Here is a 121,896-nt window from a genome sequence, read left to right on the forward strand (position 1 = left end):
TGCTGGTTAAGTGTGCTTCGAATTCTAAATAAATCCCTGACAGTGTCACCAGCAAAGCACCCCCACACCATCACACCTCCTCCTCCATGCTTCACGGTGGGAACCACACATGCGAAGATCATCCGTTCACCTACTCTGCATCTCACAAAGACACGGCAGTTGGAACCGAAAATCTCAAATTTGGACTCATCAGACCAAAGGACAGATTTCCACCGGTCTAATGTCCATTGCTTGTGTTTCTTGGCCCAAGCAAGTCTCTTCTTATTATTGTTGTCCTTTAGTAGTGGTTTCTTTGAAGCAATTTCACCATGAAGGCCTGATTCACGCAGTCTCCTCTAAACAGTTGATGTTGAGATGTGTCTGTTGCTTGAACTCTGTAAAGCATTTATTTGGGCTGCAAATGTATTCATACATTTTTTGTTTATTCAAAATCAAAAACAGAAATAACTTATTTACATAAGTATTCAGACACTTTGCTATGAGACTCGAAATTTTGCTCAGGTGCATCTAGTTTCTTTTGATCATCCTTGAGATGTTTCTACAACTTGATTAGAGTCTGTGGTAAATTAAATTGATTGGACATGATTTGGAAAGGTCTACATAAGGTCCCACAGTTGACAGTGCATGTCAGAGAAAAAACCAGGCCATGAGGTCGAAGGAATTGTCTGTAGAGCCCCAAGACAGGAATGTCTGCAGCATTGAAGGTCTCCAAGAACACAATGGCCTCCATCATTCATAAATGGAAAACGTTTGCAACCACCAAGACTCTTCTTAGAGCTGGCCACCCGGCCAAACTGATGAAACCACTATTGTCAGAGGCGACCTGGAACATTTCACAGTCAGCATAATCAAAACAATCTTGAAGCATAAATTTAGATTGGTCAGACGAACGTTGAAAAGAAGGGCCTTGGTCAGGGACGTGACCAAGAACCCAATGGTCACTCTGACAGAGCTCCAGACTTCCTCTGTGGAAATGGGAGAACCTTCCAGAAGAACAACCATCTCTGCAGCACTCCACCAATCAGGCCTTTATGGTAGAGTGGCCAGACAGAAGCCATTCCTCAGTAAAAGGCATATGACAGCCCGCTTGAAGTTTGCCAAAAGGCACCTAAAGGACTCTGACTATGAGAAACAAGATTCTCTGGTCTGATGAAACCAAGATTGAACTCTTTGGCCTGAATGCCAAGCGTCATGTCTGGATGAGACCTGGCACCATCCCTACGGTGAAGCATGGTGGTGGCAGCATCAGGCTGTGGGGATGTTTTTCAGCGGCTGGGAGACTTAGTCAGGATCGAGGAAAAGATGAACGGAGCAAAGTACAGAGAGATCCTTGATGAAAACCTGCTCAATGGAGCTCAGGACCTCAGACTGGGTTGAAGGTTCACCTACCAACAGGACAACAACCCTAAGCACACAGCCAAGACAACGCAGGAGTGTCTTAGGGACAAGTCTCTGAATGTCCTTGAGTGGCCCAGCCAGAGTCCGGACTTGAACCCGATCAAACATCTCTGGAGAGACCTGAAAAAGCTGTGTAGTGATGCTCCCCATCCAACCTGACAGAGTTTGAGAGGATCTGCAGAGAAGAATGGGAGAAACTCCCCAAATACACGTATGCCAAGCTTGTAGTGTCATACCCAAGAAGGCTTGAGGCTGTAATCACTGCCAAAGGTGCTTCAACAAAGTTCTGAGTAAAGAGTCTGAATACTTACGTTAATGCAATATTTCAGTTTTATAATGTTAATAAATTAGCAAAAATTTCTAAAATACTGTTTTTGCTTTGTCATTATGGGGTATTGTGTGTATATTGGTAAGGGGGGGGGACGATTTAATCCATTTTAGAATAAGGTTGTAACGTAACAAAATGTGGAAAAAGTCAAGGGGTCTGAATACTTTCCGAATGCACTGTATACACACAAAAATATAAACGCAACATATAAAAATGTAAAGAATGTATTGATCCTTGAGCGCAGCAGAGTCCCATGTTGGCGGTTTGGTGTTGTTTTCCTCGAAGCGGGTGATGAAGGTGTTTAGCTTGTCCCGGAGCGAGGCATTGGTGTCCAGACAATCCGTGGTTGTCTGGAATCCCTGCCACATATATCTTATGTCTGACTTGTTGAATTGCTACTCCACTTCGTCCCTGTACTTTCGTTTTGCCACTTTGATTGCCTTTTGGAGGTCATAGCTGGTCTGTTTGTATACGTCCATGTTCCCAGTCACCTTGTCGAGGTTCAATTAGGTGGTTCAGTTTTCGCGAATTCTGCCATCTATCCACGGTTTTTGGTTTGGATAAGTTCTAATCATCACAGCAGGAACAACATCCTCTATGCACTTCCTGATGAACCCAGTCACCAAGTCAGTGTATATGTCGATACTATTCTCAGAGGCGACCTGGAACATTTCACAGTCCGCATGATCAAAACAATTTTGAAGCATAGATTTCGATTGGTCAGACGAACGTTGAACAGTCCTTAACATGGGTACTTCCTGCTTAAGTTTCTGCCTGTAGGTGGGGAAGAGCGGAATGGAGGCATGATTTAATTTACCGAAAGAAGGGCGTGGGAGGGCTTTGTAGCCGTCCCAGAAGGGAGAGTAGCAATGATCCAGAGTGTTCGTTGCGTGTGTAGCACTGGAGTGTAGCACAGGAGATTATATCATTTCGGTAGTGATTTCCTCACATTTCTTTTCCTTTATTAATATCCTCATCGACTTGATTGGTCGGAAAACATTTAATTCACATAATCTTCTCTCAGATCAACTCTTTAGTGATTTGGATGGGAGGCCCCCAAACAATAAACTCTCCTTCCAGACTCACATTAAGCATCTCCAATCCAAAATTAAATCTAGAATCGGCTTCCTATTTCGCAACAAAGCATCCTTCACTCATGCTGCCAAACATACCCTCGTAAAACAGACTATCCTATCGATCCTTGAAATCGGCGACGTCATTTACAAAATAGCCTCCAACACTCTACTCAGAAAATTGGATGCAGTCTATCACAGTGCCATCCGTTTTGTATATACTAACCACCACAGACCTGTATGCTCTCGTTGGCTGGCCCTCGCTTCATATTCGTTGCCAAACCCACTGGCTCCAGGTCATCTATAAGTCTTTACTAGTTAAAGCCCGGCCTTATCTCAGCTCACTGGTCACCATAGCAGCACCCACCCGTAGCATCCCCTTTGGCCGCCTCTCCTTCCAGTTCTCTGCTGCCAATGACTGGAACGAATTACAAAAATCACTGAAGCTGGAGGCTCATATCTCTCTCACTAACTTTAAGCATCAGCTGTCAGAGCAGCTTACCGATCATTGCACCTGTACATAGCCCATCTGTAAATAGCCCATCCAACTACCCCATCCCCATATTGTTTTTTTGCTCCTTTGCACCCCAGTATCTCTACTTGCACATTCCTCTTCTGCACATCTATCACTCCAGTGTTAATTGCTAAACGGTCATTATTTCGCCGCTACGGCCTATTTATTGCCTTACCTCCCTAATCTTACCTCATTTGCACACACTGTATATAGATTTTTTCAATTGTGTTATTGACTGTACATTTGTTTATTCCATGTGTAACTCTGTGTTGTTGTTTGTGTCGCACTGCTTTGCTTTATCTTGGCCAGGTCGCAGTTGTAAATGAGAACTTGTTCTCAACTGGCCTACCTGGTGAAATAAAAAAAGTAAAACTAATAAAATGTCAATAATATACATTCATTTGAACTCTGAGGTACGAGTTTCCGACATGATGTAAACGCGGCAAATTTACAACATGGTATGAACACAGCATAATATCTGACTGTCAACTGTCTCTTGGAGACAGTAACCACAGATTATCCATTGTATTGACCAGCTACTCCACACAATTAAAATAAATGTCTTCAAAAATGGAAGGCAGTCGGGAGGAGGCAAGATGAGGTGGGACCATCATAACCAATATTCTGTGTGGACAACAGGCACAACGGTTTCCTAGTTACCACAGCCACAAAGTCAAAATTGGCTATCGAAAAATGAATGACAACAATGTGCTTTTGGGTTTTTAATTTAAAAGTTGGGCATAAGGTTAGCAGTGTAGGTTAAGGTTAAGGTTCGTGTTAGGTTTAAAATCATATTTTAGAAGGGAGATTGTAGAAATAGGCGGGGTTTATGACTTTATGTTCGTGGTAGTGACGATCAGGCAAAAGTCTGATACAAAGTGTTTTTTTCTCAGTTGCCAGGATGTCACGTGTCCTACTTATAGCGATACACTCGTAGCTACCTTAATCATTACGAAACTTATATTACATCAAGTAAGCCACACGTAGCAAATAAGACATACATTTTTTTATTACAAAATTTGACACTCCCATTGACCTCCATACAAAAACTCCTCGCTTGGTGAGCCAAAAAAAACACGATTTTGGGCCCAGTTATCCCTCTTGTGTAGGCCGTCATTGTAAATAAGAATTTGTTCTTAACTGACTTGCCTAGTTAAACAAAGGTTAATTGTAAAAACATGTTTTTACAATGTTTTTACAACTCCAACACCCTCTCCCTGGATCTCACTGGCTTCACCCCCTGCCCTTCCTCCTTCAGCGGCTTAGCCCCCACCTCTTACTCCTCAGAGTCCCCCAGGCCCTTCCTCTACCTCTCTCATGAACAGATCTGCCTCCCAGAGATCCAGGGAGGCCCGGCGTCGCCCCTGAGCTCCCCAGACTCCACCCCAGAGATGAAGCATCGTGCTGGGCAGGGGGGGCTGGCCCGGAGTCGCTCTCAGCCCTGCGTCCTCAGCGATAAGAAGATGGGTATGAAGCGGAGGAGACCAGCCGACTCACACAAACAGAGGCCTTCTTTGGATCTGACCAAGATGACACAGAAACTTCGGAATTTCCAAAGCCTCAGCTGCCCTGGGATCACTGGGGACGCCGGCTATCAATCAACCCAGGGCCCGCCCCCTCTGAGCACCACTGACCAATGTGAGACTGACTTCGCCTCTGCAGGCGATCAGAGATTGGACGAGCCAACCGCCAGCTCCAATGAGTGCGGAGTCGTCACCAGTGTCTCTGGGGAGGAGGATCTAGCCATCTCCATTGAGGCGCTGGATTGGCTGAGCTCCCCGGTCTGCGATGACGTGACAGACTGGGCAGCCACTGGCACCAGGAAGGATGTGTATCAGCTGGGAGGAGATCTGGACATTGATCAGATCGAGAGGAACTGAACCGGGTCGTGTTCATTAGGCCCCAAACGGAACAAAACAGACTGAAACGAGGAGGGTGTACCTGGATATATCCAAGGAGAAATGCTGCAAAATGTTAATGCTTTTTTTCTCATGTTCCCGAATGAACATGACCCTGAACTATTCTTACCACCCTCAGGGGAATGGGACTGAATGACCCTGAACTATTCTTACCACCCTCAGGGGAAAGGGACTAAATGACCCTGAACTATTCTTACCACCCTCAGGGGAAAGGGACTGAATGACCCTGAACTATTCTTACCACCCTCAGGGGAAAGGGACTGAATGACCCTGAACTATTCTTACCACCCTCAGGGGAATGGGACTGAATGAACACGACCCTGAACTATTCTTACCACCCTCAGGGGAAAGGGACTGAATGAACACGACCCTGAACTGTTCTTACCACTCTCAGGGGAAAGGGACTGAATGACCCTGAACTATTCTTACCACCCTCAGGGGAAAGGGACTAAATGACCCTGAACTATTCTTACCACCCTCAGGGGAATGGGACTGAATGACCCTGAACTATTCCTACCACCCTCAGGGGAAAGGGACTGAATGACCCTGAACTATTCTTACCACCCTCAGGGAAAGGGACTGAATGACCCTGAACTATTCTTACCACCCTCAGGGGAAAGGGACTGTGAAAGGAAAGAGGAGTTGGGTGGTACAGTAGGTAAACCCTGCTGACAGTCTTAAAGGACAAAGACAAGTAGAGTACAGTAGTCCATGTGAAGGGACCGGGTCATGTCTCTGTCTAACCCCTGTAGAGTACAGTAGTCCATGTAAGTCGCCAACTTGTAAGTCGCTCTGGATAAGAGCGTCTGCTAAATGACTTAAATGTAAAATGTAATGTTTTGCTTCGCCCTCTTCTCTGCAGTAACTATGGTGACCACATACGTCATTCTATAGTGGTTCCCGTAGTCTTTATGACGTCAACGACCCTGTACAACTCTCTGAAAACCCCGGAGTGCTGTTACCATAGATACTGGCGGGGGAGGGTGGGGTTTAGAGGAAGCGGAAGTGGAAGTGTCAGCGCAGGCGGAAGTGGTACTGCCCTGAATATCCCGAGCAGCGAACCGAGGACAGCTTGATACTCCCATCGTTCAGAGAAAAAAAAAGCAAGATTCAAAATACATTCTAAATGTGAGTTTACTTGCATAAAGTCGATTCTAGTATTATTTCATGGGTAAGGTAAAGCATTTTGGGCCCATAACCCAACAATGGCTCAAATCGCTATCTATGGCGGAAGGTGCCTATTGTGGTTTGGGGCTGGGTACAATGACTTAGGCCGAGACGTGTGATTGAATGGCGAACTAGAGCTCACAAACTAGCTAGGATTTAGATTATTGTAAGCCAATAGGGGAGATCTGCCATGCAATATATGAATCAAAAAGTGTTCCATAATGAAATGTGTATAGAGACTGAAAAACACATTTTGCCAGGCTAACGTTCCCATCCTGGTCGTCGTGAAATCAAGATATCTTACCAGCGCTAGCAAGCTAATGCTAACTTGACGCTATCTCCAGCGAATTTTACTAGTGACTGGACTGCAATACACAGGCCTTTGCGAATCGTGAACAATAAAATAAAACTGGTGCTTATAACGAATTAAAAGGACATTTTAGTAAATCCAACTGATTGGTTGCATTCAATTACGCTAGCTAACGTTAGTTGGTTTGCTAACGGTATCGCTCCATCTTAAAATTCCGCAAGGGAATGCGACAGAGGGCGTAGCTAGCCAACGACCAACATCTTCAATGGACTGGAATATAGCACGCTAGCTAGCGCCTTAGCAATGAGGTTGCCTACGGATCTTATAGGGCAATGCTGCAGTATTTCCGCCATGGACGTTCCATTGCTAAATCCGTGATTAAAGAATAGCAGGTTGTCATGTTATCGGTTTTATATCGATAATAACTAATACAGTGGCAATTAAGACGTTTGGCCTTGGTATTTTAGGATACCATACTGTCATATTATTCCAGGCATTGTAAATAAACTAACGCAAGTGACAAATCAGAGTCAAAATTGACTTAGCGGCCATAATAAGCTTGTAGTTAACATGGCCATAATAATACATTGGTTAAACAATAGATCCTATTAATTATATGGGTAAAACAATATAGCTAACATCCCCTGCGGCGTTGTCACTGAGTACTGTGACCATTTCATGTTATTTTCTATTGGTGTCTAGTGCATTAGAAACATTCCTTGCTCTAGGTGTAAGTCTAGAGCTGTATTTCACCTCAAATTTAAACAAAGTGATAAGGTTAATTTCCTATAATGGTTATTTGTTACAGTGTTTCCCAAATTCGGTCCTGGTGTTCTCCTTGGGGACACATTTAGGTTTTTGTTCTAGCAGTACACAGCTGATTCAAATAATCAAAGCTTGATGATGAGTTGGTTATTTTAATCAGTTGTGTAGTGCTAGGGCAAAAACCAAAATGTGCACACAGGGACTGAGTTTGGGAAACCCTTGTTTAAAGATGGTCTTCTGATTATGGCCTAAAACTTCCTAGAGCCCCAATGGGACTTGATCGACAGTTGAAAGCGTTTAGCATCTGCAAGATGAATTTACGATTTCGTCAGCCTTTTTCACAAACACACTGCTAGGGCCTAATAATGTCTTAGCATATGAGGCTGCATGGATGTGTATACTTGCCTACGAGTGGGTTATGCCTACAACGTTTTTATAATAATAATCTAGCCTTCCTTGTCACGTGTAAATGGCAGGGCATAACATTTACTTTTTGGTACACCAGCCACTGGGACAGGTAGATTTAAAAAAAATCTACCAGCCTCTCAGATTTGTTTTTACCAGCCAACATATTTTTCACACAAATTTCACCAAGAAAACACAAACGAACGGATGAGCATGCTTTGTAATGTTTCTAAAACAAATGTATTTTTAATAAGTAATGTGGGTTATTGTTTTTCTTTTTTTGTGATGTGTTCTTTATCCAAAATATCACAGATTAGACAAATGCCCCTTTAAGGGCGTAAGGTTACCGTTGTAGTGCGACTCAAGTCATGTTTGTGCCTGTGAGATTGTCTGACTAGTAGAATAAGCGTTGTCTTCTCTTCCCTAGCAGTTAAAGCTCAAACATAGAAAAACAACCTAGCATGTGAACAAAACAATGTAAATAGCAAAGAAACACAAGGACAAAGTCTCACTTCAGTAGATGTTTGTTTTAGACCAATTTTTATGCCTGTGTGCAGCACTTCTAAAAAATAAAATAAAAATTAATCTTTCAATCTGCTCTTCACGTGCGCACAGCCCCCAGCCTGGCAGTGTTGCAGAGCGAGGTGGAATAGGCTATATAGGATTCGTAGTTTTTATACTTTGTGCAATTAATTTACCAGCTATGAAACAAAACGGCAGAAATACTTTGTAAACAGCTACTGCATAATTTATTTGACTATAAATGTGATCATACTTGACTATTTCTATTCACAAATGCGAGTGAAATACTCGCACGGTGGAGCCCTGACCACCCGCCAACGTGGCTGGTGAAATAGACATTTAACCCGCCAACGCCAAAATCTACACGCATTTGGCAGGTAGTGGATGTTTATTTTAGGCCCTGGTAAATTGGCTGGTCAGGCTAGGTTCACCAAGTGTCCAGTAGAGGGCGCAGCTACTCCAAGAATTCACTGAGGTGAAACCTGGCTTAAAAACGAATGAAGCCGATGCAGTAAAAGACACAAAATCTGATCATGCTTTCCTGCAACACAAAGCTGTTGACTGACTGGCCTAGCCTATATAGACATTCAGATCAACAATAGAGCTATCTTCATTGTCATGGATGTGTTTTTAGCTTGGCTAGCGTATCATGTCCAAAAATGGTGTTGATATAGGCTAGCCTACTATAGGTTGAACATTGCACGCATTCACACCATATGGTGTCCTCCTTGCTATAACCTATTGCATATGGAACTTTAGTGTAGCCTACACTGCTATTATTTATTAGGCCTACACTAATTGTGGTTGTATTGTGAATCGAAGAACAGGCAACACTTAGTAAATTAATAATATGAAAGGAGCATCTTGGAGTCACTCAGACCAAAACACAGGCTATATGATAGGCGTAATACAGAAATGTTCATCACTACAATGAATATACCGGAAATTACGTAGATGTGTACACTTAATTATACAAGGTTTTATATGCATCTCGATTCTCTACTTTGTCACATTTTCACTATTTCACTCGAGGACCAGCAGTGGAGGCTTTCCTCCTTAAAATAAACTTATATTTGACAACACATGATGTCTCAATACAAAGTTATATGTGCCTATTTTTTTTGTAAAAGTACATGGATGTGTGTTAAATGGATGATCAAAAACATGTAATTTGGTCATGTATACTACCGGTCAAAAGTTTTAGAACACCTACTCATTCAAGGGTTTTTCCTTATTTTTACTATTTTCTACATTGCAGAATACTAGTGAGACATCAAAACTATGAAATAACACATATGGAATCATGTAGTAACCAAAAAAAGTTTTAAACAAATCGAAATATATTTTATATTTGAGATTCTTCAATTAACCACCCTTTGCCTTGACAGCTTTGCACACTTGGCATTCTCTCAACCAGCTTCACCTGGAATACTTTTCCAACAGTATTGAAGGAGTATACATATGCTGAGAACTTGTTGGCTGCTTTTCCTTCAGTCTGCGGTCATGCTCATCCCAAACAATGGTTTGTTTATTGTTTTGCAATCCTCCAGTGTAAAGTACTAAATGATGGTCTGTTTTGTTCCCCATTTCTCGAGGTGAGCATCTCTCACCCTGATCACGCTCCTCAGTCTGGCTGGGAAGCTCACAGGCATACTTCTGGAGTTAGACAACTACGAGCTGCTCCACCTAAGTCCCCAGAGATCTGCAAGGTGGATGAGGCGGTGGCTGTGTACCAAGCTCGCTAAAGAGGCCATTCAGATAGCTGTCCCATCTCAACTTGAAACTTCCTTTACTGAAGAAAAAAGTAGAAGATAATTTAATTGAATAAACCACAAACTCAATATAGATGTCCAAAGAGACAGTTTTTTGTTCAATGAATGTCCTGTCTTGATGGGCATTAATTGGGGCTGACCCCGCTCGAATTTATGTCTGTCAATTCGCTCTGCAAAATTACAATATTGTGAAGGACACTAAATTGTTTGCCAATAGTACATTTTTTAGGCCACTGTAAAGTTATTTCATTATGTATTGGTTACCTATTGAAATAATGGTAAATCATTTTAAGCAAGGTCATAGAGAAATGTGTTACTTGTTTAATATATTTACTGTTGCAAGAAAAAGGCTTTTATATCAACAAACAGTTCAGTGGAAATGTGAATATGTAGACTAATCACTCTTTCAACTGATTATTGAAGACGTTGATTAATTCTGCAGTTGATTCAAACCATACAACAGATCAATGTAAATAAACTGTTCTAACATTTTTGGTATTAGATTTATAACCCTTCATTTTGCCTATCTTAACACTTGACATTGTGCTCATAATGCCCCCAATTCTATATCAGTGATACTTGTGCTATTTTTTTTAACAATATCAAAATGTGAAAGTTATCATGTTGAAGATGATCTTATTAGCAGAATTTGGCAAGGCAGGCTAAGTTTAATCGTGAAAGAAATAAAATACCATAGCCTCTAGTACACCCTGCTGGCTTTTTCATAGCATCACAGCACCACAGTCAAGAGCACCATTATAGGGGTTGTCTTAACGTTAAAAGGGATAATTCGCGATTTTGGCTATGAGGCCATTTATCTACTTCCCCTAAGTCACATGAACTTGTGAATAAAAACTGCATGTCTCTGTGCCCAGTATGAAGGAAGTTAGAGGTAGTTTTGCGAGCCAATGCTAAGTAGTGTTGCAACCCTGAAGTATCCCTTTAACCAGACTGCTAACCTTATGCCTAACCCTAACCTTAAATTAAGACCAAAAAGCTCCTTTTTGTTTTCATACATTTTTACAGTATAGCCAATTTTGACTTTGAAGCTTGGCCATCTAGTGGGATCCACTCGTAGGTCATTGATACGAGTCCATTGCAAACACTGGTATAAAACATTTGTACCCAAGACTTGAGGCTTATCATCTGCCCGGTACAGTGAAGAGCACACTTCTCCAGCGTGCCAGCGGCCATTGAAGGTGAGCATTTGACCACTGAAGTCAGTTACATCGCCGAACTACAGTCAGGTCAAGACTGACAGCAGTCGAGCACGCAGATAAGCTTCCCTGAGATGGTTTCTGACAGTTTGTGCAGAAATGATTAGGTTGTGCAAACCCACAGTTTCATCAGCTGTCCGAGTGGCTGGTCTCAGATGATCCCGCAGGTGAACAAGCCGGATGTGGAGGTCCTGGGCTGGCGTGGTTACACGTGGTCTGTGGTTGTGAGGCCGGTTTTTTCGAAAATGACTTTGGTTGCTGCTTATGGTAGAGAAATTAACATTAAATTCTCTAGCAACACCTCTGGTGGACATTCCTGCAGTCAGCATGCCAATTGCAGGCCCCCTCAAAACTTGAGACATCTGTGGCATTGTGCATTTTAGAGTGCCTTTTATTGTCTCCAGCAGAAGGTGTGCTGTGTAATCAGCTTCTTGATATGACACACCTGTCATGTGAATGGATTCTCTTGGCAAATCCGTGATTGACTGTAGACCCTGCCACATATGTCTCGTGTTTGAGCCGTTAAATTGCGACTCTACTTTGTCTCTACATTGACACTTTGCTTGTTTGATTGCCTTGCGGAGGGAATAGCTACACTGTTTGTATTCGGTCGTGTTTCCGGTCACCTTGCCATGATTAAAAGCGGTGGTTCGCGCTTTCCGTTTCATGCGAATGCTGCCATCAATTCACGGTTTCTGGTTAGGGAAGGTTTTAATAGTCACAGAAGGTACGACATTTCCGATGCACTTGCTAATTAACTCGCTCACCGAGACAGCGTATACATCAATGTTATTGTCTGAGGCTATCCGGAACATATCCCAGTCCACGTGATCGAAGCAATCTTGAAGCGTGGAATCCGATTGGTCAGACCAGCGTTGTATTGACCTGAGCACGGGCGTTGTGGACCTATTGGGGCGGTATGCAAATTGAAGTGAGTCTATGGTGAAAGGTAAGGTGGAGGTGCTATGATCCTTGACTAGTCTCTCAAGGCAATTCATGATGACAGAAGTGAGTGCTACGGGGCAATAGTAGCCAGCCAGCTAACGTCTCCCTGTCAGGAATGTCATACCACGGTGGGTTGCCCTTAGTTTGAAGATGTAATGATGTTGTTCTGATTTAAAGAAGCAAAAAAACTGGCCTTCTTTAGACTAGCTGAGTATCTGGAGCATTAGCATTTGTGGGTTCGATTACAGGCTCAAAATGGCCAGAAACAAAGAACTTTCTTCTGAAACTCGTCAGTCTATTCTTGTTCTGAGAAATGAAGGCTATACCATGCGAGAAATCGCCAAGAAACTGAAGATCTCGTACAACGCTGTGTACTACTGCCTTCACAGAACAGCGCAAATTGGCTCTAACCAGAATAGAAACAGGAGTGGGAGGCACCGGTGCACAACTGAGCAAGAGGACAAATACATTAGTGTCTAGTTTGAGAAACAGACGCCTCACAAGTCCTCAACTGGCAGCTTCATCAAATAGTACCCGCAAAACATCAGTCTCAACATTAACAGTGAAAAGGTGGCTCCGGGATGCTAGCCTTCTAGGCAGAGTTGCAAAGAAAAAGTCATATCTCAGACTGGCCAATAAATATAAAAGATTAAGATGCGCAAAAGAACACAGACACTGGACAGAGGAACTCTGCCTAGAAGGCCAGCATCCCACCATTATTCTACATTGTAGAATAATAGTGAAAACATCAAAACGATTAAATAACACATATAGAATCTTGTAGTAACCAAAAAGGTGTTAAAAAAATCGAAATATATTTTAGATTTTAGATTCTTCAAAGTAGCCACCCTTTGCCTTGATGACAGCTTTGCACACTCTTGGCATTCTCTCAACCAGCTTCACCTGGAATGCTTTTCCAACAGTCTTGAAGGAGTTCCCACATATGCTGGGCACTTGTTGCCTGCTTTTCCTTCACTCTTTTTTTTATTTCTTTATTTTTATTTCACCTTTATTTAACCAGGTAGGCAAGTTGAGAACAAGTTCTCATTTACAATTGCGACCTGGCCAAGATAAAGCAAAGCAGTTCGACACATACAACAACACAGAGTTACACATGGAGTAAAACAAACATATAGTGATTTAACTTTGGATTGTAGATGTTTGATGTGAGTCTGGAAGGAGAGTTTACAGTCTAACCAGACACCTAGGTATTTGCAGTTGTCCACATATTCTAAGTCAGAGCCGTCCAGAGTAGTGATGTTGGACAGGCGGGCAGGTGCAGACAGCAATCGGTTGAAGAGCATGCATTTAGTTTTACTTGTATTTAAGAGCAATTGGAGGCCACGGAAGGAGAATTGTATGGCATTGAAGCTCGCCTGGAGGGTTGTTAACACAGTGTCCAAAGAAGGGCCAGAAGTATACAGAATGGTGTCGTCTGCGTAGAGGTGGTTCAGACTCACCAGCAGCAAGAACGACATCATTGATGTATACAGAGAAGAGAGTCGGTCCAAGAATTGAACCCTGTGGCACCCCCATAGAGACTGCCAGAGGCCCGGACAACAGACCCTCCGATTTGACACACTGAACTCTATCAGAGAAGTAGTTGGTGAACCAGGCAAGGCAATCATTTGAGAAACCAAGGCTGTCGAGTCTGCCGATGAGGATGTGGTGATTGACAGAGTCGAAAGCCTTGGCCAGGTCAATGAATACGGCTGCACAGTATTGTTTCTTATCGATGGCGGTTAAGATATCGTTTAGGACCTTGAGCGTGGCTGAGTTTACGGTCCAACTCATCCCAAACATCTCAATTGGGTTGAGGTCGGGTGATTGTGTAGGCCAGGTCATCTGATGCAGCACTCCATCACTCTCCTTCTGTCATGGTTCCTTCTGTCACCAGAGGGTGGCAGAGACAGTCCTAGAGACATTGACGATTTACTCATTATGATTTCCCTGTTAAAAGAGGTGTGTTTTCTGTTGTCCTTTGCTGAATCTTGAATTGTGTGCCGTGTGCGTTTGTCTCCTGAGTGAGTTTTCGAGACTTGGTGTTTGTGGTTTTCCCAGTGTTACTGTGATCCTTCCGTTACCGTTTCTCAGTAAAGTATTATGTTTATCCTTAACCGCTGATTCCTTGTCTGGTCTCTTCTCTGCACCTGGGTCCAACCTCACCATGTCACACATTATTGGTCAAATAGCCCTTACACAGTCTGGAGGTATGTTGGGTCATTGTCCTGTTGAAAAACAAAGGATAGTCCCACTAAGCGCAAACCAGATGGGATGGCGTATCGCTGCGTAATGCTGTGGTAGCCATGCTGGTTAAGTGTGCTTCGAATTCTAAATAAATCCCTGACAGTGTCACCAGCAAAGCACCCCCACACCATCACACCTCCTCCTCCATGCTTCACGGTGGGAACCACACATGCGAAGATCATCCGTTCACCTACTCTGCATCTCACAAAGACACGGCAGTTGGAACCGAAAATCTCAAATTTGGACTCATCAGACCAAAGGACAGATTTCCACCGGTCTAATGTCCATTGCTTGTGTTTCTTGGCCCAAGCAAGTCTCTTCTCTTTATTGTTGTCCTTTAGTAGTGGTTTCTTTGAAGCAATTTCACCATGAAGGCCTGATTCACGCAGTCTCCTCTAAACAGTTGATGTTGAGATGTGTCTGTTGCTTGAACTCTGTAAAGCATTTATTTGGGCTGCAAATGTATTCATACATTTTTTGTTTATTCAAAATCAAAAACAGAAATAACTTATTTACATAAGTATTCAGACACTTTGCTATGAGACTCGAAATTTTGCTCAGGTGCATCTAGTTTCTTTTGATCATCCTTGAGATGTTTCTACAACTTGATTAGAGTCTGTGGTAAATTAAATTGATTGGACATGATTTGGAAAGGTCTACATAAGGTCCCACAGTTGACAGTGCATGTCAGAGAAAAAACCAGGCCATGAGGTCGAAGGAATTGTCTGTAGAGCCCCAAGACAGGAATGTCTGCAGCATTGAAGGTCTCCAAGAACACAATGGCCTCCATCATTCATAAATGGAAAACGTTTGCAACCACCAAGACTCTTCTTAGAGCTGGCCACCCGGCCAAACTGATGAAACCACTATTGTCAGAGGCGACCTGGAACATTTCACAGTCAGCATAATCAAAACAATCTTGAAGCATAAATTTAGATTGGTCAGACGAACGTTGAAAAGAAGGGCCTTGGTCAGGGACGTGACCAAGAACCCAATGGTCACTCTGACAGAGCTCCAGACTTCCTCTGTGGAAATGGGAGAACCTTCCAGAAGAACAACCATCTCTGCAGCACTCCACCAATCAGGCCTTTATGGTAGAGTGGCCAGACAGAAGCCATTCCTCAGTAAAAGGCATATGACAGCCCGCTTGAAGTTTGCCAAAAGGCACCTAAAGGACTCTGACTATGAGAAACAAGATTCTCTGGTCTGATGAAACCAAGATTGAACTCTTTGGCCTGAATGCCAAGCGTCATGTCTGGATGAGACCTGGCACCATCCCTACGGTGAAGCATGGTGGTGGCAGCATCAGGCTGTGGGGATGTTTTTCAGCGGCTGGGAGACTTAGTCAGGATCGAGGAAAAGATGAACGGAGCAAAGTACAGAGAGATCCTTGATGAAAACCTGCTCAATGGAGCTCAGGACCTCAGACTGGGTTGAAGGTTCACCTACCAACAGGACAACAACCCTAAGCACACAGCCAAGACAACGCAGGAGTGTCTTAGGGACAAGTCTCTGAATGTCCTTGAGTGGCCCAGCCAGAGTCCGGACTTGAACCCGATCAAACATCTCTGGAGAGACCTGAAAAAGCTGTGTAGTGATGCTCCCCATCCAACCTGACAGAGTTTGAGAGGATCTGCAGAGAAGAATGGGAGAAACTCCCCAAATACACGTATGCCAAGCTTGTAGTGTCATACCCAAGAAGGCTTGAGGCTGTAATCACTGCCAAAGGTGCTTCAACAAAGTTCTGAGTAAAGAGTCTGAATACTTACGTTAATGCAATATTTCAGTTTTATAATGTTAATAAATTAGCAAAAATTTCTAAAATACTGTTTTTGCTTTGTCATTATGGGGTATTGTGTGTATATTGGTAAGGGGGGGGTACGATTTAATCCATTTTAGAATAAGGTTGTAACGTAACAAAATGTGGAAAAAGTCAAGGGGTCTGAATACTTTCCGAATGCACTGTATACACACAAAAATATAAACGCAACATATAAAAATGTAAAGAATGTATTGATCCTTGAGCGCAGCAGAGTCCCATGTTGGCGGTTTGGTGTTGTTTTCCTCGAAGCGGGTGATGAAGGTGTTTAGCTTGTCCCGGAGCGAGGCATTGGTGTCCAGACAATCCGTGGTTGTCTGGAATCCCTGCCACATATATCTTATGTCTGACTTGTTGAATTGCTACTCCACTTCGTCCCTGTACTTTCGTTTTGCCACTTTGATTGCCTTTTGGAGGTCATAGCTGGTCTGTTTGTATACGTCCATGTTCCCAGTCACCTTGTCGAGGTTCAATTAGGTGGTTCAGTTTTCGCGAATTCTGCCATCTATCCACGGTTTTTGGTTTGGATAAGTTCTAATCATCACAGCAGGAACAACATCCTCTATGCACTTCCTGATGAACCCAGTCACCAAGTCAGTGTATATGTCGATACTATTCTCAGAGGCGACCTGGAACATTTCACAGTCCGCATGATCAAAACAATTTTGAAGCATAGATTTCGATTGGTCAGACGAACGTTGAACAGTCCTTAACATGGGTACTTCCTGCTTAAGTTTCTGCCTGTAGGTGGGGAAGAGCGGAATGGAGGCATGATTTAATTTACCGAAAGAAGGGCGTGGGAGGGCTTTGTAGCCGTCCCAGAAGGGAGAGTAGCAATGATCCAGAGTGTTCGTTGCGTGTGTAGCACTGGAGTGTAGCACAGGAGATTATATCATTTCGGTAGTGATTTCCTCACATTTTTTTTCCTTTATTAATATCCTCATCGACTTGATTGGTCGGAAAACATTTAATTCACATAATCTTCTCTCAGATCAACTCTTTAGTGATTTGGATGGGAGGCCCCCAAACAATAAACTCTCCTTCCAGACTCACATTAAGCATCTCCAATCCAAAATTAAATCTAGAATCGGCTTCCTATTTCGCAACAAAGCATCCTTCACTCATGCTGCCAAACATACCCTCGTAAAACAGACTATCCTATCGATCCTTGAAATCGGCGACGTCATTTACAAAATAGCCTCCAACACTCTACTCAGAAAATTGGATGCAGTCTATCACAGTGCCATCCGTTTTGTATATACTAACCACCACAGACCTGTATGCTCTCGTTGGCTGGCCCTCGCTTCATATTCGTTGCCAAACCCACTGGCTCCAGGTCATCTATAAGTCTTTACTAGTTAAAGCCCGGCCTTATCTCAGCTCACTGGTCACCATAGCAGCACCCACCCGTAGCATCCCCTTTGGCCGCCTCTCCTTCCAGTTCTCTGCTGCCAATGACTGGAACGAATTACAAAAATCACTGAAGCTGGAGGCTCATATCTCTCTCACTAACTTTAAGCATCAGCTGTCAGAGCAGCTTACCGATCATTGCACCTGTACATAGCCCATCTGTAAATAGCCCATCCAACTACCCCATCCCCATATTGTTTTTTTGCTCCTTTGCACCCCAGTATCTCTACTTGCACATTCCTCTTCTGCACATCTATCACTCCAGTGTTAATTGCTAAACGGTCATTATTTCGCCGCTACGGCCTATTTATTGCCTTACCTCCCTAATCTTACCTCATTTGCACACACTGTATATAGATTTTTTCAATTGTGTTATTGACTGTACATTTGTTTATTCCATGTGTAACTCTGTGTTGTTGTTTGTGTCGCACTGCTTTGCTTTATCTTGGCCAGGTCGCAGTTGTAAATGAGAACTTGTTCTCAACTGGCCTACCTGGTGAAATAAAAAAAGTAAAACTAATAAAATGTCAATAATATACATTCATTTGAACTCTGAGGTACGAGTTTCCGACATGATGTAAACGCGGCAAATTTACAACATGGTATGAACACAGCATAATATCTGACTGTCAACTGTCTCTTGGAGACAGTAACCACAGATTATCCATTGTATTGACCAGCTACTCCACACAATGAAAATAAATGTCTTCAAAAATGGAAGGCAGTCGGGAGGAGGCAAGATGAGGTGGGACCATCATAACCAATATTCTGTGTGGACAACAGGCACAACGGTTTCCTAGTTACCACAGCCACAAAGTCAAAATTGGCTATCGAAAAATGAATGACAACAATGTGCTTTTGGGTTTTTAATTTAAAAGTTGGGCATAAGGTTAGCAGTGTAGGTTAAGGTTAAGGTTCGTGTTAGGTTTAAAATCATATTTTAGAAGGGAGATTGTAGAAATAGGCGGGGTTTATGACTTTATGTTCGTGGTAGTGACGATCAGGCACAAGTCTGATACAAAGTGTTTTTTTCTCAGTTGCCAGGATGTCACGTGTCCTACTTATAGCGATACACTCGTAGCTACCTTAATCATTACGAAACTTATATTACATCAAGTAAGCCACACGTAGCAAATAAGACATACATTTTTTTATTACAAAATTTGACACTCCCATTGACCTCCATACAAAAACTCCTCGCTTGGTGAGCCAAAAAAAACACGATTTTGGGCCCAGTTATCCCTCTTGTGTAGGCCGTCATTGTAAATAAGAATTTGTTCTTAACTGACTTGCCTAGTTAAACAAAGGTTAATTGTAAAAACATGTTTTGTTTCGCCCTCTTCTCTGCAGTAACTATGGTGACCACATACGTCATTCTATAGTGGTTCCCGTAGTCTTTATGACGTCAACGACCCTGTACAACTCTCTGAAAACCGGAGTGCTGTTACCATAGATACTGGCGGGGGAGGGTGGGGTTTAGAGGAAGCGGAAGTGGAAGTGTCAGCGCAGGCGGAAGTGGTACTGCCCTGAATATCCCGAGCAGCGAACCGAGGACAGCTTGATACTCCCATCGTTCAGAGAAAAAAAAAGCAAGATTCAAAATACATTCTAAATGTGAGTTTACTTGCATAAAGTCGATTCTAGTATTATTTCATGGGTAAGGTAAAGCATTTTGGGCCCATAACCCAACAATGGCTCAAATCGCTATCTATGGCGGAAGGTGCCTATTGTGGTTTGGGGCTGGGTACAATGACTTAGGCCGAGACGTGTGATTGAATGGCGAACTAGAGCTCACAAACTAGCTAGGATTTAGATTATTGTAAGCCAATAGGGGAGATCTGCCATGCAATATATGAATCAAAAAGTGTTCCATAATGAAATGTGTATAGAGACTGAAAAACACATTTTGCCAGGCTAACGTTCCCATCCTGGTCGTCGTGAAATCAAGATATCTTACCAGCGCTAGCAAGCTAATGCTAACTTGACGCTATCTCCAGCGAATTTTACTAGTGACTGGACTGCAATACACAGGCCTTTGCGAATCGTGAACAATAAAATAAAACTGGTGCTTATAACGAATTAAAAGGACATTTTAGTAAATCCAACTGATTGGTTGCATTCAATTACGCTAGCTAACGTTAGTTGGTTTGCTAACGGTATCGCTCCATCTTAAAATTCCGCAAGGGAATGCGACAGAGGGCGTAGCTAGCCAACGACCAACATCTTCAATGGACTGGAATATAGCACGCTAGCTAGCGCCTTAGCAATGAGGTTGCCTACGGATCTTATAGGGCAATGCTGCAGTATTTCCGCCATGGACGTTCCATTGCTAAATCCGTGATTAAAGAATAGCAGGTTGTCATGTTATCGGTTTTATATCGATAATAACTAATACAGTGGCAATTAAGACGTTTGGCCTTGGTATTTTAGGATACCATACTGTCATATTATTCCAGGCATTGTAAATAAACTAACGCAAGTGACAAATCAGAGTCAAAATTGACTTAGCGGCCATAATAAGCTTGTAGTTAACATGGCCATAATAATACATTGGTTAAACAATAGATCCTATTAATTATATGGGTAAAACAATATAGCTAACATCCCCTGCGGCGTTGTCACTGAGTACTGTGACCATTTCATGTTATTTTCTATTGGTGTCTAGTGCATTAGAAACATTCCTTGCTCTAGGTGTAAGTCTAGAGCTGTATTTCACCTCAAATTTAAACAAAGTGATAAGGTTAATTTCCTATAATGGTTATTTGTTACAGTGTTTCCCAAATTCGGTCCTGGTGTTCTCCTTGGGGACACATTTAGGTTTTTGTTCTAGCAGTACACAGCTGATTCAAATAATCAAAGCTTGATGATGAGTTGGTTATTTTAATCAGTTGTGTAGTGCTAGGGCAAAAACCAAAATGTGCACACAGGGACTGAGTTTGGGAAACCCTTGTTTAAAGATGGTCTTCTGATTATGGCCTAAAACTTCCTAGAGCCCCAATGGGACTTGATCGACAGTTGAAAGCGTTTAGCATCTGCAAGATGAATTTACGATTTCGTCAGCCTTTTTCACAAACACACTGCTAGGGCCTAATAATGTCTTAGCATATGAGGCTGCATGGATGTGTATACTTGCCTACGAGTGGGTTATGCCTACAACGTTTTTATAATAATAATCTAGCCTTCCTTGTCACGTGTAAATGGCAGGGCATAACATTTACTTTTTGGTACACCAGCCACTGGGACAGGTAGATTTAAAAAAAAATCTACCAGCCTCTCAGATTTGTTTTTACCAGCCAACATATTTTTCACACAAATTTCACCAAGAAAACACAAACGAATGGATGAGCATGCTTTGTAATGTTTCTAAAACAAATGTATTTTTAATAAGTAATGTGGGTTATTGTTTTTCTTTTTTTGTGATGTGTTCTTTATCCAAAATATCACAGATTAGACAAATGCCCCTTTAAGGGCGTAAGGTTACCGTTGTAGTGCGACTCAAGTCATGTTTGTGCCTGTGAGATTGTCTGACTAGTAGAATAAGCGTTGTCTTCTCTTCCCTAGCAGTTAAAGCTCAAACATAGAAAAACAACCTAGCATGTGAACAAAACAATGTAAATAGCAAAGAAACACAAGGACAAAGTCTCACTTCAGTAGATGTTTGTTTTAGACCAATTTTTATGCCTGTGTGCAGCACTTCTAAAAAATAAAATAAAAATTAATCTTTCAATCTGCTCTTCACGTGCGCACAGCCCCCAGCCTGGCAGTGTTGCAGAGCGAGGTGGAATAGGCTATATAGGATTCGTAGTTTTTATACTTTGTGCAATTAATTTACCAGCTATGAAACAAAACGGCAGAAATACTTTGTAAACAGCTACTGCATAATTTATTTGACTATAAATGTGATCATACTTGACTATTTCTATTCACAAATGCGAGTGAAATACTCGCACGGTGGAGCCCTGACCACCCGCCAACGTGGCTGGTGAAATAGACATTTAACCCGCCAACGCCAAAATCTACACGCATTTGGCAGGTAGTGGATGTTTATTTTAGGCCCTGGTAAATTGGCTGGTCAGGCTAGGTTCACCAAGTGTCCAGTAGAGGGCGCAGCTACTCCAAGAATTCACTGAGGTGAAACCTGGCTTAAAAACGAATGAAGCCGATGCAGTAAAAGACACAAAATCTGATCATGCTTTCCTGCAACACAAAGCTGTTGACTGACTGGCCTAGCCTATATAGACATTCAGATCAACAATAGAGCTATCTTCATTGTCATGGATGTGTTTTTAGCTTGGCTAGCGTATCATGTCCAAAAATGGTGTTGATATAGGCTAGCCTACTATAGGTTGAACATTGCACGCATTCACACCATATGGTGTCCTCCTTGCTATAACCTATTGCATATGGAACTTTAGTGTAGCCTACACTGCTATTATTTATTAGGCCTACACTAATTGTGGTTGTATTGTGAATCGAAGAACAGGCAACACTTAGTAAATTAATAATATGAAAGGAGCATCTTGGAGTCACTCAGACCAAAACACAGGCTATATGATAGGCGTAATACAGAAATGTTCATCACTACAATGAATATACCGGAAATTACGTAGATGTGTACACTTAATTATACAAGGTTTTATATGCATCTCGATTCTCTACTTTGTCACATTTTCACTATTTCACTCGAGGACCAGCAGTGGAGGCTTTCCTCCTTAAAATAAACTTATATTTGACAACACATGATGTCTCAATACAAAGTTATATGTGCCTATTTTTTTTGTAAAAGTACATGGATGTGTGTTAAATGGATGATCAAAAACATGTAATTTGGTCATGTATACTACCGGTCAAAAGTTTTAGAACACCTACTCATTCAAGGGTTTTTCCTTATTTTTACTATTTTCTACATTGCAGAATACTAGTGAGACATCAAAACTATGAAATAACACATATGGAATCATGTAGTAACCAAAAAAAGTTTTAAACAAATCGAAATATATTTTATATTTGAGATTCTTCAATTAACCACCCTTTGCCTTGACAGCTTTGCACACTTGGCATTCTCTCAACCAGCTTCACCTGGAATACTTTTCCAACAGTATTGAAGGAGTATACATATGCTGAGAACTTGTTGGCTGCTTTTCCTTCAGTCTGCGGTCATGCTCATCCCAAACAATGGTTTGAGAGAATGCCAAGTGTGCAAAGCTGTCAAGGCAAAGGGTGGCTACTTTGAAGAATCTCATATAAAATATATTTTGATTTGTTTAACACTTTTTTTTGGTTACTACATGATTCCATATGTTATTTAATTGTTTTGATGTCTTCACTATTATTCTACAGTGTAGAATAGTAAAAAATTAAGAAAAACCCCTGAATGAGTAAGTGTTCTAAAACTTTTGACCAGTAGTGTATGAGAGAACCCTTTAGAATTTTGTATGATGTCAGTAGCCTAGTCAAAGGCAGCATTATGCTAAAATATATCGACACTCTCCATTTTAGACCATAGGTAACAAATTAAACCAAGAATTTGAATTGTTTAACAATCTGCCTCTGGTGGCCTAATGGAACGAATGCAATTGGATGGTGGCTCTACTGTTTAAGGTCTCTGATAGGTTGTTATTTTGTTACCGGATATAATTATCTGCTCAGCTGGTTAATTTGGCCAGGTTCGCCTATGAGAAAAGCTAGCAGCTAGCCATTTTAGACCAATGGTTTAAACCATGGTCTAAGCAAGGTTCACAAGTATGGCCCCTAAGGAAATAACTTTGGAGTAACTCCTGAGTGGTATCTGAAAGGTTTTTCATGTTGACATATAATGTTCTGATTTTATTAATCAGTTTTAATACATAGCCTATTGAATAATCAGTAATTGGGCCAAATATTAGTACATACTTCTCTCTCAGTTAAGGGAGGGCCTCATTTCTGATATATAGACAACCCGATAGCATGTCCGAAGATGTCCGGGGTTGATGTCAATTCCATTTCAATTAAATCGGGAAGTAAACTGAAATTAAAAAGCATTGAAAGGCAAGTTTACTCAAGTTTATTTAATTTCAGTCATTGTCAATTGACTGAATTGACAATGACCCCAGTGTTTCTCAATTTTATGATGGCTATGTTGCTTGCTGTGACTATGACCACAACTCTGTGCCTTTTCACAGCCTCGACATGGACAAGAACGACCTGGTACAGAAGGCTAAGCTGGCCGAGCAGGCCGAGCGCTATGACGACATGGCGGCGGCTATGAAGGCGGTGACGGAGCAGGGCGGCGAGCTCTCCAACGAGGAGCGCAACCTGCTGTCGGTGGCCTACAAGAACGTGGTGGGTGCGCGTCGCTCCTCCTGGCGTGTCATCTCCAGCATCGAGCAGAAGACCGAGGGCAACGAGAAGAAGCAGCAGATGGCACGCGAGTACCGTGAGAAGATTGAGGCCGAGCTGCAGGACATCTGCAAGGACGTGCTGGTGAGAGAGCGCAGCCGCTTGCTACTCCCTATGGGCCCCCCTCGCTCTTAAATGAAGGGTCCCGTGATGTTATGGGGATGAGTGTAACACTGGGGCTTTATTTCAATTCATTAATAGTCCTGTTCATTTAGAGTCCAGGCAATTTGGGAATGCCCTACAGGAATTTTTCATTAGGCATTCTGATTGTGAGCTGGAATGAATTTGACCCCAAAGCCAGGTTACAAAGCATAATCTATTTTGGGTTCATCTTTTGTTTGGTCCTGTGTGTTGAAAGGGCGGACTTGAGTTGACTGACACCCAACCAACCTCTCTTTTTTTCTGTTTTAGGCACTCCTCGACAATTACCTCATTGCCAATGCGACTCAGGCAGAAAGCAAGGTGTTCTACCTTAAAATGAAAGGTGACTACTACAGATATCTGTCTGAGGTGGCATCTGGAGAATCAAAGAAGAGTAAGTTGATCATCTCTGTTCAATGGGGAAGCTTCTGAGTCACCCATATTCGTTAATCAGCCACTTTTTTCAACCTCTGATTTTCATGGAAATAAGCAAAACCTCCAATTTGATGTCCTCATAGTACTTTTATTTAACCTTTATTCAACTAGGCAAGTCAGTTGAGAACAAATTCTTATTTACAATTACGGCCTAGGAACAGTGGGTGTCCCTTGTTCAGGGACAGAACGACAGATTTTTACCTTGTCAGCTTGGGGATTCGATCTATCAACCTTTCGGTTACTGGCTCAACGCTCTAACCACTAGGCTATGTGCCGCCCCGTAAGATCTAGACAATGTTTAATCAGTATCCATTATACAGGAGATGGGCTGTGAAATTAAACATGGATTCACTTCAACAAAAGCATGATGCCGTTAATTAATTGGACCTCTTCTCCCTCTCTGTCACAGCCACAGTGGAGAACTCCCAGCAGGCCTACCAGGAGGCCTTTGACATCAGCAAGAAGGACATGCAGCCGACACACCCCATCAGGCTGGGGCTCGCTCTCAACTTTTCTGTCTTCTACTATGAGATCCTCAACTCCCCCGAGCAGGCCTGCAGTTTGGCGAAGGCGGTGGGGCACCGTTATACACTCTCTCTCGCAAAAACACACACACGTTCCTCCATCACACAGCAGCGCCTGTGTGATCAGCATGAGTCTGGCCTAACCGAATGAATACAGAGCACAAACACGCTCCTCCTGCTCAGCTACACTATAGATACAAAAGTATATGGACACCCCTTCAAATTAGTGGATTCTGCTATTTCAGCCACACCAGTTGCTGACAGATGTATAAAATTGAGCATACAGCCATGCAATCCCCATAGACAAACATTGGCAGTAGAATGACCTTACTGAAGCACTTAGTATCTTTCAACGTGGCACCGTCATAGGATGCAACCTTTCTAACTAGTCAGTTGGTCAAATTTCTGCCCTTCTAGAGCTGCCCCGGTCAACTGCAAGTGCTGTTGTTGTGAAGTGGAAACTTATAGGAGCAACAATGGCTCAGCCGCGAAGTGTTAGGACAAAGAAGCACACAGAACGGGACCGCTGAAGCGCATAGAGGGTAAAAAATTTGTCTGTCCTCGGTTGCAACACTCACTACTGAGTTCCAAACTGCCTCTGGAAGCAACATCAGCAAAATAACTGTTCGCCAGGAGCTTCATGAAATGGGTTTCCATGGCTGAGCAGCCACACACAAGCCTAAGATCACCATGCCCAATGCCAAGTGTCGGCTGGAGTGGTGTAAAGCTCGCCGCCATTGGACTGTGGAGCAGTGGAAACGCGTTCTCTGCAGTGAGGAATCACGCTTCACCATCTGGCAGTCTGACGGACGAACCTGGGTTTGGCGGATGCCAGGAAAACGCTACCTGCCCAAATGAATAGTGCCCACTAAAGTTTGGTGGAGGCGGAATAATGGTCTGGGGTCTGTTTTTCATGGTTCGGGCTAGGCCCCTTAGTTCCAGTGAAGGAAAATCTTAATGCTACAGCATACACTGACATTCTAGACGATTCTGTGCTTCCAATGTTGTGGCAACAGTTTGGGGAAGGCCCTTTCCTGTTTCAGCATGACAATGCCCCCGTGCACAAAGCGAGGTCCATACAGAAATGGTTTGTCGAGATCGGTGTTGAAGAACTTGACTGGCCTGCACAGAGCCCTGACCTCAACCTCACCAAACACCTTAGGCCTGCAAGCCAGGCCTAATTGCCCAACATCAGTGCTCGACCCCACTAATGCTCAGCGATGTTCCAACATCTAGTGGAAAGCCTTCCTAGAAGAGTGGAGGCTGTTTTAGCAGCAAAGACGGGGGACCAACTCAATATTAATGCCAATGATTTTGAAATGAGATGTTCGATGACCAGGTGTCCACATACTTTTGGTCATGTAGTGTACGTGACACAAACCTGATCTTCAACAACGGTGCTCGTGCTGTTGGCATTTGCCAGATATTGAATCAAAAATAGACTTTAATGGATGGTGCTTTGTCATCTGGTATGCCACGATTTGTTAGTTGGTAAGCCCTTTTTAGGGGTAATACATTTAAAACCTGTTTGAGGCATTGTAGGTTTTCGTATTCTGGGTCTTTTAGAACATATTTTTTACCCCCTTCCATATGTCTGTTTTCCCTCTAGGCTTTCGACGAAGCGATCGCCGAGCTTGACACCTTGAACGAGGACTCTTACAAAGACAGCACCCTGATCATGCAGCTACTAAGGGACAACCTCACTGTAAGTGCTTACTGCCAATATACGCCTTGTCGATGTAATGCCATTCAAATGCATAATAGTTTGATACTCTTGGAACTGAATACCTCGAGTGTATGAATCCAATGAACTCAATGGTTGGATTTGTTTTTCTCCCCCTCTGCAGCTGTGGACATCAGAAAACCAGGGTGATGAGGGGGATGCCGGCGAAGGGGAGAACTAAAGGCGTTGCACTTCACTGTTATTCCACCCACACCCATCTCTCTCTTCTCTTACACATATACAGCCCGTACATTCCCGCTCCATCCAGCCTCTTCCTTTCTGTATGACAAGCAGCATGAATTGTACCTGACCTACCAGTTGTGCCCTTTCTCCGATATGCTCCAAGGCAACAGGGTAACACTCAGTTGTTAACAAGCCGAGTCTTGTTTTGTGAGGAGAAAACAATTATAAAATTGCCCAGTTGAGTGGCATGGCCATTCCCTCCTCCACCTCCCTTCCTTTTGATTCCCTCCAAACATAAAAAAAATATATGTTCTTTCACCTAGCAAGTTATGCATTTATAGTATCCATTTTTTGCTTTCCTAGTGTACTAGCGATTGCTGGTTTGACTCAGAAAATGTATTAAACTGTCTGTTTATTTTCAACAAACACTGTGATGCTTAGTTATTCTCCACATAATCACATTCTGGACGATAAAATTCAGGACTGTATGGTTTGAGTAGCAGTGCAATTTTGCTGTGGCCTCATACAGAATGGTATAACGGGCTGTATTGTGACACTGACTAACATGCGTATTGCTGTGTATTGTTTGTTTATTTTGCATATGGAATTAAAATGAATAAAAGGGACCCTACTGTAGGTTTTGCCATTCCACATCTGTCCAGTTAAAAATAAGAAAAATTTAACATTCCATCAGAAACTAACATTAAGACAATATACCTTTTTTGAACAAACCTGGAACATTCTCCTGAACAGCTGTCATAAAGGTGCTGTTTGAAATCAGTACAATGATCCTTGTTTGTTCTTAAATGTTACTTTTTGCTTTGTGTATTAATGACTCACACTTTGGCTCAACTGTAAATTGTAAACATTTGCGGTAAATATAAATCTGTCTTAAATGTAATGTTAACCTGCTTGCAAAGAAACACCTTAAAGCCGTTGCGTTGAACTTTGACGTCTTGGTTATTCAAGCCTATCTTGATAGCCTTATGCTGACAGTACAAACTGACCAGTTTCCTTCATGAAATGATATCTAAGCGAATGTATGCTTTTGCCCACGACGAGTGTGTAAGCAAGTCCCCTAATGTAAGTTGTGTAAGGAGGTTGTCTATCATAGTCAGAGATGGCATTGATGCTTTTGTTTTGTGTATCTCCAGAGGAGACCATATTATAGTGGAATGCGATCAGTGGATGGGTTAGATTCTGGAGTAGTGCACGGACCCTTAAGAGGTAGCTGAATTCACTCAGTGTCACAATACCTTGTCATCACCATAACATTCCACTTAGGTGTAGAATTGATCTGTCTCAGTCGGTCTTGCTGAAGACAATGTTTCATGCACTGAAGAAAAATCTCCCCTTTTAGCTGAACAAATGGCAGTTATTCTACGCTTGATTAAAAAAAAAAAAAATGCAGTAGTGAATGTGGAACCGAGCCTGTCTGTATATCTGGTATCTCCAATTGCTTTATTTTTACTGACCGGTATTCTGCCTAAAGTTTGCTTCTGTGACGGTTTTATTGCTTAGTGCGCACGTGGTTGTGACATTTTAGACTAGCATAAAAAAAATACAAACAAACAAAAAAACTGGTTATTGACGTAAAACAAAATTTGTGTATGTCTTTTAAAACAGTTCTAGTTTCACCTTACATGTTATCAGGAAATGTAAAAGACAATTTAAAGTGAAATAAAAGTTTTATCAGTTCCAAATGTTCCTGTTTTGTTTTTATAACCACTGGTTTGTGTCTCTGATGGAGTTGCTACCTAAAACACCAGTTGAAAACCATCAAATTGTTCCTTGAAAAAGTCTTAAGCGTTATTTAATGTCCAATTAAAACATTGGCTACTTATTTGACAGAAAAATTGCATTCCACCTCAGAAAGAAGGCTTAATCTTTTCCTCAGGCGTCCTATTTTTATTTGTTCCTGTCTAAGGGCTCTTGAATATTTTAAACCGGGTAGTTGATTGGGTGAAAGCTGTGGTATATCAGACCGTATACCACTGGTATGACAAAACATTTTTACTTCTCTAAATAGGTTGGTAACCAGTTTATAATAGCAATAAGGCACCTCAGGGGTTTGTGGTATATGGGCGAAATACCACAGTCACACCTCCTCGGGCATTATTGCTTAAATATACTATTACACACAACCTAAAAATTGAAATGAAGCATCAGAGCATTACACTATATATACAAAAGTATGTGAACACCCCTTGAAATGAGTGGATTCGGCTATCTCAACCACACCCTTTGGTGACAGGTGTATAAAATCGATCACAGTCATGCAATTTCCGTAGACAAACATTGGCAGTAGAATGGCCTTACTGAAGAGCTCAGTGACTTTCAACGTAGCACCGTCATAGAATGCCACCTTTCCAACAAGTCAGTTCGTCAAATTTCTGCCCTGCTAGAGCTGCCCTGGTCAACTGTAAGTGCTGTTATTGTGAAGTGGAAACGTCTAGGAGCAACAATGGCTCAGCCGCAAAGTGGTAGGCCAAGTGCTGAAGCGCGTAGTGCGTACAAATCATCTGTACTCTGTTGCAACACACAACCGAGTTTCAAACTGCCTCTGGAAGCAACGTCAGCTCAAGAACTGTTCGTCAGGAGCTTCATGGTCGAGCAGCCGCTCACAAGCCTAAGATCACCATGCCAAGTGCCGACTGGAGTGGTGTAAAGCTCGTCGCCATTGGACTCTAGAGCAGTGGAAACGCGTTCTCTAGGGTGATGAATCACACTTCTCCATCTGGGTTTGGCAAATGCCAGGAGAACACTACCTGCCCCAATGCATCTTAACACTACAGCATGCAATGACATTCTAGACGATTCTGTGCTTCCAACTTTGTGGCAAGTTTGGGGAAGGCCATTTCCTGTTTCAGCATGACAATGCCCCCTTGCACAAAGCGAGGTCCATACAGAAATGGTTTGTCGAGATCGGTGTGGAAGAACTTGACTGGCCTGCACAGAGCCCTGACCTCAACCGCATCGAACAACTTTGGGATGAATTAGAGCGCTGACTTCGAGCCAGGCCTAATTGGCCAACATCAGTGCTCGACCTCACTAATGCTCGTGGCTGAATGGAAGCAAGTCCCTGCAGCAATGTTCCAACATCTAGTGGAAATCCGTCCCAGAAGAGTGGAGGCTGTTATAGCAGCAAATGGGGGACCAACTCCATATTAATGCCCATGATTTTGGAATGAGATGTTCGACGAGCAGGAGTCCACATACTTTTGGTCATATAGTGTTTATCCTCAAGTGCACCCATTGGCCACAATGAAGATACATGGTGCAACAAAATAACGATTTCCCTTAACAAAATGTTTGCCAAATATCCAAGTTTGAAATGCCTCAGGAAATGCCTCCCAGTTACGAAAATAGGAGGATGTGCTTCACATTGAGATATTGACCACGCTTAAATGCACACCAATATCCCGTTATTATTTGGGATACTCAAGTATTCTCTTTTTGAGTTGATATAAACATCTTATCCGTTTACAATAACCCAGATAAGATGCCTGGAATATGCTGGTTTTAGACTGGATACTGTGGCATGTCTTATACTGTTTACTGTTGTTTTTCGCTGTCTGCGCAGGCTCAGCTTTGCATATTATAGGTGCATATTATAGGTGTTGTGTGATGATGTTTTCATCTGATTGTCAAACATATCACTTCAAAAAGTAGGTTACCTGCACCATAAAAATTTGTTTTGCAAATACTCCGTACTGGACCATATTGCCTACTGGCTTAGGCTACTTTCACCCCTAATTTAGCAATACATTCCTGTTTATAATTTCCAACATTTGGTAGGCCATATTATAATTTCCCATTTCTGCTTATGGGGAACACTATGGCTCCTAATTCCTATATCTAGGAAGGTTTGAAAAACAGGTAGTGCTGAATTCAGACCTTAACGATTTCCCCTCCAATATTCTCTTAATTCTGAGATATTTGGATGACATTTTCGTGATCTATACAGTGACCCAGGAAGAACTTTTGGAATTCCATGCTTATCTAAAGTCTATGAATGAACACCTCAATTTCACCATTAACTATGACCTATCACAAATCCGTTTTCTCTCTACAGATCTCTATAGGGAACCTACAGACAGGAAATAACCTCCTTAGAGGTGACAGCTTTCATCCATGTCCACTTATTAAAAGTCTCCCTATAAGTCAATTCAGTCACATCAGAAGAATATGCAGCTCTGATGCTTTTTATCAGAAACAGACCACGGACCTCACACAACGGTTTAAGGAAAGGGGGTACAAAGACAATTGGGTAAAACATGCAAATGGTCATTTTGAAGGACTAACAGTTGGAAAGCCTTCAACCAAAAGTTAAAGAAAAAGCAGAACATGTCCCCACATGCTTCACCCAATGCTCACCATTGGGGAAGGCATTTGAGGACATTATCAGGAAGCACTGGTACATTATTGATACTGACCCACAATTGAAACCCATTTTTAAATATCACCCATGTATGGTCTTTAAAAGACCCCCAAATGTGAGAGGCATTGTGGTTAAATGTGATTAGCCACCAGAGAAAAGGGAAACTTTCTTGGACAAGGTTCCGGAGGGTAATTACAAATGTGGCCAATGTGCTCAATGCAGCTTCACGTACAAATGCAACTAATTTACCCAGCCCTCACAGAAAAAAGATTTAAGATCAAAGGCTTGATTACCTGCACGTCCACCAATGCTATTTACATGTTGAAATGTCCTTATGGTCTGTCTTACATAGGGAAAACCCATAGAAGCCTTAAGACACGGATCAGTGAGCACTGCAGCAATATACGGACAGGTGAGACAAAAAATCTGGTTGCTGTTCATTTTGTACAAGATAAACATCCTATTAGTTCTCTGAGATACATTGGAATAGAAATGGTCAAGATGTCACACAGGGGAGGGGACATTGAGAGGAAACTTCTTCAAAGGGAATCTGAAGAAGTTTGACATAAAACCGTTTTTATAAAATGTCCAAATTCTGTTTGTTTTTTATCCAAATGCTTGCTCATTTGGATGCCTGGGTTACTGTTGAGCACTTTCTGGGAGTGGGAATGCCATTTCCACTTCTACCAGCTCACGTTTATTGCCTATGGTGATGTTCCTCTTCCCAGACATTGCTGAACTTACAATGCCTGGATAGGTATTTTACGCTTTGCATCGTGTGTAAGAACAGCCCTTAGCCGTGGTATAATGGCCATATACCACACACCCTCGTGCCTTATTGCTTAAATATACTGAGATGACATTGCTGAAACGTAAAATATTGATAATCCGAAAATATATTTACCAATTTTTTTTTTCAAACATCCTGTAATTGAAGCAATAACTGGACAATGGAAGACAACTGGTTTCAAAACTGGTATCATCTAATTCAGCCCCCATCATGGAGGATGAGTGACTCTGATTTGTCCCCCATTTGTTTCCCAAATCGAAATCTGCCATAAAACTACATCTAAAGATTATGCATTACTGATAGAATTGTCAACATTTACATTTACATTACATTTACATTTAAGTCATTTAGCAGACGCTCTTATCCAGAGCGACTTACAAATTGGTGCATTCACCTTATGATATCCAGTGGAACAACCACTTTACAATAGTGCATCTAACTCTTTTAAGGGGGGGGGGGGGTTAGAAGGATTACTTTATCCTATCCTAGGTATTCCTTAAAGAGGTGGGGTTTCAGGTGTCTCCGGAAGGTGGTGATTGACTCCGCTGACCTGGCGTCGTGAGGGAGTTTGTTCCACCATTGGGGTGCCAGAGCAGCGAACAGTTTTGACTGGGCTGAGCGGGAACTGTACTTCCTCAGAGGTAGGGAGGCGAGCAGGCCAGAGGTGGATGAACGCAGTGCCCTTGTTTGGGTGTAGGGCCTGATCAGAGCCTGAAGGTACGGAGGTGCCGTTTCCCTCACAGCTCCGTAGGCAAGCACCATGGTCTTGTAGCGGATGCGAGCTTCAACTGGAAGCCAGTGGAGAGAGCGGAGGAGCGGGGTGACGTGAGAGAACTTGGGAAAGTTGAACACCAGACGGGCTGCGGCGTTCTGGATGAGTTGTAGGGGTTTAATGGCACAGGCAGGGAGCCCAGCCAACAGCGAGTTGCAGTAATCCAGACGGGAGATGACAAGTGCCTGGATTAGGACCTGCGCCGCTTCCTGCGTGAGGCAGGGTCGTACTCTGCGAATGTTGTAGAGCATGAACCTACAGGAACGGGTCACCGCCTTGATGTTAGTTGAGAACGACAGGGTGTTGTCCAGGATCACGCCAAGGTTCTTAGCACTCTGGGAGGAGGACACAATGGAGTTGTCAACCGTGATGGCGAGATCATGGAACGGGCAGTCCTTCCCCGGGAGGAAGAGCAGCTCCGTCTTGCCGAGGTTCAGCTTGAGGTGGTGATCCGTCATCCACACTGATATGTCTGCCAGACATGCAGAGATGCGATTCACCACCTGGTTATCAGAGGGGGGAAAGGAGAAGATTAATTGTGTGTCGTCTGCATAGCAATGATAGGAGAGACCATGTGAGGATATGACAGAGCCAAGTGACTTGGTGTATAGCGAGAATAGGAGAGGGCCTAGAACAGAGCCCTGGGGGACACCAGTGGTGAGAGCACGTGGTGCGGAGACAGATTCTCGCCACGCCACCTGGTAGGAGCGACCTGTCAGGTAGGACGCAATCCAAGCGTGGGCCGCGCCGGAGATGCCCAGCTCGGAGAGGGTGGAGAGGAGGATCTGATGGTTCACAGTATCAAAGGCAGCCGATAGGTCTAGAAGGATGAGAGCAGAGGAGAGAGAGTTAGCTTTAGCAGTGCGGAGCGCCTCCGTGACACAGAGAAGAGCAGTCTCAGTTGAATGACTAGTCTTGAAACCTGACTGATTTGGATCAAGAAGGTCATTCTGAGAGAGATAGCAGGAGAGCTGGCCAAGGACGGCACGTTCAAGAGTTTTGGAGAGAAAAGAAAGAAGGGATACTGGTCTGTAGTTGTTGACATCGGAGGGATCGAGTGTAGGTTTTTTCAGAAGGGGTGCAACTCTCGCTCTCTTGAAGACGGAAGGGACGTAGCCAGCGGTCAAGGATGAGTTGATGAGCGAGGTGAGGTAAGGGAGAAGGTCTCCGGAAATGGTCTGGAGAAGAGAGGAGGGGATAGGGTCAAGCGGGCAGGTTGTTGCGAGATTTCATCTGGAGAGAGAGGGGAGAAAGAGGTCAAAGCACAGGGTAGGGCAGTGTGAGCAGAACCAGCGGTGTCGTTTGACTTAGCAAACGAGGATCGGATGTCGTCGACCTTCTTTTCAAAATGGTTGACGAAGTCATCAGCAGAGAGGGAGGAGGGGGGAGGAGGGGGAGGAGGATTCAGGAGGGAGGAGAAGGTGGCAAAGAGCTTCCTAGGGTTAGAGGCAGATGCTTGGAATTTAGAGTGGTAGAAATTGGCTTTAGCAGCAGAGACAGAAGAGGAGAATGTAGAGAGGAGGGAGTGAAAGGATGCCAGGTCCGCAGGGAGGCGAGTTTTCCTCCATTTCCGCTCGGCTGCCCGGAGCCCTGTTCTGTGAGCTCGCAATGAGTCGTCGAGCCACGGAGCAGGAGGGGAGGACCGAGCCGGCCTGGAGGATAGGGGACATAGAGAGTCAAAGGATGCAGAAAGGGAGGAGAGGAGGGTTGAGGAGGCAGAATCAGGAGATAGGTTGGAGAAGGTTTGAGCAGAGGGAAGAGATGATAGGATGGAAGAGGAGAGAGTAGCGGGGGAGAGAGAGCGAAGGTTGGGACGGCGCGATACCATCCGAGTAGGGGCAGTGTGGGAAGTGTTGGATGAGAGCGAGAGGGAAAAGGATACAAGGTAGTGGTCGGAGACTTGGAGGGGAGTTGCAATGAGATTAGTGGAAGAACAGCATCTAGTAAAGATGAGGTCAAGCGTATTGCCTGCCTTGTGAGTAGGGGATGATAGAACATGTCAGGTGATATAGATGGTAATATGTTTCAATATGCTCGTAAATGCAACTATACTGAAATAAAATATCCCAGAAATGTTCCATATGTACGAAAAGCAAATTTCTCTCAAATTTTGTGCACAATTTTTTTTACATCCCTGTTAGTGAGCATTTATCCTTTGTCAAGATAATCCATCCACCTGACAGGTGTGGCATATTAAGAAGCTGATTAAACAGTATCATTACACAGGTGCACGTTCTGCTGGGAACAATAAAAGCCACTCAAATGTGCAGTTTTGTCAAACAACACAATACCACAGATGTTTCAAGTTTTGAGGCAGTGTGCAATTGGCATGCTGACTGCAAGAATGTCCACTACAGCTGTTGCAAGATCACTTAATCTCTCTACCATAAGCCGCCTCCAACTTCAATTTTGAGAATTTGGCAGTATCTCCAACCGGCCTCACAACTCAAATCAAATGTATTTATAAAGCCCTTCTTACATCAGCTGATATCTCAAAGTGCTGTACAGAAACCCAGCCTAAAACCCCAAAAAGCAAGCAATGCAGGTGTAGAAGCACGGTGGCTAGGAAAAACTCCCTAGAAAGGCCAGAACCTAGGAAGAAACCTAGAGAGGAACCAGGCTATGAGCGGTGGCCAGTCCTCTTCTGGCTGCGCCGGGTGGAGATTATAACAGAACATGGCCAAGATGTTCAAATGTTCATAGATGACCAGCAGGGTCAAATAATAATAATCACAGTGGTTCTCGAGGGTGCAACAGGTCAGCACATCAGGAGTAAATATCAGTTGGCTTTTCATAGCCAATCATTCAGAGTATCTCTACCACTCCTGCTGTCTCTAGAGAGTTGAAAACAACAGGTCTGGGACAAGTAGCACGTCCGGTGAACAAGTCAGGGTTCCATAGCCGCAGGCAGAACAGTTGAAACTAGAGCAGCAGCACGGCCAGGTGGACTGGGGACAGCAAGGAGTCATCAGGCCAGGTAGTCCTGAGGCATGGTCCTAGGGCTCAGGTCCTCCGAAAGAGAGAAAGAAAGAAAGAATTAGAGAGAGCAAACTTAAATTCACACAGGACACCAGATAAGACAGGAGAAATACTCCAGATATAACAGACTGACCCTAGCCCCCCGACACATAAACTACTGCAGCATAAATACTGGAGGCTGAGACAGGAGGGGTCGGGAGACACTGTGGCCTCGTCCGACGATACCCCCGGACAGGGCCAAACAGGCAGGATATAACCTCACCCACTTTGCCAAAGCACAGCCTCCACACCACTAGAGGGATATCTTCAACCACCAACTTACCTTCCTGAGACAAGGCCGAGTATAGCCCGCAAAGATCTCCGCCACGGCACAACTCAAGGGGGGGGCGCCAACCCAGACAGGAAGATCACGTCAGTGACTCAACCCACTCAAGTGACGCACCCCTCCTAGGGACAGCATGGAAGAGCACCAGTAAGCCAGTGACTCAGCCCCTGTAATAGGGTTAGAGGCAGAGAGGGGAACCGGCCAGGCAGAGACAGCAAGGGTGGTTTGTTGCTCCAGTGCCTTTCCGTTCACCTTCACACTCCTGGGCCAGACTACACTCAATCATAGGACCTACTGAAGAGATGAGTCTTCAATAAAGACTTAAAAGTTGAGACCGAGTCTGCGTCTCTGACATGGGTAGGCAGACCATTCCATAAAAATGGAGCTCTATAGGAGAAAGCCCTGCCTCCAGCTGTTTGCTTAGAAATTCTAGGGACAGTTAGAAGGCCTGCGTCTTGTGACCGTAGCGTATGTGTAGGTTTGTACGGCAGGACCAAATCGGAAAGATAGGTAGGAGCAAGCCCATGTAATGCTTTGTAGGTTAGCAGTAAAACCTTGAAATCAGCCCTTGCCTTAACAAGAAGCCAGTGTAGAGAGGCTAGCACTGGAGTAATATGATATATTTTTGGACAGAAAGTTTCTGATTTTTGCAATGTTACGTAGATGGAAAAAATCTGTCCTTGAAACAGTTTTGATATGTTCGTCAAAAGAGAGATCAGGGTCCAGAGTAATGCCGAGGTCCTTCACAGTTTTATTTGAGACGACTGTACAACCATCAAGATTAATTGTCAGATTCAACAGAAGATCTTTTTGTTTCTTGGGACCTAGAACAAGCATCTCTGTTTTGTCCGAGTTTAAAAGTAGAAACTTTGCAGCCATCCACTTCCTTATGTCTGAAACACAAGCTTCCAGCGAGGGCAATTTTGGGGCTTCACCATGTTTCATCGAAGTGTACAGCTGTGTGTCATCTGCATAGCAGTGAAAGTTAACATTATGTTTCCGAATGACATCCCCAAGAGGTAAAATATATAGTGAAAACAATAGTGGTCCTAAAACGGAACCTTGAGGAACACCAAAATGTACAGTTGATTTGTCAGAGGACAAACCATCCACAGACACAAACTGATTTCTTTCCGACAGAGAAGATCTAAACCAGGCCAGAATTTGTCCGTGTAGACCAATTTGGGTTTCCAATCTCTCCAAAAGAATGTGGTGATCAATGGTATCATAAGCAGCACTAAGGTCTAGGAGCACGAGGACAGATGCAGAGCCTCGGTCTGATGCCATTAAAATGTAATTTACCACCTTCACAAGTGCAGTCTCAGTGCTATGATGGGTCTAAAACCAGACTGAAGCGTTTTGTATACATTGTTTGTCTTCAGGAAGGCAGTGAGCTGCTGCGCAACAGCCTTTTCAAAAAATTTTGAGAATGGGAATGGGAGATTCGATATAGGCCGATAGTTTTTTATATTTTCTGAGTCAAGGTTTGGCTTTTTCAAGAGAGGCTTTATTACTGCCACTTTTAGTGAGTTTGGTACACATCCGGTGGATAGAGAGACGTTTATTATGTGCAACATAGGAGGGCCAAGCACAGGAAGCAGCTCTTTCAGTAGTTTAGTTGGAATAGGGTCCAGTATGCAGCTTGAAGGTTAAGAGGCCATGATTATTTTCATCATTGTGTCAAGAGATATAGTACTAAAACACTTGAGTATCTCCCTTGATCCTAGGTCCTGGCAGAGTTGTGCAGACTCAGGACAACTGAGCTTTGGAGGAATACGCAGATTTAAAGAGGAGTCTGTAATTTGCTTTCTAATAATCATGATCTTTTCCTCAAAGATGTACATGAATTTATCACTGCTGAAGTGAAAGCCTTCCTCTCTTGGGGAATGCTGCTTTTTAGTTAGCTTTGCGACAGTATCAAAAATAAATGTTGGATTGTTCTTATTTTCCTCAATTAAGTTGGAAAAATAGGATGATCGAGCAGCAGTGAGGGCTCTTCGATACTGCACGGTACTGTCTTTCCAAGCTAGTCGGAAGACCTCCAGTTTGGTGTGGCGCCATTTCCGTTCTAATTTTCTGGAAGCTTGCTTCAGAGCTCTGTATACCAGGGAGCTAGTTTCTTATGACAAATATTTTTGTTTTTTAGGGGTGCGACTGCATCTAGGGTATTGCGCAAGGTTAAATTGAGTTCCCCAGTTAGGTGGTTAACTGATTTTTGTACTCTGACGTCCTTGGGTAGGTGGAGAGAGTCTGGAAGGGCATCTAGGAATCTTTGGGTTGTCCGAGAATTTATAGCACGACTTTTGATGATCCTTGGTTGGGGTCTGAGCAGATTATTTGTTGCGATTGCAAACGTAATAAAATGGTGGTCCGATAGTCCAGGATTAGGAGGAAAAACATTAAGATCCACAACATTTATTCCATGGGACAAAACTAGGTCCAGAGTATGACTGTGGCAGTGAGTAGGTCCGGAGACATGTTGGACAAAACCCACTGAGTCGATGATGGCTCCGAAAGCCTTTTGGAGTGGGTCTGTGGACTTTTCCATGTGAATATTAAAGTCACCAAAATGTTTTATATTATCTGCCATGACTACAAGGTCCGATAGGAATTCAGGGAACTCAGTGAGGAACGCTGTATATGGCCCAGGAGGCCTGTAAACAGTAGCTATAAAAAGTGATTGAGTAGGCTGCATAGATTTCACGACTAGCAGCTCAAAAGACGAAAACGTCGGTTTTTTTTGGTAAATTGAAATTTGCTATCATAAATGTTATCAACACCTCTGCCTTTGCAGGATGCGCAGGGGATATGGTCACTAGTGTAACCAGGAGGTGAGGCCTCATTTAACACAGTAAATTCATCAGGCTTAAGCCATGTTTCAGTCAGGCCAATCACATCAAGATTATGATCAGTGATTAGTTAATTGACTATAACTGCCTTGGAAGTGAGGGATCTAACATTAAGTTTCCCTATTTTGAGATGTGAGGTATCACAATCTCTTTCAATAATGGCAGGAATGGAGGAGGTCTTTATTCCAGTGAGATTGCTAAGGCGAACACCGCCATGTTTAGTTTTGTCCAACCTAGGTCGAGGCACAGACACTGTCTTAATGGGGATAGCTGAGCTGACTACACTGACTGTGCTAGTGGCAGACTCCACTAAGCTGGCAGGCTGGCTAACAGCCTGCTGCCTGGCCTGCACCCTATCTCATTGTGGAGCTAGGGGAGTTAGAGCCCTGTCTATGTTCGTAGATAAGATGAGAGCACCCCTCCAGCTAGGATGGAGTCCGTCACTCCTCAACAGGCCAGGCTTGGTCCTGTTTGTGGGTGAGTCCCAGAAAGAGGGCCACTTATCTACAAATTCTATCTTTTGGGAGGGGCAGAAAACAGTTTTCAACCAGCGATTGTGTTGTGAGACTCTGCTGTAGAGCTCATCACTCCCCCTAACTGGGAGGGGGCCAGAGACAATTACTCGATGCCGACACATCTTTCTAGCTAATTCTAGCAGACCACATGTAACAACGCCAACCCAGGATATCCATATCCGGCTTCTTCACCTGCGGGATCGTCTGAGACCAGCCACCCAGACAGCTGATGAAACTGAGGAGTATTTCTGTCTGTAATAAAGCCCCCTTGTGGGGAAACATTTATTTTGATTTGGCTGGGCCTAGCTCCCCAGTGGGTGGCCCTATGCCTTCCCAGGCCCACCCATGGCTGCGCCCTTGCCCAGTCATGTGAAATCCATAGATTAGGGCTTAATTTATTTATTTCAATTGACTGATTTCGTTATATGAACTTTAACTCAGTAAAATCTTTCAAATTGTCACATGTTCCGTTTATATTTTTGTTCAGTATAATTCGGTAACCATCTGCCTCTGGTCTAGGCTTCCTTTCCTAGACTCAATGAAAAGGACATAGTCTGTTGTAGATATCCATACAATTTTAAGATAACTATGACATTAAAGGGATAGTTTACTTATATAGATACTATAGATAACATAATACGCTCCACGTACTAATCATCCCAAAATATCAAAACATTTATTGTGTAACTCAATTAACATACTTAAAGATGATTTGGACATGAAGTGCAAAAATGCTAATTTACAGTGCAATCAGAAAGTATTTAGACCCCTTGACTTTATCCACATTTTCTTACGTTACAGCCTTATTCTAAAATTGATTAAATAACTCACAATTCACAATCTACGAACAATAGCCCATAAAGACAAAGCAAAAACAGGTTTTTAGAATTTTTTGCAAATAAAAAACATACCTTATTTACATAAGTATTCAGATCCTTTGAATATCCTTGACATGTTTCTACAACTGGATTGGAGTCCACCTGTGGTATATTCAATTGATTGGACATGATTTGGAAAGGCACACACCTGTCTATATAAGGTCCCACAGTTGGCAGTGCATGTCAGAGCAAAAACCAAGCAATGAGGTCAAAGGAATTGTCCACCAAGACTCTTCCTAGAGCTGGCCGCCCGGCCAAACTGAGCAATCGGGGGAGAAGGGCCTTGGTCAGAGAGGTGACCAAGAACCCGATGGTCACTCTGACAGAGCTCCAGAGTTCCTCTGTGGAAATGGGAGAACCTTTCAGAAGGACAACGATCTATGCTGTACTACACCAATCAGACGGAAGCAATCCAGTAAAAGGCACATGACAGCCCACTTGGAGTTTGCCAAAAGGCAACTAATTAAAGACTTTCAGACCATGAGAAACACGATTCTCTGGTCCGATGAAACCAAGATTGAACTCTTTGGCCTCAATGCCAAGCATAACGTCTGGAGGAAACCTGGCACCACCCCTATGGTGAAGCATGGTAGTGGCATCATCGTGCTATGGGGATGTTTTTCAGCGGCAGGGACTGGGAGACTAGTCAGAATCAAGGGAAAGATGAACAGAGCTAAGCACAGAGAGATCCTTGATGAAAACCTGCTCCAGAGCTCTCAGGATCTCAGGCTGGGGAAAAGGTTCACCTTCCAACAGGACAACGACCCTAAGCACACAGCCAAGACAACGCAGGAATGGCTTCGGGACAATTCTCTGAATGTCCTTGAGTGGCCTAGCCAGAGCCCGGACATGAACCCGATCAAACATCTCTGGAGAGACCTGAAAATAGCTGTGCAGTGATGCTCCCCCATTCAACCTGACAATAGTTTGAGAGGATCTGCAGAGAAGAATGGAAGAAACTCCCCAAATACAGGTGTGCCAAGCTTGTACTGTTATACCCAAGAAGACTCTAGGCTGTAATTGCTGCCAAAGGTGCTTCAACTAAGTACTAAGGGTCTGAATACTTATGTAAATGTGATCATTTTGTAAATGTTTTATTGTGGGGTATTGTGTGTAGATTGAGGGAAAGAAACAATAGGCTGTAATGTAACAAAATGTGGAAAAAGTAAAAGTGTCTGAATACTTTCCGAATGCACAGTAGGTACCATTGACTTGCATTGGATTTGTGCCACAAATGCTAAAAAGTTAGCATTCGAAACAGTGGCCAGGTAAACAAAAGCAACGCATGGATTGTTATCATACCTTGTCTATAGACTGGTATGATAAGTACTGTAGAACTTGGTTCTAAAGCTGTATCTGTACCCATTGGATGCAGTGATCCACAATATAGTGGATATATCCAGGAAAGCCAAAGTTCCAACAGCTGGGCCTAAAATAGTGTATAAAGATCATACAAAAGATTTTGCTGTGACTCTTATGTGTATGATTATAAAAATTATTTGTTGGTCTGATTGAGCATCCAGATGCCGCACTTGATGAATTTATGAAATTGCTTCTTCGAGTTATTTATTAACATGCACCTGTTAAGAAACTGACTATTAGAACTGTTAATTAAGGCTCCATGGATTGATAAGGAATTGAAAAACTGTATGGTTGAAAGAGATGGGGCAAAAGGAGTGGCTGTACATCTGACTGGCTGACTTACTGCAAATTGAGAAATTATGTGACTAAACTCAACAAATAGAAGAAGAAACTGTATTATGAAGCCAAGATCAATGATTTAAAGAATGATGGAAAAAAAACTTTGGAGTACTTTAAATGAAATTATGGGCAGAAAGACTGAGGATATTTTTAATCTGAGCCTAGAGGAAAGTGTCTGTCCTCAGGCCTGGAGGGAAGCTAAAGTAATGCCGCTACCCAGGAGTGGTAAAGTGGCCTTTACTGGCTCTAACAGCAGACCTATAAGCTTGCTGCCAGCTCTTAGCAAACTGTTGGGGATTTATTTTTGGACCAAATACAAGGATATTTCTCTGTAAACAAATTAACAACAGACTTTCAGTATGCTTATAGAGAAGGGCACTCAACATGTACTGCACTGACACAAATGACTGATGATTGGTTGAAAGAAATTGATAATAATTAGATTGTTGGAGCTCTACTGTTAGATTTCAGTGCATCCTTTGATATTATTGACCATAACCTGTTGTTGAAAAAACTTGTGTTATGGCTTTTCAACCTCTGCCATATCGTGGACTCAGAGCTATCTATCTAATAGAACTCAAAGGATTTTCTTTAATGGAAGCTTCTCTAATGTCAAGCTAGAGACATTCTCCCGGGTGGCGCAGTGGTCTAGGGCACTGCATCGCAGTGCTAGCTGCGCCACCAGAGTCTCTGGGTTCGCGCCCAGGCTGGGTTTGCGCCCAGGCTCTGTCGCAGCCGGCCGCAACCGGGAGATCCGTGGGGCGACGCACAATTGGCATAGCGTCGTCCGGGTTAGGGAGGGTTTGGCCGGTAGGGAGGGTTTGGCCGGTAGGGATATCCTTGTCTCAGTAAGTAAAAATGTAATAAAATGTATGCACTCTACTGTAAGTCGCTCTGGATAAGAGCGTCTGCTCTTGGCCGGTAGGGATATCCTTGTCTCAGTATGTAAAAATGTATGCACTCTACTGTAAGTCGCTCTGGATAAGAGCGTCTGCTAAATGACTAAAATGTAAAATGTAAAATGTAAGCTCTCTAGGCCGTCTACTCTTTTCTATTTTTACCAATGGCCTGCCACGGGCATTAAACAAAGCATGTGTCTCCATGTATGCTGATGATTCAACCATATACACATCAGCAACCACAGCTAATGAAGTCACTGAAACCCTTAACAAAGAGTTACAGTCTGTTTTGGAACGAGTAGCCAGTAATAAACTGGTCCTGGACATCTCTAAAACTAAGATCATTGTATTCGGTACAAATCATTCAAGTTCTAGACCTCAGGTGAATCTGGTAATGAATGGTGTGGCTGTTGAACAAGTTGAGGAGACTAAATTACTTGGCGTTACTTTAGATTGTAAACTGTCATGATCAAAAGATATAGATTCAATGGTTGTAAAGATGGGGAGAGGTCTGTCCGTAATAAAGAGATGCTCTGCTTTTTTGACACCACACTTTAAAAACCAAGTTCTGCAGGCTCTAATCTTGATTATTGTCCAGTGTGATCCAGTGCTGCAAGACCTAGTTAAGCTGCAGCTGGCCCAGAACAGAGCGGCACGTTTTGCTCTTCATTGTAAATCAGAGGGCTGATATAAATACTATGCATGCCAGTCTCTCTTGTATTTATATCAGCCCTCTGATTTACAATGAAGAGCAACATGTGCAGTTTGAGGAGAGTTTATGAGAGACTGACTGCATCATCGCTATACTCGGCCTTGTGGTGGAGATCTTTGTGGGCTATACTCGGCCTTGTCTCAGGATTGTAAGTTGGTGGTTGAAGATATCCCTCTAGTGGTGTGGGGGCTGTGCTTTGGCAGAGTGGGTGGGGTTATATCCTTCCTGTTTGGCCCTGTCCGGGGGTATCATCGGATGGGGCCACAGTGTCTCCTGACCCCTCCTGTCTCAGCCTCCAGTATTTATGCTGCAGTAGTTTATGTGTCGGGGGGCTAGGGTCAGTTGGTTATACCTGGAGTACTTCTCCTATCTTCTCCAGTGTCCTGTGTGAATTTAAGTATGCTCTCTCTAATTCTCTCGTTCTCTCTTTCCTTCTCTCTCTCGGAGAACCTGAGCCCTAGGACCATACGTCACGGCAAACCGGGCATGATGACTCCTTGCTGTCCCCAGTCCACCTGGCCTTGCTGCTGTTCCAGTTTCAACTGTTCTGCCTGCTGTTATGGAACCCCTACCTGTCCCAGACCTGCTGTTTTCAATTCTTAATGATCGGCTATGAAAAGCCAACTGACTTTTATTCCTGATTATTATTTGACCATGCTTGTCGTTTATGAACATTTTGAAAATCTTGGCTCTCTCTAATTCTCTCCTCTCTTTCTTTCTCTCTCTCGGAGGACCGGAGCCCTAGGACCATACGTCAGGACTACTGGGCATGATGACTCCTTGCTGTCCCCAGTCCGCCTGGCCCTGCTGCTATTCCAGTTTCAACTGTTCTGCCTGCGGTTATGGAACCCCTACCTGTCCCAGACCTGCTGTTTTCAATTCTTAATGATCGGCTATGAAAAGCCAACTGACATTTATTCCTGATTATTATTTGACCATGCTTGTCATTTATGAACATTTTGAAAATCTTGGCTCTCTCTAATTCTCTCTTTCTCGGAGGACCTGAGCCCTGGGACCGTGCGTCGGGGCTGCCGGGCGTGATGGCTCCTTGCTGTCCCCAGTCCACCTGGCCTTGCTGCTATTCCAGTTTCAGCTGTTCTGCCTGCGGTTATGGAACCGCCACCTGTCCCGGACCTGCTATTTTCAACTCTTGATGATCGGCTATGAAAAGCCAACTGAAAATTATTCATGATTATTATTTGACCATGCTTGTCACTTATGAACATTTTGGCATAGTTCTGTTATAATCTCCACCCAGCACAGCCAGAAGAGGACTGGCCACCCCTCATAGCCTGGTTCCTCTCTAGGTTTCTTCCTAGGTTTTGGCCTTTCTAGGGAGTTTTTCCTAACCACCGTGCTTCTACACCTGCATTGCTTGCTGTTTGGGGTTTTAGGCTGGGTGTCTGTACAGCACTTCGAGATATTAGCTGATGTACGAAGGGCTATATAAAATAAACTTGATTTGATCACTTATTTTTTATAAGAAACATGTTTGTGTTGGAAATCCCAAATTCTCAATTTACACACAGCTCTGACACACTTACCCCACCACATGCCACCAGGGGCCTTTTCACAGTCCCCAAATCCAGAACAAATTCAAGAAAGCATACAGTATTATATAGAGCCCTTATTGCTTGAACTTCCATCTCATATTGCACAAATAAACAGCAAACCATATATTTTTAAAAAACAGATAAAGCAACACCACACAACACCTCTCCCCTATTTGACCTAGATAGTTTGTGTGTATGCATTGACATGTAGGCTACATGTGTCCTTGTCTATTGATGTTCTGTATTATGTCATGTTTCATGTGGACCCCAAGAAGAGTAGATGGGGATCCTAATAAAATACCAAACCAATATGTAATTTTGTTATTTGGGTGAATTATCCCTTTAATTACAACAGTCATTTTATTGATCACGACATGACTAACATAAATGAAACATGTTTATCGAACAATCTCTTATTATACTAGTGGAAATACAGTACAGATGCATAGTCCTTGTTATTAAACAATTGTTGAATGCTATATTTCCAGTTTCATGCAGTGATTGCATGATGTACATGAAAGCTAAATATGCAATGCATTAACTGTGCTTCCTCTTTAGTAGTCACAGCAATACTCCAACTTGAGTGGGTTTAACAGATACTTATTTATTTTTTTACAACCAAATCTAAAAAAATTGTAATGTAAATTTCATGTTACAGAAGGGTCCAGACACCTTTTTTTCTGATTTCACTTGTTTTAGAGAAACACTTACCCCAAAGAGAAAATCACTTCCACATCAAAATTAGAGATTTGGTTGTAAAAAAAAAATCACTTCTACTTTAAGTTAGAGGCCAGGAAATAGATAGGAAAAACTGCTCCTGTGAGTGAATACAGGCACTTCAGGCATGTACACCAGGTCAGCATAGGGTCCTTCACATCCACAGGCATCTGAATCACAAGCTCACTTCTTATTTTGCACTTTCAGCAGTAAATTCTGTGCAGCTGTGTTCTGTGGCTCAACCTTTAGCAAGCTGTTGAGATCTTCAACGCAAGCTTTGTAGTCCTGAAGGGCAAAATTAACACAAATCAAACAAAATGCTAAAACAGGTACATACAATGTATACAATGCATTTCTTGATCATCGCAAAGTCTCTCACTTTCAGCTCCTTGTGTGCTTGAGCTTGTCTGTACAGTGCCTTGATATTAGCGGAGTCGAGCTGCAGGGCCTCTTCACAATCTCGCACTGCCTCCTTGTACATCTTTACAGAGAGGTAGCAGAGTGCCCTATTCAGTACAAAGGTACAAATTAGTCCCCATATAGGAATTATGCACATCCCAAGTCTGACAGGAGCTGGGCAATTTTACAGAATTATATGACAATGCAGAGATGGGAATACAACTCCCATACAAGGTTTCTTTGGTATTTGTCTACATACCAGACAGACATAAGCCTCACCTATTTGTGTACGTTGTGATTTCTGAGGGATTGTGTTTGAGGCTCTGAGTGTATTTCTCTATGGCTTTCTTGTACTCTGCTTTTTTCACCAGTGCATTGCCTTCCTCCTTCAGGCATAGGGCTTTTTTAATGACATCCTCTCCTGGGACTGAAAAAAATGGACATCTTATTTCTGGGACTACTATTTCTGTACACTTGTGTATATATCTGTTACAGGTTGTGCAAAGAAGATTAACAGTTTTCTGCTTCTATTCATATTTGGACAGCAAAACCAGACAATCATATGAAAGACAAACCAGATTTATATTTTTCTCTGGTGCCATTGTGTTGTGTCGTTTGGCATGTTGCCTGAGAAAAGTTTTCTTTGACAGCCATTGGAACAATGGGAATGGGTGGGAGCTTCTCTCGCCATGAGTGTCCATCCACCTCTGTCAGACACTTTGTCATTCTGGAAGGAAAAGGGGTTATCCAGTTGTACACAATTCCACCATCTTGATTATGTCCCCTATGCATGACATAGAGAAGTTTTCAGAAGTTAAAGGAACAAAAATAAGTTCAAATGGATATGTGCAACATGTTATACCTGTTGGTACCATCTTGGGCTGCAGGTATGTGACAGTCTATCTGTAAGGCCGTCTTGTAGTCCACGTAGGCTAATCTGTATCTCTCAAGGGCTTCATACGCTGCACCCCGGCGAAGGAGAGGCTTGAGGCCAAACGGAACCAAGTCAAGAGAGCTAGAATATAAAAAATGTTTTAGGTGTTGCTGCAGTAGTAAGTACAAAAAATACAGAACCTATTCAACAGCACACAAAGTAATGAGCTACTAAAGTATTGGGAAAAGATGCTGTTGATATGTTTTAGTTAAGAGTGTTACTTCAGCAGTATGAACCACTTGTAGCCCTTGATCATGACTCTCAGTTCCATTACATTACACATAAAAATCATTGGACGAAGGTGTTTTCTGTAGGGGGAGTTTTGTTAAGAGCCACGACGCATTGCTTGCAGTACGGTTTTGGAAGAATAAGGACCTTATCTTTCATATCAGCGAGAAATAATTTTCAAAAAACAAAAAGGTTAAATTGATACACACCTTTATAGGGTTAGGCTTCCCACAGCCATATTCCCAAGTCACAGCTCTTGTTTAAAGAAAACAGATGGAAAACAGAGTGGACTACCTGTGATAATTAGCTATCTGCGTCTCTGAACACCAGTGTGTAAACGGAAGATAGACACCACAAACGTGTTGTCACTGAAAAATACTGTCAGCTGCAACTGTTAAAACCGGTTGAAAGTGTACTGTATTTTGCATTTGTGAAATTATTTTGATTTGAGGGATTTACGTTTCTAGAACCGTACCGCAGTAGAGAATCGATTCACGTTTTGATGTATTAGGCTGTTTTGGCTCCCAGAGCCAATTCACCCTTTAAACAAAACATGTAAGATCCTTGGACTAAGGAGTAACATTGTGCACCTTTAGTCCAATATTGGGTTAGAACTACCCGTAGAGCAGAAGATCTAGGTCTGCGTGGCCTACCACAAAACATGTCTACAATGTAGGCTACTTACACTGTGCAGTCCTTCACACACTCCCCACAATTTCCATCCTTCAGATAACTGGCTGCACGGTTAGAATACAGGATACTAAGATCCTCTGAATTCTTTCCTGTAAATTAATTTACAGTGGTAACAATCTATCAGAACATGGAAAGCTTGTGCTGGTTTCAGAAAACTTGTCTTAATTTATGCACAATATAAAAACACACGTAGCTAGATCGGAGAAAACACTAGATTATAATCTAGAACATTGAGCCGATTATTCTGACTGGTTAGCTGCCTACCTGACTTCTCCACTTCTTTGATCGCCTGGCTATAAAGACAGGCAGCCTCCCCATACTGTCCAGTTTTAAAGCATTCGTTGCCTGCTTTTTTCAACTCTGTCCAAGACTGGGAACGACGCTTATGTGGCATATTTGATTTGCTGTAACAAGACAGACACAAGAAAGGTTAGCTAGCTAACGTTAGCTTGCTAGCTAGCCAACTTTTACAAACCAAAACAACTTATTATCCATTCTAAACTGAGCCAGCCGGCTAGTTGGCTACATACTTACCTTGAATAATGAATATAATTGTATAAATATATGTCTGGCTAGCTAGTTAATTCCTTAGAAGTGGTTAGCCAGCAGCTAGCCTATGTGTCGACTTACCAATTAGTGAATGTAATGTTGATAGCAGGGCAAACTGTTGGTTGTGTAGCTATCTATACTCTTCTGTACTGTACTCGTCCGCAAATCGTCTAACTAACGAATAACGTAGGACGTAAAACCAAGATCTTAAACAATCTAGCTAGATGCGTAAAATGTGTCTTTCTTGCACGCTAACCAACATCGTGTCGTCAGCAACAATAAAGTACTTCCGGGTCACATCATTTTGAAACATTTCTAAATAAAAGCCCTCCACTTCATAGTAGAAACTTGTCAATGACCTGTATTATTCATGATCTATGAAAAATAATTGTCTAAATGTAACGGATGTGAACTAACAGTATAACTTTAGACCGAAGCATCGTTACCCATCGCTCCACAAAGGAGCAAGGGGAAACCCTACTTCAAGGTCTCAGAGCAAGTGACGTAATCGATTGAAAGGCTATTAGCGCGCACCACGGCTAACTAGCTAGCCATTTCACATCCGTTACATAAACATTAACAATGATTCATATTTGTTCCTATTTAAGTGACATTTGCATAAAATGTGGGTTTTAATACATGTTCCAAGGTCAAATAAATGGCCACAATGTGAATAACTGTATATGGAATACATATTGGCTTATAGAGCAAAAACTATTATGGGTGCCACGATAAAAGTACTGTAGGGAATACTCAGTAGGGTCTGTAGAATGTATATATGGTGTCTCTTCATGGCGCTTTGATTAATACAGAGTGTTTCTGGCCTTTTACTGCACCCATAATGGAATGGCGCTGGAGGTGCTGGCTGCCGTTTTACATGCTCCTAACCAACTGTTATTTTGTTAATTTTTTCTCACTTATTTTTTCTCACTTATTTTGTAAATAATGTTGCTGCTACCGTCTCTTATGACCGAAAATAAATTCTGGACATCAGAACTGCGATTACTCACCTCGAACTAGACAAAGATTTTTCTTTAATGAATCCAACACGAAGGATATACTGCTTTCTCGGGAATGGGACCAAATCCCCATCATTTGCGTGAAGAAAAGATGGAGAAAAAGGTAGGTCGGGCTGCCTTCTGAGAATTCGTAGACGAGTAAACGAGTAAAACCCCTCTACCATCAGTCCTATTAGCCAACGTGCAACGATGACATGGATAACATACAGCTGGCGGGGTTTTAGGTCCATCGGCAAGATAGAACAGCTGCCTCAGGTAAGACAAGGGGTGGCGATCTGTGTCTATTTGTAAAAAAGAATCTCTAGATTTTGCTCGCTTGAGGTTGAACAGTGACCACACTATTTACCAAGAGAGTTTTCATCTATATTTTTCGTGGCTGTCTATTTCCCACCACAACCCGATACTGGCACTAAGACTAGCTGTATACCGCCATAAGCAAACAGGAAAATGCTCATCCAGAGGCAGCGCTCCTAGTGGCTGGGGACTTTAATGCAGGGAAACTTAAATCCGTTTTACCTCATTTCTACCAGCATGTTACATTTTTAACTGTTAACAATACTCTTTCTAGCAATCAATCTGGCTTCAGACCTAAACACAGTACCATTACGTCCACTGTACGTGTTGTAAATTATATCACTAATGCCCTAGATAATAGAAAGTACTGTGCCGCCTTGTAGATTTGTCTAAAGCTTTTGACACTGTAGACCATGCGATACTTTTGGGTAAGCTGTCGTTAATAGGACTGGGATCGGATACCTGTCGTTGGTTTCATGACTATCTAAAGGGTAGAAGTCAGGCTGTAAGAGTCGACGGCATCCAGTCAGAGCCATTGGAGTTGGTTAAAAGGGTCCCACAAGGTTCTATACTTGGTCCATTACTGTTCACTCTCTACATAAACAATATCGGTGATGAGATAAGAAAGTGTAACATTTATTTATATGCTGATAACACTATCATGTACACTATCGCTTCAACGGCTGACCAAGCATTATCACAATTGGAGACAGATTTTAAGATATTACAAGGGTCTTTTATACAGCTGAAAATTGTTTTAAATGCAAAAGAAAACACATTTTATGATTTTTAATATATTCAAAAAGTTGTTCGAAAATACACTTGCCCTTACGAGCTTAGATGGCTCTCGAATTAATCAGGTCCCTGCATATAAATACTTAGGGATATAGTTGGATGATAAACTGTCTTTTAAAATGCATGTTGACGAACTTTGTAAACAGCTAAAAATCAAGCTAGGCTTCCTCTATAGAAACAGGAAATGTTTGTTCTCTACAAATAGAAGACAAATTGTGCAAGCTACTTTTATGTCTGTTATAGATTATCGGGATATTATCTACATGCATGCTACGGCATCCACACTTAAATCGCTGGATGCTACTTATCATTGCGCATTTAGGTTTATTACGGGTGCTAGCTACAGAACTCACCACTGTGTTGTATATCAAAATGTGGGTTGGACTTCGCTGTCCATGAGACGAGAACAACATGCTCTCGTGTTTGTCTATAAAGCACTTCTGAATAAACTACCTTCTTATTTATCATCACTCATCAACATTAGAATTATAATTCCTAAAACTAGGTCTGAAGCATGGATTACACTTGAGGCCCATGCGATTTCCACAGAGTTGGGTATGGCTGCCTTTTCCTGTTACACTCCTTGCCTATGGAATAGCCTTCAGACTAAACTTAAACGTGAGACTCTTGTCCCCCTTGCCCATTTTAAACATTTATTGCAGGATTTGTATTTTTGTATTGCTTGTAACTGCTTCAGGTAATGCAAGTTCTTTTGCTGTTAGCAGGATAACCTGTGGGTAAATGTAACAATCTGCTGCTGTATTTTGTTGTGTTATCTGTGATCTTTTTGTTTGTCTTGTGTAGTTTCTTAATCATTGTACCTAGACTGTATGTGTAAACATGTATACGCAGGGCCCAGCTGTAAAATAGACCTTGGTCTCAGTCTGTGTTCCTTGTTGAAATAAAGGTATAAAAATAATTAAAATGTGCAACCAGAGGAAAAAAAACTCTATACCACCTTGACTCCACACACAAGAGACGTGTACAAAGCTCTCCCTCGCCCTCCATTTGGCAAATCTGACCATAACTCTATCCTCCTTATTCCTGCTTACAAGCAAAAACTAAGCAGGAAGTACCAGTGACTCGTTCAAGGTCAGAGGACGCAGATCAGAGGACGCAGATGTCAGAGGACGCAGATGCTAAGCTACAGGACTGTTTTGCTATCACAGACTGGAATATGTCCCGGGATTCTTCCGATGGCATTGAGGAGTACACCACATCAGTCACTAGCTTAATCAATAAGTGCATCGATGACGTCGTCCCCACAGTGACCATACGTACATACCCCAACCAGAAGCAATGGATTAAAAGCAACATCTGCACTGAGCTAAAGAATAGAGCTGCCGCTTTCAAGGAGAGGGACTTTAACCCGGATGCTTATAAGAAATCCCGCTATGCCCTCCGACGAACCATCAAACAAGCACACAGATTACCAGGACGTGTACACCGAGCATGCGCTGACCAACTGGCAAGTGTCTTCACTGATATTTTCAACCTGTCCCTGACCGAGTCTGTAATACCATGTTTCAAGCAGACCACCATAGTCCCTGTGCCCAAGAACACCAAGGTAACCTGCCTAAATGACGACCAACCCGTACCACTCACGTCTGTAGCCATGAAGTACTTTGAAAGACTGATCATGGCTCACATCAACACAATTATCCCAGAAACCCTATACCCACTCCAATTTGCATACCGCCCCAACAGATCCACAGATGATGCAATCTCTATTGCACTCCACATTACCCTTTCCTACCTGGACAAAAGGAACACCTACCTGAGAATGCTATTCATTGACTACAGCTCAGCGTTCAACACCATAGTGCCCTCAAAGCTTTCACTAAGCTAAGGACCCTGGATCTCCCTCTGCAACTGGATCCTGGACTTCCTGACGGGCCGCCCCCAGGGGATAAGGGTAGGTAACAACACATCTACTACATTGATCCTCAACACAGGGGCCCCTCAGGGGTGCGTGCTCAGTCCCTTCCTGTACTCCCTGTTCACCCATGACTGCATGGCCAAGCACGACTCCAACAACATCATTAAGATTGCCGATGACACAACAGTGATTGTGTCATCGGCAAATCACTGTGATCACCTGATCACTGACAACGATGAGAGAGCCTATAGGGAGGAGGGAAGAGGTCAGAGACGTGATGAAGACAAAGGACATGATTGTGGACAACAGAAAAAGGAGCACCGAGCACGCCCCCATTCTCATCGACGGGGCTGTAGTGGAGCAGGTTGAGATCGTCAAGTTCCTTGGTGTCCACATCACCAACAAACTATCATGGTCCAAACACATCAAGACAGTCGTGAAGAGGGCATGACAATGCGTATTCCCCCTCAGGAGATTAAAAAGATTTGGCATGGCACCTGTATATCAAGAATGTTCCACCACCAAAGGTCACCCAGCCAACTTGACACAACTGTGGGAAGCATTGGAGTCAACATGGGCCAGCATCCCTGTGGAACGCTTTAAACACCTCATTCCCCCTCAGGAGACTGAAAAGATTTGCCATTGGTCCTCAGATCCTCTACAGCTGCACCATCGAAAGCATCCTGACTGGTTGCATCACCGCCTGTTATGGCAACTGCACGGCCTCCGACCGCAAGGCACTACAGAGGGTAGTGCATACGGCCCAGAACATCACTTGGGCCAAGCTTCCTGCCATCCAGAACCACGATACCAGGCGGTGTCAGAGGAAGGCCCAAAAAATTGCCAAGGACTCCAGCCACCCTAGTCATACACTGTTCTCTCTGCTACCGCACTACAAGCGGTACCGGAGCGCCAAGTATAGGTCAAAATGGGTTCTTAACAGCTTCTACCTCCAAGCCATAAGACTCTTGAACAGTTAATCAATTAGTTTTGTCCCCATCCCATCCCCCATTTTTACGCTGCTACTCCTTTCTGTTTATTATCCATGCATAGTCACTTTACACTACCTACATGTACATATTACCTCAATTACCTCGACTAACCCGTGCCCCCCGCACATTGACTCTGTACCGGAACCCCCTGTATATAGCCTCGCTACTGTTATTTTATTGTTGCTCCTTAATTATTTGTTATATTACTATATTTAAAAACATAAAAAATAAATGCATGGTTGGTTAAGGGTTTGTAAGTAAGCATTTCACTATATTCGGCGCATGTGACAAATAAAATGTTATTTGAATTTGATTTCATTGTCCACAATGCGAATCACTGTATATGGAACACATTAATTAAAATGAGATTTGTTTGTCACTGGCCTACACACAATATCCCATAATGTCAAGGTGGAATAATCTTTTAATTTTTTTTTACTAATTCATTAAAAATGAAAAAATGAAATGTCTTGAGTCAATAAGTATTCAACCCCTTTGTTATGGCATGCCGAAATAAGTTCAGGAGTAAAAAATGTGCTTAACAAGTCATACAGGTTGCATGGAATCACTCTGTGTGCAATAATGGTGTTTAGCATGATGTTTGAAAGACTACCTCATCTCTGTACCCCACACATACAATTATCTGTAAGGTCCCTCATTCGAGCAGTGAGATTCAACCACAAAGACCAGGGAGGATTTCCAATGTCTCACAAAGAAGGGGACCTAGACATTGAATATCCCTTTGAGCATAGCATGGTGAAGTTATTAATTACACTTTGGATGGTGTATCAATACACCCAGTCACTACAACTATGCAGGCGTCTTTCCTAACTCAGTTGCGAGAGGAAGGAAACTGCTCAGGGATTTCACCATGAGGCCAATGGTGACTTTAAAATAGTTACAGAATTGAATGGCTGTGATAGTTTTCTGCTGAGGATGGATGAACAACATTGTAGTTACCCCACAATTCTAATCTAAATGTCAGTGAAGCGAAGGAAGCCTGTACAGGATAAAAAATATTCCAAAACATGCATCCTGTTTGCAAGAAAGCACTAAAGTAATACTGTAAAAAATGTGGCAAAGCAATTCGCTTTTTGTCCTAAATAAAAGTGTTATCTTTGGGGCAAATCCAATGCAACACATTACTGAGTATCACTCTCCATATTTCAAGCTATGTGGTGGCTTCATCATATTATGGGTATGCTTGTAATCGTTAAGGACTGGGTAGTTTTTCCAGATAAAAAATAAACAGAATGGGGCTAAGCACAGGCAAAATCCTAGAAGAAAACCTGGCTTAGTCTGCTTTCCACCAGACACTGGGAGATGAATTCACCTTTCAGCAGGACTATAAGCTAAAACACAAGGCCAAATCTACACTGGAGTTGCTTACCAAGAATACAGTGAATGATTCTGAGTCTCCGAGTTACAATTTTGACTTAAATCTACAGCCACACACTATTGTTCAGCAGTATTATTCAGAGCCCCATGAAATAACACCATATATAGATTCTACAGATCTTACTGAGTATTCCCAACCCCACTTTTACATTGGCACATGGAATATGCTATTCTTCTCTCTATAAGCCAATATGTAATTTATAGTCCTACATTGTATTGCATTGGGACCAATGGAATGGGTGGAGTAGAAAGGCCTGCTGGGTATTTAGACCCCTGTCATCCAAGAAATAACACCATATATAGATCAATTGGGTCTGTAGAATATTATGTTCTTTACATCCATTTACTTTAGCTCCAACAATTTCTCAGTGTGCTCCACCTTATAATATTATGTATCTTATATAAAGTAGTAATTCGCTTTAGTTTAGAAAGTGTTTTTTTAACATTCTTTTCACATTATGCATTATGCAAAGCTGCAAAATGTTTTGATTTCGTTCTGTATCATAGAAAGAGGGTTTTACTGCAGACCTTTATTTTGAAGGCAAAATCGAAAATCCGGAAACGATAATGTTGCTGCTAGGACACTAATGTTGCATTCATGACGCTAATCTAACCAACCACCAGCCTCTTTTCAGAAGCAAGTTCACTTCTGTTCTGGGAAAGGAGGCGCAGGCTATCTCAAGAACATGTACTTGCTCAAGTCGGCTCTTGTATGGTGTTACATTTCCTTTTCAGTTCTTCCTTTCGTTGGACAGGGGCTTGCCTTGTTCTCTATTTGAAGATCAGGCTGGATGACCAGTAACCCATCCAGTGTCACTCTCACCAGCAGCCTAGAGTCACATGTAGCTAAAATCCTTAACAGAAAAACACAGAACAGTTTGTCCTTTAAATTATACAGTTAAAAACGAGAGTTTCTATTGGAGATATTCTAGGTAGGTCCCTCCCCATTCCGTTTGCTTCCGTTTAACTTCTTATGGCTGCAGGGGCAGTATTGAGTAGCTTGGATGAAAGGTGCACAGAGGTGCCCATAGTAAACTTCCTGCTCCTCAGTCCCAGTTGCTAATATATGCATAGTATTATTAGTATTGGATAGAAAACACTCTGAAGTTTCTAAAAACTGTTTGAATGATGTCTGTGAGTATAACAGAACTCATATGGCAGGAAAAAAACCTGAGAAAAAATCCAAACAGGAAGTGGGAATTCTGAGGTTGGTTGATTTTCAACCAAGCCCCTATTGAATACACAGTGGGATATGGATGAGTTTGCACTTCCTACGGCTTCCACTAGATGTCAACAGTCTGTAGAACCTTGTCTGATGCCTCTACTGTGAAGTGGGGCCAAAGGAGACAGGAATTAGTCAGGTCTATCATGACCTGACCATGCTCTGACCATGCGCGTTCACATGAGAGGGAGCTCTGTTCCATCAATGTAATTCTCTGGTTGGAACGTTACTGAAGATTTATGTTAAAAACATTCTAAAGATTGATTCAATACATCGTTTGACATGTTTCTACTGACTGTTACGGAACTTTTTGACATTTCATCTGCTTTTAGTGAACGCGCTTCCTGACTTTGGATTTGTTTACCAAACACGCTAACAAAAATTGCTAAAAAAATTGCCTGACAAACATTTATTGTGGAAGTGGGAGTCCTGGGAGTGCATTCCGATGAAGATCAGCAAAGGTAAGTGAAAATGTATAATGCTTTTAATGAGTTTTGTTGACTGCACAATTTGGCGGGTAACTGTATGACTTCCTTTTGTGGCTGAACGCTGTTCTCAGATTATTGAATATTGTGCTTTTGCCGTAAAGCTTTTTGAAATCTGACACAGCGGTTGCATTAAGAACAGGTGTATCTTTAATTCTATGTAAAACATGTATATTTCATCAAAGTTTATGATGAGTATTTATGTTATTTGACGTGGCTCTCTGCAATTTCTCCGGTTATTTTGGAGGCATTTCTGAACATGGCGCCAATGTAAACTGAGGTTTTTGGATATAAATATGAACTTTATCGAACTAAACATATATGTATTGTGTAACATGAAGTCCTATGAGTGTCATCTGATGAAGATCATCAAAGGTTAGTGATACATTTTATCTCTATTTCTGCTTTCTGTGCCTCCTGTCTTTGGCTGGAAAAATGACTGTGTTTTTCTGTGATTTTGCGGTGACCTAACATAATCGTTTGTGGTGCTTTCGCTGTAAGCCTATTTGAAATCGGACACTTTGGTGGGATTAACAACAAGATTACCTTTAAAATGGTATAAGATGTATGTTTGAGGAATTTTAATTATGAGATTTCTGTTGTTTGAATTTGGCGCCCTGCACCCTCACTGGCTGTCATATCATCCCGTTAACGGGATTGCAGCCATAAGAAGTTTTAAGAAACATTTTGCAACAGAATATGCGTAATGAATACGCCCCAGCTGTCATACTTTCTCTCAATTACTTTCTCCACTGCTCATGAGGCCACTCAGGGTTCTGGGGCCAATCACTTGAACAACACTGCTGTTAGTAGGCCTATCAGTCAAGGAAATGTATGTAAGACCTTTTTTACATTGGTTGAAGTACTTTACACCAGGACAATAACCCAGGGTTATGTCTAGAAATGATACAGCGTTTGTCAAATTGATTGCAAAAGTTTTTTATTTTAGCTAACACTTTTCCTAACCTGAACCTAATTATCCTAACTTGCTACATTAATTATCCTAACCTGCTGTGTAAGTTCTCCTAAACCTGCTAAACCTGTACCCTAGACAAAACCATAACCCAGCCCAGTGCCATATACCCAGCCTAAAGAGCAAGCAGAAGCAGGTGGCAAGCAAAAACTACATGGAAGGAATATATGGGTTGTTCCACAAATTGAGTGCCTTTTGGGACCCTTTGATATTTTAAGTAGAAATTGTGCACAAGTATTACATTTTAGAAGAGATAATATTACGTGCCCTTTAGACTACATGGCCTTAGGGGGCCTGGCCCGCCCGCCCTACCCTTCCCCATCCTAAATAAAATATTTAAATATTAATAATTTATTTGATGAAGACACGCTCAGACAGAAAGACCCATCAATCTAAAGCATCCGAGTGAGCAAAACAGCGCCCCTCTGTCTCAGTATGTGTAGCCCATGTATCTGATGCTGTCTGGACAAAAAGAGTATGGTATGTCATGTTCCTTTTAGTCAGACAGTATCAGATACATGGGCTACATATAGCAAGACAGAGGGGCACTGTTTCGTTTGCTCAGAAGCTTTTACTGGTGATAGTGTCAGCAGAGAGGAAGAGTGCTCACTCGGATCAAAATCTGTCCAAAATAAGCCCAATGTGTTTCTATGGGCTTAATATGCAGACCTAAACTTGTCCCCTGCCTTTCCTTCTTTGGGATGACTCCCATTGTTAGGGCGGAGACATGATCATATACCGATCTCTGGTTTCACACAGCCAATTGGAAAGGAAAAATGCCGTGTGCACAGTGCACTGTTCAGATGCTGGTAAATTGATGTTATGCCATAATTACTCCTGTCTAAATAAAATCATTCAAAATACTATACCAGAGAGCATGACTTAGCCACAGAGGATCATTAGCTTCTTTAAAAATAGCTGTGGATTGTTTCAAATTTACGGAAGTCCAGAGAGGACATATGATAAAAAATAAATATCCCTTGTTATTTCGAGATTACGATTTATTTATCTCATGATTACTACATAACAAATGTTGTTTTGTCGAGTTTACAAGAAAATCAAAAGTACAATGCATCATCCCTTCATTTGTTCAGATGTACAATAACCACCTCATGAAGGAGCCCTGTGGCTGCATTGATCGCGATGCATTTGTGGGACATTTCAGCAGCCCAGCTCTCTTGACCAGTCTTGTGAGCTAGCTAGGTAGTCTTGTTAACCCAAGAGTCTGGGGGGGGATACCACTATGGAATTGTTTTAAGAAGGTCATACCAAGAATCATTTTGCTATTTGATTTAGAATTTTAAGAAATCTTGAAGTATGCAATGCATACAAATGCATTGAATAACATATTCACTACATGCAACAGATAGTCCACCAAAACATCTAAAGGAAGTGACTGTCCTATATCTGAGAGATATGAAAGATCAGGAAACACATATATATATATATATATATACTACCGGTCAAAAGTTTTATAACACCTACTCATTCAAGGGTTTTTCTTTATTTTTACTATTTTCTACATTGTAGAATAATAGTGAAGACATCAAAACTATGAAATAACACACATGGAATCACGTAATATCCCAAAAAGTGTTAAACAAATCAAAATACATTTAATGTTTGAGATTCTTCAAAGTAGCCACCCTTTGCCTTGATGACAGCTTTGCACACTCTTGGCATTCTCTCAGCCAGCTTCACCTGGAATCCTTTTCCAACAGTCTTGAAGTAGTTCCCACATATGCTGAGCACATGTTGGCTGCTTTTCCTTCACTCTGCAGTTCAACTCATCCCAAACCATCTCAATTGGGTTGAGGTCAGGTGATTGTGGAGGCCAGGTCATCTGATGCAGCACTCCATCACTCTCCTTCTTGGTCAAATAGCCCTTACACAGCCTGGAAGTGTGTTTTGGGTCATTGTGGAAGTGTGTTTTGGGTCATTGAAAAACAAATGATAGTCCTACTAAGCTCAAACCAGATGATATGGTGTATCGCTGGAGAATGCTGTGGTAGCCATGCTGGTTAATTGTGCCTTGAATTCTAAATGAATCACTGACAGTGTCACCAGCAAAGCACCCCCACACAATCACACCTCCTCCTCCATGCTTCACGGTGGGAACCACACATGTGGAGATCATCCGTTCACCTACTCTGCGTCTCACAAAGACACGGCGGTTGGAACCAAAAATCTCAGATTTGGAGTCATCAGACCAAAGGACAGATTTCCACCGGTCTAATGTCCATTGCTCGTGTTTCTTGGCCCCCACAAGTGTCTTCTTATTATTTGCGAGGCACAACGGTCCCAGCCTGGACCTGAAGGAGGCCCGGCTAACCGGCTGTTTGTCCCTAATCCAGTCTGGTCCCGGGTCCTGGAATGGGCTCATTCCTCCAGGCTGACCTGTCATCCAGGGTCCCATCGAACATTAGCCTGCCTTCGACAATGTTTCTGGTGGCCCACAAGCTCCTTCTGGCCTCCTGCAGCCACTACAAGTTCCTCATCATCCCTGGTCTCATATCTCTGGACTTTGTCACTGGGCTCCCTCCGTCTGATGGCAACACTGTCATTCTGACGGTAGTCGACCGGTTCTCCAAGGCCGCCCATTTCATCCCTCTCCCCAAACTACCTTCTGCCAAGGAGACGGCCCAGCTTATGGTGCAGCATGTCTTCCGGATCCATAGACTCCCGGTAGACATGGTCTCCGATTGGGATTCTCGTCTCAGTTCTGGAAGGCATTCTGCACCCTTATTGGGTCGTCGGCCAGCCTGTCATCCGGATTCCATCCCCAAACTAACGGTCAGTCAGAGCGAGCCAACCAAGACCTGGAGATCACCTTAAGGTGCCTGGTCTCAACCAACCCCACTACCTGGAGCCGTCAACTGGTCTGGGTGGAGTATGCCCGGAACACTCTTCCCAGTTCTGCCATGGGACTCTCCCCTTTCGAGTGCTCCATGGGGTATCATCCTCCACTCTTCCCTGAACAAGAGCAGGAGGTCAGCGTACCCTCGGCCCAGATGTTTGTCCGCCGATGTCAACGTACCTGAAGAGCCAGGGCGGCTATTCTAAAGACCAACTCCAGGTATCGTCGACAAGCGGACCGTCGCTGGACCCCAGCTCCTCGCTATCGCATTGGGCAGAGGGTATGGCTGCCCACACGGGACCTGCCCATTCGGGTAGAGTCCCGCAAACTGTCCCCTCGTTTAATTGGTCATTTTCCCAGCTCCAGAGTCCTGAGTTACACTGCTGTCTGTCTTGTGTTACCCCGTACCCTCCGTATTCACCCTACCTTCCATGTGTCTAAGATTAAGCCCGTGTATCACTGTTCTTTGTCTTCTGTCCCCAGGCCCCCCCCTCCTCCTCGTGTCATTGATGGCCATCCTGCCTACACGGTAAAACGTCTCCTGGGTGTTCGACCACGGGGAAGGGGGTTCCAGTACCTGGTTGACTGGGAGGGTTACGGCCCGGAGGAGAGGTGCTGGGTTCCCGCTAGAGACATCCTGGATCCAGCCCTCATCACCGACTTCCACCACCAACACCCCGGTCAACCCGGTATGCGCCCAGGTAGGACGCTAGGTGGCATCCCTAGAGGGGGGGGGGTACTGTCACACCCTGATCTGTTTCACCTGTCCTCGTTATTGTCTCCAACCCCTCCAGGTGAAGCTTGTTTTCCCCAGTGTATTTATCCCTGTGTTTCTCTCTGTGCCAGTTCATCTTGTAGGTTTTCAAGTCAACCAGCGTTTTTCCCGTTCTCCTGCTTTTTGCATTCTCCTTTTTCTAGTCCTCCCGGTTTTGACCCTTGCCTGTTTCTGGACCTTTCTGCCTGCCTTGACCACGAGCCTGTCTGCCACTCTGTACCTCCTGGACTCTGATCTGGGTTTGACCTGTTTGCCTGTCCACGACCATTCTCTTGCCTAACCCTTTGGATTAATAAACATTGTAAGACTCCAACCATCTGCCTCCTGTGTCTGCATCTGGGTCTCGCCTTGTGCCTTGATAAAGCCAACTCTAGCTGTACTAAGAAGAACAACCAGATATAAACTCATTGTTTTAAACTTGATATCCAAGGTGTCAGGCTCAATCATTCTACTCACCACCCAATTATATGTGGCAACAAGTGCATGACCAAATATTGCATATTTCAAATTGAGTACTTCAAAAACACCAGAAAACACATTGTAGAATGAGTAGATCACTACATCAACGAATTGATAGCATCATAACTCAGAACAGTAAATAAAAGGAAATTAAATTCACTACCCATTTAACAAACATGTCCCTTTTAAAAAAACATTACAGGCTCCTGGATCTCCTCTTCAACGAGGTCACCCTTGATCCACGCCATATGGGGGAAGCTGTGCGAGCTATCCATCCCAAGAACACTGTCTGCCCAGCATGAGAGGCCTGTCAAGGAGGAGGCAATAGCTGGATTTGTCTCCCACTTCAATCTTGGGGGTAACTGAAACAAAGTGGGTGACTGAAGCCTGATTGATTGAAGTGGGGTACATGGGTCCCCCTCCTCTCCCCATCCCCATCAATCTCTGTAGTTGGTTGCATTTCTTAAAGTCTAAGTAATTCACTTTTGTGGGAAATGATATCACATTTTGCTACTTTGTATAGTTTTATTTTCAAGACGGGAGATGAGTATTACAAATTGTACGAATCAATGGGGTCCTGTACACTACAGGACGGCCGGGGCCCTATATTAGGCTTAATGGCTCTAATATTTTTTTAATGTTAAATTATGTTTCACCATTATTTCTAACCTTTATTTCGCATGAGTGTTCATGTTGATCAATATTTTGACTATGCTGGCCTATTGTATATTATCAAATAAATGTTGGATCAAAACATACAATTCTGAACATATTGTCATTTACAATGCTAATGCAGAGGCACCAATAAATTGTCCAGTACACTTATTGTATCCTGTTTTCATGTACACTCTCTTATGTCAAAGCTTCTAAGGTGACTCTGGCTTTACTAATTCTTGTGAAGTGTATCAGTGAACTTTATTCTGTAAATAGCTACAAAACAATAGAAATGCACTTATTGTATTGTGTTTTGCTGCTGTTTGTCTGATATCCAAGAGGCCATGATCAGCTCTGTTGACCATGAGAGCATTTTGGATACTATTTAGGCTCAGAATGACGTGGCCCATTGTTTAACTGGTGTTTCAAAGAGCCATCCGTCAAGGCGAGCTGTTCTTTCAGGCTTCCTGATAGTTAGAGATGAGGAAATGTCACGTTCGTTATAATGAGTGGACCAAGATGCAGCGTGGTGTGGTATGGTTCCATCCTCTTTATTTTGAAGTGAAACTCAACGAAAACAATAAACCGCAAACCGAAACGTTAATGAAGTGCTCGCAGGCAACTATACATAGACAAGATCCCACAAAGCACAATGGGGAAATGGCTGCCTAAATATGATCCCCAATCAGAGACAACGATAAACAGCTGCCTCTGATTGGGAACCATACCAGGCCAACATAGATATATATATTCACCTAGCTAACCCACCCTAGTCACACCCTGACCTAACCAACATAGAGAATAAAAAGCTCTCTATGGTCAGGGCGTGACAGGAAAAAAGGTCAAATGTCTTAAATTCTGAGCATTAAAATAGTGGAAAAATATTATGGGTGATGTTTGTTCATTCAAAAGCTATTTTTATTTGGGGAAATAGGAAGAATGCGAGGGACCTTTAAGAAAGAAAAAAATATTCTGTGGGAATTTCAGTACTTCAGCATAACATTTTCTGCAGGTTTTCTCATGGTTTATTTAAACATTAAAACTTTCCATTGAAAATACAAAACTTCAAATGTTCAAAGAACATCTAAGAATGTTATTTAAAATCCTAAACATTCCGTTCTCAGCGTCAATAAAACTCTTTCCTCTATCTTGCTAAGTGTGTTCAGGTGTTGGCTGTGCCCACTAATTGGCCGCAACTGATCTTAATTAGTGCTTGTTTGCTTTTGAAATGTGGTCTGTTAGAATAGACTAAAATGAACTGCTTTGTATGAGTTTAAAAAAACATGGCATGCTAGATCCATCCTGGTGGCACAGTGGACAAAATGTAATGGATAGAGAACAGAAGATCAGGTCGAATCTCACTGACACTGTGCCACAATAAATAAATAAAAGTGTTTTCATGATTAATGCCTCAGCAAATTAATTTCCATGTGTCTTATCTGTGCTTCGAGTTCAAAACGGTTAACCCAAACAAGTGTTATGTGGTAAACCATGGGGTGTTGGGTTGAGCGTGCAGAGATGAACACAGAGACAGGGAGGTTCTAGTCAGAAAACACAACTTCACTAGGGAACAAAAGAAACATATCAAAATAACTTACGTTTGGCTCAGCCCTTCTCAGATTCGGCTCTGTGAGCTTCGTTCCCTTCCGTAGGCTCACTCCTTGCCTCTCTCTCTGTCCTCTTTGTGGGTGCCATGGTGCTCCCTTTATGTGGTATGCACGGCTGGTTGGCACTCTCCCCTAATTACCTCTACTTTGGGCCATCAGCGTCGGGGTACAGCGTCTGTACTCCCAGCCGAGGGAGCCAACGTCGCGGCACCTCTATCACCAACTCCCCGGGGTAGACCTCCCGGGCGGGATACTATGGAACCCCGTTTGGGTCTTTGCGTGTCAAAAAGATACACGTCAAATAACACAATTTGACACGTCAAATAAGCTTCTTTACCAATCAGGACCTGAATATGACTCCACGTCACATAATATTTTAACACGTTCATTAATTTTGTACGTAGTTATTACACATTGATTTCACTCTCACTCGCATTTCATATGTCACAACGATTCACCGATACGTATGCTATGAGTCATAGATTTTGTCACTGATGATAACATTTGCATAAAGGTCGTTTTTGGACTCCGCCCAAGTCCTGATGAATGACGTTCACTCAACTTCTGTTCTTCTGAGGTAAAATTAGCTAGCTAGTTAACAATGGTGGCTTAATTTCTCGAAAATTGTAAATCTACCATCTCTGATTGCACCAGAATGCTGCTCACGGACAGAAGAGATGGACTTCAACCACCAATAGCCAGGTAACGTTAACTTAATGTTAGCTATTTATCTAACGTAGGTGTTGAGAGTGAGTGATGTAACAGCTGCAAAAAAAAGTAACTACATAATATAACACTAACGTTACCTAACTACCAACGGCGTTAGCTAGCAAACGTTAGATCTGCCTGCCATTGATATTTAACTGAACTCAAGATAGCTAGCTAACGTTAATTGTTCATAATCTAACGTTAACTATGGAATCTATAAAACATTAACTAGTTACTGCTGTACAGTAACGTTAGCTAGCGATGTTGAATGAAGATACTTTTTTTTAGCTAGATTGTAGCTAAAGTACGTTAGTTAAAATTGCATCGCCTGTCAATGCATGGTTGTCTTCATAGGTCGGAGGCTCAGTTGGCACAGTTTAGACAAGAGAACACTTTAGGGGTTGTTAAAACCTGTCTAGGACTGGGGTTCCGCCAACAGCCAATGAAATTGCAGGGCTCCAAATTCAATCAACAGAAATCTCATAATTAAATTTTTTAGCAACTCGGACTGAGTAGCAGGCCGTTTACTCTGGGCACGCTTTTCATCCAAACGTGAAAATGCCGCCCCCTATCCATAAGAATACAGATAAAATGTCACTGGACCCATCGGGTCTGTGGTCTATTTTTCAGGCTAGATACCATGTTGCGGAGCCTTCGGTGGGCAAGCGGTCATTTGATTGATGAAGAGATGGCCAGCAATCTAATTGCTGTTGCAGAGGAGTTCCTACAAGAGGCAAATGACATCCAACATTGTATCATTTTTTTTTTGTACGGCATGAGTGGTAAAGGCTGAGATTGTCAAATTTTACTTGTCCTGTGTTAAGTCTCCTGTGTCTGTCACGCCCTGACCATAGAGATCCTTTTATTCTCTATGTTGGTTAGGTCAGGGTGTGACTAGGGTGGGTTATCTAGGTTATTATTTGTCTATGTTGGCCTGGTATGGTTCCCAATCAGAGGCAGCTGTTTATCGTTGTCTCTGATTGGGGATCATATTTAGGCAGCCTTTTCCACTGGGTTTTTGTGGGATCTTGTTTGTGTGTAGTTGCCAGTGTGCACTGCATTTGACTTCACGTTTTTGTTCTGTATTGTTTTGGTGAGTTTCTTTAATTAAACATGTGGAACTCTACACACGCTGCGCCTTGGTCCGTTAATTCTACAATCGACCGTGACAGTGTCAAGTCAATCAATGAAAAAAACATTTGGTTGGCCTATAATGCTGTTCCTATATTCTATATGGTGATCTTATAGTCTTTTAACCTAAAGTTTTTAGGAGTGTGTTTTGTAATTAATAATCTATTGTATTTTTTATTTCAGTATCCTATCAAGCGCCTTTGGTGGGAAGGCGGTATCACATCACCAAGGAGCAGAGTTCCTCATAGATTGTCATATGACCATCAGACAAATGGCAGATGTTCTCAATGTGTCGCACTCTGTGGGCCAGGGGCGCATGAGGTAAGTTATTGTAATTGAATAAAGAAATTGTAACAGAAGAGGGAGATCTCTAGATTTGATCACATTCCTGATTGATGTATCTTTTTGTGTTATTTTTGTATTTAGTCATTTTCAGCTTTTCAGGTCCTACTCACTGTTGTCAGACACTCAGCTGGATGAGAGGATCAAAGAGCTGATATCAATAAAAACAGAATGGCGTCACTATAAGAGAAAAAAAGGTTTTGTAAAACAAACGTATCTTGTTTTTAAGGTGGAGGATTGTTATCCATGGTGCTGTGGATGGTTACAGCAGACTTGTAGTGTTTCTGAAGGCCTCTGACAACAACAAGAGTGCCACAGTCATGGAGTCATTCGAAGCAGCCATCACCAGCTACGGAGTACCATCCCGGGTGAGATGTGACCGGGTGGTGAAAACAACCATATCTGTGACTTCATGGAGCAGTTCAGGGGTGGTGAGAGGGAAAGTGCCCTCAGAGGAAGGAGCACTCACAACCAGAGGATAGAGCGGCTGTGGGGGGATGTCTGGCATGGAGTCTCCAACATTTACCATGACCTGTTCACCTTCTTGGAGACGGAGCAGATCATCGACATCAACAATGAGGTGCACCTGTGAAAACTGCACTTTGTGTTCCTGCCACAGGTGAACAGAGATCTTGCTGTGTTTGCCAGTCAGTGGAACCACCATGGACTGAGGACTGAACAATGACAGTCACCTCTGCAGTTGTTCGTCTCGGGTTCCCTGGCAATGCAGAGGGCCAATCTGACAGCAGTAAGGGATTTGTTTACCCCAAATTCAACCACCATCAGCTCTCAAGCCACCACCTCAGCTCCTCCAACCACCACCTCAGCTCCCCCAACCACTGGCACCGCAGCTCTTTATTGGTCGGAATGGGTGATTGTGCCACAAATCCAGTTCACCATCAGCAACACACAGATGGAACTGTTGCGGACAATAATTCCATTGGAAGGCCCCAGAGGCAGCCTGGGAGTTAACAATCTACAGAGGGTTATGGCAGTTATATCTTCAGCGCCACTCGTTCCTACTCCAACCTGACTTACTACATACACCCCTGATACTCCCCTACTGGGATGAGGGATTGGACGCTATATTTTCAGCGCCACTCGTTACTTTGAATCAGTTCATTTTTATAATACTATTATACATTTCATAATACTAACATTCCCCCTCTTTCACACACTGTATGATTTGGTCTCTAGAAAGGTACGATAGACATCTTCAACTCTAAACGGATGGGGACCAGAGTTTGGACACAGGTGGCCTTAACTTTTGTTAAGTACTTCCCATTCTGTCTGGTCATATTTGGAGAGAGTCAGGTACTGTTAAGATATACGGCCTATGGTTATTGTATTTTGCTCTATGGCGCTTTAGCACAGCAGTCCATCTGCTGACACAATATTTGACTTCCACTCAGTACAACACGACCCAGGAGAGGCCTACTGCAAGCACTGGTTTGGAGCCTTCAGAGCGCGCCTGCTGTGGGAGGACAACAGAACATTCTGAATGGACATTATTAAAACAGAACTTACCTTTTTGAAATGGCCAATCGGGATTTTTATAAATTGTTAAAATAAATAATTGTGTGGAGAACGCCCTATAGTTAAAAAAATAAACTATGAAGATAGTGGTTCGCCCCCGTTACATTTTATATAATTGTGATTAACAGCAACCTATTGCGGTTAGTAACATAATATTTTTGACACATTGTGACAGCTCAAATTATCTGGTTGAAGATGGACTAGTGCAGGGCTCCTAACCTTGTTCCTGGAGAGCTACTGTCTTGTAGGTTCACTCTGACCCTAATCTAGTGCACCTGATTTTAATAATTACCTGCTTAATAAGTTAATGAGGTTAGTTACAACTGAGTTTGGATTGAAAAACTACAGGAGGGTAGCTCTCCAGGAACAGGGTTGGAGAGCCTAGGACTAATGGATCTAGTTCTTAGATCAATGCATTTGAAATTCGATAAGTCACTACGAAGGTGCAGTTCCCAGACGTGGAGCTGTCACTTAATGCAATGGATGGGAAGCCTTATTTCATGTAGTTCTAATTAAATGATAATGGCTGAAGTTAATTTGTTCTTAATGTAGGACATCAAATTATCAGATTTAGATGAGTTGGCTGCAATATGGCAGCAGTACTTCAGTCAATATCAGCAACGATATTGGTTATTAGTGAAGTGTCAGTAAAGTGTTTCTAAAAAAACTAAACCTTAACACCAAGACAAGCAATATGGATTGTATAATTTCATTTTAATGATCATTAAGTGAACAATAACAGCCAATATGGAAATACAGTGCATTTGGAAAGTATTCAGACCCCTTGACTTTTTCCAAATTTTGTTACATTAGAGCCTTATTCTAAAATGTATTAAATAAATAAAAATGTAGGGTCATACCCAAGAAGACTCTATGGTGTAATCGCTGCCAAAGGTGCTTCAGCAAAATACTGAGTAAAGGGTCATAAATGTAATATTTCATCTTTTTATACATTTGCAAAAATGTCAACCTGTTTTTGCTTTCTCATTATGGGGTATTGTGTGTAGATTGATGAGGGGGGGGAATGTGTATCCATTTTTGAATAAGGCTGTAACGTAATAAAATGTGGAAAAAGTCAAGGGGTCTGAATACGTTCCGAATGCACTGTACAAACAATACAGATGTAAGTAGATAATGCTTAAATGTTGATGTGCAGTTACATTTTCAAACACTCAATTGCTACTGTAGTTTAGTGCTACTAGATACAATTATGTATCGTAAAAATGTTTTTATGCAACACCGAAATGTGGGGAATTCACAATACGGGGAATTCACAATACCGGAGGTCATGAATTCCCTAAAGGCATTGTAGGTGCTATGAAGAGGGAGCCTTAGTGTCACAGCACACGTGTTTGCCTCTGGGTACTTTTTATTCTGCTGCCCAGCGAGACGCCCTCGCGCTGTGTGGGGGAATTCGATGGTCGGGGTGTCCTCAAACCCAAGGGGTGGCACCGCCGTTGCCCCAGTAGCAAATTCCAACACCATCGCCACTGTTAGAGGAGGACATTCTCCACCTGAGGAGTACACAGTAAAACATTTAAAATACACATTTAAATCACAAAATGGAATAATATGCAGTTACTGATAAACTTGAACTATTTAAGGCGGTGACCCGTTCCTGTAGGTTCATGCTTTACAACATTCGCAGAGTACGACCCTGCCTCACACAGGAAGCGGCGCAGGTCCTAATCCAGGCACTTGTCATCTACCGTCTGGACTACTGCAACTCGCTGTTGGCTGGGCTCCCTGCCTGTGCCATTAAACCCCTACAACTCATCCAGAACGCCGCAGCCCGTCTGGTGTTCAACCTTCCCAAGTTCTCTCACGTCACCCCGCTCCTCCGCTCTCTCCACTGGCTTCCAGTTGAAGCTCGCATCCGCTACAAGACCATGGTGCTTGCCTACGGAGCTGTGAGGGGAACGGCACCTCCGTACCTTCAGGCTCTGATCAGGCCCTACACCCAAACAAGGGCACTGCGTTCATCCACCTCTGGCCTGCTCGCCTCCCTACCTCTGAGGAAGTACAGCTCCCGCTCAGCCCAGTCAAAACTGTTCGCTGCTCTGGCACCCCAATGGTGGAACAAACTCCCCCACGACGCCAGGTCAGCGGAGTCAATCACCACCTTCCGGAAACACCTGAAACACCACCTCTTTAAGGAATACCTAGGATAGGATAAAGTAATCCTTCTAACCTCCCCCCCTTAAAAGAGTTAGATGCACTATTGTAAAGTGGTTGTTCCACTGGATATCATAAGGTGAATGCACCAACTTGTAAGTCGCTCTGGATAAGAGCGTCTGCTAAATGACTTAAATGTAAATGTAAAATTTACCTTGCACCTCAGCCAGCCAGTTGAACCAGTGGCAGATGGTGTCGTTCTCCAAACACCGCCGGTTACCGCTAGGTATGAAATAGGTTACTTTAAACAGGTCCCGCAGGTCCCTGGCAGTGGGAGGCTATATGGAGTCCACAAAAAGTGCTCGGAAGTTGTCCGGGTTGTTCCCCAATGCTTCGAGCAGCCCAAGAGAGTTGAGACGATATTTGAACCTGTTATGTTTTAGAGACAGTATGTATATTTAAAATAAGTGTTAAGGACAATATAGTGATGTGTATTGATTTAGGGGAGTGGACTGATTAAAAATACTTATGTTAGAGGAGGTAATGACAAGTACTTCACAGATTTATAACAGAGTTGACTTACTGCTCCAAGGCCACCTGCATGCTCCCTTGGACAAATTGTTGAGTCACCAATTCAACCACACCATCTCTGTCCTCCATTGTCTTGACAACAATCCTTTTTTTGTAGGGGAACGAGCCTCCTGTCTGTCTTAAAGGCCTCTACATTTGGATTCATCTGGGGGAATGTTTCCCCCAAAACCTTCAAGAAGCTGCACCCCTCCTGACAATAGGGCACTTTAATCTGCCTCACAGGATACTCTAAAGATACTGAGATATGGAAACATTATTTAAATCTAATAAAAAGTATCCTAATATAAAACAGGGTTTCAGTCCATGATCTTTAAATCAGTAAAATAACCTACAATAAGTCTATGTTTAATCACAAGATAGATTCACACCTAGCTTACTTACAAAGCAAGCACTGTGCATCGCACTGTGCCTCATGTACTACATGGATATAGGGAAAATGTATCTATCCTGTTCAGCTGCCGGATGGTAGGGTCAGCGATCAGGCAAACCCTCATAGTTATCAACCTGCTTCTCCCGGTTTGCCGCCTTTGGACTCCAGCATTATTCCGTCCCTGAATGATTGAAATCTGACATGTGCAAACGTTATAAAAATTATAATAATGACACTCAGCATAATTGACGCCGCCCATTCTCGCACACACCACGGTAGCTGTTGCAATCATTAGCAAGCTAGCGTTACTAGGTAGTTGTGCCAGTTAATGTTGACTTTTGCCAAGTATTACCTAACCTACCAGAATTAATCCTACCTTTGAACCACCCGATCCTCCTGGGGTGGTTGTAAAGGTGGTTGCACTTGGCTGGCAAAACTTAAAAAGCGGTCTCATGTTTTCAAGGTTCGACATCAAATCAAATCAAGTTTATTTTATATAGCCCTTCGTACATCAGCTAATATCTCGAAGTGCTGTACAGACACCCAGCCTAAAACCCCAAACAGCAAGCAATGCAGGTGTAGAAGCACAGTGGCTAGGAAAAACTCCCTAGAAAGGCCAAAACCTAGGAAGAAACCTAGAGAGGAACCAGGCTATGAGGGGTGGCCAGTCCTCTTCTGGCTGTGCTGGGTGGAGATTATAACAGAACTATGCCAAGATGTTCAAAATGTTCATAAGTGACAAGCATGGTCAAATAATAATCATGAATAATTTTCAGTTGGCTTTTCATAGCCGATCATCAAGAGTTGAAAATAGCAGGTCCGGGACAGGTGGCGGTTCCATAACCGCAGGCAGAACAGCTGAAACTGGAATAGCAGCAAGGCCAGGTGGACTGGGGACAGCAAGGAGCCATCACGCCCGGCAGCCCCGACGCACGGTCCCAGGGCTCAGGTCCTCCGAGAGAGAGAAAGAGAGAGAGAAGGAGAGAATTAGAGAGAGCCAAGATTTTCAAAATGTTCATAAATGACAAGCATGGTCAAATAATAATCAGGAATAAATGTCAGTTGGCTTTTCATAGCCGATCATTAAGAATTGAAAACAGCAGGTCTGGGACAGGTAGGGGTTCCATAACCGCAGGCAGAACAGTTGAAACTGGAATAGCAGCAGGGCCAGGCGGACTGGGGACAGCAAGGAGTCATCATGCCCGGTAGTCCTGACGTATGGTCCTAGGGCTCCGGTCCTCCGAGAGAGAGAAAGAAAGAGAGAAGGAGAGAATTAGAGAGAGCCAAGATTTTCAAAATGTTCATAAATGACAAGCATGGTCAAATAATAATCAGGAATAAAAGTCAGTTGGTTTTTCATAGCCGATCATTAAGAGTTGAACAGGTAGGGGTTCCATAACAGCAGGCAGAACAGTTGAAACTGGAACAGCAGCAAGGCCAGGTGGACTGGGGACAGCAAGGAGCCATCACGCCCGGCAGCCCCGACGCACGGTCCCAGGGCTCAGGTCCTCCGAGAGAGAGAAAGAAAGAGAGAAGGAGAGAATTAGAGAGAGCCAAGATTTTCAAAATGTTCATAAATGACAAGCATGGTCAAATAATAATCAGGAATAAAAGTCAGTTGGTTTTTCATAGCCGATCATTAAGAGTTGAACAGGTAGGGGTTCCATAACAGCAGGCAGAACAGTTGAAACTGGAACAGCAGCAAGGCCAGGTGGACTGGGGACAGCAAGGAGTCATCATGCCCGGTTTGCCGTGACGTATGGTCCTAGGGCTCAGGTTCTCCGAGAGAGAGAATTAGAGAGAGCGAGAGAATTAGAGAGAGCATACTTAAATTCACACAGGACACTGGATAAGATAGGAGAAGTACTCCAGGTATAACCAACTGACCCTAGCCCCCCGACACATAAACTACTGCAGCATAAATACTGGAGGCTGAGACAGGAGGGGTCAGGAGACACTGTGGCCCCATCCGATGATACCCCCGGACAGGGCCAAACAGGAAGGATATAACCCCACCCCCTCTGCCAAAGCACAGCCCCCACACCACTAGAGGGATATCTTCAACCACCAACTTACAATCCTGAGACAAGGCCGAGTATAGCCCACAAAGATCTCCACCACAGCACAAACCAAGGGGGGGCGCCAACCCAGACAGGAAGATCACGTCAGTAACTCAACCCACTCAAGTGACGCACCCCTCCTAGGGACGGCATGAAAGAGCACCAGTAAGCCAGTGACTCAGCCCCTGTAATAGGGTTAGGGGCAGAGAATCCCAGTGGAGAGAGGGGAACCGGCCAGGCAGAGACAGCAAGGGCGGTTCGTTGCTCCAGAGCCTTTCCGTTCACCTTCACACTCCTGGGCCAGACTACACTCAATCATATGACCTACTGAAGAGATAAGTCTTCAGTAAAGACTTAAAGGTTGAGAACGAGTCTGCGTCTCTCACATGGGTAGGCAGACTATTCCATAAAAATGGAGATCTATAGGAGAAAGCCCTGCCTCCCGCTGTTTGCTTAGAAATTCTAGGGACAATTAGGAGGCCTGCGTCTTGTGACCGTAGCGTACGTGTAGGTATGTACGGCAGGACCAACTCGGAAAGATAGGTAGGAGCAAGCCCATGTAACGCTTTATAGGTTAACAGTAAAACCTTGAAATCAGCCCTTGCCTTAACAGGAAGCCAGTGTAGGGAGGCTAGCACTGGAGTAATATGATCAAATTTCTTGGTTCTAGTCAGGATTCTAGCAGCCGTATTTAGCACTAACTGAAGTTTATTTAGTGCTTTATCCGGGTAGCCGGAAAGTAGAGCATTGCAGAAGTCTAACCTAGAAGTAACAAATGCATGGATTAATTTTTCTGCATCATTTTTGGACAGAAAATTTCTGATTTTTGCAATGTTACGTAGATGGAAAAAAGCTGTCCTTGAAACAGTCTTGATATGTTCGTCAAAAGAGAGATCAGGGTCAAGAGTAACGCCGAGGTCCTTCACAGTTTTATTTGAGACGACTTTACAACCATCAAGATTAATTGTCAGATTTAACAGAAGATCTCTTTGTTTCTTGGGACCTAGAACAAGCATCTCTGTTTTGTCCGAGTTTAAAAGTAGAAAGTTTGCAGCCATCCACTTCCTTATGTCTGAAACACAGGCTTCTAGCGAGGGCAATTTTGAGGCTTCACCATGTTTCATTGAAATGTACAGCTGTGTGTCATCCGCATAGCAGTGAAAGTTAACATTATGTTTTCGAATAACATCCCCAAGAGGTAAAATATATAATGAAAACAATAGTGGTCCTAAAACGGAACCTTGAGGATCACCGAAATGTACAGTTGATTTGTCAGAGGACAAACCATTCACAGAGACAAACTGATATCTTTCCGACAGGTAAGATCTAAACCAGGCCAGAACTTGTCCGTGTAGACCAATTTGGGTTTCCAGTCTCTCCAAAAGAATGTGGTGATCGATGGTGTCAAAGGCAGCACTAAGGTCTAGTAGCACGAGGACAGATGGAGAGCCTCGGTCTGACGCCATTAAAAGGTCATTCACCACCTTCACAAGTGCAGTCTCAGTGCTATGATGGGGTCTAAAACCAGACTGAAGCATTTCGTATACATTGTTTGTCTTCAGGAAGGCAGTGAGTTGCTGCGCAACAGCTTTTTCTAAAATTTTTGAGAGGAATGGAAGATTCGATATAGGCCGATAGTTTTTTATATTTTCCGGGTCAAGGTTTGGCTTTTTCAAGAGAGGCTTTATTACTGCCACTTTTAGTGAGTTTGGTACACATCCGGTGGATAGAGAGCCGTTTATTATGTTCAACATATGACGGCCAAGCACAGGAAGCAGCTCTTTCAGTAGTTTAGTAGGAATAGGATCCAGTATGCAGCTAGAAGGTTTAGAGGCCATGATTATTTTCATCATTGTGTCAAGAGATATAGTACTAAAACACTTGAGTGTCTCCCTTGATCCTAGGTCCTGGCAGAGTTGTGCAGACTCAGGACAATTGAGCTTTGGAGGAATACGCAGATTTAAAGAGGAGTCCATAATTTGCTTTCTAATGATCATGATCTTTTCCTCAAAGAAGTTCATGAATTTATTACTGCTGAAGTGAAAGCTATCCTCTCTTGGGGAATGCTGCTTTTTAGTTAGCTTTGCAACAGTATCAAAAATAAATTTTGGATTGTTCTTATTTTCCTCAATTAAGTTGGAAAAGTAGGATGATCGAGCAGCAGTGAGGGCTCTTCGGTACTGCACGGTACTGTCTTTCCAAGCTAGTCGGAAGACTTCCAGTTTGGTGTGGCGCCATTTCCGTTCCAATTTTCTGGAAGCTTGCTTCAAAGCTCGGGTATTTTCTGTATACCAGGGAGCTAGTTTCTTATGACAAATGTTTTTCGTTTTTAGGGGTGCAACTGCATCTAGGGTATTGCGCAAGGTTAAATTGAGTTCCTCAGTTAGGTGGTTAACTGATTTTTGTCCTCTGACGTCCTTGGGTAGGCAGAAGGAGTCTGGAAGGGCATCAAGGAATTTTTGTGTTGTCTGAGAATTTATAGCACGACTTTTGATGCTCCTTGGTTGAGGTCTGAGCAGATTATTTGTTGCGATTGCAAACGTAATAAACTTAGTCGTTTGTTGGTGATGATGAATGAGAGGTTTTTCATATAGTGATTGGCCAACATTTGCATATAGTTTACATATTGTTATTTGACGCATCAAATAGTGTTATTTGACACGTCAAAGAGTGTTATTTGACGTGTATCTTTTTGACACGCAAAGACCCAAACGGCGTTCCATAGGATACCACAGTTATTAAAAGTCTTATTGAAACATTCAGTAAAGGTTATTAAAACTTCTTAGGGATGAGATGGGCTGAAATCCCGTTAACGGGATCGATTTGACACCAGCCAGTGAAAGTGCAGGGCGCCATAATTCAAACAAAAGAAATCTCAATATTAAAATTCCTCAAACATACAAGTATTAAACACCATTTTAAAGATACACTTGTTGTTAATCCCACCACAGTGTCCGATTTCAAAAAGGCTTTACGACGAAAGCATACCATGCGATTATGTTAGGTCAGCGCCAAGTCACAGAAAAACACAGCCATTTTTCCAGCCAAAGAGAGGAGTCACAAAAAGCAGAAATAGAGATCAAATTAATCACTAACCTTTGATGTTCTTCATCAGATGATACTAGTAGGACTTCATGTTACACAATACATGTATGTTTTGTTCGATAAAGTTAATATTTATATCCAAAAATCTCAGTTTACATTGGCGCGTTATGTTCAGTAATGTTTTGCTTCCAAAACACCCAGTGATTTTGCAGAGATCCACATCAATTTACAGAAATACTCATTATAAATGTTGATCAAAATACAAGTGTTATGCATGGAATTAAAGATATACTTCTCCTTAATGCAACCGCTGTGTCAGATTTCAAAAAAGCTTTACGGAAAAAGCACACCATGCAATAATCTGAATACAGCGCTCAGGCAACCAAAACAAGTCACACAGATACCCGCAATGTTGTGGAGTCAACAGAAGTCAGAAATAGCATTGTAAATATTCACTTACCTTTGATGATCTTCATCGGAATGCACTCCCAGGAATCCCAGTTCCACAATAAATGTTTGTTTTGTTCGATAAAGTCCATCATTTATGTCCAAATACCTACTTTTTGTTCGCGCGTTTAGTTCACAAATCCAAATTCACGAGGCGCAGGCACTTAGTCCAGAAAAAATAGTTATATTACAGTTCCTAAAAACATGTCAAACGATGTATAGAATCAATCTTTAGGATGTTTTTAACATAAATCTTCAATAATGTTTCAACCGGACAATTCCTTTGTCTTTAGAAATGAAAAGGAACGCAGCTCGCTCTCACGGCCGTGCGCATGATTTAGCTCATGGCATTCTGCCAGACCTCTTAGTCAAACAGCTCTTATTCGCTCCCCCTTCACAGTAGAAGCCTGAAACAAGGTTCTAAAGACTGTTGACATCTAGTGGAAGCCTTGGGAACTGCAATCGGACCAAATTTACACTGTTTCTTGGATAGCCAAATACAAACCTCAGTCCCACTTCCTGGTTGGATTTTTTCTCAGGTTTTTGCCCTGCCATATGAGTTCTGTTATACTCACAGACATCATTCAAAAAGTTTTAGAAACTTCAGAGTGTTTTCTATCCAAATCTACTAATAATATGCATATTTTAGCTTCTGGGCCTGAGTAGCAGGCAGTTTACTCTGGGCACCTTATTCATCCAAGCTACTCAATACTGCCCCGCCATCCATAAGAAGTTAAAAAACCTCCAAATAACCTTTAAATGTAATTGAAAACACTCATAAAATTTGGAGAATGTCCTCTGAACATTATTTAATTACCTTCAAATAACCTATAATTTTCATTCTCAGAACGTTAATAAAACCTTCCAGGACAACTTTCAGGGAACCATAGTGAAATGTTATCAGAACCTCCCTGCAATCTAAAAATGTACGTTCCCAGAACAGGCAAGATTTTCACTTCTGTTCTCAGAACATTTAAAAAACGTTCAGTTTTACCGGTCAGGAAACATATGGCTTCGTTCCCAGAACCAATGGAAAACCAAAAACATCTGTTCCCATAATCTCCAAGGAACCAAATGTGCTAGCTAATTGGCCTACAAATGCATAGGCCTACATCATATGCATTGTGACAGCACTGTTAATAAGCCATTGGCACATTGGGATTTTGTGTCCGAGAATTTCGATGGAGCCAATACTTTGTCAATAGGAGTCATCCATGCTGGATGAATGACAACAGAACAAAAAACTTACAACACTTGAAGATTCTAAAGTCATATGACTTTTCAGCAAGGTAGCATGCCCAGTAAAGTCAGGTCAGGGGTCCAGCTGCAGACAGAACAGCAGCATGGGATCAGTAGCATGACCAGGTGTGTGTGCAAGAGCAACGTGTGCAAGAGCAATGTCATCATCAGGTACACTGATATATTTTATGTTAGTTTATTGCACCATAAAGAATATAAGCAGGAATCACTAGGGCATCTCTGATGATCATTCTTGTGCGCGGATACTTCCATCATGGATATTTCTCGAGTCCTGGATTTTCCCCGTAGTATTCCTTCTGCAAGATTGTCGGTCTTCACTAGCAGCCACAAAGTCATAAACCCTGCATATTTCTACAATCTTCTTAAAATTAGATTTTAAACCTAACCTTAACCTTTGAATTAAGACCAATAAGCACATTTTTGTTTCCATTAATGTATCTCGTAAAAACCAAGATTGTCCCTTCGCAAGACCAATTCCTTCCATCACTCTTTCCCTTTCCTTTTGTGCCACAACGTCAAAGATTTTCATAACTAAACCAAGATAGACCACAGCCTGTCGTTTCCAATGGGAACAGATTAGTCATAGTGGGCAGAACAAGCAAGGAGGTGGGCAGAGCCAAGCACGAGTTAGCAAGATTCTATTGGCCCGTTCTAGCATACATCTGCATATATCTGGTTTGGGAACGGAAAACTGTATTGAGATCAAATGTTTCATCAATGAGAAAATTTGCAGAATGTAGGCCAAAATCCATCTCGTTCCATCTTCTCCCACTTGCCCGTGGGCTTCCTCTCACTACCATATATATGAATATGAATAGGGAAACCGACCGACCTCCAGTACAGTAAGTGGCGGTGTATGCGCCTTTCAGTTGGTTGCGATCCGCCAATACAAATTTAAAGAAGAATAAATATTCCATCCGCATAAATCCGAACGATCAACGAATCAGAGGTGCGCTAACACATTTTGGTGAAGGTCGTGAGTGCTTCTTGTAAGTATTCAGTAAATGTGAAACCAAACGCTTTCTATTAAACATGTACAGACAATATATACTTAAAGTTGTTTAAATGTTATGATTCTTTCCATTACATGGTCAATTTGTAATTGTCGACGTTACCCGTTAGTTTGTTGCTAAGTTTGCTAACCTCTCGATATGTTCTCTATTCAATGTTTCAGTTGTTGGTGTAGTAGTTTTACTGTCAGAATACACAGATATATATCTAGCCAATTGCAGCTAACATTTAGGTAATTATGTTGACTTTCTTTTCTTTACAAAGATTAGCAGCCGACAGCGCTAGGGTAGATGGACCTACGTTAGCTATCTAAGCTAAGGAGCTTGTTAGCATTACATTTTACATTTGAGTCATGACATTGATAGTGTCACATTTTCAGAGAACCATTAAAACTAAGTTAAGTAGCTAGGTAGGTAAGTAAACTTTTGACACAACTAGCTGCCAGTAGTTAACGAAGGTAGCACTTGATTCTGTACCAGCACACATTGGCTAGACTGATATAGCTAGCCATACTTCTTCTAATGGACTATTTCTAAATAGAGGCATTTTACATGCAATATATATGGATCACATTGGCCAATGTCAATAGCATCACCAGCTTCAGATGGAGATATTATGTTTTTCTGAATTGCCAATCCGATTGGTGTCCTTTCTTTTGAAGGGGAATCTGCTAGCTACCACTTGGGATTGATCCAAATGTGACTTGGGTGTTGGTCACGCAGCTAAATGCCTGATTAAACTTCACCACACAGCAAATTCATTACAATCAACTTATGTACGATCTTTAAGTACAACCAATATATTTCTTGACATAAGGACATTTCTGGAAGCAGCATTGTTGTACTTAAAACCAAGTAAATGATGTGTCATTTCTCTTCTGAACATTCCAGGAATTCCACAATGTCTCTGGCTAAGCCTGCAATGCGAGGACTCCTTGGGAAGCGTCTGCGGTTCCATTTGCCCATTGCCTTCGCTCTGTCATTGGTGGCTGCAGCAGCTTTCAAGGTCAGCTGACAATCTTGTTTTTGTTTAAGGCGGCCTGGGATTTCAGCAAGGCGGCCACCTTAGCATTTTCTATGTAGGAAAAGCCCTGGGGAGAGAAGTATGGAATGGTTAAAGTCCATCATGGACTTTATCACAATGAATGGATATCGTCAGCAACGGGCATGTTTTTGTATTCATAAGTAAATACTTCCTTCTGATGAGGTAATATTGTCTTTGTCTTCTCAGTACGGTGTAACAGAGCCCAGGAAACAGGCCTATGCCAATTTCTACAAACAATATGACACCACAAAGGAGTTCAACAACATGAGGGAAGCTGGCGTTTTTGAAAGTGTCAGGCCAACTGGCAAATAAAACCCTGTGAGTATTTTGCAATCAATGAGGCATCATTTCATCTATCTATTAGGCCAGTGTTCTTCACTCCTTGTCCTGGAGGGCTGCATTGGGTGCAGGCTTTTGTCCCAGCCAGCCCCACATTGGCACACCTCGGTTGTGTTCTGTAGGCTCAAATCAGAACATTTGTCAATGTTCAACTTGTCCTGTAAGAGTGCAAATGTTTCTAAAATGTTTCAGAACATTGTTGCCTACTGAACAAGCCCTTGAATTTGCTAAACAAGGTCTCGATGATTTGTTGAGCTAAGTTTTTTGGTGCTAACCTTAACAAGGAGGATAAAAGAATGCTGCAGTCCTCTTGGACCATGAGTGGATGGTTTTATAATAATTTGTCAATGTTATAGCTGCAATACTGCAATGTGTTATGTCCCTTTCTGTATTACAGCTGGTGTCCCATTGTGCATTCCTGGTCTGATGTTCCAGCTCTGATTTACTCATCGAACACTGCGGTTATGTTCTCGTGAATAAATTATTCTCTATGGGTGCCAGTGCCTCATCATTATGATTCATCTGTGCTATTGTGATAAACTGTTTTGAAACCTTTTTGATTAAGAATTCAACAATGCTTTCATTCCCAAAGAATACCGGGAGTGTATTCATTACGTCTTGCAACGAACACCATTTACAAACCAAACCGAAGCAATCAGAAAGATTTAGCAAAAATCAAAAAGATTTAGCAACAGAATCGGCATTAAAAAAATACACTTCAGTTGAAGTCATGCGAGTAAAGTTGTACCATAATAAATATAAAAATCATGACAGCTGTGATGGAAACTAGAACTTTACATTTTATAAATGGCAACAGAATTTGATTGTTTGACATGGGATGTTTTTGTGTTGGGTAAAAATAATTATGCGAGAAATGCTGGTGGAAACACCTGTATGCACAAACATTGAGAACCATGATATCAAAGTTAAACTTGTCATGTGATAATGTGTGTGTGGTCCTCACACTAAGACTCAGGGAAACCATGGCGTTTATTATTAGGCTACGGATTAAATATGAATAACTTCCAGCAGGTATATCTCACTGATCATCCCAAAAGCCAACACCTAATTTGGCCGCCTTTCCTTCCAGTTCTCTGCTGCCTGTGACTGGAACGAATTGCAAAAATCGCTGAAGTTGGAGACTTTTATTTCCCTCACCAACTTTAAACATCTGCTATCTGAGCAGCTAACCAATCGCTGCAGCTGTACATAGTCCATCTGTAAACAGCCCACCCAATTTACCTACCTCATCCCCTTACTGTTTTTATTTATTTTTCTGCTCTTTTGCACACCAGTATCTCTACTTGCACATGATCATCTGATGATTTATCACTCCAGTGTTAATCTGCTAAATTGTAATTATTCGCTCCTATGGCCTATTTATTGCCTACCTCATGCCTTTTGCACACAATGTATATAGACTTTTTTTTTTTTTTACTGTGTTATTGACTTGTTTATTGTTTACTCCATGTGTTCACACTGCTATGCTTTATCTTGGCCAGGTCGCAGTTGTAAATGAGAAATTGTTCTCAACTAACCTACCTGGTGAAATAAAATAAAAAAGGGTGGTGAGCCTGATGCACCTTTTCAATAAATATCGAGGGTCTTATTGTGAAGACATTATCGATGCTTGACTGCAGTTTTCACAAATAGTCTGCTCTTATCTATGATAATCTCATGTAGACTAGCCTACCCACAATGTATCTGTAAACTGTTGGCTGGAGCACAAGTGCCAAGATCAGAGTAGGAGAGTAGTAATGCATCAGTTTTTGTGACGACAACCAGAGGTAGAGTTGAAATTGCGATGGGAACACATTGAACTTTTTTATTTCGTACATGTGAAAGTACTTGTGTGCAATTCGTCATCACGCACTGCTTTTTATCCACACGTCTGTTTGGTGGAGAAAAACACTGGTGGGAAAATGCACATTTTCTTCACACTGGTTTTATAATATTCATATGAAAGTCTGTCGCCAATTGGATGGAAACCAATTGTGTGATAGGGGATTTCTATAGGTCGTTATCATTAAAATGTCACAATGTGCTGAGCGTTAGATTTGCCTGGTGTGGGGAGGGGACACCCAGCTCCAATAAAATCATTGACTGCATGCCATTTAAAGGGGGAAAAAACGTCCTTTAATTTACAGTGTCAAATAACACTTGAGAATATTTTTTTGTGAACAAATGTTTAATTTTGTCGGTAAGGTTGGTAGAAATATGGAAAATCGTTGTGGAAATCAGTTGCAACTCAAATCGACAATGCAATGCTCTCTATGGAAGCAAGCGTAGCCACACACAATAACACCAAAGACAATGTCAGCATGTAACGTAGTTAGTTGGCTCTAAAATCGCTTAAACAAACTGCACTATCAATGTAGGGGTCTACAATCTCACCATGTTCACCCTGCAGATCAATGTCGCTGTGATCAATATCGCAACTGCAGATATAGTTTTGAGGAGATGGGAAACGTTTCCCATTCTACGTTAATGAACCGTGCTCTCCTTCAAGTTCTGAATGGGAGTCTTTTGGGCGCTAGATCAAAAAAACAACATTAGCACGAATTTCGTCAACAAGAAGTACAACATTACAAATATTTTCCGGGATGTGAGATAATTAACTTGCTATCTAGTATTGTATAGCTCTGGAATCGTGGCATTACATACGTTCGAGAAAAAATGTGGACGTTTCGCGACATATACACTGACTTTGAGAAGGGATTGCGTGACGATTAGTTTAGCAACTGCATGACAACGTGAACGCGATTAGGTTGACAGTCTGGATTCCTATCTCCTTTCTATAATATCGCTGGCAACGGCACCATGCAATGCACCTTGGACTAAAGAGGCAGACAAATAGGAAACGTGCTAGACACACCGTTAAATTAGAAATTTCTCGAGGTAGGAATGTAGCAAAAATATTGTAACGATTCTGGGTTTATATGCGCGGAAATCGACTCTGCCGTTTGAGTATGCTTTTGCGGCACAGTCGATAGCGCGCCGGACTTCGGGCTAGAAGGTCGAGGGTTCGAGACTTGCTCCCTGCTTTTTCATTACAATATGATCAACGAGAAGACATCCTCCCGATTTATGACATCGGCCATTATTGAAATCTGACATGTATGATATGCGTTTTAGGATCTAAAAGCAGTATTCCTATTAACTTCCAGTGTAGTGAGAGCGACTTTATCACGCTGCTGCTTCATACAGGCCGGATGTCTGCCTGCTTGAACGCCAATACTTCAGATATACATGAAAACATGCAATGACACAGCGATTCGAAAGAACATCACTCGAAGATGCACAACAACAGTATAACATTCAAAACGGGTGAACCATTCCTTTAAGGGATTGTTAAAGCTGCAATATGTAACCTTTTGGGCGACACCACCATATTCACATATTTATAAATAAGTTATAGATCTGTCACTTATTGAAAGCAAGTCTAAGAAGAGGTAGTTCTGATCTATATGCGATATTTCTATTCTTTCCGTTTTTACATTTCGTTTTTGCATCTTTTGCTTTCTGTTTTCTACACCAGTTTAAAACAGCTGAAAAAACTATCTTTTTGGTTATGGAAAGTATATTTCACAGCGTTTAGGTGGTATGATTATCTGCTGATTTTGTCACAAACTGAAATTAGGTGAACTATTAGAATTTTAGTAACCAGGAAATTGAGCGATTTCTGCATAGTGCATCTTTAAATGAATGTGAATTATTTGGTTGTAATATCATCACATCTAGAAGAGCATAGTGAGAACTACACATTTCATATTATTCCAATGAAAACCATTACACACATTTAGCTCAATTAGAGTTATACAGCAAGTAACTGCATGCTTTTGTAACAGTATAACTTTAAACCGTCCCCTCGCCCCGACCTCGGGCGCGAACCAGGGACCCTCTGCACACATGAACAACAGTCACCCTCGAAGCATCGTTACCCATCGCTCCACAAAAGCCGTGGCCCTTGCAGAGCAAGGGGAAACCCTACTTAAGTCTCAGAGCAAGTGACGTAACTGATTGAAACGCTACTAGCGCGTACCCGCTAACTAGCTAGCCATTTCACATCCGTTACACTCACCCCCCTTTCAACCTCCTCCTTTTCCGCAGCAACCAGTGATCCGGGTCAACAGCATCAATGTAACAGTATAACTTTAGTACGTCCCCTCGCCCCGACACGGGCGCGAACCAGGGACCCTCTGCACACATCAACAACGGTCGCCCACGAAGCATCGTTACCCATCGCTCCACAAAGGCCGATGGGTAACCAGTGATCCGGGTCAACAGCATCAATGTAACAGTATAACTTTAGTACGTCCCCTCGCCCCGACACGGGCGCGAACCAGGGACCCTCTGCACACATCAACAACGGTCGCCCACGAAGCATCGTTACCCATCGCTCCACAAAGGCCGCGACACGGGCGCCGCTTGCAGAGCAAGGGGAAACCCTACTTAAGTCTCAGAGCAAGTGACGTAACTGATTGAAACGCTACTAGCGCGTACCCGCTAACTAACTAGCCATTTCACATCCGTTACACTTTTCATGATCAGTAAATATCAATTGATTATGTAATTTCAGATATGTGAGGGTTGCCTCACGATATCTCTCAATGTTGGCCACCGTTAATTTGATATTTCAGTGATATAACCGCAACATGCTACAATTTCATTGTTTTTACTGAGTTGCAGTTCATATGAGTCAATTGAAATAAATACATTAGGACCTAATCTATGGATTTCACATGACTGGGAATACAGATAATAACAAAATTGACCTCACAACTGGCCGCAGGATCTCGCCACAGTATTTTTGTGCTTTCAACCTGCCATCGATAAAATGAAATTGTGTTTGTTGTCCGTAGCTTACGCCTGCCTATACCATAACTCCACCCCCATCATGGGGCACATCAGCAAACTGCTAGCCCACACAACGCCATACATGTGGTTTGTGGTTGTGAGGCTGTTTGGACCTACTAAAAAATTCTCTAAAACGACATTGAAGGTGGCTTATGGTAGAGAAATTAACATTTAATTCTCTGGCAACAGCTCTGGTAGACATTCCTGCAGTCAGCATGCCAATTGCACACTCCCTCAAAACTTGACACATCTGTGGCATTGTATTGAGTGACAACTGCACATTTTAGAGTGGTCTTTTATTGTCCCCCGCACAAGGTGCACCTGTGTAATTATCATGCTGTTTAGTCAGCTTCTTGATATTCCACACCTGTTAGATGGATGGAATATCTTGGCAAAGGACAACATTTGAGAGAAATAATGTTTTTGTGCGTATGGAACATTTCTGGGATCTTTTATTTCAACTCATGAAAGATGGGACCAACACTTTACATGTTGCATTTATATTTTTGTTCAGTGTATATATGCCTGACAGGTTTGAGGGGTTTAGATTAATTTCCCGTCCTTTGTGGGCTCTGCCTGTCAAGCAAAAGGGCGCATTTGCCGATGTACTGTCAGCTGATGTTAACTTTGCAAGCTACCGGTAGAAACTTTGTACAGTTGTCTAAACATAGTGGTAAGAAGACCTAATATACTTTTTTCTTCAACCAACATAAGCCTACCTAGTGAAGTTAGCTAACCTAATCCCCTTTTTAACATTGTTTTTAAGATTGTTTAATTACGATGGCTGCTGACAGACATGATAAGCCACATTGATTGATGAACCACGTCAAATTAGCTAGCTAACTAGCTAGCTAGCTAATAACAGATTTTGTATTTTTGGTATTTTATTAGGATCCCCGTTAGGTGTTGCAAAAGCAGAAGCTACTCTTCCTAGGGTCCACACAAAACATGAAACATGACATAATACAGAACATTAGTAGACAAGAACAGCTCAAGGACAGAACTATATATTTTTAAAAAGGCACACGTAGCCGACATATCAATGCATACACACAAACTATCTAGGTCAAATAGGGGAGAAGCGTTGTGTCGTGAGTTGTTGCTTTATTTGTTTTTTGAAACCAGGTTTGCTGTTTATTTGAGCAATGTGAGATGGAAGGAAGTTCCATGCAATAAGGGCTCTATATAATACTGTACGATTTCTTGAATTTGTTTTGGATTTGGGGACTGTGAAAGACACCCGGTGGCATGTCTGGTGGGGTAAGTGTGTGTGTCAGAGCTGTGTGTAAGAAGACTATGCAAACAATGTGGGATTTCCAACACATTAATGTTTCTTATAAAAAGAAGAAGTGGTGCAGTCAGTCTTTCCTCAACTCTTAGCCAAGAGAGACTGGCATGCATAGTATTCATATCAGCCCTCTGATTTACGATGAAGAGCAAAACGTGCCGCTCTGTTCTGGGCCAGCTGCAGCTTAACTAGGTCTTTCTTGCAGCACTGGACCACATGACTGGACAATAATCAAGATTAGACAAAACTAGAGCCTGCAGAACTTGGTTTTTGGAGTGTGGTGTCAAAAAAGCAGAGCATCTCTTTATTACGGACAGACCTCTCCCCATCTTTACAACCATTGAATCTACAGTTGAAGTTGGAAGTTTACATACACTTTAGCCAAATAAGAAAAAGAGAGAGAAAAAGCTAGCAGAGGATGGCGGTCTGTTTTTAGCCACCTCGTGCGTTACCGTCGGTAGATTAGTGGGGTTCCGTGTGGTAGAGGGGACCAATCCAACCAATGTAACGAATGAGACACCAAAATATTCTGGACATTCGTCACAAACACCTTTGTTCCAGCACTTGGGCTGTTGTTGCATTACATGCGGTATCACAACAGCTGTTTGTCACTTGACTGTCATTCAGAAAATTCCTTCCTGGATCAGATGAGGATGTGTGGAAACCACGGCGTAACTAATCAGCTGGACACCAAATGCGCATCCATTAGTATTATACATCATTATTGAAGAACCACGTTTAATGACAGAATTGATTTAGGATTTAACCATCAATGTAAGGTGACTCTTTTGGTTAGAAGCATTCCATTTTGCCATCACATTTATTATTTTGGATTTATGTGCCCATGAAAACTGTTTTCACCGCGTAACATAAGGAGACATGAATATTATAGTTACACTGCATTTCTGAGATCGCAATACAAAAAACTTTCAGACAGCTAGATCCAGGATTCTTACAGGGTTCAAGTTCAATGTCTAATTTAACTGATTAATGCTTAATATATGATATAACAACAACTTACACTGCCATAAATGCAAGGACAGAAAAGTACTGTTTTATGTCACACAATTTAAAGGGTTAAACATAGGTTTTAAATCAATTTGATTGAAAATAGCTATGATTCCCCCTTATATCCTAATGGAACGACATGAAAAAATTGGCTGATTATTATCAATAACTTATCAACAGTTGTAACAAGTTGTCCAGTGTAGGAAATCCTCACTGGTACCCTAGTTTATAGAAAGACCCAATTGCAATAATGGGCCCTTTCATGTTGCGGGTTTGAGGAGTTCTTTATTCTTCAACACATTAAACAGTTTAGGGGGACCACAGCCAGTTGGCCTCCTCTCACGCATGTTTGTCTTGTTAATGACGAAAGGAAGAGAGGCACGTCTCTATTCCCTCCAGACAATCACACATGTAATTTTGGAGTTCCTATAGAGCCTACACCGGTAGCACTTTCTAATAACTCCACGTAATAAAGCATTCATAATGGATTTGTACATATTTTTTTTTAGCATTTGTTAATCATTACTTCATTCATACAATGTTTAATATTGGTCCTTATAAACAATTTACTAAATAATTAGTTAAGTCTTTGTCACAACTTCTGCCGAAGTCGGTCCCTCTCCTTGTTCGGGCGGCGTTCGGCGGTCGACGTCACCGGTCTTCTAGCCATCGCCGCTCCACTTTTCATTTTCCATTTGTTTTGTCTTGTTTTCCTGCACACCTGGTTTACATCTCATCATCATTACTATGTGTATTTAACGCTCTGTTCCCTCCATGTCTGTGTGGGGTATTGTTTATTTGTCAAGGTTGGCACGCTTCCGGCTGGTTAGCGCCAGGCTTTATCTATACCTGTGTGTTGTGGCAGCCTGTACTTTGTACTTTGTTTGTAGTATTTTGTGCTGCCTTACTTGTTTTGGGCATTTGGTTTTGGTGACGCTGTTGCGTTCTGGTCTTACTATTTGCCTCAGTAAAGTGCTTCGTGTTCACTCAACTCTGCTCTCCTGCGCCTGACTTCCATGCACCAGCTACACCCACCGTTGACAGTCTTGCGTGGCCTAATCTAGTGTGGGCTACTTATACTTTACAAATACTTTATCAAATGTTTTTAGTGACCAGTGTCATTTCTCACAAAAAGATGGGCATGCCATTGGTAGACATTGTCTCCTAGAACATATCAATAAGCATGCAATACAAAGGATGTTTAAATATATTAAACATTTTATTCCAAAACAGTCAAACTGTTGGAATAGTGTGATGTGTAACTTCAGACACACTCTAGGCTGAGTAAAATAACGTTTTTCACCCGAAAATGCTAACATTAGCGTTTCTTGGCAGTGACTTTTCTGTCAAAACCAAAGTGTGGATTGCAGTCACTAATTAGACAAGTTCACAGACTGCTTACGAGGTAAGGAAACAAATATCTGAGCACATCATTTTGCTGAACTATCCCATTACGTTTAAAGATTTACTACATTTAAAGGTCCAGTAAAAGTGCAGCTAAATAAAGCCATGTGTGAAAATTGTCTGAAGCACTGGAATCATTTAAGGTTATAATTTACATCTAATATTTCTACCTCAATCACATATCGGTAATAATGAAGGAATAAAAATCCACTAGAGGAAAACCTTCCGGTCCAGCCAGCTGTTGCGTGTAGGCTACATTTCCCTGTTTTATCATTCGTTTGCATTCACAAGGTTAGCAAAACCTTCACATTTAAACTCTTCCGTAGGTCCTTGCAACAGTGGTTTTACAACAGTTTTTGTGAATACAAACCACCAAAAATGTTCTGGTAGTACCAATATCACTGAACACATCACATCATAGATGATTTGCACAGAGTGACACACACTGCCCGGTTAGTGTGTGACACAAGGCTGTATTGTTCTCGTTCTTAGGCCTGGTTTTCCCAGGTTAAGTGATACAAATCAGCCTTTAGCTCTCAGGGCAGCTGCACTACAGCAGCAAGTAGACAACTAGCCAATGAGGACCTATAATGTAGTCTGAAATGTCAGAGCCTCGTAATTGGCCCACTGACTGAGTGGTGTCGCTGCCATCCTATACTTTGAATAAATGGAGCGATAAATTATTCATGTTGAGATTAATAAATATGCCAGGCATCCTCTGGATTATAGATTAACACACCATGGCCTCATCATGGCATGTTATTACAAAATGCTTTGGGAAATCATACTTGCCAAAAAAAGGTATGTTGCCAAAAAATGTGTTTCTCTCCGAGCTTAACTGAGACATGCATGCTCATGTATGCATTCAATATCTACAGCTGGAGTCAGAGGTTAACATACACTTAGGTTGGAGTCATTAAAACTAGTTTTTCAACAACTCCACAAATTACTTGTTAACAAACTATAGTTTACGCAAGTCGATTAGAACATCTACTTTGTGCATGACACAAGTCATTTTTCCAACAATTGTTCACAGACAGATTATTACACTTATAATTCACTGTATCACAATTCCAGTGGGTCAGAAGTTAACATACACTAAGTTGAATGTGCCTTTAAATAGCTTGGAAAATTTCAGAAAATGATGTCATGGCTTTAGAAGCTTCTGATAATTGACATAATTTGAGTCAATTAGAGGTGTACCTGTGGATGTATTTCAAGGCCTACCTTCAAACTCAGTACATCTTTGCTTGACATCACGCGAAAAATCAAAAATCAGCCAAGACCTCAGAAAAAATATTGTAGATCTGCACAAGTCTGGTTCATCCTTGGGAGCAATTTCCAAATGCCTGAAGGTACCACGTTCATCTGTACAAACAATAGTACGCAAGTATAAACACCATGGGACCACGCAGCCATCATACCGCTCAGGAAGGAGACGCGTTCTGTCTCCTAGAGGTGAATGGACTTTGGTGCGAAAAGTGAAAATCAAGCCCAGAACAACAGCAAAGGACCTTGTGAAGATGCTGGAGGAAACAGGTACAAAAGTATTTATATCCACAGTAAAACATTTCGAGTCCTATATCGACATAACCTGAAAGGTCGCTCAGCAAGGAAGAAGCCACTGTTCCAAAACCGCCATAAAAAAGCCAGACCATGGTTTGCAACTGCACATGGGGACAAAGATCATACTTTTTGGAGAAATGTCCTCTGGACTGATGAAACAAAAATAGAACTGTTTGGCCATAATGACCATCGTTATGTTTGGAGGAAAAAGGGGGAGGCTTGCAAGCCGAAGAACACCGTCCCAACCGTGAAGCACGGGGGTGGCAGCATCATGTTGTGGGGGTGCTTTGCTGCAAAAGGGACATGTGCACTTCACAAAATAGATGACATCATGAGGCAGGAAAATTGTGTGGATATATTGAAGCAACATCTCAAGACATCAGTCAGGAAGTTAAAGTTTGGTCGCAAATGGGTCTTCCAAATGAACAATGATCCCAAGCATACTTCCAAAGTTGTGGCAAAATGGCTTAAGGACAACAAAGTCAAGGTATTGGAGTGGCCCTGACCTAAATCCTATAGAACATTTGTGGGCAGAACTGAAAGTGTGTGCGAGCAAGGAGGCCTACAACCCTGACTCAGTTACACCAGCTCTGTCAGGAGGAATGGGCCAATATTCACCTAACTTATTGTGGGAAGCTTGTGGAAGGCTACCTGAAACGTTTGACCCAAGTGAATCAATTTAAAGACAATGCTACCAAATACTAATTGAGTGTATGTAAACTTCTGACCCACTGGGAATGTGATGAAAGAAATAAAAGCTTAAATAAATAATTCTCTCTACTATTATTCTGACATTTCACATTCTTAAAATAAAGTGGTGATCCTAACTGACCTAAAACAGGGAATACATTTTTACTCTGATTAAATTTCAGGAATTGTGAAAAACTGAGTTTAAATGTATTTGGCTAAGTTGTATGTAAACTTCCAACTTCAACTGTACCTATTTTAGGAAACATGTCACAGTTGTTTGAACACAGGCCTCTTCTGTCCTTACCGAAGATGTGAAGAGAATACCATTGTAATGAAAATGCAGTAAGTACTGCTGTGTCATTTCACAAATAGAGTGCCTTTTGGGTAGTGTAATTTGTCAAAAATAACTATTTATTCCACCTAATTTTAACACTGTCATAAAGAGCACATGTTCAAGGTCATAGTAAACATGCTTTCCTTGTCAAAAGGTTAAATTAAAGAAAGATTACTATAAAATGTCTATTACAGCTACAGGGTTGACCGTAAAAGGGTTGTGGATTTCATCTTAAATCAGCAATATCTCCCCTTGTGATAGGGGGAATGGGAGCTTTTTGTGTGCAGAGGGGGGGGGATTTTATGCAACCTTAACATAAAAACGTACTTTTTAATACATTTCTATCTATGGGTAACAGGGTTGACGTGTTACGCTCGACGTGCTTAGTTTTCCAACACAAAATACCAGAAAATGTCCAAAAAGAGTAGAACCAGCTCACCTGAGGGACACATGTACATTAATTACTAACCACATTATATAAGTAAAAAATCGTTCGAAATTTCTTTCCCAAGCAACAAAATAACTAGGGCTTCAAAATGGTAGTGAAAACTTGGACGTACATGACGTGGGACATGCCAAAATGGGGATTTACAGAGAAAACAAATAACTTATTTTAATGAAAACAGTAGTAACTTTACTGCATAGATGTACTTATTTATCCTTCATTTAACTAGGCAAGTCAGTTAAGAACAAATTATTATTTACAATGACAGCCTACCCCGGCTAAACCCTAACCCAGATGACGCTGGGCACATTGCGCGCCGCCCTATGGGGCTCCCAATCACGGCCGGTTGTGATACAGCCTGGAATTGAACCAGGGTCTGTAGTGACACCTCTAACACTGAGATGCAGTGCCTTAGACAGCTGTGCCACTCGGGAGCCTCGGGAGCACTATGTATGTATGTGATCCAACTGTTCAATTGAGTGTTTAGCTAAATGTACATACATAATTCCTGAGGGACATAAAAAGCACTCTATTTGTGAAACAACCCTACTGTGGGGGAAAAAACAAGAAAAAAAAGGAATGAGCTGCTGTCAGGAATATGGTGGAAAGTTCCCCCAGCCATGCTTACTCCAATCCAATGCTTTTAAATGCAGGAGGGGGAGTGAATGAGTGCACATCTCAGGAGAAGGGTAAAGAATCATAATGCAGCCCAGCTCTACTAGCTAGTTCTGCATGAACAAGTGGAAGTTGGTGCGTGTGAACTCTTGGTGGATGAAGTCTATGAGAGTGTCAGACTCTGGGGCATTTTGCAGTGCCCCTCTGGCCTGCGGGGGGGTGTTGTGTTCAGGGGTGTAGGTGAAGCTGAAGGTGCTCCTGTAGATCAGACCGTCCAGACGAATGAGGGACAGAGGTACGGTGATGGGGTGCCGCAGCCATCTCCACTCCCCACTGAACACGGACACGTCTGGAACCACACACAGCATGGACTTTGGTGACCTGCAGTGACACAATAGAGAGGTGAGTCGGGCAGCTCTTGCTGTAGATTCCAGTCCTGATCGCTTATTACTAAATAAGTTGTGGTTTAAGTTAGAATTAAAGCACAGTTGTTTAGAAGAACATCTGAAAGTTTTTTGGATTAAACTGGTTAATCAAAATGTGCTTCTTTTGAAGGAATAGACTGCTTATGGTCTCACCAATACTAGATTAGACATGGTTTTAGACAAGGATTCAAAGACAGAGAAACAATGGACTGCAGCGATTTCAGCTTGAGCTGACATCCACAGGACCCACAGGGAACGCGCACATTGTTGCAATTGAAATTGTCTTTAAAAGTTTTGCGCTGTATTCAAGTCGTTAATTGGATTGAATCCCGGCCTTAATCTCCATGGGTTCTCCAGGAAGCATTGGCAAACATTTTCAGTTTTGATACAAATAATAGCAGAGATGGGACCAAGTCACAATTTAGCAAGTCCTAAGCAAGTCTCGAGTCTTACCCTTCGGATCTCGAGTCAAGTCCCAAGTAACAATGGGCAAGTCTCAAGTCAAGTCCCAAGTTCCAGAGCTTAGGTCAAGTCAAGTCACGTCCCTAATTTTGGGTTTTGAGTCCTCAAGTCAATGGTTAAGTGTTTTATACCATTATCAATGCAATTTTTTAATTCAGGTTGTATTTTCTGTTTTCCTTACACTCGGCCTACTAGTACACTACATACGCCTACATAATAAACTTCATAGATCATGAGATAAATGGTTTTTGAATCACCATTACCAATAGAAGGCCATCCAAATTATGATTTACAGCTAGTGTTGATAGTACAGCTACAGTTTGACTGATATTGTGACATTTTCAATTAGAATCAAGTGTTGTTGCTTTCCCCACGCCCACTACATGCGCGTTGAGAGGTCTGTGGTTGGCTGAGAATAAACATTCACGGAAACTCTTGCTCAAGAGTGCATATTTTCAAGTGAAAAGCGTTGAAAATATAGGACAATGCTCTATATTTCCCTCTGCCTTTCCGCACCTGCCAGCGCAGCGGTGCTAGGCAGAACAGAATTTAACAGTCATTTCCCATATAACCCATTAAGATTCTTCGCTTTGCGTAACGTAATTGCCACAAATGTATGTTCACGGTATAATAACATAATTTAACAGGAGAGGAAGGTGGTGCTGCTCTTTTGGGAGGGGGAAATCCAAGTCTCTCGAGTCTCTTGAGTCATACAGCTCAAGTCCAAGTTAAGTCCCGAGTCATAGATGCTCAAGTCCAAGTCGAGTGTCAAGTGTTGTTTCATGTCACAAAATCTCTGACTAATAGTGTTTGATGTTAAGCTCTTCATTGAAAAATTATGAATCCAGCTTCATTTACATGGCAGTGGAAGATTATGTTTCTCTCACACATTTCCTGCAGCCTTAGTACGAAGAGCATATTGTGGATTACAATGTTATACCAACACGGATCTTGCGGTGGTGAGGATATTTGCAGAACCTTTTGGCAAGACCCTAGCATATGATATATCAGCGTTTTGGGTGAGGTTTAAGGGTGGGTATGACATCAGAACAAATGCTTGGATTTGGTCAAATTACCTAAAACCTCAGAGACACCTGATGCTGCAGTGGAAAATTCCGCACACCGTTACAACGGGCTGAAGAGTTGGACAGCTGAGCCAAGCAATTCCAATGTTACTGGGCCTATCCATTGGATTAATTAAAGAACATATTTTGTGGAGGACAAAAATGAATCTTCATCTGAAATACTGTACCTCCTTTTTACATGAGAATGTTGGCCAAGTGGAACAGTCTTTTTAATTGTATGTTTTTATTTTCACTTTAGGTCTAATAAATTACTGTGTGTGTTACATTTTTGAATATAAATCCCAAATATATTTTTTATAATTTATTTCCCTGAACCTTCTTGGGCCACTGAAATGCTCAGTCCGACTGTGTGGATGTGGGGATACAAATGTTAATATATTTACATACAGCCCTGATGGGCTGAAAGTATCATCTAGAGCGCACCCCCTTACCCCTTCAAAAAACAACAAAGGCACATGGTATTCAACCTGTCAGTTGGAGCTGGACCCTGAAAGCAACGAACTTCCACAGGTGTGTAGGCTACTTTGCCATGTCATCCAAACAAAAGGCATACATAATGCATCTTAATTTGTTATATCATTGTTGTACTGTCTTCAATAGGTCACCAGAAGATGCAGTAGGTCACCAGAAGTTGCAGGCCCAGAACAGCCTATTTGCATGGGGTACCATCCTGGCCTACAGTATACCCTGTCTGCTGTCTACTCATTGCAGAATGCCATGATTATCTACGAGGCAGACTATAATAATATTAATATTCAGTATCATCACAAAGTTAATTTCATGGAAACAGTAGACAAAGGGCTGTGAGACAGGTTTAATCCTAGACACATGAAAAGTGGGATTAATATGGAGGGTATGGGGCAACAGAAGATGAACAGCAGAGGGGCTAATGATCTTGGAGACGGGGAAAAGGCCGATAAAGCAAGGGGAAAGTTTGCGGGACTCCACCCGGAGGGGCAGGTCACGAGTGGACAGCCATACCCTCTGCCCGAGATGATACCAGGGACCCAGGGTCCGGTGACGGTCCTCTTGTCATCGATAACCGGGAGGTGATCTTGAGAAGAGCCGACGAGCTGTCTTCCAGGTACGGCGACAGCGGCGGACAAACATCTGGGCCGAGGGTATGCCGACCTCTTCCTCTTTCTCCGGGAAGAGCAAGGGCTGATACCCCAGGGAACACTCGAAAGGCGAGAGCCTAGTGGCAGAGCAGGGGAGGGCGTTGCGGGGCTATCCAACCCCCACGAGTTGCTGGCTCCAGGTGATGGGGTTGGCAGAGACAAGGCAGCGAAGAGTCGTTTCCAGGTCTTGATTGGCTCGTTCCAACTGGCCGTTGGACTGTGGGTGGAACCCGGAGGACAGGCTGGCCGACGACCCAATGAGCATGCAGAATGCCTTCCAGAACCGGGATGAGAACTGAGGGCCCCGGTTGAAGACCATGTCCACCAGGAGTCCATGGATCTGGAAGACGTGCTGCAACATGAGCTGGGCCGTCTCTTTGGCAGAGGGTAGCTTTGGGAGAGGAATGAAGTGGGCAGCTTTGGGAAACCGGTCCACTACTCTCAGGATGGCGGGGGAAGACCCGTGACGAAGTCCAGGGATATGTGAAACCAGGGACAGTGAGGGACAGGCAGTGGTTGAAGAAGACCAGCCGGAACTTGCCGAGGAGTCTTGTTCTGCGCACAGACCGTGCAGGCGGCGACGAACGCAGAGATGTCCAGGACCATGGTAGGCCACCAAAAGCGTTGTCGCACAATGGCCAGGGTCCGACGGTAACCCAGGTGGCAGGCAAGCCTGGAGGAGTGGGTCCACTCCAGGACAGAGGAGCGGACAGCATCAGGCACAAACACCAGTTATTATTTGGCTTGACCCCTAATACCAAGGTGGTTGAGGTGATTGCGGAGCATGAATGGCACGACAATTGGCCTCAAGATCTCGTCACGGTATATCTGTGCATTCAAATTGCCATCGACAAAATACAAATGTCTTTATTGTCCGTAGCTTATGCCTGCACATACCACAACCCAACCGCCACCATGGGGCACTCTGTTCGCAACGTTGACATCAGCAAACTGCTCGACCACATGACGCCAAACACACCGTCTGCCATCTGCCCGGTACAGTTGAAACCGGGATTCATCCATGAAGAGCACACTTCTCCAGCGTGCCAGTAGCCATCGAAGGTCAGCATTTGCCCACTGATGTCAGTTATGATGCAGAACTGCAGTCAGGTCAAGACCCTGGTGAGGACTGGCACGTAGATGAGCTTCCCTGAGACGGTTTCTGACAGTTTGTGCAGAAATTCTTTGGTTGTGCAAACCCAGTTTCATCAGCTGTCCAGTTGGCTTTCAGATGATCCTGCAGGTGAAGAAGCCGGATGTGGAGGTCCTGGGCTGGCGTGGTTACACTTGGTCTGCGTTGTGAAGCTGGTTGGACGTATTGCCAAATTCTCTAAAACAACATTGGAGGTGGCTTATGGTAGATAAATTAACATTCAATTATCTGGCAACATCTCTGGTGGACATTCCTGCAGTCAGCAAGCCAAATGCATGCTCCCTCAAAACTTGAGACATCTGCAGCATTATGCTGTGACAAAACGTCACATTTTAGAGTTTCCCCAGCACAAGGTGCACCTGTGTAATTATCATGCTGTTTAATTAATCATCTACTTGATATGCCACACCTGTCAGGTATCTTGGCAAAGGAGAAAAGCTCACTAACATGGATGTAAACACATTTGTGCACAACATTTGAGAGAAATAAGCTTTTGTGGGATATTTTGTTTCAGCTCATGAAACAATGGACCAACACTTTACATGTTGCGTTGATATTTTTGGTCAATATAGAATGTGGTGACATAAAAATAGTTATTGGTAAGTATTTACCCCATCAATTGCCAAAGTTAAAAAAGTTATTTAGCTCTATAACGGTCTGTTATTACAAGTCAGTCTGAAAGTACTTTGACAGTATTTCAATCTCAAGCAAGTATGGTTTGAAGTGACTGAAATGATTCAGAAAGATATTGTAAAGTGATAAGAAGATCACCAGGCAATAGTTGATCTTCTGTGTAGAAAATAACATTATTGCGTTGCTTTTCCCCCCAGTCTGATTATGCCTGGTCCTGTCCACTCTCTTCTCTAACAAGTCCTACACAGCTTGTGTTCCTAAGAATCTTAGGTTTCACAGGAATGGGGTCATAATAAGCTTATAGCTCCAATCGTTAAAAAATTAGAGCCACATTTGCAGGACAAAAACAGAAAGCCCTCTGTTTATCACAACCACATTCTATTAACGGTTGTACTAAATTAGGGACACATTTTTATTTTATAAATGTTCAAATCTGGCGAAGCGTTTGGGAAAGGCGGCAATGACAGTCGGGTTGCCACCCACAATGTAAACTGTAACATTTTCAGCCTACACTTTCTATGGGGATCCAGTTAGCAAAGTAGCTAGCTAGCTTCGACCGTAGGATACTGACATGACGTTCATTTACTTAGGTACCTGTACATAATGAAGCAATGTCAGAATCGCTAATATAGCAGAATGTCTCGTCAGTATCCTAGTATTATAGTATAAGTTAGCTAGCTAACAATAGCTAACGCACTTTTGTACATCGTGCTGTTCCGTACATTTGACCTTATTTTAGAGCCCCAAAAACATGATACTTCCAGGTCAACTTTAATATGAATCCCATTGTAAAGCACAATTTCTCCCCTTGCCAGCAAAATCAATGACGAGACCTTGCATGCATCCCATCTCTGCATGATTGAAGAAGGCAATGGAGCTCCGCCGGGTCTTTTTTAAATGGTGGGTGGGGAAGCGAAAGCTACTGCGTAATAGTGAAAGGGGAGATATGTCGTGTGGGAAAACTGCTCTTTTCACCCGATTTGTCCAACTTATCACCTCTAAAATGTAAATAAAACACTATATAATGTCTCATTACATACCTATTTGAAGGATTGTGTCGAATTTGAATAGGGTTTTTAAGGCAGTGCTAAATTTATCTTCACAATTAAACTGCTGCTGACAGGGTTTTAGAGTCATGATGGCTCGCAGTGATTACACAAAAAATTGATTGATTGATGAACTCACAACAAGTAATTAACTTTACAATCACCATTACACTCACCATTGATAATTTCTTGTTTTTAGTCTGCGAGAAGCGCTACACCTGGTGGAAAGAGGCTGTATTGCACAGAATGAGTTTCATAATGCATGCCGTACATTACGTCGTGACACGTCATAATTTAACACACAGCGTCAGAGGGGTCAGTTTTTTCAACTTTTCTCCAATATTATTGGTCCATTACCATGTCAATCAACGCTTGAATAGAAGCATAGTTCACACCGCATTTTGATGCCAATGCAGTCGCTACATTAGTTTTCATTGCAGCCTCGTTTGAATGCAGCGGTTGCGCAAATGTGTACGAATCGGTGTTAGTCACGTTACCTAACTAACTATCTTCCTACAAGCTAACGTTAGCTAGCTGAATCCCAGACATAGGGGAAAAGTGTAGCTGGCAATGTGGGAACATTGTTTACATTGTGGGCGGCAATGTCTGACTTGTTTCCCTGTGTTTCCCCTTTACGATTCTGACATTACTTTTTATGTAGCTAGCTACACGTACCTATGTCAGTAGCTACTTAACGTAAACTCGTACATCGCCTTGGTACGTACAATTGCCCTTATTTTAGCGCCCCAAAAACGTAATACTTCCAGATCAACTGTAATGTCAATACCATTGTAAGGCACAATTTCTCCCCTTTCCAACAAAATCAATTACATTACCTAAACACTGCCCGTTTCTGCATAATTCAAGCAGGCAATGAGCCCCGTCGGGTCTTTAAAAAAAATGGCGGGTGGGGAAGCGAAACTAATGCGTGATAGTGAGAAGGACAGATGTCGTGTGGGAAAATAGCTTTTTTCACTCGATCTGTCCAACTTATCACCTTATCGCCCCTAAAATGTAAATAAAACACTATAAAGAGTTTATATAATGTGTCATTACATACCTATTTGAAGGTTTGTGTCGAATTTGAATCTGGTTTTTAGGGCGGTGCTAAAGTGATCTTAGAAGTAAACAGCGGCTTTGAGAATGATGATCGCATGAAATGATGACGAAAAAAATGACTAGGTATCCCCCCCTTACCCCCGTCACTGTCCATTTCTTGTTTTTAAACGATGAGAGAAGTGCTACACCTGGTGGAGGGAGATTGTAAGACAGAAATAGTTGCTTTATGCGTGCTGTACGTTACGACATGACACGTCCCGATGTAACGGAGGGTCCGTTTTTTCTACTTTTCTCCAATACTATAGAGCCATTACCATGTCGATCAACGCTTGAATATAAACCTAGTTCACACCCCAGATTTTGAAGTCAACACAGTCGCTACAGTCCCATTAGTTTTCTTTGTAGCCTCGTTTGAATGTTGCGGTTGCGCACATTTGTACGGAATGGGGTGAGTTTACGTTAGCTATCCTAGTTGCGGTCAAGGCTAGTAGTTAGCTAGCTAGAACCACAATATCGTGTTCTTTACTTTTAATAATAATAATAATAAGTAGGTAGAAGAATAACTATTTAGAGACTTACTTCTTGCAAGGTTGCTCCCGACTGCCACCTGCCGCTGCCAGATGCTAGATGTATGGGACAGAACCTTGATGGACGATGACAGCTGCAAATTCACTGGCTGGTGTAAGTGTAGCTAGCTAGCTAACTTGTTGAAGTTTGCTGTGCATATACCAAATCAGACAAAGTGATTGTTCTGATGGAAGACAAACAAGTGGAAGTGCAAGCAAACAATTGCTGCCTTGTAGCCAACAACTACTGTACAATCTCTAAATGCTTGTGGCCATGCATAACTACCTACCTCTCTCCTGTGCATGTCAACAGGAGGAGTACCAATTTGATCGTGCGGGACTAGCAGTGGTAGTGGGAGAAATGCAAATCAAATCAAACAGCTCTTAAGCAAAAAAGGCATGTTCACAATTTCAGAGTGTAATTTTGACCTCATAGTGTGGAAATGAAGGACAAAAAAAGGTTTTAACCGCACTGCCCCTTTAAAGACCCTTCTGTTCACCTGAATACCTATGTACATCACAAAATGGCTACTTTCATATTTGGGTCAAGCATCTAGGGCTGCATTGTAATCCTATGGCCAAGCCCCATGGGAAAATGTCCTCCAAATGTACATTTCAGAAATGTTTTATTACGAACCAAGCTCTAACGGCCTTGTTTAAATGTAACTCAAAGTCCTGTATACTTGTGCTGTCCCATGTACCACCTGGAGTTCATGTGGTAAAATTAATGAGAGCGGAAGTTTTAAATAAGACTGGGGCCTCTCCAAGTATTATTTTGGCGTGCTTGTAATCCTCAGGAACAGTCTACGTTCACCTGGAAGTGGCCATAAAAAGCAACTAAGCAATACAAACTAAAGTAGGCCAGAGGGCCATTAAGCCTATAACCCTGGTAACTACAATAGTTGCATAGGTATTAGTAAATTGAAACAACAAGTTTGCACTGTGCATTTTATATGTGTCCTCCTTTGTAAGGACACCACACTGGTCTGGTTGAGGCATTTCATTTACTTGATTATGGAACAAGAACAGTTACTTGTGAGATTTAAAATGTACCTTAACATAGTTTCTGCCTCCACATTTCCAAACCAAACTTTCAGATGGGGGCCAAAGTTTTCTCCATTTACTTCTAGCATGGCTACATGTCCTCCACCATTCACCTAAAAGGACACATTCAACATTAATTCAATCAAACCATCATATCAACATTAAACTTCTTTTACTACCCTCACACACACACTTCGTATTCTGTAAACTGGAATGATCTACCTACAAGTGGAGTCTACCAATAGTAGTAGTTTTAGTACTGTATTATTTAGGTACTGTATTGTACAGTACTCCTTTTCCCCCATCCACATCTCTTAAATGTTACTGTGTGCAATTTACATGAAAAAAAACACAATTTGTCTTACTGACAGGAACAGAAAACGAATCACTGCAGTTCCTTATTCCTCAATGTTTTTTTTTGTCAGCTTCAGTAGTGTTAAGACCGCACCTCCAGTCCTGTGATGACAGGTATTGGGCTGACGGAGCCCTGAACGCAGGCCAAGCCCTCACAGAACGTATACTCCACTGCCTCTGTACCGATGATGGTCCAACATGATCCATCGTTCAGCACCTCTCTGCTCTGCTCCCTCAGACTGGATGAGACCTGGGAAGACCCAAGTTAAAAAAGTTAACTCCTCCATGCCCCATTCCCATTGAACCCCCCCCATTTCACAACTGTCTCACTGCTCTTGAACCCAGGGCCTGAGCAATAGGTTCAGTGACACTATCCCTTAGCTACTAATATAGATATGTGACCTAATTCTGGGCTAAATAATGATTTTGAGTGCTAGCGAGTGTTATAGAATGGACATGTATCATCATGTCCCACAAGTGACATTTTACCTCTCATGAGGGCTTCTTACACTACTTAGTCAAACCGAGCAAAGCCAAACCAAGCTGTACTAAGCTGGTCTGGTTACCCAATACCACCCACTTTTGCAGGAACCGTGTTGAAAAGCATAATGAGAAGAGAAAATATCAGAGCAAGCGCAGGTTTGGATCGGCACAATCGTGTGAATAGGGTAATATTAACCTGGTACTGTATGATTCTCTCGTTAGACAGGCAGAGGTACATCTGGCTGTTGTCCTTGAACTGAAAGGCACACTTGTGAAGCTGGGAGACGGGCTCGTCCACATCCAGGATGGCGTGCTGCTTGTTCACCTTGCGGATCACCTGGAGGGAATCCAAAAACAACAAGGATCTAACGGAATCCATCATCGTTTGACACATCGTTGGCCTCCTCTCTATAAAAAAAAATAAACAGCGACAATAAGAAATATATATACTAGTATAATAGGAATCTAATGGAATCTATATATTCCAATATGACACATCATTGGCTTACTCTCTTTTTAAAATAAACTGGACCTCTATTAAATCTATGTACGACATGATAGCTTTGTTAATAACATGACTAAGATGGGCTTAGATGTCTGGAGGAGGCCCCTGAATAAGATTGTGTCTTCCTGTCAGGGAAAGCCAATGTATCATCTTCCCATTATAGATAACTCCTGGCTGGTCCTGAGCTAAACGCTTAGACAAAAAAGAAACTAAATAGGTTCTTCGGCTGTCCACATCGGCGAAACATTTGAAGAACCCTTTTTTGTTCCTGGTAGAATCCCTTTGGTTCCAGGTAGAACCCTTTTGGGTTCCATGTAAAACCCTTTCCACAGAGGGTTCAACATTAACCCAAAGGGTTCTACCTGGAACCAAAAAGGGTTCTTCAAAGGAGAACTATGTTGACAGCCAAATAACCCTTTTGGAACCATTTTGTCTAAGAGTTTACCAGAGACAGCATCACTGGGGTTGCAGAGTACATGAGTAAGACAATAATAACAATAGAATTCTGCTGTACAGCAAACCATATAACATCTGGAAAAACTATAGCACATTATTATATACCCCAATTATGAAATACAGTGGAATTAAGGTGGTCAGACTACTGCAGCTATCAAGGTCTCCTGTATAATGGTACCATTGAGGTGATATCCGATTATATTGCATGTGTGTGTTTACCATGGGGGGCAGGGCCACCCCGGAGTCAGTGCAGACCAGCTGAACCACACAGCCGTAGCAGATGAATCCCTCACACACCGTGAACTCCTCCGAGTCAGCATGCTGGTCATCCACTGCGGGCGGACAGACAGACAGACAGACAGACAGACAATAAGTTAGAACAATGTAAGTGAATGAATAGTAGTAGAATGAAAACATGAAAAATAGATGACCCTATGGAGTCTACTTCTGAGGTGAGCTTGATCTTAGTTTTTGGGATCTGATTCCAATCAGAGAACGGTTGAAAATCCGTCTTGGAATGTATTAGCAGATGTTTTTTTATTTCATGATGGAAAACAAATATTGTCCCAGCATTACCACCAGCTAGAAGATTTATTTATTCCTTTCAAAAGGGCTCTGACAAGTCATTCTGCCCACAGCAGTAAAGAGAGAGAGAGTGTGTAGATGGAGGACTGAGAGACAGTGGTTCAGACAACTGTTCATACCTAGAGTGACTGTAAATGCAGTCCACTGTCTGGCACTGGCTACAAAGGCCCCTCGTTCTACGGCCAGGTAACGTGTGCTGACCGTTTGGGACCTCAAGCGGTTGAACAGAGCCACCCTCGACCCCGTGGAAATACACACTGCAAATGGACACACACGCAAACATACAGATGTGAGTACACACACGAAAGCGCACACAAACACACACATATGCACACACACACACAGCCGTAGTATGCAGCATGACAAATACATTTCATTTTCACATGTTGTGCACATGACACATTTCCCTACCTTAAATACATAAATACACACCACAAATAAGCCCATAAATAAGCATACACCATTCTCATTAATGACCGATGCAGCATGACAATTGCAGGTATTTCCTTTCGCACACGGTGCACCGTGACGCATTCTCCTGCGGCAAGGTGAGAAATTCAATGTCACCCCACTTTTGATCTCAGCTGTCAAACCTCTCTGCCGCTTTTCCTTTTTATCTCGCAAGGGGTAGGAGCTGGACTCGTAGTGTGTGCTCCTGGATCTTAAGGACAAATGTCTGGCCTAATTAGGAGTGGCAACCTGCACCTCCACTCTAGCCCTACAGTGACCCTGGGGATTGTGGCACCTTAGGATCACCTTTCACTCACAGTCAGCGTTCTTCATAGACTGCCTCTTCTGGGACGGTTTGGAGATAACTTTGATCAGCTTACTGAGGAAGGAGCCAATCTCCTGCCCGTTACCAAGGAAGAGCTTGAGGACCAGGCGAAAGTGCTTCCTTTTGTCTGTGTCAGAGATGTACAGGGACTTGGCGCAGGCAAACATCTGTTAAAAAAGAAAGCAAACATTCAGAAGTGCCTCATACGCTGCGTTTGTTCTGTCAATAGTCTCTTGTAATAAAGTGTTTTGAAACCTTGTCTGGGTCAATATAGCGGCAGAGTAGGTTACTTACTTCAATTGTTGTACCCCATCAGAACCCAAAATAGAACACAAGCTTGTTTTACTCGAATGTTTCTAAACAAAATAAATGTAATTAAACACTATATAACCAAAACATAGTAAAAACTATAATTATTATATCATGGATAGTCAGTCCTTGCATCCATAGCTCTGTCTATGAATTTGAGAGTGGTTAAAGCTGCAATATGTAACTTCAAATTCAAATAGAAATGTGTCTTATAGATCTGTCATTGAAAGCAAGTCTAAGAAGATGACTTTGAAAAGGCTTTTGATAAAGTACGACTGGAATTTATATATAAATGCCTTGAATATCTCAATTTTGGAGAATTTATTATACAATGGGTTAAAGTTATGTAAGTAACCCTAGGTGAAAAATAGTAAATAATGGCTACTTCTCGGAAAGTATTGTCAAGAGGAGTAAAACAAGGTTGTCCACTACTGGCATATCATATTATGTCCATCGAAATGTTAGCTATTAAAATCAGATCCAACAATATTATCAAGGGGCTAGAAATCCAGGGCTTAAATAGAAAAAGTGGCATTGTACGCTGATGATTCATGTTTTCTTTTAAATCCACAATTTGGATCCCTCCACAGCCTCATAGAGGATCTAGATAATTGTTCTAACCTCTCTGGATTACAATAAAATTATAAGAAGTGTACTATATTATGCATTGGATCACTAAAAAAATTGAACTTTCACATTATCGTGTAGTTTAGCAATGAAATGGTCTGATGGTGATATGAATACTCGGTATTCATATCCCAGAAGAAATAAATTCTCACTACTATACATTTTTATATAAAGTTAGCAAAAATATATTTACATGTAAGGAAAATAGCTGTCTATTTACAGAAAAATCACCCTGATTAACTCATATCCTAGTTTAGCTATTTGCTTATGGCCCTGCGTACACCTAAAAACTTTTTTTAAGTACAGTGGGGAGAACAAGTATTTGATACACTGCCAATTTTGCAGGTTTTCCTACTTACAAAACATGTAGAGGTCTGTAATTTTTATCATAGGTACACTTCAACTGTGAGAGACGGAATCTAAAACAAAAATCCAGAAAATCACATTGTATGATTTTTAAGTAATTAATTTGCATTTTATTGCATGACATAAGTATTTGATCACCTACCAACCAGTAAGAATTCCGGCTCTCACAGACCTGTTAGTTTTTCTTTAAGAAGCCCTCCTGTTCTCCACTCATTACCTGTATTAACTGCACCTGTTTGAACTCGTTACCTGTATAAAAGACACCTGTCCACACACTCAATCAAACAGACTCCAACCTCTCCACAATGGCCAAGACCAGAGAGCTGTGTAAGGACATCAGGGATAAAATTGTAGACCTGCACAAGGCTGGGATGGGCTACAGGACAATAGGCAAGCAGCTTGGTGAGAAGGCAACAACTGTTGGCGCAATTATTAGAAAATGGAAGAAGTTCAAGATGACGGTCAATCACCCTCGGTCTGGGGCTCCATGCAAGATCTCACCTCGTGGGGCATCAATGATCATGAGGAAGGTGAGGGATTAGCCCAGAACTACACGGCAGGACCTGGTCAATGACCTGAAGAGAGCTGGGACCACAGTCTCAAAGTAAACCATTAGTAACACACTACGCCGTCATAGATTAAAATCCTGCAGTGCACGCAAGGTCCCCCTGCTCAAGCCAGCGCATGTCCAGGCCCGTCTGAAAATTGCCAATGACCATCTGGATGATCCAGAGGAGGAATGGGAGAAGGTCATGTGGTCTGATGAGACAAAAATAGAGCTTTTTGGTCTAAACTCCACTCGCCGTGTTTGGAGGAAGAAGAAGGATGAGTACAACCCCAAGAACACCATCCCAACCGTGAAGCCTGGACGTGGAAACATCATTCTTTGGGGATGCTTTTCTGCAAAGGGGACAGGACGACTGCACCGTATTGAGGGGAGGATGGATGGGGCCATGTATCGCGAGATCTTGGCCAACAACCTCCTTCCCTCAGTAAAAGCATTGAAGATGGGTCGTGGCTGGGTCTTCCAGCATGACAACAACCCGAAACACACAGCCAGGGCAACTAAGGAGTGGCTCCGTAAGAAGCATCTCAAGGTCCTGGAGTGGCCTAGCCAGTCTCCAGACATGAACCCAATAGAAAATCTTTGGAGGGAGCTGAAAGTCCGTATTGCCCAGCGACAGCCCCGAAACCTGAAGGATCTGGAGAAGATCTGTATGGAGGAGTGGGCCAAAATCCCTGCTGCAGTGTGTGCAAACCTGGTCAAGAACTACAGGAAACGTATGATCTCTGTAATTGCAAACAAAGGCTTCTGTACCAAATATTAAGGTCTGCTTTTCGGATGTATCAAATACTTATGTCATGCAATAAAATGCAAATTAATTACTTAAAAATCATACAATGTGATTTTCTGGATTTTTGTTTAAGATTCCGCCTCTCACAGTTGAAGTGTACCTATGATAAAAATTACAGACCTCTACATGCTTTGTAAGTAGGAAAACCTGCAAAATCGGCAGTGTATCAAATACTTCTTCTCCCCACTGTATATGAGAAGAAAATATTCAATTTTATTTGGAACGGCAAGCTAGACATAATTAAACAGAGCTATTTATATAATGAATATGAATTCGGAGGGCAGAAATGATTAAATATTAAAGCATTAGACCTCTCACTAAAGGCTTCAGTAATACAAAATCTATACTTAAATGCAAAATGGTTCTCTAGTAGATTAGTAAGAATGGCTCCCCCTGTGCTCATGAATTGACTTTTTCCCTTTATTCAGATTTCAACCTCTCACTTTGAAATCATTTCCAAAATATTAAAACAAGCCACAGAAAGTTGGTTGCAATTTTAGTTTAATCAACCAGAAAAGATGGAACAAATATTGAAAAAAATATTATGGTTAAACTCAAATATACTAATTGATAAAAACATATTTTGGGAATAAATGTTTAAAAACTGTATAATATTTGTAAAGTATATCATAAATAGGACTGGTGGAGTTGTGTCACACATGCAGCTAACAAAAATCTATGGAAATGTCTGCTCTATCCAAAACTAATTGCAGCATAACTGCAAAAATGGAAGAGGCAAGTGGAAGGGGGAGAAAGTAAGGAACTTGTCTGTCATCCCTGTAATAATGACCAAAATTGGTTAAAAGAAAATTGTGATAAATAAAAAAGTATACCAGTTTCATTTAAGGACCAAAAAAGAAACAGCTGTGCCATACACAAATAGTTGGGAAGAGATTTTCGATGTACCAATTGCATGGCACATGGTTTATAAACTGATACACAAACCGACGCCAGATTCAAAACTTATTATACAACATTCTTGCAACGAATATGATAAGATGATAAGAGCGTCTGCTAAATGACTTAAATGTAAAATGTAAATGAATAGAATGTTATAAATATATATATATACAGTGAGGGAAAAAAGTATTTGATCCCCTGCTGATTTTGTACGTTTGCCCACTGACAAAGAAATTATCAGTCTATAATTTTAATGGTAGGTTTATTTGAACAGTGAGAGACAGAATAACAACAAAAATATCCAGAAAAATGCATGTCAAAAATGTTATAAATTGATTTGCATTTTAATGAGGGAAATAAGTATTTGACCCCTTCTCAATCAAAAAGATTTCTGGCTCCCAGGTGTCTTTCATACAGGTAACGAACGGAGATTAGGAGCACACTCTTAAAGGGAGTGCTCCTAATCTCAGTTTCTTACCTGTATAAAAGATACCTGTCCACAGAAGCAATCAATCAATCAGATTCCAAACTCTCCACCATGGCCAAGACCAAAGAGCTCTCCAAGGATGTCAGGGACAAGATTGTAGACCTACACAAGGCTGGAATGGGCTACAAGACCATCGCCAAGCAGCTTGGTGAGAAGGTGACAACAGTTTCTGTGATTATTCGCAAATGGAAGAAACACAAAAGAACTGTCAATCTCCCTCAGCCTGGGGCTCCATGCAAGATCTCACCTCGTGGAGTTGCAATGATCATGAGAACGGTGAGGAATCAGCCCAGAACTACACAGGAGGATCTTGTCAATGATCTCAAGGCAGCTGGGACCATAGTCATCAAGAAAACAATTGGTAACACACTATGCCGTGAAGGACTGAAATCCTGCAGCGCCCGCAAGGTCCCCCTGCTCAAGAAAGCACATATACATGCCCGTCTGAAGTTTGCCAATGAACATCTGAATGATTCAGAGGACAACTGGGTGAACGTGTTGTGGTCAGATGAGACCAAAATGGAGTTCTTTGGCATCAACCCAACTTGCCGTGTTTGGAGGAGGAGGAATGCTGCCTATGACCCCAAGAAACCATCCCCACCGTCAAACATGGAGGTGGAAACATTATGCTTTGGGGGTGTTTTTCTGCTAAAGGGACAGGACAACTTCACCGCATCAAAGGGACGATGGACGGGGCCATGTACCGTCAAATCTTGGGTGAAAACCTCCTTCCCTCAGCCAGGGTATTGAAAATGGGTCGTGGATGGGTATTCCAGCATGACAATGACCCAAAACACACGGCCAAGGCAACAAAGGAGTGGCTCAAGAAGAAGCACATTAAGGTCCTGGAGTGGCCTAGCCAGTCTCCAGACCTTAATCCCATAGAAAATCTGTGGAGGGAGCTGAAGGTTCGAGTTGCCAAACGTCAGCCTCGAAACCTTAATGACTTGAAGAAGATCTGCAAAGAAGAGTGGGACAAAATCCCTCCTGAGATGTGTGCAAACCTGGTGGCCAACTACAAGAAACGTCTGACCTCTGTGATTGCCAACAAGGGTTTTGCCACCAAGTACTAAGTCATGTTTTGCAGAGGGGTCAAATACTTATTTCCCTCATTAAAATGCAAATCAATTCATAACATTTTTGACATGCGTTTTTCTGGATTTTTTTGTTGATATTCTGTCTCTCACTGTTCAAATAAACCTACCATTAAAATTATAGACTGATCATTTCTTTGTCAGTGGGCAAACGTACAAAATCAGCAGGGGATCAAATACTTTTTTCCCTCACTGTATATATATATATATATATATATATATATATATATGGGAGATACAACCATCCTAGCTCTGCAGATTTTGCTGTGAAGACACAGAATCATTAGACCATTTGTTTTGGTACTGTCCATATGTGACTAGTTTCAGTAAACTAGGCGTATTTTCTTTCACCTTTATTTAACTAGGTAGGCAGGCAAGTTGAGAACAAGTTCTCATTTACAATTGCGACCTGGCCAAGATAAAGCAAAGCAGTTCGACACATACAACAACACAGAGTTACACATGGAGTAAAACAAACATATAGTCAATAATACAGTAGAAAAATAAGTCTATATACAATGTGAGCAAATGAGGTGAGATAAGGGAGGTAAAGGCAAAAAAAGGCCATGGTGGCAAGGTGAATACAATATAGCAAGTAAAACACTGGAATGGTAGATGTGCAGTGGAAGAATGTGCAAAGTAGAAATAGAAATAATGGGGTGCAAAGGAGCAAAATAAATAAATAAATACAGTAGGGGAAGAGGGTAGTTGTTTTGGCTAAATTATAGATAGGCTATGTACAGGAGCAGTAATCTGTGAGCTGCTCTGACAGCTGGTGCTTAAAGCTAGTGAGGGAGATAAGTGTTTCCAGCTTCAGAGATTTTTGCAGTTCGTTCCAGTCATTGGCAGCAGAGAACTGGAAGGAAAGACAACCAAAGTAGGAATTGGCTTTGGGGGTGACCAGTGAGATATACCTGCTGGAGCGCGTGCTACGAGTGGGTGCTGCTATGGTGACCAGTGAGCTGAGATAAGGTGGGGCTTTACCTAGCAGAGACTTGTAAATAACCTGTAGCCAGTGGGTTTGGCGACGAGTATGAAGCGAGGGCCATTGCCAGGTCGCAATGGTGGGTAGTGTATGGGGCTTTGGTGACAAAACGGATGGCACTGTAATAGACTGCATCCAGTTTGTTGAGTAGAGTGTTGGAGGCTATTTTATAGATGACGACACCGAAGTCGAGGATCGGTAGGATGGTCAGTTTTACGAGGGTATGTTTGGCAGCATGAGTGAAGGATGCTTTGTTGCGACATAGGAAGCCAATTCTAGATTTAATTTTGGATTGGAGATGCTTAATGTGAGTCTGGAAGGAGAGTTTACAGTCTAACCAGACACCTAGGTATTTGTAGTTGTCTACGTATTCTAAGTCAGAGTCGTCCAGAGTAGTGATGCTGGACGAGCGAGCAGGTGCGGGCAGTGATCGGTTGAATAGCATGCATTTAGTTTTACTTGCATTTAAGAGCAGTTGGAGGCCACGGAAGGAGAGTTGTATGGCATTGAAGCTCGTCTGGAGGTTTGTTAATTAACACAGTGTCCAAAGAGGGGCCAGATGTATACAGAATGGTGTCGTCTGCGTAGAGGTGTATCAGAGAATCACCCGCAGCAAGAGCAACATCATTGATGTATACAGAAAAGAGAGTCGGCCCGAGGATTGAACCCTGTGGCACCCCCATAGAGACTGCCAGAGGTCTGGACAACAGGCCCTCCGATTTGACACACTGAACTCTGTCTGAGAAGTAGTTGGTAAACCAGGCGAGGCAATCATTTGAGGAACCAAGGCTGTCGAGTCAGCCAATAAGAATGTGGTGATTGACAGAGTCGAAAGCCTTGGCCAGGTCGATGAATACGGCTGCATAGTAATGTCTCTTATCGATGGAGGTTATGATGTCGTTTAGAACCTTGAGCGTGGCTGAGGTGCACCCATGACCTGCTCTGAAACCAGATTGCATAGCGGAGAAGGTACGGTGGGATTCGAAATGGTCGGTAATCTGTTTGTTACCTTGGCTTTCGAAGATCTTAGAAAGGCAGGGTAGGATAGATATAGGTCTGTAGCAGTTTGGGTCTAGAGTGTCACCCCCTTTGAAGAGGGGGATGACCGCGGCAGCTTTCCAATCTTTGGGAATCTCAGACGATACAAAAGAGAGGTTGAACAGGCTGGTAATAGGGGTTGCAACAATTTCGGCAGATAATTTTAGAAAGAGAGGGTCCAGATTGTCTAACCCGGCTGATTTGTAGGGGTCCAGATTTTGCAGCTCTTTCAGAACATCAGCTATCTGGATTTGGGTGAAGGAGATATGGTGGGGGCTTTGGCGGATTGCTGTGGAGGGTGCCAAGCAGTTGACCGGGGTAGGGGTAGCCAGGTGGAAAGCATGGCCAGCCGTAGAAAAATGCTTATTGAAATTCTCAATTATAGTGGATTTTTCGGTCTTGACAGAGTTTCCTATCCTCAGTGCAGTGGGCAGCTGGGAGGAGGTGTTCTTATTCTCCATGGACTTTACAGTGTCCCAGAACTTTTTTGAGTTTGTGTTGCAGGAAGCAAATTTCTCCTTGAAAAAGCTGTGTATATTGGTTTCTAGCTTCCCTGAAAAGTTGCATTTCACGGGGGTTGTTCGATGCTAATGCAGAACGCCATAGGATGTTTTTGTGTTGGTTAAGGGCAGTCAGGTCTGGAGAGAACCAAGGGCTGTAATCTGTTCCTGGTTATAAATTTATTGAATGAGGCATGCTTATTTAAGATGGTGAGGAAAGCATTTAAAAAAAATAACCATGCATCCTCTACTGACGGGATGAGATCAGTATCCTTCCAGGATACCCCTGCCAGGTCGATTAGAAAGTCCTGTTCGCTGAAGTGTTTCAGGGAGCGTTTGACAGTGATGAGTGGAGGTCATTTGACCGCTGACCCATTACGGATGCAGGCAATGAGGCAGTGATCGCTGAGATCTTGGTTGAAAACAGCAGAGGTGTATTTAGAGGGCAAGTTGGTTAGGATGATATCTATGAGGGTGCCCGTGTTTACGGCATTGGGGTGGTACCTGGTAGGTTCATTGATCATTTGTGTGAGATTGAGGGCATCAAGCTTAGATTGTAGGATGGCTGGGGTATTAAGCATGTTCCAGTTTAGGTCGCCTAGCAGCACGAGCTCTGAAGATAGATGGGGGATGATCAGTTCACATATGGTGTCTAGAGCACAGCTGGGGGCAGAGGGTGGTCTATAGCAGGCGGCAACGGTGAGAGACTTGTTTTTAGAGAGGTGGATTTTTAAAAGTAAAAGTTCAAATTGTTTGGGTACAGACCTGGATAGTAGGACAGAACTCTGCAGGCTATATTTGCAGTAGATTGCAACACCACCCCCTTTGGCCATTCTATCTTGTCTGAAAATATTGTAGTTAGGGATGGAGATTTCAGAATTTTTGGTGGTCTTCCTAAGCCAGGATTCAGACACGGCTAGGACATCCGGGTTGGCAGAGTGTGCTAAAGCAGTGAATAAAACAAACTTAGGGAGGAGGCTTCTAATGTTAACATGCATGAAACCAAGGCTATTACGGTTACAGAACTCATCAAAAGAGAGCGCCTGGGGAATAGGAGTGGAGCTAGGCACTGCAGGGCCTGGATTCACCTCTACATCACCAGAGGAACAGAGGAGGAGTAGGATAAGGGTACAGCTAAAAGCTATGAGAATTGGTCGTCTAGAACGTCTTGAACAGAGAGTAAAAGGAGGTTTCTGGGGGCGATAAAATAGCTTCAAGGTATAATGTACAGACAAAGGTATGGTAGGATGTGAATACAGTGGAGGTTAACCTAGGTATTGAGTGATGATGAGAGAAATATTGTCTCTAGAAACATCATTGAAACCAGGTGATGTCATCGCATGTGTGGGTGGTGGAACTGAAAGGTTGGATAAGGTATAATGAGCAGGGCTAGAGGCTCTACAGTGAAATAAGCCAATAAACACTAACCAGAACAGCAATGGACAAGGCATTTTGACATTAAGGAGAGGCATGCTTAGTCGAGTGATCATAAGGGTCCAGTGAGTAGTGAGGTTGGTTGGGGCGATTCAGACAGCTAGCCGGGCCATCGGTAGCAAGCTAGCAGAGGATGGAGATCTGTTTTTAGCCACCTCGTGCGTTTCCGTCAGTAGATTAGTGGGGTTCCGTGTGGTAGAAGGGATCAATCCAATTGGCAAAATAGATATAGTTATAGTGACCCAAGACAAATTGTCCGATAGACCTATTCAGATAGCAGCCGATAAGACAGCTACCTGGGCGTTCAGGTAACGTCGCGACGGAGGGGCCAGTTGGATAACTCCCTCGGGCAGATAACGTCGGTAGTCCAGTCGTGAAGGCCCGGTGGGGCTCCGCATCGGCAGTAAAACGGGTCCGGATAGGTGATTGTAGCCCAGGAGTGGCTGATGGAACTCTTCAGCTGGCTAGCTCCGGAATAATTGATGTTTGCTCCGGGATCGACGTAAGCCAATAGTCACACGGATAGCAGCTAGGTAGCTGCGAGATCGAGGTGTAAATGTCCAGAGCTTGCGGTTGAAATCCGGGGAAATGGAGAGAAAATAGGTCCGGTATGCTCTGGTCTGAGTCGCGTTGTACAAAACTGGCGATAGCTTTTCGAGCTAAAGGATAGCTGATGACCACAAACCGTGGTTAGCTGAATACTAACGTTAGCCAGTAAACTGGTTAGCTTCTGGCTAGCTTCTGGCTAGCTTCTGGTTAGCTTCTGGTTAGCTTCTGGTTAGCTTCTGGTTAGCTTTTGGTTAGCTTCTGGCTAGCTTCTGTCTAGTTTCTGGTTAGCTTCTGGCTAGTTTCTGGTTAGCTTATGGCTAGCTTCTGGTTAGCTTCTGGCTAGCTTCTGGTTAGCTTCTGGCTAGCTTCTGGCTAGCTTCTGGTTAGCTTCTGGCTAGCTTCTGGTTAGCTTCTATTGTGGATTTCAGATTTGAGGTAAATATTACTTTTTTTTTTAATTGGTGAGGAAGGTTGCAGGAGAGTGTTTTGAAGTTGAGGTTTTGGAAAATAAAAGATATAAAAGATATGCGAAGAAAGGTGTAAATATATATATACACGGGACACGACAAGACGAGGACAAAGGACATCTGACTGCTATGCCATCTTGGTATTTATTTTATTTATTTATTTATTTATTTATTTTTATTTTACCGTTATTTTACCAGGTAAGTTGACTGAGAACACGTTCTCATTTGCAGCAACGACCTGGGGAATAGTTACAGGGGAGAGGAGGGGGATGAATGAGCCAATTGTAAACTGGGGATTATACCGTGCGTCACTACTTCACAGGAGCGCCATTTGAATGTAAACTTTTTTTAAATCAAAATGCAGAAATGCCTTCTGGAACATGTGAACTTTAATGTGCCTTAATAACAAACGTGTATGCCATCTGTAAATATGAATACATTTCATAAATTATGAGCCTAGTTAGTTTAACAATGGAAAAAGACAGCAACCTCCCACTAGCCATGATTGACTGAGATAATGAGTGGGCTGGACATGCTGAGAGATGAGTTCAGATTGGTCAGCCATGTAGCCCGCTTCTGTCTATGTAGCCCGCTTCTGTCTAATATGAGCTGGTCAGTATGTGTAGGTAATTCTTTCAAAAGTTGCTCTCCACTTTCTGGAGGACCAAGTTGAAATCAGTGGAATGCCTGGTGGAATTAGAGTATGATACCTAAGGAGATGGAGAAAGTTCTGGTGTTTGATTGCAAATATGCAGACAGAGTCGAAAAGAGAACACACAGAAGGCTGTTGTATAAAACACCTGTCTCTAGATTACATCTTCAAACTAAGGGCACCCATGGCATCCATGACAGAGAGGGAGAAGCGTCCATCCATGTAGGGTAAGAGAGTCTAGCTATTACACGTTTTTAATTTAGTCAGAAAGTCATTTTCTTTTGAAGTTACAGTGTACTGTTAGCTACCTAACATTAGCTGGCTTGCGTGTATGGTCTGTGTCAGTAATATGTGTATGGTCTGTGTCAGTGTATGGTCTGTGTCATTAATATTATTTGTATCTCAGAGCCATTTGCATTGCAAGTTATAGCCTAATGGTAGCTAGCTAACATTGAACCTGGTTGGTTAGCTACCTGCATATTCATGCAGGGTAATAACGTTATGAGTTGGGATTATGGTTCATTGTTTAGCTAGCTAGCGACATGTCTAAACAAGAATCCACTATGCAAGTACCTATTTCAATATAATGTTTATGATGTCACTGCGACAACTGTCGATAGACGTAGCTGGTAAATTCGCTCTGGCTATCTATTCTGATTTCAAAGCACTCTTGTCTGAGTGTGCAAGAGCACAGAATAACTGATGAATATACAAATGCTCAATACCCATTAAATATGGCCGGTGTCAGTAAACATTGACAAAAAAGTGTAATTAAATTGTTGCCAGCAGCACAGTTGCAGTCACTAACGCTCTAGATAACATAAAAAGAGCCTAACCAACTCTGCTAAGGCAAGTAAAATGGTCAGAGTGAGCTGTTCTCTCATTTGTGTCTGGAACTAGCGAGCCAACATCAGCCAGTTAGCTTGGGTGCTTGACTGCTGTTGTTGGGTCAGAACACTTGGATCAACCCTACATTTCGGGCTGTGTCCAGTATGCGCTCTGAATTTACGAACAGCCAATCTGACAGCTCTGAATTTACGAATGCCCAGGGCACACTCTGGCTCCAGATTAAAATTTACGAACACCCCTAGTATAAACCAGCCTTTAGTCTTGACATTTTTGGTTGTTTAGCACATAACCTCACATGTGAATCATTTAAGAGATGGGTGGGGCTAAAGCTTAAAAGGGTGTGAACGATGCTGAATGGGTGTAGACAAAAAAATCTCTCCAGTAGACGCCGCACAAGTCCTCAACTGGCAGCTTCATTAAATGGTACCCGCAAAACACCAGTCTCAACGTCAACAGTGAATAACGTCAACGTCAACGTCTTCACTGTTGACGTTGAGAATGATGTTCTGCGAGTACTATTTAATGAAGCTGCCAGTTGAGGACTTGTGAGGGGTCTGTTTCTCAAACTAGACACTCTAATGTACTTGTCCTTTTGCTCAGATGTGCACCGGGGCCTCCCTCTCCTCTTTCTATTCTGGTTAGGGCCAGTTTGCGCTGTTCTGTGAAAGGAGTAGTACACAGCGTTGTACGAGATATTCAGTTTCTTGCCAATTTCTTGCATGGAATAGCCATCATTTCTCAGAACAAGAATAGACTGACGAGTTTCAGAAGAAAGTTAATGGTTTCTGGCCATTTTGAGCCTGTAATCGAACCCACAAATGCTGATGCTCCAGATACTCAAGTAGTCTAAAGAAGGACAGTTTTATTGCTTCTTTAATCAGGACAACAGTTTTCAGTTGTGTTAACATAATTACAAAAGGGGTTTCTAATGATTAGCCTAATTAGCCTTTTAAAATGATAAACTTGGATTAGCTAACACAACGTGCCATTGGAACACAGGAGTGATGGTTGCTGATAACGGGCCTCTGTACGCCTATGTAGATATTCCATAAAAAACAGCCGTTTCCAGCTACAATAGTCTTTTACACCATTAACAACGTCTACACTGTATTTCTGATAAATTTTATGTTATTTTAATGGACAAAAAATGTGCTTTCCTTTCAAAAACAAGGACATTTCTAAGGGACCCCAAACTTTTGAACTGAAGTGTATGTATCTATATCTAAAATAATTTCTCTCTTTATATATATATACATACAGTTGAAGTCGGAAGTTTACATACACCTCAACCAAATACATTTTAATTCATTTTTTCACAATTCCTGACATTTAATCCTAGTAAAAATTCCCTGTTTTAGGTCAGTTAGGATCACCACTTTATTTTAAGAATGTGAAATGTCAGAATAATAGTAGAGAGAATGATTTATTTCAGCTTTTATTTCTTTCATCACATTCCCAGTGGGTCAGAAGTTTACATACAATCAATTAGTATTAGGCAGCATTGCCTTTAAATTGTTAAACTTGGGTCAAACGTTTCGGGTAGCCTTCCACAAACGTCCAACAATAAGTTGGGTGAATTTTGGCCCATTCCTCCTGACAGAGCTGGTGTAACTGAATCAGGTTTGTAGGCCTCCTTGCTCGCACACGCTTTTTCAGTTCTGCCCACAAATTTTCTATGGGATTGAGGTCAGGGCTTTGTGATGGCCACTCCAATACCTTGACGTTGTTGTCCTTAAACCATTTGGCCACAACTTTGGAAGTATGCTTAGGGTCATTGTCCATTTGGAAGACCCATTTGCAACCAAGCTTTAACTTCCTGACTGATGTCTTGAGATGTTGCTTTAATATATCCACATAATTTTCCTTCCTCATGTTGCCATCTATTTTGTGAAGTTCACCAGTCCCTCCTTCAGCAAAGCACCCCCACAACATGATGCTGCCACCCCCGTGCTTCACAGTTGGGATGTTGTTCTTCGGCTTGCAAGCCTCCCCTTTTTCCTCCAAACATAACGATGGTCATTATGGCCAAACAGTTCTATTTTTGTTTCATCAGACCAGAGGACATTTCTCCAAAAAGTACAATCTTTGTCCCCATGTGCAGTTGCAAACCGTAGTCTGGCTTTTTTATGGCGGTTTTGGAGCAGTGGCTTCTTCCTTCCTGAGCGGCCTTTCAGGTTGTGTTGATATAGGACTCATTTTACTGTGGATATAGATACTTTTGTACCTGTTTCCTCCAGCATCTTCACAAGGTCCTTTGCTGTTGTTCTGGGATTGATTTGCACTTTTCGCACCAAAGTACGTTCATCTCTAGGAGACAGAACGCGTCTCCTTCCTGCGCGGTATGACGGCTGCGTGGTCCCATGGTGTATATACTCGCGCACTATTGTTTGTACAGATAAATGTGGTCCCTTCAGGCGTTTGGAAATTGCTCCCAAGGATGAATCAGACTTGTGGAGATATACAAAAAAAATCTGAGGTCTTGGCTGATTTTTGATTTTCCCATGATCGTTTTCAGGAATTTTCCAAGATGTTTAAAATGCACAGTCAACTTAGTGTAAGTAAACTTCTGACCCACTGGGATTGTGAAACAGTGAATTATAAGTGAAATAATCTGTCTGTAAACAATTGTTGGAAAAATTACTTGTGTCATGCACAAAGTAGATGTCCTAACCGACTTGCCAAAACTATAGTTTGTTAACAAGACATTTGTGGAGTGGTTGAAAAACGAGTTTTAATGACTCCGACCTAAGTCTATGTAAACTTCAGACTTCAACTGTATATACACACCAGTACCAGTCAAAAGTTTGGAAACACCTACTCATTCAAGTTTTTTATTTATTTATACTATTTTCTACATTGTAGAATAATAGTGAAGACTTCAAAACGATGAAATAACACATATGGAATCATGTAGTGACCAAAAACGTTTTAAACAAATCAAAATATATACCGATTACAGTTACAGGTTTTTTGTAATCAGATTACATGTAATCAGTTACTCCCCAGCCCTGTATAGGGGTCAGTCTTGAGGTTGGGCTGGAAACACAGGAGGCCATGTGTTTGTCATAAAACGGGAGACCCTTTTCACCTTGATATATTTTGATTTTGATTCCCCCTCTCACCCTGGCATCAGGCTGGTCCTCGAAGGCTAGTTTGGAGGTGTCTGCCTGGGCAACACAGGAGCTGTCCAGGCCCATATAACCATAGAGTCTGTAGCAGGAGTCCCCTGCACCAGTGGCTGGGTAGGATTACAGAGCTTAAATCAGATCATGTAGTACAGTACTTTAATTGCTTACTGGATAAATAAATGCCAAATGTGTGGGGGAACGTATCCTCGGGCTCACCATTCAAAAGGTCTTGTTTCAGTTTCCATCCTGAGCCACTGATGTAAACACAAGGAGGAGGGCAGAAGAACCTATTGTATGTAGACACACAATGTTCCTTCATACCATACAAAAAGCAACTGCAATCTGGCTAAGGCTAGTTTGCCGACAATCTAACCCAATAAACTCCCTGCATGTATCACCGACATCAGTTTGCTAGCTTAGCATATAGCGCTGCCTCCCTGAACATTCCTCTGACTGAGCGTGAACAAGGGTCCTCTACCTCGTAAAACACATGTGACCACCCGCTTTTCAACGTGTGAATAACGTGTGGATAGCTCCATTAGCGACATTTCAAGCTAGCTGTGGAGTGAGGTTACGTTACATTCTTAACTCCACTACACATGTGTCATGATGACATGACCATGTTAAGTCTATTGGGCCTTGTCGACTTACCGTTTCTCGTTGCCGTATGATTTCTGGGCGACCTTTGCATGGAGTATTCGCACAGATTGGTCAGGGGGAAACTGCAGATACTGTCTCATTGACTCCCTGGTCACTCTGGGCAGTGGAGAAAAACTTTGGTCCAATCTGCTGAATGAATAGAAAATCAATTAAAAAGAGACAAACTCTCCATTGTTGTTCCTCTTTTAGAAGAGTGACGTTACGAAAATGGTTGACATTTCTTAAAATGTAGAGTACTACTCAGAATTCAAGATTTTGCCATAATTTCCCGATCATTTCAACAGCTATACAATCCCATAATTGATTTAGGTGAACATATTAAAGTAAAAGAACAAATTAGCCTACCATTATAAAAAAGTATTATTGCTTTCTTGATTGCCATTGACGGGAAGTGTGGGTTTAAAGGGATAGTGCGACATTTTGGCAATCATTCCCCTTTTCTACTCACCCAGAGTCAGATGAACTCATGGGTACCATGTTTATGTACCTGTGTGCAGTTTGAAGGAAGTTGAAGGTAGTTTCGCAAGTCATTGCTAACTAGCATTAGCGCAATGACTGGAAGTCTACCAGAACAGATAGCATGCTGACTCTGGGTAAGTAGAAAAAAGCCTTAATAGGCTAAATGTTGCACTATCCCTTTAATTGACATGCCTTCACTCCGAGATATTCTGAACTCACTATGCTATTAAGCATATTCCCAAAGGAGTAATGCAGGTACCTGGCAAAGAGAGAAGGTTACAATGTATACAACAAAATGCTGAAGATAGTTTCCACTATGATGTTAGGTGTGCATACGGGTAGAAGAGAGAAAGTGGATGTTTTAATTCCTGAACAATGCAGTGGCAGGAAACCTCTTCTCTACTAGACTACGGGATACAGTAAAAGCTCTCACTTTCTCTTACTCTCTCTCTTTCACGCACGCACGCGCGCACACACACACACACACACACACACACACACACACACACACACACACACACACACACACACACACACACACACACACACACACTCACATTTGATCCTCTTGCTAACAGACATAATTGCATTCCTTTCACTACACAGTCCATGGAGTGATCAAATCAAATAACATTTTATTTGTCACATGCGCCGAATACAACAGTGAAATGCTTACTTACAAGCCCTTAACCAAAAATGCAGTTACGAAAAAATAAGTGTTAATAAAAAATAAAAAATAACAGTAACAAATAATTAAAGAGCAGCAGTAAAATAACAATAGCAAGGATATATACAGGGGTACCGGTACAGAGTCAATGTGCGGGGGCATCGGTTAGTCGAGGTAATTGAGGTAACATGTACAGTACCTTTCAAAAGTTTGGGGTCACTTAGAAATGTCCTTGTTTTTGAAAGAAAAGCTATTTTTTTGTCCATTAAAATAACATAAAGTTGATCAGAAATAAAGTGTAGACATTGTTAATGGTGTAAATGACTATTGTAGCTGGAAACGGCTGATTTTTACTGGAATATCTACATAGGCGTACAGAGGTCCATTATTAGCAACCATCACTCCTGTGTTCCAATGGCACGTTGTGTTAGCTAATCCAAGTTTATAATTTTAAAAGGCTAATTGATCATTAGAAACCCCTTTTGTAATTATGTTAACACAACTGAAAACTGTTGTCCTGATTAAAGAAGCAATAAAACTGTCCTTCTTTAGACTACTTGAGTATCTGGAGCGTCAGCATTTGTGGGTTCGATTACAGGCTCAAAATATCCAGAAACAAAGTCTTTGTTCTGAAACTCATCAGTCTATTCTTGTTTTGAGAAATGATGGCTATTCCATGCGAGAAATTGGCAAGAAACTGAAAATCTTGTACAACGCTGTGTACTACTCCGTTCACAGAACAGCGCAAACTGGCCCTAACCAGAATAGAAATCATCTGCAATATATTCTGTTCTTATGAAAGACACATTAAATCTTCCTTCACCCATAAGGTGACAAGATAGAAAACACTTGTTTTTACAACATTTCCGAAATGTTCTTGCTTAATTAACAAATTAACAACATGCTGCCATCAGAACAAAGACTAACTAAATAGCAC

The 121,896-nt window shown here is 42.4% G+C and overlaps 5 protein-coding genes across 8 annotated transcripts; 3 read left to right on the top strand and 2 right to left on the bottom strand.

The window, feature by feature from the left end:
- Positions 1-4,491: 4,491 nt before the first annotated feature.
- Positions 4,492-6,055, top strand: LOC139541085 (protein FAM53B-like). The gene has a single exon (XM_071345298.1). It carries the CDS (start codon positions 4,492-4,494, stop codon positions 5,191-5,193), a length of 702 nt encoding a protein of 233 aa, XP_071201399.1. The 3' UTR covers positions 5,194-6,055.
- A 13,163-nt stretch (positions 6,056-19,218) lies between these two features.
- On the top strand, positions 19,219-28,898 carry LOC139566111 (14-3-3 protein beta/alpha-1). The gene is made up of 6 exons (XM_071387041.1): positions 19,219-19,425; positions 23,973-24,273; positions 24,601-24,724; positions 25,175-25,338; positions 26,899-26,994; positions 27,137-28,898. Exons 2-6 carry the CDS (start codon positions 23,980-23,982, stop codon positions 27,191-27,193), a joined length of 735 nt encoding a protein of 244 aa, XP_071243142.1. The 5' UTR covers positions 19,219-19,425; positions 23,973-23,979; the 3' UTR covers positions 27,194-28,898.
- A 16,964-nt stretch (positions 28,899-45,862) lies between these two features.
- On the bottom strand, positions 45,863-64,737 carry LOC139566075 (mitochondrial import receptor subunit TOM34-like). Of its 2 annotated transcripts, none has more exons than XM_071386974.1 (8): positions 64,470-64,737; positions 48,785-48,924; positions 48,513-48,609; positions 47,528-47,680; positions 47,241-47,392; positions 46,945-47,092; positions 46,646-46,772; positions 45,863-46,551 (listed from the first exon to the last, which is right to left on the bottom strand). In XM_071386974.1, the coding sequence occupies exons 2-8, from the start codon at positions 48,912-48,914 to the stop codon at positions 46,450-46,452; spliced, it is 909 nt and encodes a 302-aa protein (XP_071243075.1). In that variant the 5' UTR covers positions 48,915-48,924; positions 64,470-64,737; the 3' UTR covers positions 45,863-46,449. The 2 variants fall into 2 exon arrangements, with proteins under 2 accessions (XP_071243075.1, XP_071243066.1); XM_071386965.1 differs by lacking the exon at positions 64,470-64,737 and adding an exon at positions 49,151-49,360.
- Positions 64,738-64,986: 249 nt separating this feature from the next.
- On the top strand, positions 64,987-80,974 carry LOC139566084 (cytochrome c oxidase subunit 6C-1-like). Of its 3 annotated transcripts, XM_071386996.1 has the most exons (5): positions 64,987-65,180; positions 66,501-66,638; positions 79,985-80,099; positions 80,325-80,456; positions 80,875-80,974. In XM_071386996.1, exons 1-4 carry the CDS (start codon positions 65,134-65,136, stop codon positions 80,448-80,450), a joined length of 426 nt encoding a protein of 141 aa, XP_071243097.1. In that variant the 5' UTR covers positions 64,987-65,133; the 3' UTR covers positions 80,451-80,456; positions 80,875-80,974. The 3 variants fall into 3 exon arrangements, with proteins under 3 accessions (XP_071243097.1, XP_071243086.1, XP_071243106.1); XM_071387005.1 differs by lacking the exons at positions 64,987-65,180; positions 66,501-66,638 and adding an exon at positions 79,045-79,072; XM_071386985.1 differs by lacking the exons at positions 79,985-80,099; positions 80,325-80,456; positions 80,875-80,974 and adding an exon at positions 66,889-68,969 and having other exon boundaries at positions 65,021-65,180.
- Positions 80,975-91,595: 10,621 nt separating this feature from the next.
- Positions 91,596-119,956, bottom strand: rbpjl (recombination signal binding protein for immunoglobulin kappa J region-like). The gene is made up of 10 exons (XM_071387018.1): positions 119,825-119,956; positions 119,390-119,460; positions 119,168-119,283; positions 104,426-104,600; positions 103,778-103,915; positions 103,293-103,405; positions 102,309-102,449; positions 101,724-101,879; positions 101,285-101,388; positions 91,596-93,065 (listed from the first exon to the last, which is right to left on the bottom strand). The coding sequence occupies exons 1-10, from the start codon at positions 119,911-119,913 to the stop codon at positions 92,792-92,794; spliced, it is 1,377 nt and encodes a 458-aa protein (XP_071243119.1). The 5' UTR covers positions 119,914-119,956; the 3' UTR covers positions 91,596-92,791.
- Positions 119,957-121,896: the final 1,940 nt, after the last annotated feature.

This window comes from Salvelinus alpinus, chromosome 2 (assembly GCF_045679555.1).
Source record: "Salvelinus alpinus chromosome 2, SLU_Salpinus.1, whole genome shotgun sequence".
Taxonomy (NCBI): Eukaryota; Metazoa; Chordata; class Actinopteri; order Salmoniformes; family Salmonidae; genus Salvelinus; species Salvelinus alpinus.

Bases quoted from the DNA above. Each gene is read 5' to 3' on its own strand.
- LOC139541085 (XM_071345298.1), top strand. From the start codon at position 4,492: ATGTTTTTACAATGTTTTTACAACTCCAACACCCTCTCCCTGGATCTC.
- LOC139566111 (XM_071387041.1), top strand. From the start codon at position 23,980: ATGGACAAGAACGACCTGGTACAGAAGGCTAAGCTGGCCGAGCAGGCC. The intron at 25,339-26,898 runs GTGGGGCACCGT...TTTTCCCTCTAG, and splicing joins CCTGCAGTTTGGCGAAGGCG to GCTTTCGACGAAGCGATCGC. The intron at 26,995-27,136 runs GTAAGTGCTTAC...CCCCCTCTGCAG, and splicing joins TACTAAGGGACAACCTCACT to CTGTGGACATCAGAAAACCA.
- LOC139566075 (XM_071386974.1), bottom strand. From the start codon at position 48,914: ATGCCACATAAGCGTCGTTCCCAGTCTTGGACAGAGTTGAAAAAAGCA. The intron at 46,773-46,944 runs GTGAGGCTTATG...TGTACTGAATAG, and splicing joins ATCACAACGTACACAAATAG to GGCACTCTGCTACCTCTCTG. The intron at 46,552-46,645 runs GTGAGAGACTTT...TTTGCCCTTCAG, and splicing joins AAGCACACAAGGAGCTGAAA to GACTACAAAGCTTGCGTTGA.
- LOC139566084 (XM_071386985.1), top strand. From the start codon at position 65,134: ATGCTGCTCACGGACAGAAGAGATGGACTTCAACCACCAATAGCCAG. The intron at 65,181-66,500 runs GTAACGTTAACT...TTTTTATTTCAG, and splicing joins CTTCAACCACCAATAGCCAG to TATCCTATCAAGCGCCTTTG. The intron at 66,639-66,888 runs GTAAGTTATTGT...CTTGTTTTTAAG, and splicing joins GTGGGCCAGGGGCGCATGAG to GTGGAGGATTGTTATCCATG.
- rbpjl (XM_071387018.1), bottom strand. From the start codon at position 119,913: ATGAGACAGTATCTGCAGTTTCCCCCTGACCAATCTGTGCGAATACTC. The intron at 101,880-102,308 runs GTTAATATTACC...GGGTCTTCCCAG, and splicing joins AGAGAATCATACAGTACCAG to GTCTCATCCAGTCTGAGGGA. The intron at 101,389-101,723 runs GTGCGGTCTTAA...GTGTCCTTTTAG, and splicing joins CTGTCATCACAGGACTGGAG to GTGAATGGTGGAGGACATGT.